General features: G+C 37.4%; 6 protein-coding genes and 1 pseudogene across 13 annotated transcripts in view; 4 read left to right on the top strand and 3 right to left on the bottom strand.

Annotated features, from left to right (window-relative positions):
- Window positions 1-27918: 27918 nt before the first annotated feature.
- On the bottom strand, window positions 27919-36216 carry LOC117420061 (pinopsin-like; annotated as a pseudogene).
- Window positions 36128-84319, top strand: LOC117419902 (stabilin-2-like). Of its 3 annotated transcripts, XM_034033264.3 has the most exons (69): window positions 36129-36304; window positions 36972-37099; window positions 38799-38914; window positions 42096-42181; window positions 42354-42423; window positions 42707-42802; window positions 44058-44180; window positions 44433-44629; window positions 45142-45275; window positions 47265-47398; window positions 47777-47859; window positions 48008-48157; window positions 50210-50353; window positions 50523-50585; window positions 50834-50950; window positions 51506-51559; window positions 52459-52539; window positions 52772-52924; window positions 55625-55684; window positions 55852-55947; window positions 56072-56158; window positions 56400-56511; window positions 56825-57005; window positions 57519-57612; window positions 57785-57943; window positions 58149-58244; window positions 58927-59022; window positions 59439-59486; window positions 59775-59911; window positions 60034-60148; window positions 60547-60624; window positions 60854-60952; window positions 61377-61484; window positions 61775-61906; window positions 63393-63521; window positions 64225-64281; window positions 64396-64491; window positions 64848-65043; window positions 66566-66661; window positions 66790-66835; window positions 67248-67324; window positions 67744-67869; window positions 68356-68429; window positions 68919-68990; window positions 69103-69222; window positions 69785-69832; window positions 70108-70191; window positions 70577-70723; window positions 71036-71176; window positions 71511-71570; window positions 72005-72181; window positions 72492-72581; window positions 73225-73371; window positions 73863-73919; window positions 74286-74412; window positions 74781-74930; window positions 75168-75272; window positions 75753-75860; window positions 76417-76607; window positions 77012-77153; window positions 77675-77808; window positions 78085-78250; window positions 80276-80382; window positions 81613-81732; window positions 81881-82030; window positions 82372-82485; window positions 82824-82955; window positions 83411-83518; window positions 83978-84319. In XM_034033264.3, exons 1-69 carry the CDS (start codon window positions 36215-36217, stop codon window positions 84029-84031), a joined length of 7665 nt encoding a protein of 2554 aa, XP_033889155.3. In that variant the 5' UTR covers window positions 36129-36214; the 3' UTR covers window positions 84032-84319. The 3 variants fall into 3 exon arrangements, 2 of the variants coding, with proteins under 2 accessions (XP_033889155.3, XP_033889156.3); XM_034033265.3 differs by lacking the exon at window positions 42707-42802; XR_004547315.3 differs by lacking the exons at window positions 81881-82030; window positions 82372-82485; window positions 82824-82955; window positions 83411-83518; window positions 83978-84319 and having other exon boundaries at window positions 36128-36304; window positions 78085-78177.
- Window positions 84320-85020: 701 nt separating this feature from the next.
- LOC117419659 (5'-nucleotidase domain-containing protein 3-like) lies at window positions 85021-96220 on the bottom strand. The gene is made up of 14 exons (XM_034032642.3): window positions 95776-96220; window positions 94570-94754; window positions 94204-94278; window positions 92834-92889; window positions 92624-92714; window positions 91552-91689; window positions 90467-90527; window positions 90186-90288; window positions 89970-90071; window positions 89595-89676; window positions 89178-89264; window positions 88774-88914; window positions 88238-88302; window positions 85021-88082 (listed from the first exon to the last, which is right to left on the bottom strand). The coding sequence occupies exons 1-14, from the start codon at window positions 96164-96166 to the stop codon at window positions 87821-87823; spliced, it is 1839 nt and encodes a 612-aa protein (XP_033888533.2). The 5' UTR covers window positions 96167-96220; the 3' UTR covers window positions 85021-87820.
- A 10672-nt stretch (window positions 96221-106892) lies between these two features.
- On the top strand, window positions 106893-118766 carry LOC117419876 (endoplasmin-like). Its single transcript, XM_034033203.3, has 18 exons — window positions 106893-107072; window positions 108514-108616; window positions 109120-109261; window positions 109477-109593; window positions 110533-110864; window positions 110971-111082; window positions 111269-111397; window positions 111522-111638; window positions 113912-114049; window positions 114927-115004; window positions 115135-115200; window positions 115636-115905; window positions 116588-116833; window positions 116922-117058; window positions 117246-117324; window positions 117452-117607; window positions 118059-118172; window positions 118476-118766. The coding sequence occupies exons 1-18, from the start codon at window positions 107024-107026 to the stop codon at window positions 118503-118505; spliced, it is 2415 nt and encodes an 804-aa protein (XP_033889094.2). The 5' UTR covers window positions 106893-107023; the 3' UTR covers window positions 118506-118766.
- Window positions 118767-122264: 3498 nt separating this feature from the next.
- LOC117420018 (ubiquinol-cytochrome-c reductase complex assembly factor 6) lies at window positions 122265-125558 on the bottom strand. Of its 4 annotated transcripts, none has more exons than XM_034033513.2 (4): window positions 125433-125555; window positions 124791-124930; window positions 124102-124222; window positions 122265-123380 (listed from the first exon to the last, which is right to left on the bottom strand). In XM_034033513.2, exons 2-3 carry the CDS (start codon window positions 124896-124898, stop codon window positions 124142-124144), a joined length of 189 nt encoding a protein of 62 aa, XP_033889404.1. In that variant the 5' UTR covers window positions 124899-124930; window positions 125433-125555; the 3' UTR covers window positions 122265-123380; window positions 124102-124141. The 4 variants fall into 4 exon arrangements, with proteins under 4 accessions (XP_033889404.1, XP_033889405.1, XP_033889403.1 ...); XM_034033514.2 differs by lacking the exon at window positions 125433-125555 and adding an exon at window positions 125109-125237 and having other exon boundaries at window positions 124791-124942; XM_034033512.2 differs by having other exon boundaries at window positions 122267-123380; window positions 124791-124942; window positions 125433-125558.
- LOC117420017 (G/T mismatch-specific thymine DNA glycosylase-like) lies at window positions 125012-138236 on the top strand. Of its 3 annotated transcripts, none has more exons than XM_034033510.2 (10): window positions 125012-125133; window positions 129299-129447; window positions 129803-130029; window positions 131368-131437; window positions 131852-131987; window positions 132365-132447; window positions 132739-132833; window positions 132942-133116; window positions 133350-133478; window positions 135841-138236. In XM_034033510.2, exons 2-10 carry the CDS (start codon window positions 129351-129353, stop codon window positions 135996-135998), a joined length of 1170 nt encoding a protein of 389 aa, XP_033889401.1. In that variant the 5' UTR covers window positions 125012-125133; window positions 129299-129350; the 3' UTR covers window positions 135999-138236. The 3 variants fall into 3 exon arrangements, with proteins under 3 accessions (XP_033889401.1, XP_058842255.1, XP_033889400.1); XM_058986272.1 differs by having other exon boundaries at window positions 125098-125220; XM_034033509.2 differs by lacking the exon at window positions 125012-125133 and adding an exon at window positions 126403-127100.
- A 3389-nt stretch (window positions 138237-141625) lies between these two features.
- The window catches only part of hcfc2 (host cell factor C2), a 14663-nt gene continuing 12109 nt past the window's right edge, over window positions 141626-144179 (top strand). The window contains exons 1-3 of the mRNA XM_058986512.1: window positions 141626-141863; window positions 143697-143845; window positions 144132-144179. The exon at window positions 144132-144179 is cut by the window's right edge and continues 113 nt beyond it. Coding sequence (XP_058842495.1) covers window positions 141626-141863; window positions 143697-143845; window positions 144132-144179 — 435 coding nt within the window. The remainder of the gene's footprint in view (window positions 141864-143696; window positions 143846-144131) is intronic.

The raw sequence follows: 144179 nt of genomic DNA, 5'->3' as shown, positions 1-144179 counted from the left end.
AACCCCCTCCCTGCCAACCGAATATTCCCCACGTCAACACATACACACGTGTACCAGCAGGGCTTTCACCCTGCCACACTGCCACAGTACTGTTTTTGCTTTCAACCATCAACTGCAAAGCAAGTCTTTGACAAGCAGATCCTGGAAGGTCACTTGAATGGGTCAATCAAGCCAGCTTCCTTCGTGACTCATTAGTCAATTTGCAACAGACATGCATGGAAAGTTTAAGTAACCATATTACACAGTTTCTCAGCTGATAAATACCAAACCACATTGTCACAATACAGTATTCTCAGATATGTAAAACATTTCTTAGATTGTTTTTGCGAGTGGTTAGCAGTGAAATACAAAGCCAAATCAGCTGTTTCCTGTTTCCTTTTGCATTGACTCTGAAACACATTTTTAATAGCATGTAAAAGATTAAAGTATTCCTCATGTCACTACAGAGACGAACAACTGAACAAGACAAAAACTGGAATAAAGCTTGAACTAAAGCATATGTAGTCCTATTTCAGAGCGATTGTAATAGATCTAAGGGTTGTACCAGCTGCAAGCATAATCTTTGATAAAAACTTTGGTAATGCATGAATACGGAAGCACCATTGAAGGATATTTATTGTGAAGACATTTGCTTTGCTTTTTCTGCACACTTTGCATGTTATCAGTTTAAGACATGTTTAAACATACATGCTTGCATATACTCAATAGTCACATTTTAGTATAAAATAACTCAAATGAAAATCATTGCAGAAATGAAAGGGTTAGGTGGTTTATAGTATGTAAGTGCTGGCTAGGACTGCAGCATGAACAGTAGTGAAATGTAATGGAATTTAAATTAGATGACCTTTCATAGTTCTATTACAATACAATGCCATAGAAGAACTGTCTAAATAAATAGCCAAATACTGAAGAAGACCCCTAGTTAAATGAAGCTCAGCAATGATTGCATTATACCAAAGATATCTCATTAGTACAGCTCTATTAAACAGATCTGTCTGTGTAGGTGATGTAATGGGGGGCATTTCCAATCCATAACAGCACAATTTTGCTATGCTTAAAATAATCACACATACAACAGATTGAGGCAAAATCTAATATACCATTATCGGTATATCAACAGGCTAAATACAAAGATTTTATAATGAATGAATACATTAGGAAAATACATGTATTTATTCTGTACATGTTTTAAAGATGGTCACATATTTGCTCATTTATTAAAACAATGTCCATGTATTTTTTACTAAACCTAAAAATCAATACTCAGCTACATTCTTTTTTTCTATTTCAGTTTATTACTGCAGAAAGAACAGTGATTGTATCATTCCATAATATTCAAGGTTCAATCCCCGGTGGGGGACACTGCTGCTGTATCCTTGAGCAAGGTACTTTGATTGCTCCAGTAAAAACCCAAATGTATAAATGGGTAATTGTATGTAAAAATAATGTTATATCTTGTAACAGTTGTAAACTACCCTGGATAAGGGCGTCTGCTAAGAAATAAATAAATAAATAAATAAATAAATAAATAATAATAATAATAATAATAATAATAATAATAATAATAATAATAATAATAATGAAATGTGGTAGGTTTGGACAGATTCTTAATTTCAACAATAATTCCATGCAGTCGTTTTTCCCTCGCTCAACTATTTCTACCCTTAATCTTGCTCCCTCTCTCCGATTAACCCATAAAAACCAAGGCATTAAAAATACTTCTAATCGATATGCTTGCCAAATAGTTTTACTTAGTTTGGATAAGTGCCTGCAAAAACTCCAGCTGCCCCAAACACAGACCAACAGTGGCATTACTGCCTATTACCCAGTTTAGGCTTTTTGTGTACCAATAGACCAGTGTAATTCAAGTCCTTCAGTCACCTATCAATGTTCCACCCACATAAGAGAAAAATAAACTACTTTTTGAAACAGTACTGCTGTATGTCAATGTCAGGATTTGTTCAGGGTTATAAAAGCTCTCTTTGATGTAATCTTTTTTTTGTGTGTATAGTTTCATAATTACTGTGTTGTATGTGTCGCACACACTGCAACCAAACCTACAGTCCCACTTCCTGTTTACATTGCACTAGCCCTTACCAATACTAGTATTCACATAAGTGTGGAGTTCCCCTTGACTTTGTGTGGCTCATGTTAATTCCCTGGTCAGCACAGCTTTCTTTCAGTTTTGGATATTCCCATAAAGAGATATATCAGATAAAAAATACCCCTAACCTTTAAAGTATGTTAGTCATGCACTGTATGGGCTAGAGCTGCTGCATTGTTCCTCTGCACTTCTTTTCTTCAAATTGGAATTGAAAACTACATTAACACAGGTATTGTAAGTTCCCTCTTTTATTCTTGCATCTTCTTTCCTACGTCTTGAAATTGTGGTCTTCAAACAGCCCTGCAACAGCTATCAGTTTTAACCCTTTCAATGCTGTCACACTTGCCTTGCATTTACAAGGTACATTCTGCAAATTTAGTGTCCAATATCAAATACATTGCCAAAGGCTACACTGCGATGCATCAGCTGAGCAGGGAAATTAACCCCAAAAAATCAGATATAGACCTCAATCTGTATCCAAGAAAACCAAAATACAAAATCTTTGTTTTACCATATTTACTTTTATATTGATGTCCTGTTTTCCATGTTCATTATGCATACATACATGCATACATAACTTGCCAACATTTACATGTGATCACCTTCAGGGCACGAATACACTCTCAATGACACAATGCCTGCTTATCATGCAGCCGTTAATCAAAAGATTCAAGTACCATTTTTTAATATCTAACAACACATTAATTAGGAAAACAGTCTATTTAGTATTCTGGGCTTTGTTCTACCCAGGGCTACAGGTAAGATTTGGGGTTATTGAGTAATTTACTCTCCAATTTAGACACTGTGAGTAAAGTGTATTTTGGGTGAGTAAAATGCAACATTACCTTCAAGTCTTTCAATAAATACTGTACTTATTTTAATGCTAACTTATGGGGTTTGCATTAACTACAACCTTACATTTTAACTGTAATTGTACTTTGAGCTACTGTACATTAATCTTATTTGCTTTATTGACCACAAACAATAGGCTGTGAAGCAAATTAACATTTTTTTTTTAATTCCTCTGCTGCAGATGGAATATACTTAGGGCTTGAAGTTTTTGGTTTTAACCAATAACAACCTAAAGAACACCCCCCAAAAACCTATTTAGAAAATTAGATTTTTACTGTTTTAAACTAATAAACCTGGGTTTGGGCAATATATTTTAAATAATGTCAATCATGAAGAACTCTCTTCAGGCTCAATGTTATGGGTGGGCCTTAGGGGGGCTGGCCCGTCCAGTTTAGATCCAGTGCCCTCCCCACCACCGCCCCCCCCCCCCCCCCCCCCATTTTCAGATTCTAAATTGATTCAATACCATCAGCTTGGCGAATATTGTGCCAAAATAAAGGGTGTGGCTCCAGTCCTTCAAGTTCCATTGGCTCCCAGATTATACTCAAAATCATACTGTGGCAAAGTGGTGAGTGATTACAGGTGCGTGCAGTGCAGAGTGGATACAGAAACAGACAGACAATGGTTTCCAGGTGCAAGGGTGTTTATTGAAAATGAATAACAATCTCCAGAGCCTTAAGGCAAGCACCTGTAAATAATAAATGAATGGATTGATACAGCAGCGTGTATCACTCTGTATTTGTAATCCCCGGGTTTGACTCACAACCAAATGTCCAGTTTACTACACCCACACGAAACACAAAACACAAACACAGATAACAGTGAGTGATATTAGTGCTCGTGGTGCAAATACAGTTCTCCGTGAACAAAAGGAAGTGCTGGTGTCCGGGTTTGATGCTGGCTGAATAGTGACAGCTCCAGATCATGATTAGTAGTCTAAAATAACAAACAGACAGTTACAACAGACATTAACACAAACAGGACAAAACTCAGGGTTTTTCAACACAATACACACAGGCTCCTTGTAGGTTGTATCTAACCATTTACCAAGGAACAGATTACTTTGCTACACCCCTATTTTATACCCTCCCTCATGACCCCTTGGTTAACGAGCACATCCGCTCCTCCAATCCGCGGAAGCCACACCGTTTCCCGTCCAGGTCATTGAGTTCGGGTACTGTAGCTCCATCCCTTTTCTAGCCGGCCGACTTCCACCCACCCACGGGAATAAATTGTCATGCCTTTTAGTCCAAATGCGCTTGCATTTACTTGACTGCACCATAGATACACTGTACTGAATTTAATACAAGCCGTTATCAAAATAATACTATTATTGTGCTATAAATAAATGTTGGTAATGCAGTAGTTCAATTGCATTAAGAGGAAGATCCCTAAATCCCTCAAGGCACACAAAGAATTGTGCGGTTGTTCAAATGGTTTCTTCTTAAAATACATAGGGACACAAGTATGAAACGGACCAGATCCAAACCTTTCAGTAAATTTTAAATCCTGTTTTGTGCACCTCATTGCAAAATTAAGGAGGTTAGCTTCATTTTTATTAGTGTACACAAATGTACACACAGTATAGGGCAGCAGTGTGGAGTAGTGGTTAGGGCTCTGGACTCTTTACCGGAGAGTCATGGGTTCAATCCCTGGTAGGGGACACCACTGTTGTACCCTTGAGCAAGGTACTTTACCTAGATTGCTCCAGTAAAAACCCAACTGTATAAATGGGTAACTGTATGTACAAATAATGTGATATCTTGTAACAATTGTAAGTCGCCCTGGATAAGGGTGTCTGCTAAGAAATAAATAGTAGTAGTAGTAATAGGAGGCTGTGTGGTCCAGTGGTTAAAGAAAAGGGCTTGTAACCAGGAGGTCCCCAGTTCAAATCTCACCTCAGCCACTGACTCATTGTGTGAGCAAGTCACTTAACCTCCTTGTGCTCTGTCTTTCGGGTGAGACGTAGTTGTAAGTGACTCTGCAGCTGATGCATAGTTCACACACCCTAGCCTCTAGTTGCCTTGGATAAAGGCATCTGCTAAATAAACAAATAATAATAATAAGAAATAAAATAAATGTTTTATATACGTAACAGAAATATTCACTATGTTATGTAGTCTGTCCAAAATTACACACACAATATATAAAAGGAATACAAAAAAAAAAAATTTTTTTTTGTAAAATGAAATACTATGTATATACTTTAGATCGTTGATTGTTTCCTGCAGTATCTCCAACTCTTCTCAATGTTTTCACAGATAGATAGGGATTTTTGCACGGAACGCAATTAGATCATAGTCACCTGATGATTTTGATCTCTCATTCTCAACTTCAAAACGCATATGACATTACTAACACTGTCTTAGGCCATTATAACAAAGAGAAGGGATCTGAGCTGCCAATCTCAATACAAAGGGGACAAAGCCAGACAAAAAATAATGTGATATCTGTATAATGTGAAATAATGTATAATGTGATATCTTGTAACAAATGTAAGTTGCCCTGGATAAGGGCGTCTGCTAAGAAATAAATCAATCAATCAATAAATAAATAAATAAATAATAATAACAGAGAAAGAATGAATCTTGGTTATAAATCTCCCTCCCGACCTGTGAGGGTGCTGTGTAAAGGGAACAGTGTGCCCCAGACTGGATGGTTTAGCAGTTCATTCCAGGGTCAGTCAAAAGTCGGCCATCCTGGAAGGGGGTGGAGCCACAGTACACCAAGTCATCGCCCCAAACGGGAAACAATGTGGCACTCGCTAACCGAGGGGGTGTGGCTGAAGTTACAAAAGGGGATGTGGTCGAGCAAACTGCTCCTTTTCTATGGTAACAAGAGAACCGCTGAAGGACTGTGTTATAACCGTGAGTGTTTAGTGTTTGTTTGTCGTACTAATTGTAAACGTTTGTTCTTGTTCGATGGCTAACAGATACCAGGAACTGTCACTAAAGGCCAGCACACACATGGACTTCAGCTTCCCTGCTCAAAAAGATTACAAGTATAAACAGATTTAGCTCAATATTCTCATAACAGTATAATGAAACATTAAACTATAAGCTGTGAAAGACACACAACAGACTGGAGATGGAAAAGCTGTGCAAGAGCCCTTAGGCTGTTGAAAAATACATGGACTTTTTATGGGGAACTCACAGCTGGTAGAGCGCCTAGAACAATTTGATTACCTTAAATTAAAGTCAACCTGGCTGTAGCCTCCAACTATAATTCTATTGTTACATTTAGTATGTTCTCCCATAGCTTGTAATAAAACAAAAGACAGGCCAGCTTTAGACCATTAAACAGCTTGGCACTCACCCACAAAACATTAAGCATGATCTTTACACTTTTACCAGTGGACTACTCAAGATTAAACTATTCTTAGCTATCCACTTTATCCTGGATAAACAAAAGCCAAGTACACTTTTTCCTTTTTTCCAAATATTGTTGATTTGTCACATCGAAGCTATTACTTACCCTATCCACACTTCCAAAACAATTCACGAACAACACTCTTGGAAACCATGTGATTGTCATTCACCTCTTTCACAATCCTGATCGTGCATTAATTAGATGAGTATGAGGGTGTCAACCATTAGCACGTTCATGCTACAAGTTCCACTTTTAAACTGGTTACAAATGGCAGTGTGAAGTCTAGTGGTGCTTTTGACCAAAATGAACAAAGCAGGCAGATATGATACTTATTAACTCTTCTTCAGGATTTGGATTTGGATAAAATGCAACTCTGGCACGCTTCAATCTTTACAATGTGCCTAGCTGATATATATATATATATATATATATATATATATATATATATATATATATATATATATATATATATATATATTAGGCTGCAGGAGATAGAAAACAGGAAACTTTATTTCACCATTGAAGACATACATGGTGGCAATTCCCCGGTCCCAGGAGCCCTGTCCCGACTGGCAGTTTAGTCTTGTGACTTATGCAAACTAATGGTTTCATTTATATATTGCCCTCAGTTATTATCTTCCACCTGTTTGCTTGACCTAAATAAAAGTTCTTATCAAAATAATAAGAAAATGAGTATAGTAACTTGAGCTTGATGCATTGTATACTACAAAATAAGGCATTACTGTATTTTTCTGTCATCTGTCAGGGTGCAGACATTCTAGTGCTGTTTTTCTATCTTTTGCTCCTTTTTGCCATAGAACAGTTGATATAATGTAATAAATATCAGCATGTTGGCAAGGTTTGGTGCTCTAGACATCTAACAATTTTGGGTAGGGTCATTCTGGAGTCAGTATCTCACATAGAACCACATATATGTCTTTTTAACTAATACAACTGTAAAATACAATGCCTATACAAGCAGCACTCCTACACCTGACCCACCTGGATCTGTCACTGAGCTTTTCAAACCCTCTACATTTTGCACATCAGTCAGACACCATACAAAACTCAGGGAATCCAAACCCATGTAATACAGTTCATTCTCAGTGACAGCAATACATAGCCTTGATAACAAATAGACATTTAGAGAGTCATTAAACTACCCCATTCATGACTGTGAATGTGTGGCCCATGACTTCAACCCGCAGTTATGTGACTAAGCTTAGAGATAACTGGCTTGTGACGCAGATGTTGTTATTCCTAATGGAGATTGGAGGCAATCTGAAGAATCTTCAAGTGTAAAAAGCGGGGTACTAGGCGGGAGCAATCAGCACTTTGTTGGAACGAGTGCCTGGGATGCAGGCTTAGGTCTTTATAAAGAACACAACCTTTCCCCTGAGAAAATGTTCCAAAACAAATAATGCAATTGTACTGCACTTTGCATCAAGCTTTTGAAGATAAATAATTGTGTCAGTCTTATAAAACCAACAACTACATTGTTTGCTGTGAATTAAAAACTACGGAATGTAAACATGTGTTTGTTAGTAAAAAATAAAAAATAATAAATAAACAAAATCCCTTTCTTTACAATATTTCTCCTCTGGTTTAATTCTTGCTGCTTATAAAAGTATTTACAGTAAAGAAACTTAGACCTACAATTTAAAACACTTTCTATTTTGTATTTGTTTCTGTGGAGGAGGGTTTATCTGAGGGTGTGGCAAAGTGCTTAGCAGTGTGCAGGTGCAGGTGATCAATAAACAGACAGACAATTATAATCCAGGTGCAATGTTGTTTTAATGGTTTTTTTAATCCAATGGCCTGATGGCAAAACAACAGTAAATAAAAACAATGGTAATGAAGCAGTACAGCAACGTGTTTTGCTTATTTGTAATCCGCGGGTTTGCCCCGAAATAATAACAGTCCCGTTTTCAGTTCACCCACCTGTAACACAAACACAAACACAAACACAAACACCAGTCCACAGTGCATGCTCTAGTGCTCGTGGTGAATACAGTTCTTTAGTGACAACAAAAGTGCAGTGGTGTTGATCCGGGTTTAGTTCTGGCCTTTGGCGACAGCTCCGGATCATGTCCAGGGTACTCTGTTCCCTTTATACAGTGCCCTTGCAGGTCACGAGGGAGATCTAACACCAAAAATCATTCGATCTCTGTCATAATCTTTGTGTTGATTATGTTCAATTTCCTTTCCTTTGTGTGTTTTGCAAATAAAGCCCTAGGGACAAAGACAAGTGTTCTTCAATGTCTGTACATTATGGAGTAATGATGTTTGTCTTGAAGAATTACTATATCCAATAATACTCTGTTGCCTGAAATAAGGGGAACTTTGTAATTCTGATCTTTAAAAAGGGCCTACTCCTTCCAGTCCCTCAATGCAGTTCATCATTATTAGTGTTTTATCTGTTTCTCTCCAACCGTGGAAATTCCCCCCTCTCCATTACTGATGGTGAATAATAACTACAGAGAAAGTGCAGCTTGCAGTCTATTCTAGTCTTTATTGTGTTTTTATATGTTTTACAAAAGCCAAAGAACCCTGTCTGGATGTGAGTGGTGTGGGAGAAAATGTCCAGTTCAAAATAGTTCAGTTCTCAAAAACAGTCCGTATTTATTTAATTAAAAAATAAATATGCAGGGCCACAATAAATGCCTTGTTTAAATTTAAAGCAAATTATAAAATTCTAGAGACACTTGTGTTGGAATATTGTTTCAAAATGCAACAAAAAAATATATATTAAAAGGATCAATGCATGGCTGATGGTTTCTCACTGATAATGTACCCGTTCTCAGGCAAAACGGCAAGTTTCTCAGTATCTAAGAAGCTTAGAGGGAATACTTATTCTGACAGACTGTCGGATGGCATTTTGGTAAAGCTTGGACCAGTGTTCCTTTAACACTTATGTTACTTGGCCACATTCATCAAGCAACAATCAGTTTATGGCCTTTTAGATTTAGAGGTGTCATCTGTAGCTTTAAGCAAATTTTGACATCACACAACAGAGCTGGGACTGATTGACAGCAAATAGAATTTTTGATTGTGTTTCTTGAAATTAAGGATCTATATATAAATGTTAGCCATATTGTATTGTAATCAATGATAACCACTATGATGAATCCTAAGCTACAGAGCTACAGTATTTACATGTAATCATATATAAATATATAACAGATATGTTTGCTTGCTGTTTGAAAAATGTAAGTGTTTGATAAAAGACCAGCAGTGTGCGGTGTGATAGTAGTCTCACCATGATGAAGATATTATCCAAAAAGACTACTTGGTATTTCATCACTGAATACATCAATGACTAAGACAAGGTGATGATGTGTTTGTTGCATAAGCAGGATGTACCCAGGAAGCTGGAGGGATGATAAGGGATGAGAATGCTATGCTTGTTGAGGCAAGGATATTTACAGCTATGATGATGTTAGGATGACTGCAGAGCCTCACAGTCATAAATGAGGCAGGAGGATGAAGAGTGTCCTTTGCTGTTGATTAGAGAGCGTGAGAGAGCCTAGGAGCCTAGGTGTCTCACTCAACAGCATTACTAGGCAATCACAGGAAGCATGGGTACTTTGAGAGATTATCTTTTGTTCTATAACAGGACTTGAAGACACGGGCACTTTCATGCACATCTTTAAAACACACAACAACCCACTTTGTGTCACATTTACTGAAAACATGTGTCTACTTTACTTAGTTCCTTATAGTTTTACCTCACTACAGTAGCTTACGAGCTTCCCTCACAAAATTTGTCCAGACTGGAGCAGAAACTGTTGTTTGAAATCTTAACAGAAGATTTAACATGAAAACTTAAATGTTTAAATGCTGTGAAATGCTTTCTAGTTATTATAGCATTTATGGATTAGTGTTTAAAGTTGTGGATACTGTACACACTTTTATACCTGACATTTTTTCAGGGTCAGTTGACTATGCCAACAAATTGGTCACTCAGACCTCATGTTCAGTTGGCAATGCGATTATTTAGTTAATGAGTTATATATTCAAGGATTAAGGGTGGAAAAAATCTTGTGCCATAAATGTTTGCTCTGTTAATTCTAAATGGCTGTGAGAAAAACAAGTTATCCTTAAATTACCATTTTTCAATGAATTTCATAGCCTGGTTACATTTGGCCCACATGAACAATCGTGCAGAATATCAGCGTGATAGATCCACAAGTGCTGGGCTATACTAAATCTTTACTGCACTAAATGTCTTTGTCGCTCTGCTGTTGGGGGTGATTAAATCAGAGGAAAGTGCTTGCTATCCATAAAAGCAATAGACATGAATAATGCCTAGATAGAAAGAAATTTCAGCTGTGTTCCAACACCTGAAATAGTTAATTTTCCTTCAGTTCTTTTTTTTTTTTAATGTGACTTCAGTGGGTTATGATAGGGTATGGAGGCACAGCCAGAAAAAAAAGTAACATATTGCAGTTCCTGTCTATAGATTCTGCTTAGGAATGACCTTTCAATGTATACAGTATGTTTCCATAGAAAACAACTGCTGAGATTTAAAATATAATGTGTTAGTTGCCCTGTACCAAGATTTGCTCTTAAAGTCATCCAGTTGGAGCCCATATGGGAAAGGATAATACAGTACTGTAAGAGGAAGACAAAACATGTGAGCTGTGACACACACACCTAGTCATTCTTGTCCATGCAGGATATTGTGAACAACAGAAGGCAGCATGATGACCAACAGCATCTTTGCAACTGTCCTTCATACTTTTTAATGAACAACTTTACAATTTTAGTAACCTCATTTTTGTGGAGGTCAGTAAATACTAAAGATGCGTAACAAATAAAGACGCTGTCAATCAACCTGTGGAATTTAGCATTAAGACTATTAAGAAATGTTCCCATGCCACTTTAAATGTAAAATATAAGCAGAAGCTCAATGGAATTTTCAGTGACTTTATAGATGCAAAATATAACATTGAGCAGAGAGATGTACAAACCAATGTTATAATAATAATAATAATAATAATAATAATAATAATAATAATAATAATAATAATAATAATATCTTTATTTTTATATAGCACCTTTCATAGTGGACCACCATCACACAGTGCTTTACAGAGGTATGCTGTGAACTGCATTATATGCAGAGTCACTTACAATAGGACATTGATTTAACATCTCATCTGCAGGACGGAGCACAAGGAGGTTAAGTAACTTGCTCAGGATCACACAGTGAGTCAGTCAGTGGCAGAGGTGGGATTTGAACTGGTGACGTTCTGGTTACAAGCCCTGGACTTTAACCACAGGACCACGTTGCCTCCTATGAGTTAATAATACATTGAATACTTCTGAAGTAGATACTGTTCTAAAAATACCATTAGGATACTGATTTGACACCAGTGCCCCTAGAAGCATCCATTTGTCATTGAAGATCATTTGGTCAGACCTTATTTTTTATTCTTTATGTTTTGTTTCTAGGTTAGACAGATACACAGTACTCAAGTGATGGGTGTTTTATTATTACTTGTGTTTGTATTGTTTTTATTATTTCCAGCAAGAATTTAACACATTTCCAGGTTGTAAAAATATATGCAAGCTGGTCCATAGTCATTCATTTGTTTCACATATTGTAAACAGATTTCATTTCTTCCAGGTTTGGTTTCATCATATCTCAGCTGTGAATAACTAAAGTTCCAGTTGCTCATAGCCTTTGTTTTGTCTGAATTTGGTTGAATAACATTGAAACCAGGATGATACCATCATCTTGGCCCAGCCAGAAAAATCCCAACAAAGCCTGCTGTCAAAACATTGTTTCCAAGTTCCTCGCTTTCTATGCAGCTGTAGTTCTTTTCTGTTTTCACTACCTGCTTGTTGTTGCTATTGCACAAGACTGCAAAGTATCAAATATTCCTCAGCTTAAATATTGTCTCCTGCTAAGAAAGCTATGGAGCCATTAGTGTAACTAGATATGTGGGTGTTGGACTGGTGCACTTTTATTCCCTTGCATAGCCCCCTTACACCTGTTAACTGACGAGTAAATCAGTCATTTAAATGTTTCACGGTATGCAAGCTTTGTAAATAGTGTCTGTCTTCATGCTGCTTTCATTTTGACAGCTGTACTACATTACTGTAAAACATGAAATGTTTGCAGGCAAGACATTTTCACTAATTTCGCTTTTATTAAAAATCACAGAATATACATGCAAGTAATATAAATATGTCCATAGTGCTACATCTGCAAAATGAACTTTCCGCAAACATTTGCCGTTTTATAGTAAGTGGTGTTGTGCTTAATAATCATATTGTACAAATTGTATTATAAACTGCACTACCATGGAACTATGGGGGTTATCTGCTATATATTATATTTTCCACTGAATAACCTTTAGTCAACTTATAGGTATCATTTTCACAGGCCCCAAAAAGGACATTAAAAACTAAAAGTGTCCTGCAGAAGTGACATTGACATTCTTGCAGAGATAAAATTGTAGAGACTCTGTTCAGGAAGTATGCAATGTGGCCCGGGAAGGGTTTTGGAAGCTGAAACTAATGCAGATAATAAAGAAAAATGTATATTGTAAATGTACAGTATTTATTTATTTATAATTTTTTTGTGTGTGTTTAAAATAAATAGCAAGTGTTTAAAATAAAGTAGCAGACGGAGAGAGCAGGCTGCCGGCCCGGAAAGAGATCCCCGACTGGAGAGCCACCCTACTCGGAGGAGAGGGCTTGGTCTCAAAGGCTGGTGGCCCAGAGGATCAGAAAACATAAGAAAACCCTGACCTGGCAGAGTCGCCTACCGGTAGTCCTGCATCTGGTCAGGTACCCGCGGGGCCCGCGGGTGAGCCGCAAAAGCGGGTCGGGTCGGAATGTGAACTTTTTCACGTTTTGCTGTTCAGGTGCAGGAAAAAAGGAGGAGGAAAACGAAAACACTAGACAGGGAAGGTGTGTGTAATTTGGGTTTAAATAGGAGATTGGTAATGATAGACAGCAATTAAGGGTCCCAGCTCATGCCCCCGAATCACGCCAAAAGGCTAACATTTAAAGCAATTTAGGTAACCCCAAATTATAATCCTGGGTTAGATTTTGAAATAAGTTTTCCTTAACTAACAAGAAATAACATACAGACAATTATTGTTTTGAGTTGATTATTGATATAATATTAAGTTATTGTATTGCTTTCAAGGAATCAAGGTGTTTTTTTTTTTCTTTTAAATACAAACTTTGTACTGGAGCAAAATCTTACTACCCAACATCTATTATATGATACATTTTCAGAAATCCTATGGTGATAGCTGTGGTTGTCGGCAGTTAGAACACTATAGATGTATAGAATATAGCAGTCCCTTATTCCAGGAACGCTATATAAACATTACTCCTTGGGGAGCGAGAGAGAGAGATGCCATGCTTTTAAGGCAAGGGTAAAATGTCCAAGATGTTTGAAGTAATGCTGTTACTGTTCAGCCACCCCTTTGCAGTATCAACACCACCAAACATTTGAATAAACTCAATGAACTCGCATGCCTAACCTCAGGAATGCGAGAATAAGGGAGTGAGCACAAAGAGCCACACCAACATGTGTTCTAGCCTGTACCTTGGAGAATACGTGCAATCTCCCTCAATGCCTCCTGGCAAATCAGGTTTCATGCATAGTCAATGCTTTATACTGTATGCCAAGGCTCTGAGCATTACATAAATCATCTGCTCAATTTTAGGATGTAAAAAGGCAATAACCAACAGTGGGCTAGGGGTTGGGGTAGAAGGGTAGTGTTTAGAAAAGTGATGAATTTGAAATGAGAGTCCTGAAAGTACAACACTTTGTAATGATTGACGAAAAGATCAGTAACTAGGTTCTAATGCTGACTGCCTTGCTGAAGGTCAGGGTATTAATTTGTTGTGAAATAATCAACATATCACTATGGAAACCAGTAAGGTGTCTTGAAATAATCCCTCAGGAAAAGATCTTGTATCCGTAATGATGATGATCGGTCATCTGCTGTCAGTAACTGTTTCATCATTTCTCAGGGCCCTTTCATTTCCACAAATAAAATGAAATGTAATGGCTGTACTTAGATGCTCATTTAATTTTTCATACATTCTCATGTTAATTGATTTTTCAAAATACATTAATGTCTTTGTCAAAATGACTAATTATAAAAATAAATCTTTGTTTTGTTTTTCAGTAGTATGGTTCCAGGTCTTTATTGGATCAGTTAGCAGGGTACTGGACTGTAGTAGGAATTGTATACCATTTTAATTTGGATAGTGCTCAGTCTCTATCCATGACCTTATGTGTTAACCTGTTTCTTGATGTGAAGGTTAGGCCATCACATTGTAAATCTTGCAATGGACTGCAAAGATGTTTTTTTAATTGTTCATATAATGTATTAGGGTGCGTTGTTAAATTCATCTGTGCTCTGCATCGCTGGTGCTCATCGGTGTGGGGAATTTAACAAAAGTTTGGTGAATCAACATAGCTGATAATAGAAAGGTTGCTGCTGCGGCATGCAAGGCTGTGGTTGATGTATGCGAGCTGAATGCTTATTGGGATGAAGGTTAAGTTATCTTTAACCGACTAATTAGGAGCTAGCTTGTTGTTACATTAAAATGTAGAAAGCAGCTAGCCTGCAACTGTAAATATGTATAAATATGAATATATTAATGGATACACTTTCAAATACAGTTCGCCTACTTTTCGCAACTTTGTAACATATTTGTTTGAAGTATAAACTGACAAATAAAATTCACGGTAAAAAAATAATCTGTTCTCTCTCTCATATCGAATTCTTGGACGTCACCAGCTCAGTCAGCTACTCTGGATAAGTTGGAAAATGTGATATTGTTTATCAATATGTTTATTAGCGCTATTATATATTTATTAAAAATACACAACTCCATACCTAAAAGATTTGGTGTCTCTGAATCTACAATTACATTGATAACAGTATCTCCGTACAAGAAAAACTTCCACAGTGGGAGCGGCTATTTTGGTTTTGCTGCAGTTCACTGACTCTCAACCCCAGTGAATTTAACAACAATTCGTTGAGCAACTTCTGGTGAATTTAACAATGGTTTGGCGAATCCTCTTTACATCAGTGCATGCAGCGGTGAATTTAACAACGCACCCTTACCTATTGTGTAAGGTCCATAGGCCTGCAGCTGGGAGGTTTTTAAAAAGTTAAACAAAATAAAGTAAATGTTCTGTACATGAGGGTGCACACTTCCAAGACAATGCATTGCAGTAACTATTACTAATGTAACCTTTTAAAAAAAAAAAAAAATTATGTTATTATGCATTTGTATGTATGCATGGTTTGGCCTACCTGGAGTGGGGTGTGGTGGTGAGGTCCTCCATTTTGTTACAGGAGGTTGGGAAACCTCCATCTATATATACTGGCAGTTTGGTTCAGTAGAGGCTGCCTTCCCTTTGTTTAGACCTGGGGATAGTTTGAAGCCCAGTAATATCCTCAGTGTTGGAGTATAGCACCTGCTTTAGGTGAATTCTATTTAAATGTAAATAGTTTTTTTTTCTTTGTTTGTTTGCACCTTGTTCTTTTCTTTAAAAAAATGTTGTTGTACAATTATAAAAACATTTTCTCTTGTGTTTTTAAATAAAAAATACTTTGGTTTTGCACCAGACTTCACCTATTCCTGAGTGTTTCCCTGCACAACAACACCAGCCACTGGCTGCACTTTCCAACACTTGGCAACTGGGAAGTACTGGGTGTGACACAGGGGAGCATAAATGTGGAAACAAAATATGAAAATACAAAAAAGTATAAATACAAACATTCCCAGAACCGAACCAGAAGGAGAGCAGATGGTACCTTTCCACTACCCAGTCTTTAGGGAACTCTGAAGGCTTTTTCTATGAGAAAGTAAACATACACCATGGGGGCACAATTCCGACCTTTTCTGTATTTCTGTATTTAAATGAACCAGTTTAACCTCCTTTCACATAGTTAATCATTTGATTATTTAAAGATACCAATAAAACCTTGAGTTCTCCAGACTTCGTGGACTGGATTCGTAACCCCCTGACATTCACTAATACTATATTTCAAAATATTTTGAAGTTACAAAAAGCGAAATAATAAGGTCATGTCATTGAAATCCAGAAAAGTGAGTCCAAAAAAAGAACGTTTGTGGGAACTAAGTCTGTGGGTGTGCTGTACGGATTAAAAATGGCACAATCAAAGTTTCAGTGTTGATTGTGTGGGTGTCAAGTGGGTGAATATTTATTTAGTTTATTTAATTATCGCTGTCAGAAATATTTAATCTATTCAAGTCTTTACTTGCAATTGTAGTTATGTAAAGGAATGGTAAATGTGTTAACAGTGCATAGTATACAGTATATATCTGAATCTATGCTGTCTAATGTATAAAGAAGAATGATGACACTGATATATATTATATAAGGTATATAAATAGCTGTCAACAAAAATTCTCCCTTTGATGTGCCAGAAAATCACGCTACAATTTGTCTCTATTTACACCTCATCTGACCTGCTCAGTCTTGCTGCCGCATCACAGACACATGTGGTGAAAATACTTTTCTGTGCCCACAGCCCTGAAATTTCCAACATACGTTTATAATAAGTAACCTTATAAAATATATTTAAAAATAAACAATTGTGTGGGACACAATACTCCTTTTTTTAAACCCATTTCTTTATGCAGTGTGGCATTGTGGTCTGCTTTGCAAATGGCAAGAACACCTACAGCAGGGATGACCAGTTCTGGTCCTAGAGGGCCGTAACCTAGCAGGTTTTATAGGTCTCTTTAAATCTCCAGCTGCTTAAGATTAAGAAAAAAGTGTTAAATGTGTCCAATTAAGCAAATCATTAATTCAATTAGGCAATTAAGGGCTCAGCTGGAACGAAAACCAGAAACCTTCCGGCCCTCCAGGACTGGAGCTGTGCATCCCTGAACTGCAGCTTTGTGAAGGATCCCAGGGTGTCAGCTTCAACAACATTGTCAGCTTCAACAACATATTACTAACACTATATCAACTGCTGTACTGAACACTCTTTCTGATGGCACACTGGTACCAGGTATACACAAAGACTGCTTTGCTAGATTTGCTAGCAGTCGAAGTTCTGATTCATGCATGTTCCACCATTTTAAAGCATTTCCACTTAAAGCAGAGGTTATTTTTCTTTATATTTTGTAACTTCCTCATTGGCTCTCTCTCTTTTCAGTATGAAGACGTCTCCAAATAGCTCTCTTAGTGCCTTCATCGTTTTTCGAGGAGGGGCTTCACGTGAAACTGCAAATGTATAGTTTTACTTCAAGGCATTGGTTTGTATTATTTATCTACAAGTAATGTATTAATCCTTTGAAAGAGTAAATTAAAAGTTGCACCTCCTGCCTCTTGATGACTTTTGGGCACCTGTGGTACCGGGAAGCCTTGCGTGGAGTCTCTAATCTCTCTTCAGGCATCTGACAATATATGAAAATACATCATAAGGAATCTGTCATATACAGTATAGTGTTGTTGCAAATTATTGTATTCTAATTCTAATCGAGGAAGCCAGAGAAATCTAACCAGTAAGCTTTGCTAGCATACAAATTCCAACAAGGTGCATTTTAATAACCACTTCCTGCTTTTACCAAGGCCCTTTTAGAAAATCACCAACAGAACTTCCAATTACATTTTTTCTGAGGAAATTTTTTAACATGTGAAATATAAATAAAACAAACATAATATGCCTGCATTGCTGACTAAAAAGTTATACCATCATAATTTAACATGGAAACCTAAACTGAACATTTTCTGTAAACAAAAAAAAATGCAATGTTCATAGAATTCTATTTATATGCTAACGTTTTGTCAACAGATTTTTTATTTTATTTTTTTTTTCCCCCCTAATAATGTGGCTAGTTATCCAGCCGACAAGAAGCCTTGGATGCCAACATTACAGCTACTAAATTTGATCAGATATACTCCTGACAGTACAGCAGATGAGTTGTATTGGTAACCTATTAAACAGTACAATATTTCTTAATGTTTGTAGTTGTATGTATCACTTACAGATATGATAGTGACAGGCTTAGTTTTAAAATAGTGGCTTTAGTAGAATTTTTATCCAATGTCTACATTTAAATATTAAATAATGTAAATAAGTAAATTAAATATTTCAACTTGCATTGTTTTCCCACAACGTTGCTGCATCAACAGCCATTTTTCCAAAGGTTATGAATTTTTCTTCATCCGACAGGAAAGGCAGGACTTTGAATCGTGGATCTAATGCAATGGCTATGTTGACTACATCTCATGCATCAGTGTATCTCTTCACCAGGTTGGCGGTTTTCATGTCTTTGATCTGCTAAGAATCAGTGACAGAGATTTCGAAAATTTTCAGTAACTGGGCACGGAGAGGGGCAATTACTGAGACAGTTGGCTGTTGTTCTTCACACATAACAGTTGTTGCTATTTTCATGGGACTCATTACCTTGACTATGTCTTCGGTGCTGTGTTCAAAGTGTTCACTTCACTTGCCCCTTTCCGAAGCTATTTCGCCATAAGAGTTGCATAGATGGCAGTTTGCTCAAGAAATCTCTCAAGCATGACGTGTGAGTTGTTCCATCTCGTAGTTAAGTCTTGTTTAAGTTTATGTTCTGGAATGCACAACAGTTTCTGCTTTTCACGCAGAATGATATAAGTTGTAGGACTGCAAAAAAAGGATTAAAAAAGGACACAATCCTCCTCACCCTACCTAAGAGCCGTGCAGCAGTCACAGTCCTCCTCACCCTACCTAAGAGCCGTGCAGCAGTCACAGTCCTCCTCACCCTACCTAAGAGCCGTGCAGCAGTCACAGTCCTCCTCACCCTACCTAAGAGCCGTGCAGCAGTCACAATCCTCCTCACCCTACCTAAGAGCCGTGCAGCAGTCACAATCCTCCTCACCCTACCTAAGAGCTGTGCAGCAGTCACAATCCTCCTCACCCTACCTAAGAGCCGTGCAGCAGTCACAATCCTCCTCACCCTACCTAAGAGCCGTGCAGCAGTCACAATCCTCCTCACCCTACCTAAGAGCCGTGCAGCAGTCACAATTCTCAGTCCTTTTTGGGAAGCCAAGTTATGTGGCAGGAGTTACAAGTGCAGGTTTTTTTTCTGAAAGTTTCCCTTCAGTGCAGGCTTCTCTCAGAACAGCGCCAATGTTTTTTCCCATATGTGCCTCAGGTAATGTTCTTGTCTGTAAAACAACATTTTCCAATTCCCAGTTCGTAGTTATGTGATGAGAGGTAATTGTGACATACACTTCTGTTGCACAAGATGTCCAACCATCTGCCTTTGACACCGACTCTAGGACATCTTGTTTGACTTTGTGGTACAACTCAGCTACATTTGTCGGTGAAGTTCTGATGACTGGGTATGGTATATCTCGGCTCCAAAGTTTCAAGCAAGTCTCGAAAGCCATCATTTTCGACAACACTGTAGTGTCTGAGGTCTTTGCAAATGAACTTGGCAATGGACGATGTAATTGCTTTAGCCCGTGCAGAATTCTGACCAAGATTTATTTGGAAAAAGGCAGTAAAAGAATTTGATGCAGCTGGAGGTTGTAGTTCTGTTCGTGTTGCAGTAGTGCAGTATACATCGATTTTGTGGCATCTTCTCAAGTGCACGGAAAGATTAGTTGTATTTTCAGTTTACTTAACTTCTGTTCGGCATATTTCCTCATTTCCCTTTTCATTTAGAAAAAACTAAAAGGTTCCACACTTTGGATTTAAACTTAGCTGGAGCATTTTGTTTAGGTTTAGGGTTAGGTTTAGGTTTGGGTTTATTCTTTTCGGTTTGTTGTTCTTTCTCCGCCATCGCGTCTGCTATGAGGAACGCACTGTAATGATGTAAACAATATTTGACCCAGGAAGTAAAGTAAATAAATTATCATAAGAACATAAGAACATAAGAAAGTTTACAAACGAGAGGAGGCCATTCAGCCCATCTTGCTCGTTTGGTTGTTAGTAGGTTATTGATCCCAGAATCTCATCAAGCAGCTTGTTGAAGGATCCCAGGGTGTCAGTTTCAACAACATTACAGGGGAGTTGAACATCACACTCAGTTCCACACCGCTATATTTTTCAGTAAACAATGTTGCATTATCACTGTGTTTACTTAATAAGTTGCAGTGCATTTGTATCAGTATGAATGATTCCTTATCAATTGAACCGAACCTAGAGTCTGGATCAATATATCGTCCATACCGGTGAATCATTACACCACTACTGCTGATTGAAGTTTGAACTGCACATGTTTTTACTGTGTTGTTTGTACATTGTAAATGTCTTTTTTATTGTTTTCTCATGACACCCTTGTAAATGAGGCCTGGGTCTCAATGGGTAAATCTCCTGGTTAAATAAATAAATAAATAAATTAAAATATGGATATTGCGTGGCTCTGGGTAATGCAACAATTGTCAATGTAGCTAGGGCCATCTGAGGCAGCTGGGCTGGTGTGTTTGTTATACTGTGGAAACCATCTTCCAAACACGTTTTATCTGAAACCCCTTCTTATCCAAACTACCAGTTACTGACACACTCTTTTGGTATGTCCAGACTTCCATACACACTCTGTCAGAAAAGCAAAGAGTATGGAAATGGTTGAGTCTGTTTTATGATTTACAGTGTCTGTAGAACAAACTTTTGTAAACTGTTGTTACAAAGTGGCCCCCTTTATATCCGAACACCAGTTTAAACAGACCATATCAATGTTACCAGTTTCTACTGTATATTTATATTATTGCAGGAATACGTGACAAACCGTCCTGCAAAGTGTGAAAGATCTTCAATGCCAAGACATTACAATCTATCAGCTGTTTCAACTGCAAACTCCTCCATATATATATATATATATATATATATATATATATATATATATATATATATATATATATATATATATATATATTACACAGTATGTGTGGGTTGCAAGGCCTCTTTGAAATACTTTAAGAAGAAGCAACTGCCGATACAGTCAGTCACTGCACTGCCCTTTAGTTATTGTCAGCAAATACCTCCATAGTCTTATTTAAAACAGCTGACATACCACAAATTCAATTGTAGTTGCAGGAGGATTAAGGGGGTACTTTACTTGACTTGCAAGCGTCAGCTCAAGGAGACAAAAAGACAGTGGTGCCCCCTGTCTTTTGTTAATAGCACTGCAGGTAACTGAATTGTGTTTTTAATTTATCCATTTTCAGTAACTTTATTTTGCGTGGCATAAATAAGTACAGTATATAATTGATATGAAATTACCCATTTATTGAAGTTAATTATGAATACTGGACTAATCAGCCGATATAGGGATGCTCATTGTCCATATAAACATATCAAGTATGTTTATAATTTATATTGGTAGTTTTCTGCTCCAGCAAAAATCAAAGGCCCTGGCCACACTATGCATTTTAACTGCACAATTGATTTAAACCAGTGTAGAATTGCTTATGGTTAGAACCATACTTGAGAACCAGACTAATGGTCTAATTAAACTGCATTATTTATTGGGGAATACTTCTATTGTGGACTCTAATACCTAATATTTATCAAAAATAAGCTATGTATCAACAGCAATTGGCTAACAGTTTTTTGAATAATACTTTGTCATTTTCATATGGTTACTTTTCCTCACTGCATGATTATTATAATGTAACTACATTTTAATAAATATGTAACTGCATATAAAGCATTACCATTCATTCTTTCTTTCGCAGGCTGAAATGAAGCTGGCAGAAGTGCATGATTTGTGGCTTGTCTTTCCCTGGAAGCATGGCAGGGCAGCAGGGACTGGGCTGAACCAGCACAACATGCCCACGCCTGCAAACTTGCATTTCCCAGGAGACCTCAGTCATTCCCAACTGCTGCCCCTGAGCTACCAACTGGAAACTGAATGCCAAGCCAGGGCATTCCAGATACAGGCTTTATAAGTGAAGCTACAACAAGAACTGGTGGAAATGGTTTAGTCTGGCCCAAAGCAAATGAGGTAGCGTCAATAGAAAATAAAACAATGTGGTAGAAATATGTCACTGTTATCGAAGGGAGCTGTGATTTGGTCCTTCCTCACCATTTGTGTTACAACACAACATTCGAGACAGTAACCTCTAATAGACGTATTTTATAAATATTCAGTGTATTTTAGGGCTATAGTGGGCATGCTTTAAATGGTACCTGCATACTATGTAAGTATTCAAATGTTACAAGTAAATATACTTGTGAAATCAAAACAGAAAAAAATCACTTTATCCACGAGGTAGCTGGACCCACGGAATAGCTTAAAAAAAAAAAAAAAGCCAGTGCCTTTAAATCGTGTAAATGGTAAATGGTCTACCAACTTACTGGAAACACCTCTGCAACCTTTCAATCAGACAATACATTAAAAAGTAGATGTCATCATAAGAAAATAAATTCCAAGCAATCTACATAGATGGCTTACGGTATTATTTTCTTTTTAACCAAAAAAAAAAAAGATTGCAAAATGCACATTAAAAGAGCTGTATTAAGCTGTAGCAAAATATCCCGAATGGGATTTCATTTTTTTTTTCCGCGCTGTCCGTTTTTACCCACAGACCAGATAATCGTAAATCAGCATTTTATATGTGAAGTGTTGTAAACATAAAATACAGTGCATGGTGGGATAATGTCATATTAAGTCCCACAGTCCATTGTGCTGCTAGGAACTGTAGCCAAACTATTTTAATAGTGTTTGTACACATTAAGACCAACTAAACATGAAACGGTACTTTAGTGTGGACACTTTGAGCTGGATTAATTAAAACATTTTTGAGTATGGTTCTCTAGATCGGTTATGTAGTGTGGACAGGGCCTTAGTTAACTGCAGTATTTTAGGGCAGAAACGTAGCTTCAAATTACATGTCCTTCTTTTGTAATTCTCCATTCCATTTGTGTAATGTTTGCTGTCATTCTGAGTGGTTCGTATTGCAATTATGAATATTGGACTTTGTTATTGTATGAGAGACAAATCTAACATATTTTAAAAAGCAGCAACCAAAATGAGTTATGGCTATGTCCTGCTCCTCTTATGCACATGTTCTGTTATGAGTTTCCTATGTGTGGTCACATTCCTCATTTGTTTGTAGAATCCGTTAACATAAAGATTCACTCAGGGCAGAGCTGGCAACCATTTCTTTGGGTTACAGTGGTCTCAGCATTCTTTTTCTGTCACTCAACATGTGATTGAACAGTCCTGTGTCTAAAGAAGCCTGTTCACTTGTATTTAGTTTTTTTTTTTTTCTTCATGGTGGCACAATTGCTTATATAGATAAATATTTATAGGACATTATAATTATATTTTGGAAAAAAAATAAAATACCCAACAATGAGTACGGTTCAGGGTTCGGGTTTAGGATTTGTGGAATGTTATAATATTCTACCATCTGTACACACACACACACACATTGTTTGCTTGAGATTCATTCTGCTTCTATTATTGTATTAGGTGAATATACCTGAAATCAATCAGATGATAAACATTATCAAAACAGAGTACAATGCTTTGCAGTTTGTCACACATTCAGTACTGCCTCCAGACATGGGCTGCAATCCTCCCACCTGGAGCGTTCCTGCTCCAGCACAAGAGCGGGGGTGGGTATTAGTGTTCGTTATGAAATGATTCCTTTTAATGAAAAGTATGAACATTCTGTAATGTTCCAGAGGCGATTGCATAATCTAAACCTGGCAATGTTTTCAAACAAACAAAAAAAAAAAGTGGCTGTTTTTCATACAGCTAATTTGTCAGCGAACTAAAAGGCAACAAGAAAAGGTAATTTGTGTGCCCCCTCTTTCTTTCATAACAAAGGTACTAACATATGTTGTATACCATTTGAATATTTCCATGTGTACATGTGCCTTTAAATCAAATGATATATCCAATGTCACAAAGTGAGGTAAGCTTTGCCACGTGCAGGACCTTTTCACACTGTCTTGTAGTAAAAATGAAGTACTCTTACAACAAAATAGGGTGTAAACAGGGCGGTGCCTTTTTATTTATTATCACATACAAAATAAAACAAACAAAACAAAAGCCTAACTCCTTAACACCAGACCTTCTCTTAAGGTTCCCCACAGGTCTCCTCTCAGGCCTAAGACTTAACACAGACCCAGACCAACTAGTTTGATCTGCTTATATACCTGCCTGCTTAATCACAGGCAGGTGTCCCTCATTAAATTAGAGCGAGGTGTAGCTCATCCTGGATCACTGTGGCATTCTGGGGGATGTAGTCCTGCACATTTAATATCACTCTTGGTAATTAACAACCTCAGTATATTATCACCACATTGAAATGTCACAAGCAGTGACTGGTTTTTATCACAGTCTGATTAATACATACAGAAGACTACAATGTGTAATCAGTGCAGTACGTTGTTGTATCAATACTTCTTTTGCTTACTGTAGTTTGCAATGTTATTGATGATAGGTATAATTCATATTAGTCCTATATTCTTTTTTCCACAGTTACATGTACAGAGTGATTACTGAAATAATGTAGTTAGGATTCGAGGGGTGCTGCTTTTGACTATTTGTTCTTTTTACATAGACTTTCAGCTGTACGAAATAAATCACCCTGCAATACTACAATTTTTCTAGGGACATTTTTTCAAGTTCTAGCATTTGAAGCAGTAATTATTTGTATATAATCACTGGTAATTCCAAGTATTGTCTTTCATCACCCCATCTTCTCCTTTTTATTAGGATTATTGTTGGTCAAATTCCAATACTGTAGATAATTAGATAAATGGGTATTAAGACGGTATGTGTTGATCAGCCCCATTTGTACTACTATAGTCTGTTTCCTGTGATGCGTGTTTTCTGTTAAAAGGTAATACACTTCAGTAACCACTAGAGGTCAATCTATTCCAGAAATTAGAATTAAAGCTAACGTTCAATTTTGAACACTGCCTGTTTTTTAAAAGCAGGTGGCTGAAAAGTTTATTCTGGTATTTTGGAAAATTGCTTTAACATTGAGCATAGTTTATAATACTGGATTTTTCTTATGCAGAGTCAGTATAGCCTACAGTAACTGTTTTTTTCTTAGCCTAAGTACCCTCTTATACGCAGGTTCCTGGATATTTAAGAGTTAACTACAGCCAGTACATGAGAAGATAATAGTCTTGCAACTGGATGAAATCTGAGATGAAGTTGAGGATGCTATAATACTGAGGGAGACTGTTGTCTCCATGTACACAAGATACTAAGTTAAGCGTCACTTTCCATCAGAGTTTACTTCAGCCAAATCAGTCATTCAGCTCACCAACAGCCTGCATACTATGCTGTCAATTGACTCGTTATGACATTTGTTTATCCAGTCTGCACTCCATCACTTGAACACAGCATAAATAATTTGGAATTCAAATGACAGTGAATGTCAGAGAGACCACTTCTCATATCATTAGTAATAATTACAGTGTATTGACTACAGTGAACATTACAATATTTTGAACTAGCCTTAAACCAACCATTTGCTTAAAACCAGTGTTCTGGAAACCAAATCCCATTCCAGTCCATTTTTTTGTTCCAATAATTTCTTAAATAGATGCACCTGGTGTACATACAGTAGAATAACACACACACACACACACACACACACACACACACACACATCTAAGGATTGCAGTCTTTTGTGTTTTTTAAGACATCCTAATACTTGTTTTTGTTCCACTAGATCCCCATGTTCAGATAGACATTGTCATTGCTTTTAAACTGGATATGTGGCTGACTTAACATTAATAAACCAATTTCAGGATGATGTAATGCCTTATTATGACATTGTCTAGTCAATGGAGATCAGGTTTGAAATCTGGGTCTGAATCACGCTCAACTGTTCCAAGACATCCACATTGTTTTGCTTTGTTCTGGAATCAATAGTGTGTCCATTTCTTTTATACTGTGTTCCATTGAAAGGTAGACTTACTCTGGTCTAAGTTCATAAATCCAAAGAGACAGACAATAAAAGCCTCTTGTCAGTGGTGTGATAAAGTACAGGGTAAATCACACATTTAAAAATAAGAATACAGTACTAAATATTAACACTTAGTTTCTCTGAATGTGTGTTGTTTTTTTCAACAAAACCAGGCATTCCGACTTGCACAAACTGACAAATACATTTTTTCACATTAAGGGAACTGTAATAGAGATACTTCTATCTACTACTATCAGGCTATTTTAAGTCACAATACTCAGTAGGGATTCAAGGAAATGCATGCACATGGATTGGGGAGTGGTTAACATGTAGAAAACAGAAAGTACTGATTAGAGGAGAAACCTCAAAATGGAGTGAGGTAACCAGTGGTGTACCACAGGGATCGGTTTTAGGTCCTCTGCTATTCCTAAACTACATTAATGATTTAGGTTCTGGTATAGTAAGTAAACTCGTTACATTTGCAGACGACACAAAAATAGGAGGAGTGGCAAACACTGTTGAAGCAGCAAAGGTCATTCAAAATGATCTAGACAGCATTCAGAATTGGGCAGACACATGGCAAATGAAATTTAATAGAGAAAAGTGTAAAGTATTGCATGCAGGCATTAAAAATGTGCATTATAAATATCATATGGGAGATAGTGAAATTGAAGAAGGGAACTATGAAAAAGACCTAGGAGTTTATGTTGACTCAGAAATGTCTTCATCTAGACAATGTGGGGAAGCTATAAAAAAGGCTAACAAGATGCTCGGATATATTGTGAGAAGTGTTGAATTTAAATCAAGGGATGTAATCTTAAAACTTTATAATGCATTAGTAAGACCTCACCTAGAATATTGTGTTCAGTTCTGGTCACCTCTTTACAAAAAGGATATTGCTGCTCTAGAAAGAGTGCAAAGAAGAGCAACCAGAATTATCCCGGGTTTAAAAGGCATGTCATATGCAGACAGGCTAAAAGAATTGAATCTATTCAGTCTTGAACAAAGAAGACTACGCAGAGATCTGATTCAAACATTCAAAATCCTAAAAGGTATAGACAATGTCAACCCAGAGGACTTCTTTGACCTGAAAAAAGAAACAAGGACCAGGGGTCACAAATGGAGATTAGATAAAGGGGCATTCAGAACAGAAAATAGGAGGCACTTTTTTACACAGAGAATTGTGAGCACTTAGTCTCTTTATTCTAGTAGTCCCTTTACACTGGCTCCTGCCTTGTGAAATGAACATGAGTGCGGCCAGAACACTGTTTCCTGACCTGGCTCTTATCTGGAACCAACTCCCCAGTAATGTTGTTGAAGCTGACACCCAGGGATCCTTCAAGAAGCTGCTTGATGAGATTCTGAGATCAATAAGCTACTAACAACCAAACGAGCAAGATGGGATGAATGGCCTCCTCTCATTTGTAAACTTTCTTATGTTCTTATGTTCTAGTAAACAACTAAAAGTCTGCAACCAGGGGCAGTAATCACTATTTATCAAAGCTAACCTCTGTGATATTTTTGTACAGTTTTAGATGTCCCCTCCCATCCTACTACTAAAATAATTAAGTATCTCAGCACATATTTTAGTTGCAAGAAGGATGGGTAATGGGTGCAGCAGGAGTATAACACACAGAAGCATTTGTAAGAGGGTAAAGACTGTATGTGAGGCCTGTTCTATCCCACGCCTCAGACAGCCTCAGATCCACCTGGTTGTTCTTGTGGTTGCTTTGCTCTCTCTTGGGGCTACAACAACAGACTTTTCCTCTTCTGGCTCCTTCATGTTTAGATGTCCACAAGTGAGGAACTCTACAGCACACTCGCAGAACTGCAAGAGGGAGAGTGAATCTGTCAGTGCCATATAAATAAAAATAGTATGATCTGAAATGCCAGGGCCTGTTAAAGTAAGACAGAAATATCATCACTGTTATGCAAACAATTAACATGTCTTGTGTTTTATTGTGGGTTGTACAAATGCAGGACCAGAATATGCCTTCTGTCCCGTATGTGATTAATAGAGGTCGTGTATACTGGATGACCAGTCCTACTGTTTACTACAGGGCCCCTAAGTAGCTGTTTGCAATTTGCAAAAATTTCTCCACCACTTAGTCATACATTAAAACATTTCTGGGTTCATGACACTACTTCATTAACAGAAGTATAGACAAGCATGAAACATGTATGTGTCCCAAAATAATGTTTGGTAACATCACTGTCAATCCATGCATTGTTTGTCTCATTAAATCAATATTCACTGTGAAACTTGTTGCTGATTACAACTATACTGTTGTTTACTTAATACTGACGTTAAACATCTGCTATTGTTTGTGCTGTGCTACTTTTATCATCAGTGAACAAGGAAATGACTTCCAGGATGTTTCAGCACATTTCCTGAGGCCTTTCCTATCACCTAAAACCTTCATCAGCTGATTGTAACAGCACTGTGAGGTGACACATACAAGTGCTTCAGGGATTGAACTGTTGCTGTTTTGTTCATTGTAGTATGTATTACATGGTTCTACTAGAGATTAAAATGGAAAGTTAACCCCTACCCCCCCCCCCCCCAATGAAATATTGGAAGTACAAAGAAAAGGATCACAATAGTTGATGTTTTGAAGGTTGGTATAAAATGTCTAAAATATTTCCTTGTGGCATTCCTCACGGTTGTCTATGACAACCACCAGAGCAAAAACTTTGTAAGGAAGCCAACTAACCAGGAATGCCACAACCATAGCGAGGATAATAATCACTGCACATGCTTCCTCCTCAGGGCTTGGCTTCCCTCCCAGATGTTCAATTTTTACAAATTATACTGAGCTGTTGATAACTGTAATGTCCCCCTAGTCACCATGCTGGATGGCTGGTAGATCTCTCAGTCTGGTTAACAACTGTTTGCTAGGTAGTTTTGACCTTTTTAGACAATATCATGTATGATGTACAGTATATTATTCCATTTTGATGAACTCTTCTTATAAATACTTTTTTTTATACAGTAGCATTGATTCTTGTTGCATACACAATTTGTTTAATATAAGTGAATTTCTATAATAGAAATTTTAGAAATAATTTAATGTTCAAAATGTTATATCTATACCAGTAGATATATATATATATATATATATATATATATATATATATATATATATATATATATATATATATATATATATATGTCAAATTATTTTTTACATTTTTTTAAATCATTGTAATTACATAACTACTGTTATGTAATTACAATGATTTAGTTTGGGTTACTGGGCTATAGCTATAGCTGAGATTATATTTTGTTACTTCCTTTTGATACAGGGTTGTTGGAACAATGCAATACATACCTTGTGCAGGGAGCTAAGGTTTACTCTATTGCAATAGGAGAAGACAATGCCGATGACATGGATTATAAAGCAGAAGAGGAGGTATGCTATCTGGTAGCTGTAGTTGCTCCAGGACCTCTTCTCCCAACCAATAGAGCAGGAGGTCTGGACCCCCTCTGGCCCATTGGAGCTCCAGCCAAGGAGGGGAGCCACGGCCCACAACAGGCAGAAGAACCAGATAAACGGCAGTTCCTGGTAACCCCTTCTCTGGTTCCGCTTGAGTGCTCCAATGGGCTGGCAGACAATGTTGTACCTCTCATAGGCCAAGATAGTCAAGGTCCAGAGGGACACAATACCTGGAGGCAGCGTTCCAGATAAGCTGCTTACCTGCCGTTTTTTACACATTAAAAAATCTGAATTTAATGCGGAAAAATATGCATAGCAATTTTGCTGCATAGCTTGTCTGACTCCTGTAAAACCTCCACTAACAACTACATAACCCAGAATACAATGTCTTCAGTTACTAGGAAACTGTACACAAGAAAAACAAACCCAACAAACATTATCCAGTCTCTGGCTAGCCCTGTTGTCTTTCCAGCCAATCACAGTAAGAGTAAGAAAAATTCGAAGCTACACAGGTTGAAGCATAAACCCCCCAGTCCAGCTACAAATCCAACTGGAACCATCGTCAGAGGCAAGCGCTAAAAAAAGGTGCCTGTAATATGAAACTAACAGTTTTATAACTTATTAATGCATTTCATTATTTACCTGTATGGCTTTATATTGAAGTGTTAACATGTTCACCAAGTTTAAGAATTTAATGTTAAAATATAAGTGACATAATTGAGTCGATAAAGAACCTTGTAGAACAGGTCTCTTTATACTGTAATTGTACAGTAGTTCAAAGTAACATTGTAGTTACAATGGAAGGCTCTTTTTAAATGCCTACTCCATTACCATTAAAGATTGTGCAATATTTATCGCAATTACTCATGACTTCAAAGTAATGTTGCATTTTACTCCCTGAAAATACATTTTACTCTCTGTGTTCAAATTAGAGGGTAAGTTACTCCTAGACCCAAAACCTTATATGGAGCGCTGCCTGGAGACAAAACAAAATGAGGAATCCATGTGGTTTAAATATTCCAAGAGAATACACTACACAGCCATTGACACAAAAACAAGATGAATTTAGGAATTTAGGAATTTTAATTTAGCTATTCCGAGAGAGTCCTGGAAAATTTTTAGATCATTTCAATCATTTAGATCATTTCAATTACCGGTATTATACAGTATACATTTGTTGAGATTAAGAACTACATAATATCTCTGTCTGGTAGGAGCTACTACAGAAAACATTTTTCCGAATCAAGCTATTCATGCTCTGATCTGCAAAAGCCAGTAAAGTTTGATTAGGATTCACAGCTGATTTACAGCATTACCTTCAAATAACCAAATATCCAGTGTGTCTGGCCTCATATTAACAAACAATAGTGCATTTTACATTTTTATAAATTTAAAAGAAAATGTGCTAGAATTTGTACCACCTTTTGAAGCGCATATATAATAAACTCTTTCAATAACCGCTATATGTACTGTATAATACTGAAAAAAAATGGCAGCAGTGTGGAGTAGTGGTTAGGGCTCTGGACTCTTGACCGGAGGGTCATGGGTTCAATCCCCGGTGGGGACACTGCTGCTGTACCCTTGAGCAAGGTACTTTACCTAGATTGCTCCAGTAAAAAGCCAACTGTATAAATGGGTAATTGTATGTAAAAATAATGTGATATCTTGTAAGTCGCCCTGGATAAGGGCGTCTGCTAAGAAAGAAAGAAAAAAATGGATTGGAATTAAATGTTTTTTAAAAGTACGCTTCAGTAGAAACTTATCTTTCTTTTTGTAGAAGTAATTTCCTAAGCAGAAATAGAAAATGGGATCAGCTCTTTGAGCATATACAATTAGTACTTAAGAAGACGAAATTGGAAATGAATGTGGCTTTGAACATATTTGCCATACAGGAACTAAAGAGATGTTCTATTGAGCACTATTGGGAATTTAATAGAAGCTACTCTTATTAACATAATTTAGCATAAGACAGGCCATTTTACTATGAGCAATTTAATCACATATTTTTTCGTTTTTATCCTGTACATCTTTTCATGTGCAGGCCTTACTATTAAAAAGGCCAAATTGCTTATTACTTTGTGTCGTCTTTTAATATAAAATACGAGGTCTAAAATACACTTTCTGGTGCTGTTTCTGTTTCTTAAATACTGTACAATACACAATTATCACTGATTGTCCTTTTTAGGCTTCGCAAATAAAAGCTAAAGAAAACAACCTTTTTAATTCTTACAGAGCCTTTTATACTTAAATGTATGTGTTTACACTGAAGATACCAGGCAATGTGTTATCCATTCAAACTGTTGAAACTGCTTGGTTGGCTCAATCAATTTATGGTGACTAATTTTGCATTGAAAAGCAATTGAGAGAGAGAGAGAGAGAGAGAGAGAGAGAGAGAGAGAGAGAGAGAGAGAGAGAGAGAGAGAGAGAGAGAGAGAGAATTGCTTAGCAGGATTGGAAGAGACTAGTTATTTGTCTAAAGCAGAATAAGCCTTGCAAGCATGGATTAGGGGATGAAAGTTCCTCAAGCCTGATTAACACTTTGGAAATCCTGTTAACATATTTTAAAGTTGTCATTTCAGCTGAAACTGCCCTTTGAATATCAACTATCAACACTTCAGCAGATACCATCTTCTAGGAAGGAAGTGAGAACCAGAAAGCCCTCGAGCTATGAATTGTGTGGAGATCTTATAGTCTCTTATCAGACAGGAATCGGGATGAGATAAGAGATTTTAACACATATTTTCTAAGCAGATAATTCTACAATAACCCATTTTGATCGATTTGGCCTAACTGAAAGAGCAATATTTAGAAATCTTAAAAAAAATATTAAAATGTGGTAGACCATGGTACTGTATATAACAAACCCCCTTGACATGATTGAATGAGGAATTAGAAAGCAACTGTATGCATGCTACCTTTTACTCCTTACCTCTTTCACATTGCTGCACTTTCTATTTGAAATCCCAAATCCAACTTAGCATTGCCTGCTCTAGTATGTTTGGTCTTCCTTGGTAAACTACCTGTCAGTAATGCTAATCACAATTATATCACTTAGATTGGACACAAATAGACATGCATTTTTACAAAAAACTATTTTTCCCCCATATGAACTGCCAAGAGAGTTGCAAATATTACATTTCATGCTGAATAATTAGCCCTGCACATCAAAGATTAAGTTTCCATACAGCCATCTGAAATGTCTTTTTTCAGTAAGTTTGTTAAAATTACTGAAAAGATTAGCTGTAAAGTCTATTAATCTTATTTAACTATATATTATGAAAAAATATATAGTATACAGTCCTTTATAATATACAAGTCAGTTAGCCTATAGGGATAGGGGTTCAATAAATACATTTGTATATCTTGAGAACAAAGCACTTACCAAAGTAGCTGACAGCAAATCCCTGGAAGGTATAGAATTTCTCGCCCAAGAAGAAATAGCCATCGCAGTTGGTAGCTGGCACATCAAGGAGCTGCAGACGGCAATCATCAAGTCGGAAAAGGACCGGATGAAGATGCTGATGGGATTGCGCAGATGTGGGTTCTTCAAGGTGACTGCAGTGACCAGCACGTTATTAAATATGGAGAAGACTGTTAGAAGAACCTTGGTGTATTTTGGGGGCTGGAGCTGGGGCTCCTCCCGTTTGTCATCCCGCTAAAATTACCTGTCCGTCACCCTAAAATGACCTGTCAGTCACCCTATTTAAACATTTCTAACTACATGTCTTTTAACATTCTCCTGCTTAACTCTATTCATTTGCACCCGTGCCAGTCTCCCCCTTTGGAGAGCAAAGCTTGCTCCCAACTTTTGAGCTAGTCATTGACTCAACTTATCGATGGTGGTTCTTACAGCTGGGGGAGGGAGACCCCTGGCCCTCTTTATGTGTTTATTTCTTTATTCTCTTTTCCAGCACTTTTGTTCTCCCTGCAAAGATCACGAGGCTTTCCATGTGGCCTTGGAGCATCAGCCGAGTCTGACGTCTCTCAATTTAGACGTATCAGTAAGCCAGGGAGACCTTAGTTCGTCCTCTATCCTTCTAGTTTCCCATTGGGAGAAGTTACCTCGCTTCCCGGCCTTGGAGGTCAATCATTTCGGCCTCATCTCAGCGAGGGCCGTTCTCCAAGTAATCAAGGGGAAACCACTATTCTGTTGCTAAAGTCACAAGCACTTAGTCTCTTTATTCTAGTAGTCCCTTTACACTGGCTCCTGCCTTGTGAAATGAACATGAGTGCGGCCAGAACACTGTTTCCTGACCTGGCTCTTATCTGGAACCAACTCCCCAGTAATGTTGTTGAAGCTGACACCCTGGGATCCTTCAAGAAGTTGCTTGATGAGATTCTGGGATCAATAAGCTACTAACAACCAAACAAGCAAGATGGGCTGAATGGCCTCCTCTCGTTTGTAAACTTTGTCATGTTCTTATGTTCTTATGTCTCCTTCCCTCTGTCATCCTGTCCTAACACATGTGATACTAATATTAAACTTTCTATTAGACTTGTTCTCAAGTTATTTTTTTAATTGATTTTCATGATTTGTTTTGTTTTATGTTAAAGTGGAACAACTTCAAGTTTCAGCAAAGCAGTAGATGATGCTGCCACTCTTAGTACAGTATAACAGAGCCGGTGGGTATAAAACGAGAAAAGACTCATTTACAATATTGCTTTCCTGCTTCAGAGCTGCCAGATCTTTTTTTTTTGTACTAAAACTATTGACCTGATGGTATGTATTTCAAGGACAGAGAACAATTGGAACAAAGTGTGTCTCAAGTGAAATGACTTCCTGTCCTGAGTAAAGGGGGTAGGGAGACTGCTGTGTGTGAGCCAGTATGGGGAGAGCAGTAACTATTGTGCGGAAATACAACTATTAACTAACACCAGCTACAGTTTGAGCTACAGTATCCATCAAATGTTTTAAATTGTCAGCTTTTTATGTTTTTGAAAAAAAACAAAAAAAAAACAATGCACTCCATTACATTGAAAGTACAGTAAGTTACTGTATAATATAAGACATAAATATGGTTTTGGAGGACAAATAGTCAATATATAATAATATAGTAAAAAATAGCAATAAGTAGCTATAAATCAATTTATTACTAACTTCAGTAAGTCTTCATATTATTTAATTCCTGTCACATTTTCTGCTTTTTGCTTTTAAGTTTCAATGTGTGACTTTCGTGGCACCTTTTTGTGGAACTCACTTTATTACTTGTTTCAGTGCTGCCTTGATTATTGCTCTTGCACTGTTTGTACCACACAATAAAACACAACACATAAAACTATTCTTTTCTAACAGGAAAAACAACAATTATGACTATAAAATATATAAGGATAGAGGCTAAGTGCTATAAGGATAGCTGCACCATAATTAAAATTGAATTCAAGGTGAGTGTTAGAAGCATGAAGAAAAACTATTTCCTACTCAAACAAATATTTTTGCAGCGAAGGTTCGCCTCATTTTATCTCTGAAAGTAAAAATAAAATGATTATGAAAAACCAACAAGAACCCACTTATAAAAGTTCACTGTGGTATAGCAAAACCATTATATAGGACAACTCAGGTGGAAACAGACGCAGTTAAATTACGTTTCTGATAGGCATAAATAGTGCGCTAAGACCAATGTTATTTTCTTGTTTTACTGCCCTATTCAATCAAACGTACAGTCAAATGTTAATGTTATGAATATGAATTAAGCTGCTGCTAACTGCACTTATAGCATTATATATCCCCACATGTTGCTACAACTGTTTACATAATGTACCTTTATTTTATTTTTTCATTGTTAACACCCTGACAATGTTTTGCACATAACTTTAAAATCAGTTTCAAAGCTCTTTTCAAAATGACAGCTCTAGTGCACTGGGGTTTGAGATCTGTCCTCTAAATCACTGCAGGAAGAGAGATAAAAAAATAAAAAAAAAACATAACAAGTGCTCTGGCTTTTCTGTTCGTACCACATCATGGATCGTTATTGCTGTGTTACCTGTTTGACAATGTGGGCAATAATCCTTACACTATCAGTGCACTAGAATGGCCATTTTGAAAAGAACTTTGAAACATACTTTAAAGTTCTAAGTCTAAAAAGTTGTCAAGTTAACAATAAAAAGAAAAATTACAGGTACATTATTTAAACAGTTATAGCCACACATCGGGATATATAACGCTATATTTTCAGAACCCTGCTGCTTACTCATTAAGTTGTTTCTTGTTCATGGTTTTATAACTACATGAGAACTGGGCCCAAAAAATATTTTGAGACATGGGAGCATCTTGACAGTGTGTTTTTACTAATGTGCAAGGAAATCCTGCGTTCTAGGACCCGCTCAGGTTTGTTTAAACAGAAAACAGGCACTTTCGGGTACTTTTCCTGTCCGTTGAGAGTTTTGACCATTGAGGGTCGAAAGCGCTTTGGTTCTTTGGCACAGGAAAACAAGCGGGCTGGGAGGATGTTAAAAAGCAGGGGGAAGCAGAGCTGGTGTACTCAGTACTAAGATCCACCCTATGAAGAGCCAGCTCAGCAGCAATACGCATCTCAGCAACCTGTGGAACTTACCTCAACCATGGGCAAAACCAGCCTTCAGACTTCTTTCTTTTTGTTATTTATGATATGGCATTGCAGCTATTCATTATCATCCTCCTCCAGACAAGGGGTAAGTTCAAATTATTTTTGCACATTTTAAGAAAACGAATTATCTTAAAGCAGAAGAAAAAAAAAAAACAGGGGGCTTTAATAGTTTAATCAAAGGCAGTTCCCAGCAGATGCAATTAGAGTTCCTCCTTTATCCTGTTTATGTTGGAGCAAATAAGTACTGGTGCTGTACAAGTACTGCCTTGCATGGTATCAGCATGGAAATGTACAGCAGCAGTGTTTTCAGAGTATTTAAAACATACTGATCAAATTTGCTAAATAAGTTTCTGCGTGGAGAAAATTTATGTTAGTCATGTAGAACTAGTGAATTGTTTCATATAACATAAGTATTGTTTTCCCCTTGCATAAACTTCTTACAGGTGAAAACAGATAGAAAATTAGGTTAATTATCTTTTAAATATATTAAATTACAGAACTATTGCATGTGGTAAACCTAACCCTGTAAATGCCTGAAATTGTCGATTCATATTAAGTGAAATGGTTTAAGAAGGAAACAAATTCATAATATACCAATATGCAGGTACTTCATTTTTTGTAAACCTGTGATTGATGAAAACAAATTGGATTCTGAGGTGACCAGATAAATGAGTACTTGCACACTTCAAAGGGCAAAAGTGTATGGTGCTGGTAATACTGTATATTTAATGCTCGGTTTCTTCCATTAACAGAACAGATGTGACAAGAAAACTCTTATCAATGTCAACACTGTATGCCAGTCATGTACCGTCTCTAAAGAAGTGGACTGTCTTGCTGGTTACCTCAAGAAGACACAAGGAATTGGGAACCGAGACTGTAGGTAAGAATATCAACACCAGTTTGGGTGGGGAATGGAGTAACAGCCCCTATTGTAAAATAAACATTTCAAGTAATCTCTTATTAGGAGTAGTACAAAGCAGGGATAGCAGAGAGTACTGTAAACAGTAGTGTTGTGAAATCCCTCCATTGCTAAAATCGACATTCACCAAGCCTGGGTGCATGGGAGGTCTTCAGTCTTTATGCACAAACAGAATTTTCCTGTAATTGTGTATGCAAGCTTGCGTCATACACAGGAGTCGAATTTTTTCTTTTCTTTTTTTTTTTATTTAAAAATACCTATAACTTTAAAAATGTATTTCAAAGAGCTTTTAAGTTATAAGTGTAAAACATTCTCAAGGTCTTAATGAAAATCCAAAATAAAATACAGGTATTATTATTTGTTTCTTTAGCAGATGCCTTTATCCAAGGCAACTTACAGAGACAAGGGTGTGTGAACTATGCATCAGCTGCAGAGTCACTTACAATTACGTCTCACCTGAAAGACAGAGCACAAGGAAGTTAAGTGACTTGCTCAGGGTCACACCATGAGTCAGTAGTAGAGGTGGGATTTGCACCAGGGATCACCTGGTTATAAGCCCTTTTCTTTAACCACTGGACCACACATCAGTTGTAGCAACACGTGGGGACGTGTAACACCATATTTTTCGGAACCCCGCTACTTAGCCTTTAATACTGATACCATTCAAATCAATTAAAAAAGCTGATCCCTCAGGTTGTATGTGTTATTACAGAAAGAAATACACCAAAGAAGCTCAGTTGCACTGTTAAAGGTGATAGTTGCCATATAATAGTAGTTTTATAAGGATTTCAGTGATGGTGGTATTAAGATATGTCACTTTAAGGATCAGTGGGATACACCCATACTGTTTTATTGTAAGAATTGTTATATACCTATATCAAAAGCCTACCTACGCCTTACCTCGCTAATTTCAAAGCAGACGCTTTGAATGACACGCGCTGTAGCTGGCAAATGAAACTGCAGTCGGTGCAGGTTTGATGATTGACAGTCATTTAAACAAATGAGAGCATTGTAGCGCTGCTTCAGTCAATGTGATATGTCAGAACAGGATGAAATGATTGACAGTAAAACTACAGTAGCCACTGAGTTGACTGACAGTGACCCCTGGCCATTCAGAGCGGGACAGACAGCAAGTATTAAAACTACACAAACTAGAGATGATTTCTAAATTATAATTTTGCTAAGAAAAAAAAAATAGCGCTTGGTTTTACCGATGTTTATCCATTATAAATTTATTTATTTTGGGGAATTCAACATTTAACGAGCTTTACAGATTAAAATCGTAAAGTAGCAAGTCTATATATACAGTATATATATATATATATATATATATATATATATATATATATATATATATATATATATATATATATATATAGATATATATATAGATATATATATAGACGTATACATTTCCACTGTTGGCAGTGTTGATGTGCTAAATATTTAAAACAAATAAACCATTTAAAAAAAAAGTTAAACCAAATAGTGCCCTTTTTATCTCAAAGAAAGTACAGAATAAAACCTGACAATCACAACCCCAAAATGTTGAGCAAGCAACTAAACTGTAATTGTTTTGATGTGTTTCAATGCATTATCACAATTCAATTTTTGTTCTAGTGTATTTATCATCTATGTTGGGCTATTCGTGTGTTTCTAGGTATATATTTACAATGCAGAACTTCAGCCTTTCCCTCCCTGGGTGCAGTCATGTGTGTGCTAAGGAGTTCCTGGATCCGCATTGCTGTCCTGGATACTGGGGTTCAGACTGCATGGGTAAGTGTCCCAGGTGGTTTTACAGGGGGAAGGACCATGCAAGCAAGCAAGCAAGCAATATTTATTTTATATAGCGCCTTTCATAGTGGACCACCATCACAAAGCATGAGAAACAATACATAATACATTAAATAGTGAAAATAATGAAATACAATGAAATACAAGACATAGTACATTAAATACAAGGCTAGGATGTGAGTTCTAAACATTGTGGATGCATGTGTCATAAAGATACAGTGTAAAATCTGAAATAGCAAGTTAGACAACAGCTAATAACTGATATTAGGCTTAAAGAGCATGGAAAACAAGAAAGAACAAGTGGGTCTTGAGAGTTGATTTGAAGTGAGCGACTGTGGGAGCTTCACGCACTAAATCTGGGAGAGAATTCCAGAGAGTCGGAGCCATGAAGCTAAAAGTGCTCTCTCCGAGTGTGGTGCACTTTTGCTTGGGTATAACAAGCAAGCCAGAGTCAGAGAACCTCAGTTTGCGGGCAGTGACATAACGGGTCAGCAAGTTGGGATAGATACTCTGGACCTGTGTGATGGAGGGCCTTTTAGGCAAGCAGGAGAACTTTGAAAGTAATCCTGAACTTAACAGGTAGCCAGTTCAGTTGGGCAAGACGGGGGGGGGGGGGGGGGAAGATAGGGCCTTTGGGATGTTACGGAGGTGATAGAAGGAAGATTTGACCGCCGAAGAGATCTGGGCATCAAGGGAGAGGTTACTATCCAGAAGTAGACAAAGGATTCGTACAGTGGAGGAAGGCAGCAGCAGACAGTTTCCGGGGTTCAGGGCGGTAATATTGAGATTCTTAAATTGAGTTTTCGATCCTACTAGAAGCAGTTCAGATTTGTTAGTGTTGAGCTGAAGAAAATTGGCAGACATCCAGGCCTCGATGTCTTGGATGCAAGCTGAGAGCCGGACCATGGCAGAGGGACATCCAGGGTCGAGCTTTAGGTAGAGCTGGGTGTCATCTGCATAGGAGTGAAAGAGGCTATGTTGGCAGAGGAGGTGACCCCAGGGAAGCATGTAGATGTTGATGAGAAGAGGCCCAAGAACAGTCCCTTGAGGGACACCGCAGGTGACCGGGTTTGCATCACCACTGCTTCCATCATAGAAGACAGACTGCATGCATGCATCCAGATAGGTAAGAGGACAGCCAGGAGAGACAGGTTCCAGAGATCCCAGCATACTTCTGAAGGTGGTCAAGAAGAATGCTATGATCTATGGTATCAGAAGCAGCTGTCAGGTCAAGGAGGACAAGGACAGAGGGAGCAGCAGCATTAGCATTAAGCAAAAGATCATTTACAATCTGGAGCAGAGCAGTTTCGTTACTGTGATGCGGACAGAAGCCAGACTGCAGAGATTCAAGCAGGCATCTCTGTGCAACAGTATTATCTTTGATTTAAGTTGCAGTGAGTAAACTATGAGTGTGTTTTATTGGATCAAGTGCAGTATGTGGAACCTGTAAGTACTTTACAATCAAAGTGCAGTAAATTTGTATAAAGTGATTAGACTGCAGTTAGAATATACAGTAATATACTTTGATTGCAAATTTGATGAGATACAGCAAATAAAACATTTTACAGATCACAGATTTAAAATATTTCATTGTGTCACTTGGTTTAAAAAGCCAACAACTGGAACAATAGCTGTGTCCCACAACTGTGGTATAATTGAGTTAAGAAACATGTTGTAAAAAGTTGATGGTCTGTTGAGATTTTCAAATATTAGCTTTCACGAAAGACCTATACTGTTCGCTGTGTTATTTTAATAATGAACACTTGTGACAGATTTTTTTAAAAGGATGTATGTCCTACAAATCATAGTTTGAGCACACTTCCTTCCTCAGCAGCAGAAAACTGTAGCAGCACTTCATCTCCAGGAATGTGCTGACATATTTGATGCATAGGGGTAACATCCACTGCTTCCTTAAAAGATAAACTTGTAGCACACCAATTGTGAAGAGATGATCTCTGTGAAAATAAAAGGGTAATTGAACAGGTTGTGTTTATTATTTAAAATGTCTAGTGATTAATGGAGTTGAGTGTTAAATGTGAAGGTTTAGAAGGACTGGGAACTGAAGCTTGATTGGGTCAGTAAACTGCATACTGTGTAAAGAATTATCCTTACTGAACATACTCTACTGACACCATGTTGTGCAAGGAATTCTGTATTGATAGACACGTCTTAATGTATGATGAAATGGACAGTAAATCCATGTCTGAATTGTAGCCATTACAGATAATTTGCAAAAGACAAAAACAATATTTCTATTATTTCAAAGTGGCATGTTATTTACTCTTGCAGAAAAGTTAGACCCCATTATTACTAGAAGTGGCAGCACAACCAAATTGGAATGCATGCTGCACAGTGGTCCTGATAGGATAGCATAATGGTACTGCAGTGTAAAATATTTAAATGCTGCCATAATGGTACCATTCTACCAAAGGTCCATACCATTGACATGTGCACAAAAGTTTAAATAAACTTGCACTGTCACTGTCCATCCTGTGACTGCTCATTGAGTATACACAAGCATTAACTTTCCATTGCTGTTCATCATTGATCAAGCACAGAGAAAACAATGTGTTCTTGAGCTCAAAGAACTCTTATATGCAGTTCTTGGTTTTGTGTGCTTGCTCAGACAAAATTTGCTAACGGAATTCAGTGTTCTGGAAAGTTTAATCTACAGGAAGTTATCTGATGACCACCCAACAAACACATCCAAGGCAGCATTGGAAGACGGGAAGTTGGTAATTGGACACACTATAGTTTGTGAATGTGTTGCACCGCTGATAAGAGGGTTGTCCTAAGAGGAAAAAAGCGACAAGAAAGAAAAGTGAAGAGTGACTCCTTAGACCTAAGATCGCTTGTGTCAACGGTTCACCAAGTTTTTATACTTCCCTTCGGTTATGGGTTTTTAAGTGAATAGGAAAATGGGAAAGTGATTTATTATATATGGGATTTTGGTGTCACCAGTTAGAAAATAGATAACAATTATATCAAAAAAACTGTAGAAAAACTTTCTTTATGCTTGACATGTTTATCGTGTTTCTATTTTACCTAAGTACAAAAAGACTATATTCTTTGGGTCGGTAGGATGCGGTTGAATTCGTACCTGTAATATTTGTAGATGTAATATCATAAGAAAGCAGATCCTTTCTTGTATATTTGTATACAGAGTGCCCGGGTGGAGCTGCGACTCCCTGCAGTAACCGAGGGAATTGTTCTGAAGGTGTGGCAGGCAATGGTACATGCTCTTGTTCGGTGAGCCCTATTTAATTAATTACTAACACAATTCAATACAATGTATTTTTTTTTCTTTTTTAGTAAGTTATTATATTTCATGAAATGTAGCTGTTGGTCACCGGAAACTTTTAAAATGTGTCAGGGCCTCTAAACGTTTTTCCTAATTTTCAATCCTTTTTCAACTCTGCAGGCAGGGTTTGGAGGTACTGCATGTGAAAGGTGTGCTGAAGAGAATGTCTATGGGTCTGACTGCAATTCAGGTGAGGCACTAACACCAATTTAACATGAATAAGGCAGTGATTCTTGCTTCATAACTATAATTCCAGACATTCTGCTTCGTATATCCTGTAAGAAGTAGCTAGCTTTGCTATATTCAAGCAACACGTATACTTGACTTACACTGTAAAAGAGATATTTTTAGCCTGGCTTAGTCATACCCTTTTGTTGAAAATTCAAGTCATAGTATACCATAGCAGTATAGTATTTCCTGTAGAGTACACTGTTGATAAATCAAATATATATATATTTGTGTTTTTTCTCTAGTCTGTGAGTGTTTGCATGGACTGTGCAACAGCGGTATCACTGGTGATGGGAAATGCACCTGTTTTTCAGGATACAGGGGACCAAAATGTGATCAGCGTAAGCTTTGTCGCTGACATTTTTTTTTTACAGTTCTCATAAAATTTATGTAATTTATATTGACATGCATTTACTGTTTTTCATTAGAGCAGACAATTCTTCAGTACATTTTTATTTTTAAAGTATAGTGCTGTAAGTCTCAACTCACTGGTTGTATCACCAGTATTTGCACACAAATCAATACTATCTGCAAAGTATGGTATTGGGGGGGGGGGCAACAGGTATTATCTTTATAGATCCTCTTTACAGTACTCAAGAATCGTTTTAAACTTATATTTGTGAGGAAAGACAGCCCTCGACATATGAAAGGTTACTCCCTAATTAATAATCAGTAGCCTAAAATTACAATCTAGTTGCTTGTCGTGGTGTGCATGTCATTCTCATCCTGCTGGCTCCTCCATCTCTGCCCTCTGTCTTGCCTAATGACTGGTCAGTTGCCCCCTTACCAAAGTAAAGTTTTCATGTATCATGCACAATCTAGTCTATGATTCATTCTCACTCAGTTTTTGGAGCTGTCCTTAACTATAAAAAAGATGCGTGCACTACAACTCAATGTTTTAGTTTCTGTCTACAAGATAGCAGTTCAATATTTTTTTTTTCACTTAGTGTATATGGCAGCTCCCTTGACCTCCTCAAACTGGAACTGTGTTTTTCAGCTGCTGCCTAGCAGCATTGCAGTGAGTTGTCAATATCAATAGTTTTACTGATTTTAGGTACTCATGGTTTGCAGCCACTCTTTAACAATAAAAGGTGACATACCATGCCAGACTGAAGCTTAACCATAGAGAGGAAGTGAAATATTATGATAATGTAGAACAATACTTTGCCATGATCAACAGAAGACCCTTGCCTGGCTCAACTTGCCATCATTTTCAGAATATATCCCAGTGTATAATTTGCATAACTGAACAGGCTTCAGTTACTGTACATCCCTTGTATAACACGCACCTCCAACTCTTGTACACTTCCCAACCAAAAATACCATAATGTACCATATAGAAGAGTACACCTGTATACTGCTCAACCTGACAGAACATACAGAAACTCATAAACGGGACCAGGTTATATTCATGAAACGACCATACTAGAGCAACATTAGGCTGCTTAAAAGCCATCAATATAGTGAGAGCTTTAAGACTACAATAATATTATGATAGCTAATGCTTTATTCAGAATCTGGTTTACAAGAAGAAATAAAACACACAGCTGCAAAGGACCCAACAACAATGCTGAAGTGTTTTTTTTTTCTCGTTAGCCATTCCTGAATGTGCAGCCCTGGAGTGTCCTGACAAGGCCCGGTGTATTGAAGATGCAGTAAGCGGCAAGCTGGTGTGTAAATGCTTGCCTGATCATGAGGCAGATGGAAAAAACTGTAAATGTGAGTATTCTAGTCTAGAAGTATGACTTTGTCTAAGGCATAGCTAATCATCAGTTGACAATAGAAAGTAATTTAAGTAACTATAGTACATAAAATAAACATGTTATATTTGTTACTACACCATCTTATTTAAGTTTAATACGAAAGTAAAATCACATCTAGTTCTAAGATATTTCTTGCTTTGTTCACAAACATTTTATAGTTATTTTAGATGAAAATGTATTTACTTTTTTTATCTTTTGTCTTTTTCAGCCATTAATCCATGCCTGAAACAGGTCTGTCACCAAAATGCCAACTGTGCCCATCTTGGTCCAAATCAACACCAGTGTACGTGCCACGAAGGTTACCAAGGTGATGGGCAGGTCTGCATGCCAGTGGATCCATGCCAAATCAGTTTTGGAAACTGCCCTCCAGACTCCTCAGTTTGCATATATGACGGCCCTGGAAAGGTTTGTTTCTGACCACTTCTATGAACTCAAAAATATATTTTATGTTGCCTGTGAATCTATTGGATATACTGTATTTACAGAATTGTATGCAAGTATTGTGGATCTTTCTTGAAAGGGCACTTTGTTGCGTCGCATGGGTTTATTTACAAATAATTGTTTTGGTCTTTCAATGCAAGGTAATGATGTAGTAATTTTAACATCACATCACCCTAGGTATCTATTCACATTTAGGTTTCCTCAGATGTGAAAATATAGAACGATAACCAGGTTACGAATTGCCTTCAGCAACTAGAATATAAAGAAGTTTGAATAATAACATGTTGGCAGTATATTGTGATGAAGTTCTAAAATGAAACATTCCATTGCCATTCTGACGCCACAGTTTTCTGTTTAATTGCATCCTTTTTAATTAACTTGGTTCAAGTGACTAATTTGGATGTTGCCTCTCCATAACTCACTAGTAGTAGTAGAGTTCAAATGTTGATATTTATGCATGTGCATTTTTCCTCCAGTCTCACTGTCAATGCAAAGAGGGTTTTGAGAATCTGGTCCCAGGAATTGGATGCCGACTTACTGACATTTGCAAGACTAACAATCCCTGCAGTAAAAACGCAAACTGCTCAACCATTGATCCAGGAACAACTGAGTAAGTCAACTACAGGCCATCCTTAGCGAATGGGAGATTTAGTTGGATTGTGCAAGAGTTACATAATCCCAATTCGGTTTGGCACAGTGTGACGGGGTACACCCCGCCCCTGTGTGTTTGTGTTATTTTATATTTCTTTATTATTATTATGATTTATGTATTATATATGACGACAAAAAGCCCTTTTTATTGTAGTAATGTAGGGTGCGGAAATGCCGTCCTCCATTATGTGTTATATTATTGTTTTGTGTGATTAAGTACCTCTCGTGAGAATGTGTGACTGTCGGCTAGTAATTACTGAATTAGCTGACAGTCACGCATACTTAGTAAACTCGTGCAGACTATGTCCGAGGGCTTAATATGATAATTAATAGCCAGTTAATCCCTCGGCCATAATATAAAAGACCTGCAGCTTTGGCTGCACAAGAGGAGTGTGTACAGGTGGAACGGGTAGTGAAAACTATTACTACAGGATATAACAATTGCTACGTATGCTGGTTTTGCAACCAGCATGCTACTTGTTACTATTTGTGTTCCGTGTTTGTTTATTTTGACCCACGTGCCGTTTATTTTGTGTTTGTTTAAAAGTCTTTTTTTAAATTTTGTTAAATAAAAGCTGAGCGCCATTTTGTCTTAGTTACACCCTTCAATTCCCTGTGTTGTGATTTAATTTCCTGGTCTGACGTCACCCCTACAGCCATCCTTGTGTTGTGGTTTCATTTCCTGGTCTGACGTCACCCCTACAGCCATCCTTGTGTTGTGGTTTCATTTCCTGGTCTGACGTCACCCCTACAGCCATCCTTGTGTTGTGGTTTCATTTCCTGGTCGGACGTCACCCCTACAGCCATCCTTGTGTTGTGGTTTCATTTCCTGGTCTGACGTCACCCCTACAGCCATCCTTGTGTTGTGGTTTCATTTCCTGGTCTGACATCACCCCTACAGCCATCCTTGTGTTGTGGCTTCATTTCCTGGACTGACGTCACCCCTACAGCCATCCCTGTGTTGTGGTTTCATTTCCTGGTCTGACGTCACCCCTACAGCCATCCTTATCACACAGTTTGTGAGAGCCAAACTACAAAGTCCAGATTAATACTCAGTTGTCTCTGGACACATGCTATCTCTCTTTGTGCCTCCATCCCAACCCAGTGCTGGTAGTTGTATGATTAAGGCTTTTGTTTTTTTCGGTTTTTATTCATTTCATTTTTCAATGCTTATTTTTAGCTATTTTCGTGATACCCCAAAATTGTTTTTTGGGGTTTTTTTGGGGGGGGGCTTTCGCTTTTTATATGCTGTATAAAATGATATGTATAGCAATTCAACAGTACTTGCACACTTAAGTTGTACCTTCTTTCATTTGCTGTCTTCCTCAACAAAATCCTTATGTTCACAGGCACATTCTTCTGGGTTTTTTGTGTTTTTACATTTTGCCACAATTTGCAATTTTTTAAATCCTCCCTATCTAACTGTAATATAGCTTTAAATCCCGCAAACAACTGTCCGTTCCTACTTTAGTAATTGTAATCTTGTTTTAAATCTTGCTTTAAATCTTGCAAGCTGAGTGGGGTGGGTTTAAAGTATTCAGATCGAATCAATGATTGTTTTTTGTAGTAGGCTTATTTTTTTAAACGGGAAAGGGGTGAAGTCAATGTGAATTAAGTAACCATTTCCAGTGTTTTTCCGGTGTTATAAACAGATTTCATTTTTTTGGGGTGTTTTATCAGTTATTATCAGTTAAAACCAAAAATCAGAAGTCCTATGTAGATGCACATCCATCCCATAAAATATAAAGAAACAGGCAGATCATAATCACCTCAAAATTCGTCAGGGTGTTTTTGGGTTCATACTATATAGTCATTTTAAAATCCACCCACGTCTGAAGTGTTGCTTAAATAATATATTGTTAGATATAAAAACAGATCAAGCCATTCTTCAGTTCTGTTGTTTTATCCACCTTTTATAGAGAAATCCCTTTTGCTCTTTTATTTACAGATGTACATGCAATAAGGGGTATGCAGGCAATGGTAAAATTTGCTATGGAAGCATCATTGAGAGACTAAGAGAGCTGAACACAGAACCAGGGGGAAAATGGACAGGGCAGCTGTCCAGTGCAATAACATTATTTGGTATGTGCAACACAGCTTTATCTAAGGCTGCAGAAATTCATACTTAAGTATGAACTCAAAATGGGAAGTATTAGTTAATCAAATTCCACATATTAAATCATAACCTGCATCTTTATTATAACTCTAATGTACCTGTATTCGAGATTTTAATGCAGTGTAATACCAACCTAAACTTTGAGAATTTGGATCCATATACTATGCAATATTAATTCAGATCAAGCACTACTTCCATGAATATTTTGTATTCATTTTATATATATTATAAGTCTCCAGCAGGTGGTGTTGGTGTGTATACTGAGAAAATCCCATTTTCCCCAGATGTGCAGATGTTGTTTTCGTGTTTTATGTTTCCTACTAACCAGTTGCCACTCTTTTCAGATTCTTCCTTATCCTGGCCATTAAAATCACTTGGACCTTTCACCGTATTCGTCCCCATAAATAAGGGATTCAAGGGAACTTCAGTAAGTTGTGGGGGAGGGGTGGGGGGGGGGGGTATTTAGGTGTATATTAAACACATCTGTATTGTGAATGTGGGTATGTTAAAATTGTCATGTATGCCTATTCAATGACAACCAATTCTCAGAACCTGTCTGCTTTTGTTTTCTGCAGATGAAGTCTCTGATGGACAATCAGCTAAATGCTCAGTACCTCTCAAAGCTGCATGTGATTGCTGGAGAGCTGAATATAGAGACGCTGAAGAAGAGTGATATCTACTACACCCTGACTGGGAAGTCTGGGGAAACAGTCTTCAGTACTGAAGTAAGAACATTAACAGTTTTATCACCTCACCTTCTGGTTGGTCTACTACTACTTGGCCATCCTATTCAGGGCCGTAACCAGAGCTGACATTCTACCAAGGTCAAACTTAGGTTTCAAGCTATAGCTGGCAGTATTTACAATACAGTTTTACATTTCCATAGAGCCTGAGTGCTTTACAACGGAATGAACGATATGAAATCTGATAAAAGCTATTGAATTCCCTAATATTCTGAGAAATAGAATTCCATAGATGAGGGGCAAAGTAACTGAAAAGCCCTGGTACCATATAATATAATGTACATACACTCCTGTATATGTTATTCTGAAAGCTGTTTCAAAATATAGAGCACAAAACCTACACTACATAATATAAAACACAGCCTTCCAGTTATAAAATAGAGATGCTGTAAGTGCAGTGTTTATTATTAAGTACATTTCAGCATGCTAACAACTTGATTCCATCAAGTCTCCTCAAAGTACAGCAACTCAATGTACAGAAGTTACTAACCAAAGGCAGTTAACCTTTAATAAAACTTTTTTTTTTAGTAACACTAATAATAATATATTTGATTTATATAGCAACTTAAATTTTGTGATCCACCTTGAGATGCACGCATATAAAAACAAAGGTTAAATGAAATACAGAAGAAAACAACAAAGTCCAAAACTAACTACAAAATGAAACAGTATAATTTATACGTGTGAGAAAATACCTTCTGTTCTGGCTTCACCTTCATTTTCTTCCCTAAATCACAAAGCTGCCCTGCCACCTTACTATAAAAAAACACAGCACAGACTGAGCACGAACTGGAAAGCAAGTGTCTAAGTCAGGGTGTGAACAAGGAAACGCCTGGGTGCAAGAGCTTTTCTTTAACCACCCGACCACACAGCCTCATCTTTTATTGTTAAAAATAAAGAAAGAAAAAAAGAAAGAAAGAAAGAAAGAAAGAAATGCAATTTGGCACTGCAACTGGCCATACTGAACACATTCCAAGACTGGTTGTGAGTCTAATTTGATTTTAAAAGCACAGCCCACTCCCCATAATATAATAATATAGAAGTAATTATTATCTGACTCTTATAGTTACTTAGTCAATACAATAAAATAACCGCCACTTCATTAGTGCTCGCTGCCGAAATATGAACGTTCTCATTGGATACTTGCGTGCTCGGCTGATCCAATCACCATTGAAATCAATGCTTTTTTTCAACGCTGTTTTGACTGCTTGGTATTTACTATTCAACCTCAAAATCTATGTTACATGGCAAACCAACAGAGAAAATTAAGGAGTCTGTATGTACTTTACCAGAATTCTTACATGAACATCAGCATTTACGATACAAAAAAACAATGAGGACACGACCTCTGTGTTCTCATAGCTAGTTATGGCCATGATCCTATTGATCAATAATCCTAGTCTAGACACCCTAATTAGTCTTCAGGACTAGGCTGTATTTATATTGTGCATTGTATTGAGACAACCAACAGATTACACTCTCTACATTCCCCACAGTGGCCCCATGGATAGCAGCCCTTTCTCAAGACCCCATTCTGAGGAAGGAAGCAGAGGAAACTTGCTGTACTCTGCTGTGGGGCCAGAGTCCTTCCTGTGTGCAATTGTTTTCAAAAATAAAAGGAAAAAGAAAAAAGATTAATAGTTTTGGTTTATTAACAATGGCAATAAACCTTCTTACCAACGTAGCCGATCACCCCTCATGATTTCCACTTCTATCAAAAAACACTATATATCAGTCTAAACTGTAGCTTGATGCAAATTGTATCAAATTAGTTCTAGGTTCAGACTGAATCTTTATAAGTTTTTTAGGTTTTAGGATTCAGACTCTTGCTTCCTGCACATTTACATATTTTCCTGATTATTGTGCAGAATTCCAAGGGTTTGAGTATCACAGTGTTTAGAGCATTAAACAATAGAAAGATTGAGCCCTTGTTTAGTCATACAGTAAGTTGTCATGGTTGACATTTCTGTGAAAGATCAAGTAATTAAGTTGCCTGGATAATCTTGTGACCTGGCGTTTGGTTTTTCTTTTAAGGACCAGCAGGTAAAAATCAGGATTCATGGGAGCAAGAAGAAAGGTAATATTTTGCAAGGGGATATTGTCGCATCCAACGGGCTGATTCACATTGTCAGCAAGCTCATGGACAATGTGGAACCTACTGTGGAGAGTGAAAAGGAAGTAAGCCAGCCAGCTACATTATTTATTTTCAATTTACCTTGTTTTCTTTTAGAAATACAACTGGTACAAATGTTGCTTATATGTCATGAGATTTAAAAAATACATTAATTTATCCAAAGGTGGCATAAACTTGCATATAACACATTTATTTAATCTGTTTCTTTTCTAGGAGAATCTAATGACAATACTTGCAGACAATGGGAAGTTCAACAGGTTCCGATCATTATTACAGGTAAGCTTTTTAGAAGTGACATTATAATAATTAACAGTAATAGAAAAACTGTAGAATTGTAGATTGTGACTGTTATATACACATGTATCATTCAGTATAAAGTATATGGGAACACTTCTAATTCCAGGAGTGAAATAAAGTGTTTATTATATTTGTAAATAAAAAAATAAATAAAAAAAAAAAACCAAGCATTATAGAAACTACCTCAGAACTATTTCGTTCTATCTACTCTCTTCCATTTCTTGTAGAAATTCAATGTTGCTCAGCTTCTGGAGCAGCCTGGACCTTTCAGTTTATTTGCACCAACTAATGGAGCTTTGGAGAGCATGGAGGCAGGAACTCTGGAGTACCTGCTATCGTCAGAGGTATCAATGATCTCTCTACTCTGTCCCTATCTAAACAGCCTCGTTATTCTTCTACCCAGGTTATAATGCGGCTGCCTCTTTGGATCCTGTTTCTTTCCTGTACTGTAAAATACATGTTAACTAACTGTTCTGCTCCTTATCAATCTATTAAACAACAGCATAAACACCTTTTGAAAAGTGCCAGCATGTTGCTTAGCTGCTGTGTATACATCATATCTGAGACCAGAACAAAAGTATTTTCATCCCTGACATGAATATGAAATGTATCTTAAGGGAATGTCACAGCATACTCTACTGTACTAGAACTCCCAAAACCTTTGACTCCTGAGAGCAGCATCATATTAAGACTAGGCTGTCCTTAGATACCTTTTTTATTTAAAATTGTATTAATATTGAATGTTTATTCATTTATTTTTGTATTATTATTATTATTATTATTATTATTATTATTATTATTATTATTATTATTATTATACATGTTCACTAATTTAACATGGTAAGATTTGTATTTGTCTGTGTAATTTGTAATATGAATGGGTTTCTTTTTTGTCCTAGGGTTCTAATAAACTTCTGGAACTGTTAAGAAATCACATTGTCCCATCTGTTGAGGTACATTTTATTAGTATTATATTTTTTCAATTAACAAAACCGAATATATGTATTTGTTGCATTCAGTAAACACTTTAAAAGAAATTAAAGAAAATTAGACAGTCATTTTGATATGGCCTATAGATAAGGTGGTCATATGGCTCTGTGTTCACCAAGACAGTTTGGGACAGTTCAGGCTTTTCAACTCACAACCCAATGCATTCTGGTAAGCGTAGTCCTGTTTCTCTTAAAGGAAAGAATGGTACCTGAGACAGGTAAAACGTACCAGAATGCATTGGGTTGCAAGTTGAAAAACCCGAACTGTCCCAAACAGTCCCGTTGAACACGGAGCCATACGGTCACCTTGACCTATAGAAATCATGTCCTCCAAGCTGCAGCTATATCCTCGTACACACACATCGGAACAAGTTTTCCCAATTCATACATTTTCCTCTTTATTTCTTTTCTTAGTACAAGGATGATCGTTATGCTCATTCACCAACTTATGTATGAATTCACTTTGTTAACAAGTGTATACCGGGGAGTACTGAGATCTTGTTTCAGGTGTAGGTTTAAAGTTGTTGTACTAAGCCACATGAAGCAAAGCAAGGATTACCTCCATTTTTTTGCTTTATTGATTCATTAGAAGTGATTGACAAAGACCACCCTTGTTGAAATGTAGTTCTAAATGTATTGTTACATTTCTTTAAAGTGCTACAGCTGTGCAAGTCTCTGTAAACTGTGTCTTAGCTCATCACCATTATGTCAATGTGACTTGTTATCATTATTCTGATAATAAAATAAACTGTTACTACAGAATAGGAGGCCTTTTGATTGGACCAAGCCTGGATCCGTTGAATTGTGCTCTTCCTTTGTTTGTTTTTTCTCACAATTATAATATTTTTCATTCCCACTTTTAGTTGGAAGTTGTCAACATTGTATCGTCTCCTAGATTGACCACAATGGCCAACCAAGCTTTAACATTCAACATCACTAATAATGTAAGCAGATAATTATGTTTATTAAGGACTAATGAGATGTTATACTATACCTAAGTCGATGCATGCATTCTGACTTTTTATTAATATGTAACATGTATCATTTACAGTAGCTGTATGGTTACCCTAATATATGTGTCTAGTGTACAGTGATGGTACCCATGGTATAAATACCTGTACAGCTCCTAGTGCCACCATGATAGTTGCAAATCTCCTCTTTGTGTTTTCTAAACAGGGACAGATTTTAGTGAACGGAAAGGTGATCCTTGAGGCTGACATCCAAGCTAGAAATGGGCGTCTTTACTCCTTGGAAGGAGTTCTCATTCCTCCCTCCATCATCCCGGTTTTACCACACAGGTGTGATGTAACTGAGTCTCAGGTTAAAATGGTAAGTTGAGAATCCAAGTGATTCATTCTCTAATAGGAGTGGCCAAATGTTTTCTGAATAAATTACAAATCAGTTTTGTGTTTCATGTTATCCACCATGATGGTTGGAATTTGTGAGTTGCAGTCTCATTTATAAATGTTAACTATTATTAACAATGCTTAGTACATTGTAGTAACATTTAGCAAAACCACGTCAAAGAATAGCCAAGAATGGTAAAAGCATGGTAAAGCAAAGGGAAGGAATGAACAACAAAGTATAATAGTAGATTGTGAAATTGTGATGCAGATTTACCTGAATAAACATGTATCATCTTCTCACTGTGAAAAAGAGTTTCATACAGATTTGGAGTATATTGCACATACAGACATGCTCAAATTTGTTGGTACCCCTCCACAAAAAACAAAGAATGCACAATTTTCTCTGAAATAACTTGAAACTGACAAAAGTAATTGGCATCCACCATTGTTTATTCCATATTTAATAGAAATCAGACTTTGCTTTTGATTTTTTTTATTCAACATAATATTGTAAATAATAAAACAAATGAAAATGGCATGGACAAAAATGATGGGACCGCTAACCTAATATTTTGTTGCACAACCTTTAGAGGCAATCACTGCAATCAAACGTTTTCTGTAGCTCTCAATGAGACTTCTGCACCTGTTAACAAGTAGTTTGGCCCACTCTTCCTGAGCAAACTGCTCCAGCTGTCTCAGGTTTGATGGGTGCCTTCTCCAGACTGCAAGTTTCAGCTCTTTCCATAGATGTTCGATAGGATTCAGATCAGGACTCATAGAAGGCCACTTCAGAATAGTCCAATGTTTTGTTCTTATCCATTCTTGGGTGCTTTTAGCTGTGTGTTTTGGGTCATTATCCTATTGGAGGACCCATGACCTGCGACTGAGACAGAGTTTCTGAGACTGGGCCGTATGTTTCACTCCAGAATGCCTTGATAGTCTTGAGATTTCATTGTGCCCTGCACAGATTCAAGGCACCCTGTGCCAGGTGCAGCAAAGCAGCGCCAAAACATAACCGAGCCTCCTCCATGTTTCACTGTAGGTATGGTGTTCTTTTCTTTGAAAGCTTCATTTTTTCGCCTGTGAACACAGAGCTGATGTGACTTGCCAAAAAGCTCCAGTTTTGACTCATCTGTCCAAAGGACATTCTCCTAGAAGGATTGTGGCTTGTCAATATGCATTTTAGCAAATTCCAGTCTGGCTTTTTTATGTTTTTCTTTCAAAAGTGGAGTCCTCCTGGGTCTTCTTCCATGGAGCCCACTTTCGCTCAAAAAGCGACGGATGGTGCGATCAGAAACTGACGTACCTTCACCTTGGAGTTCAGCTTGTATCACTTTGGCAGTTATCCTTGGTTCTTTTTCTACCATTCGCACTATCCTTCTGTTCAATCTGGGGTCGATTTTCCTCTTGCGGCCGCGCCCAGGGAGGTTGGCTACAGTTCCATGGACCTTAAACTTCTTAATAATATTTGCAACTGTTGTCACAGGAACATCAAGCTGCTTGGAGATGGTCTTGTAGCCTTTACCTTTACCATGCTTGTCTATTACTTTCTTTCTGATCTCCTCAGACAACTCTCTCCTTTGCTTTCTCTGGTCCATGTTCAGTGTGGTGCACACAATGATACCAAACAGCACAGTGACTACTTTTCTCCATTTAAATAGGCTGAATGACTGATTACAAGATTGGAGACATGTGTGATACTAATTAAAGAAACTAATTAGTTTGAAATATCACTATAATCCAATTATTTATTATCTTTTCTAAGGGGTACCAACAAATGTGTCCAGGCCATTTTTGAATATCTTTGTAGAATAAGCAATAATTCATCTCTTTTCACAGCTTCTTTGCTTTATTCTATGACATACCAAAGGCATGCAAGTATACATGATAAAATAGCTTTTAATTTCATCACTTTTCTTTTATTTCAATGAGCTGTAAGGGTACCAACAAATTTGAGCACGTCTGTACATAGCATGCTTGGTCTGCACATGTTTCACCACTGTGTTTAAATCCATCACTTGTCTTGTATTTGATTGGTATTCGGTCAGGACAATTTTGCGTTAAATAACCACCTTTATTATAATATAAAATCTGACAGATTTCCAAAAGCATTGAACCCAAACAATGGGTGAAGAAAAATAAGTAGAGTAAAAATAGTTGGAGCACAGCCTCATCTTTCGAAGCATCCCGGTGCCGCCTGCTAAAAAACAAAGAATAAAATAATAAATCTATGTGACGTGTTCATCCCGGTGAACAAAAAATATTAAGCAGAGGAGCATCATATACCCCCCCGACTCCGGACGAGGCTGGGAGTGAGGTTGTGATGACTGGGGAGGAGGTGGTAATTCGAAAGCACAGCAGGTCTGAGTTTGTGAAGCATGAATATATACTTATAGGATAATGGGACCTTGCCGGTAATTGACTTGTAGATTGACCAATGAAATGTACTAGGCACTTGTATTAATGATACTACAGATTTCCTGCCTGAAAACCTTGCAAGCTTTATGTTCTTGATACTTGCTGGGCTTGAGTGGTATCCAGAATACAATTTACATGACTTATTGAACAAATCATTGAGCATCTTCGAACTTCAATCTCAGCAATTCCAAAACCAAGTTTGATCTTAGTGTTTCTTATACCCCTGTCTGTTGCTGCCTGAATGTGCTGGGATTTTATTTTACAGGGTACCTGTGTCAGTTGTTCAAGGGTCACTCGAACTCCTTGTACTTCTGGGGTGGCTACAGTAAGTGCCTCGTTCTGTTTTGTTTGCATAATTTTTCAATAGTTACTGGTAAACTGAGACATACCAGCAGGGTAAACATAAGTGGTTCAATACTAGGGAGGCAAAACAATAAATGACAGTATTGTTTTGAAGCTGCAGTCTCTTAATTGGGATCTTCTGTGTTGCAGGACACATTCAAGAGAGGCTGTGTTTTCACTTCAAATATATTAGGAATGAACGTCCCATCTTTGGGGTGTGCTCAGTACTGCAATGAAACCACAACAGTAAGTACATCGGCAGAAGAGTCCATTTCCATGACCAATTGTACAGTGGACACAGTATTTTGAAGTCTGAATATCTAGATTCATATTGATTTTTTTTTTTTTTTTTTTTTTTTTTTTAAATCAGGTGCCTCTTTGCTGCAAAGGTTTCTATGGGCCTGTCTGTAGCCCCTGCCCTGGAGGCTTTACAAACCCCTGCTCCGGGCATGGCAAGGTAATGCAATGGGCACACATTGCTCATGATAATCTCTTCTTCTGTATCACTTCTGCTGCTATCTCTTTGTGCAATATGTTTTGTAAAGGCCTAGTGCTGATAGTGGAAGTTACAACTTAGTCCCAGCTAATCTGCTTGATCTCAGACTTTGCCCCAAAATACTTTTGAATGTTTGTTATTGTATTGTACTATCTTCATTCAACTGTAATGGCTTACACATGAAAAAAACTGTTTCCGGCAGTGCATGGATGGAATTAGTGAGAATGGGACTTGTATATGTGAAGAAAACTTCAGGGGATCCCGATGTCAGTTGTGTTCCAGCCATGAGAAATACGGACCCAACTGTGATAAAAGTAAGCCTGGCATTTTAATAGCATCAACTCTATTTTAAATACTTACTCTGTTGAGATAACATCTTATTTCCAGCAGGTCCTGCTTTTTCCAGCTGGTTCTAACTACAGTAAGGTGAAATGGGTTAATCCCCAAGTGGCCAAAGCCACTCAGTAAAGATAAATATTTAATCACAGACTACCCCTTGGGTATTAGAGTATCCCTTTCCATCTTAAAGTTAATTTTTAATTGAAGGTTGATTTAAGGCATTGTAAAAAGATGTCCGGTGTTGAAGTTGCAACTCACTAGTTATCATGCCTGTTTTCTGTGCTGCAGAATGTCCTTGTATTCATGGAGAATGTGACAATCGCCCAGAGAGCAGTGGTGCTTGTAAAGAAGGCACGTGCCAGTCTGACTACACTGGTAAATTCTGTGAGAGGCACACAAGTCCATGTGGTCCTCGAGTCCAGTTTTGCCATGCACATGCCACCTGTGACTACAGCAGTGGAACAGTCAGGTAGGACTTCAAACTTTAAGCTTCTTAGTACATGATGCCAGCTTGATTCTGCTTCATTATTTAGTACATGATTCCAGCTTCAGGAAGTTTCTGTTTTATAGGTAGAGCTATTGCATCTGTGCCTTAAGATCCAAGTTCTAGTCAAATTTCAGAAATTGCCTGTTGATACACTATCTTCTAACATCTTACCGTGTTATTTCTACAATTTCCTCACTGCCTTTGACTTTGTTGGAAAGCCATTTACATTAGTCAACAGCACCATTTTTTTCTCAATGGAAAGAACACCCACTAAAGTTATTATTAAACCTGAAATAAACAGCTTAGAACTTAATCGAATGTCTCTTATGTTTCCTTAAGTTTATTTATAGTTTAGTAACATTAACAGCTGTTTATCTTTTCAGAAAAAAAATGATGCTACTTTTTTTTTGGCATGGCAACTCTAGTTTAAAGAATTACAGTCGGATGTACTTTACTCTAGCACTGCAGAATAACTGCTCGCTAATCTATTCTCAGCTGTGTCTGCAAACAAGGCTATCAGGGAGATGGAACGACCTGCGAAGAGATAGATCCCTGTTCCAACCCTGAACGAGGGGGCTGCAGTGTCAATGTATGTATTCTGTAGTATATCATTAAAAAATAAAGTAGTTTTGTTTTTTTCACTAGATGCATGTTTTTGAATTATTATGCATACTGGTCAGTAGGGATGCATAAATAGCTACTGTAATTTTAAAAACCATCTGTATGTGTTGTTTCCTAACCCTCCTGCTGAATGTTTTCAGGCGAAGTGCATTAAAACCGGTCCCGGGACCCACATCTGCCAGTGCCTTGTGGGGTGGAGGACTGACGGAGATGAGTGTCAGGAGATCAATAACTGCATGGAGCCAAACAGGGGCGGCTGCCATGAGAACGCCAACTGTATCTATATTGGACCTGGACAGGTAACTGAGCAAGAATATCACCCCACTTTTGCTATTTTACCTGTCTCCTGACATTTAACACCTTGCACAGAATTTTAAAAAGGGTGTTTTAACAAGGTATCATTTTGCAAAAGGATTTTAGATAAGCAACAGCTATTATTATTATTATTATTATTATTATTATTATTATTATTATTATTATTATTATTATTATTTTAATCAATAGAGTGACTGTGAGTGTAAGACTGGTTACCGTGGAAACGGGATAGAATGTGAACCAGTAAATCCATGTGTTGAAGAAAATGGGGGATGCCATTACATGGTGAGTTTCCTTTAAGTTACAATGTTATTTCAACTTCTACACTCTACTTCAGTTTTCTAGTGCAAATATTTTCCTCTGTTGCATCATTATTTAATCAGTTAGTAAAATATCTATTTTTTTCAGAGGTCACAGCCAGTGTTTTTCTCGTGTCCTAAAGTTATATTTACTGTATTTGCTCAGACATACTTTATATGAAACATACTGTAGTGTGCCACAATATTGCAATGGTGCAGCTGAAATGCAGTGTCAGTACTTTACAAAGTACATTACTATCTTCATACACCACTTCATAAGCCACAAATCGTTTACAAAAATGCATATATAAATACAGCTTACTGCCGCATTAATCATCCATAATACTGAATAAAGATTCTGGGGCTTAACAACAACATACCCCCTTGCAGTATCTTATTATTGTTCGCTGATATTTATGTTTTTTTTATTGGTCTCATATTTTGTATATCCAAAATGACTTTCAATATTACCATATCTATGAGAAACACAAAAATAAAGCAGTTTCTGCGATAAAATAGTTTTAAATATTAAAACATTACGGTACCCAACAAAGATACACTTCAGCTATAAAACATGAACAGTTGAATTTTAATTGCAACCTTGTCTTTCAGTTAGATTTTTGACAATTTTGATATGTGAATAATCATTGGCTGTGTTATTTTACCAGGCAACCTGTAAATATCTGTCACCTGGAACTTGGAACTGTGTCTGCCAGGAGGGCTTTGTTGGAGATGGGAAGATTTGCTACGGAAATGTGGCCACAGTAACTACAGAATTATAAGATCTAAATTAACTTTTGCTACGTCTACATTATAATGTACATTGTGTGTGTGTGTGTGTGTGTGTGTGTGTGTATTTCTGTGTGTGGGAGGGACTTGTTTACCGCACATATTGAACTCGGAGATTTCACTCTGTAAAGGTTTGTTTAAAAAAAAAAAAAAAGAAAAAAACTTTATAGCTACTTTACAAAATGACAACTCCTATAGCCTTTGTCCAATGCAAAGCTGATAAATAATGCTGCTAACAGCACACTTGAGGTGCTCATATTGAGAGAAAAACAGTACTTGACAAATGTGATTTAAGCTAGATCTAGATACACGGTTCACTGTCTAGGTGTAAATAATAGAGAATGTATCAAACTTTAAAATCAATTTATTTAAATATTTGTATTTCCTACAGGAGCTGTCTGCTATACCTGATGCAGTTGAGTTTACCAAGTGGGTCAATGTAAGTGCTGTAATCCCTATCTACCTGGCTACCTGTTTTCTTGTTTTGTATTGGACTCCAAACCAAGTGACCCATCTTTGCACAACATCCTAATACATTTTACCAAGGTACAAGCACAGCAAAGTGTATTATTAAGATCATAGTGAAAGCATGGTATAGGACAGATAGCACAGATACTGTAGGCATGGTAAAGTTTAAATCAAAAAATGCCTGGTAAAAGAATGGTAAAGCTGGTAAACGTTTATAGGGGATCTTTTGAATAATCTCTTTGTTTTCTGCATTACGTAGGCTGCCGAGATCTATGAGATACTCTCGGAGGATACAAACCGGACAGTCTTTGTGCCCTCTGAGAGTGCCATTGAGAAAATGAACAAGGAAGACAAAGACTTTTGGACCTCAAATGGAAACCTGCCTAGTTTAATCAAGTAAGTGGTAGTGTATTCATTGCAAGACTTAGTGATACTATATTCATTGTAAGACTTCCTGTGGTGTTTTATAAGTAATTTTTCAAGTTGTATCAATGTATTTGAATGTGCTCTTCTTCTAGGTATCACATGGTGCTGGGTATTTACAAACTGGGGGATCTACAAAACCTGTCTTCATCCTCAGTGCTGCTCACTTCACTGCATAGGAACTCTCTACATGTCTCAAAGAGAAATGAGGCAAGTCCTTTGAGACAGTGTGATGGCAATGTACTGTATAATACCTGAACAGATCTGAATAGACATATCAGGGATATCTCATAGAGGGCAATTTTAATGATCTAAACAGGGGCAGAGCTTAACACTGCCACTCTTTTACCTCTGTTGTTGATTTTTCCCCAGGGATGGTTAATTGACAAACATCAGGTTTGTTAATTTTAGGACCAGCCATATTACTATTGAATAGTTAAACAGGTTTGAATTTATTTTATGTTTATATATAAAGATGAACAAGCAAGCAACATTATTAAATGTATTCACCCAAACTTGGAAACCTTTGACATTAAAAATTGTATTGTTTAACCCACACATTTTTACTTTTTTTGGACTATTTTAACATGTTCAATTTTTTTCAACAGAGTACTGTAATTGAAGATGCTGCTATAATTGCTTCTAATATTGCAGCGACCAATGGTGTGATCCACATTATTGATAAGGTAAGGAACACATTTTTTGTTTCGAGCCAAGTCATTTAATGTATTTTAAGGTAATACAGGAAGTCAAGTGGAAAACCATGTTGTGCTGGTGCCTTCAGTGTACTAATATGAACTGTATATAGTTCTTTTATATCACTTAGGCAGGGATAGCCCCTCCCTGTGAGAGCTTTGTGTGGACATCGTCACATATTTTACATTTTTTCCTTCCTTTTTAATGCTCTTATTTTAGGTGTTGACCCCAGACAGAGGACAGAGTGAAGCTTTACCTGATCTACTGACACAGCTAGATAAGATGCCAGAGTGCTCCATTTTCAGAGGCTATATCATAGTGAGTTCAGTACACTATTATTTCTCTTTATAAGACTCACTATTTGCTTCTTGATTTACTTTGTATTGTGATGTATGTTGGTGCACATGAAAGGTACTTATTGGCAGCACTGGAGACAGTGGTACAGTGGCACCAGTGCTCTGTTAATCCACAGAACAATGATAGCATAAGCTGTGGCAATGTTTACTCCTCTTCTGCGGTCAAGAAGTTCAGTCTCTGTAACAGTATAGTTCTTGACCTCTCTGCCAGTTACCTGGATTGTGTGAGGGTTTGTGATGTCAACTATTGTACACCAAGGGCAAAGCTGAAAGCACCATTTAAGTCTGATTTGAAAAACTTGTGCAGTAACACACTCTGCCACCTAGCCCTAACCAAACTGGCCTTGTAGGTACAGTATAATCAGGCTCACATTCTTTTATTGCAGCAATACGGTCTGGCAAAACAAATAGAAGGATCTTCAGCCTACACTGTGTTTGTCCCAAGTAACAACGTCATTGAATCTTTTCTCAAGGAGAATGGATCCACCACCCTGGTATGTATTGCTGAGCGTAACTGATAGAATTCTACTGAATGCAGGGGCATGCGACATCGACTATCCTTTCATTCATTTTTATAGTAATCTGTGACATTTTATATCTACTCTGTAAATGCTCTATACAATCAGTCACAAGTAATACATTTGTGGGAAGGGGTGGCTCCATGGTTAGATTTCATATACCTTTAGAAGCCTTTTTTGAGTAAATCTAACTGGAATTTTCAAAAATTTTAATTGTGCTTATTGAATGGAATGCAGATTTACACAGGGTTGGCTTTTCTCTCCAGGATGAAAACCATATTAGGTACCATATTGTGCTGTCTGAGAAGTTAAAGAAGCAGGACTTGCAGAATGGAATCCATAAAGAGACAATGTTAGGATTTTCCTATCAACTAGGATTCTTTCTCCGAGAGAGTCAGGTAAGTTAATGAACAATTGATCATAATATACAGTATATACACTGCTGTGTAAAAGTCTTAGACATGTTGCATTTTTCTACTCTGATGCATTATGAGCATCAACAATTTACTCAAAGCCTCCACTAGTGTTTTCTACTATTATAACAACCTTGACTTGCATAAGAAGGAAAAACATTGAGTGAAATAGCTTGTATCACTCGATTGTCAAGGTGTGGTATCCGAAGCATAATCAACAAGTACAGAGAAACATCATCTGTAATTGACAAACCCAGGACTGGAAGACCCAAAAAGCTGTCTAACAAGGATGAGCAATACTTGAAGATAATATTCTTAAGGAATAGAAAGAAGACAAGCGTTGAATTGACAACAGAACTGGCAGAAGGCACATGTGTCGTTGTCCATCAAATCAACAGTATGAAGGTCACTCTTGAAATTAGGACTTAAAGGATGTGTTGCAGTAAGAATACCTCTGTTAAGAAAGGGGAACAAGACTAAAAGGCTAAAATATGCACAAGAACACAGAAATTGGACTATGGAACAATGGTCAGAGGTGCTTTGGACTGTTGATGGCTCCTTTTTTTCGGGCTCTAGAGACGGCGGCGCTTCTTTCACGGATTCTAGAGACGGAGGTGCTTCTCTCATGGGTTCCGGAGACAGTGGGGCGTCTCCTTCCAGTTCTGTCAACAGCAATTTTGGCACTGGCAGCAGCAACTCTGGCAGCTGCAGCAACTCTGGCTGTCTGTGGTTGGCCTCTCGCGGTTGGCAGTTGGCCTCTTGCTGCGCAGCAGTGGCCTGTATCAAAGCCCTTAAGATCTCTTCCATTTTTTCTTTCTACACACAGAAAACTAAAAGTGAAATGCCCGCATTCTCCACGTCAGGGACCTTCTTCACTGTCTAAGTGTAAATAAAGTACTTGAAAACACAGAGATGGGGTGTAAAATATACAGTGCAGTAGCGGCTCCTGACTTTAAGTGGGGAGGCTAATAATTTGGTTAGTATTTCTGCTGGATTTATATTCTTTAAAACACAGTACAGTTATTGCAACATTTTAACACACATGCAGTTTCACAAATGTTCAATTTGTATCCCAAAGATCAGCCTGCTTCCAGTAGCTGTCACAGTCTTGGGTCAGTTTCTGCTCACAGTGAGTCTGTCAAAGCCACCACAGGTGTGGGTGACAGTCTTTAAAAGCCTGATACCTGCAAAAACTTAAATCTTGTTATAGCAGGGCTCCCATCTCTACATTCTCATTGCCATCATCAGTGGGAAGACTTCAAAGAAATTAAGCTGGTTCTATCAAAGAGCCCTGCCACTCAAAAAAGGTGCTACAAGGGAAGATGGGTTTTAGGGTCACTTGTGACAACCCCTAGATGTGTGTTATTGTTTTGATGGCTTATTTATGACATTTGTGATATGTTCAGTCCTTTTAGCCTAAAATCTATTTTAATGACATGTTTGTTTTTTTTTCCTGCCCCATTCCCCACAGCTTTTTGTAAATGATGCTCAGGTGAACTACACAGATGTTGAGACCAGCAGGGGAGTGATCCACGGACTAGGGAAAGTGTTGCAGGTCCAGAGAAACAGGTGTGACCAGAAAACCTCCACCAACACGCAGGTATCACTCAGCATCTTTCTGGATTTATATTCTGGTATAAACACATAGCTGAGGGCCCTCATGTAACACGGGTACCCTGAAGACAGTTTGTCGAAGTTTGTTTGCCTAAATGACTGGGCCATATTTCCAAAGTGTTACTAAAAAGTGAAAAACACCTTGTAACAGCATAGCATCAGGAATGAGACTCAGAGACCAGACAACTACAGTTTAAAGTGCTGGGATGCACGTTTATTAACAAACAAACAAATAAACAGGCACAAGGGCCAAAATAAAAGGTTAAACAAAACAATTAGGCTGTCAGGTTGGACATTCGCTTTCACTGACCAGGTTCTCCATAACACAGTATATAAGGGGGTACCCGTTTAACCCCCTTTTTACCCCCTAAGCCTGAGTGACTGTTCCCCTTTCGGGCTCCTCTACTGAGGGTGGCCCCAATGCTGGCAGCGGTGCTGGGCCCATCCAGCGGTGGCGACACTGGGAGTGGCGCGGGGCACTCCAGCAGCGGCAGTGCAAGCCACGGCACGGGGCACACCCGCAGCAGCAGTGCAGGTCACGACACAGGGTAGCCAAGCTCCGACAGTACAGCCTATGGTGCAGGGCTCTGTGACAGCACAGCCCGTTAGACAATGAAATCAACAACATGCTGGGACTGATTCTTAGAGTAAAAGATCATGTACAGACTTTCTTTCTCTTTTTCTTGAAGGGGAAGTGTGCAGCCTGCCACTTGAAGGCAGATTGCCCTTTAGGGACAGAAGCCGTGGTAAGTGATGTTCAAATTCTGTTGTGTTGTGTTGTGAAATTCCCTGGTTTCTTCAAGCATCCATCTTGGTTTTCATACCACTTTATAACTATTTTTGTTTGTTTTTCTCAATAGGCTGGAAAGAGCACCAGCTGTATTAACAGTCACTATATCCTGGGGAAGAGGTTCATGTACTTTGGCTGCAGACCTGTGTGTGTGAACACTATAATTGTAAGTGACCATTACATTATTCTCTACACCAAAATGCCATTCATCAGTTTTACCAGTTTTTCTACACAATTTGCTGCAACCCAGTTACCTATCACTACTACCTACTGAGCTTCAAAAGGTAAATAGCATAGACATCATGGAAGCAATTTACATTCCCAATCATTAAGAACTGGAAACAATAAGAAAATATATTAAATTTTTCTGTGTACTATATAACAGAAAACATGAGCTATACAACAAATACAATGAATGAGTGATTTGACATAAATTCCAAAGAGAAAGGTGTGTTATCCATACTGAAACCTGAGAAGTGGACTGTAATGGTTTGAAACAGGATTCCCATGTTTGTTTTTCAGAAGAGAGACTGCTGTACTGGTTTCTTTGGAGCGCAGTGTGAGTCGTGTCCCAGGGTAGCAGGCAGGCCCTGCTTTGGAAACGGTGTCTGCCAGGATGGGGTTAATGGAACTGGGGTGTGCATTTGTAAACAGGGCTTTACCGGGACAGCCTGTGAAAACTGTGAGACAGGGAAGTACGGACCCAGCTGTGACCAAGGTACAGCCTTATTCATTCTACACCCAGGGTTATGTAAAAGATGGGTGATAATAAAATCATCTCCTGTCTGGCCAACATGTGTTAGTACTCTTTCAACTTAATATGCAGTATGTGTTGCATTAAGAAGATATTTTATGTTTATTTTGTAGTTGTTACCAGGGATAAATATAGCCTTTAATGTCATAGAACAGAGGGTCACAAAACCAGTGAGGAAATTGTTTTTCTTCATAACCAAAATAAATGCAGTACATAAAGGGTAAGCGCAAAGTGATTTGCAGGTGCAAAACCCCCATAATGCTGCCGTAAATGCGTTGTATGTAAAGAACGGTGTTCACTTGGTGTTCTGCACCCGCTATCAAATTTGTACTTTGCCATCATTAATCCATTAAAATTATATTGAAATGCATTCAAATGAAGAAAAGAGCATGGAATTGGGTGCAAACATTATAATGTGATGTAAGGATTTTGCCTTGCACTTAGGAAATTGCTGACCCTCAAAAAACTTTACACTCTTCTTACAAGGTGCAAACCATTGTAGAAGCGAGTGACTAAGAGCTGTATAAAATCACACACTTGCAGAGAGCTGTCATTAGCTTCAGGATGGCTGCTGTGGTACACTTCCTGATGCGGTGACACTTGGCTCTTGTTGAGGAGAGACAGGAAAATGTTTGGAGGAGAAGGGCAAGACGAAGATGACCCTGCATATTCAATCCCAGGGTCACTTTGTTTGGGATTCGGTGTTAAAGCATTATCGTCTCACTCCGCAGGTCATCCTAGACCTAAGAGCTGAATTGAGGGATGAGCTAGACCCCAGCGTCAATCTAGGGACCACTATCCCTGCTGTACCTAGTGCTGTGTTCTCTGGACTAGGTAGCCTCTGGTTCCTTTCAGAACACAGTTGGAATGTCTGGAGGGATAACCCAATCCACCTTTTCCAGAGTGCTAGGCACATTTCTGGATGTCATGCTAAAAAGGGCACAATACATATAATTCCCTAAGGATACTAGCATAATTGATGCTGGCTGAGGCTTTTCCAAGCAACTCTGATTCATGCTGAGTGATCTCAGCTATAAGGACTCTCAGCTCCTTCTCAGAAAACTTTTCTGTGCGCCAAGAGGACTTTCCTGCCCTTCCTCTGACATTTTTTTTGGTTTGTATTTTCGTGCTCCACGAATGTCATACAGTGACTACTGCTCTCTGTACTCCTAACCCTGCAAGTGTGACTGCTAAATAGACCTGTGCTGTCATTGAGACCGTCATTATCATAATTGCGGATCATTATTTGTGCATGTTGAGAGAAATAATTGCCTGGTTGCAATGCAATTTGAATTTTGCATCCGCAATTATTTGCACTGTGCCTATACTTACATCACCTCCAAGTGTTGCCTATTGAGATTCCAGTAACAGTTATGTATCCACTTCAGGCATTCTAGAGAGTTCTGTTTTGAAAGCTATGGCAGTTTTAGCTATTCACACTGAAGTTGATGCATTCCTCTTGGTGTTTTCTTTATATCCCCTCTAGAATGTGCTTGCATTCATGGGCTTTGCAGTGAAGGGCCCAGTGGGGATGGTACCTGTGAATGTGAAGTGGGGTGGAGAGGCGTTACCTGTGACAGGAGTAAGAATCAGCCCCTTGCTTGCCAGTACATGATGCTTTCTTATTGTTATATTGTCTCTACTGACACTCGAACCACATTATATATTGTTTCCAGGTCTTAGCATTCTAAGATTCTTCTTTTTTTTTAGAAATTACTCAAGAGATATGCAACAACACCTGCCACACAAGTGCTAAGTATGTTCACACTCTTTCTTTTATTTAAAAAAAAAATGTTGTTGTTATTGGTTAATTCAAAGCAGTACACCTCCAGTTCGGAATAGTACTGTGGGGTGAGGTAGGAAATTACATTTGCTAAGTGTATCAAATGCTTACAGTGACTGCTGCGTGGGATGTATAGGGTTTAAGTATATCATCAATTGGAGTGCTTAACTGCTGGTATGGGGTTGAATAGTGTAGTGGTGAGGTCAGTTTAGGTAGCAATATGGAGTGTATAGGAGGTTTCATTAATCAATATAGATATTTTAGGGGACTTAACATGTCTTGAATTAAACACTGAAAGGAAAGACTGTACTTAACAGGATAACTTACCTGAAACTGAATTCCAATGGTAAGTCATTCCTAAACATTCTCATGTCTTTCCTCTCAGCTGCCTCGTCAATTCTGCTGGTACTTCTTATTGTAAGTGTACTGCTGGATTCAAAGGGAACGGCACATCCTGTGCAGGCAAGTACCTGGTGATATTCAGTATCCTATTTACAGACTCGAGGTTAAACTACTGTATAAAAATTACAACAGGGAGCCTGTTTATTTAGCGTTTTAATTGTGTTCCACAATCTGGATACATTACAAAGATAAGATTTGAAGAAGAAATGCTGTGCTTGTCAGGGTCTTCTGGTGTAAACATTTACTTGTCCAGCTAGCTCAATAAACATCCAATGCATTCTTGAATTAAACAGTGTATTCGCAAGACTCAAAGGTACAAAACCTTCTAACATGTTCAGGGTCAGGTCTACTCTCCTGGCATGTGGCCAACCAAACCGTTGTGGTCACTAGTGACTTAAAGGGGGAACAGTAATATACAATAGAAGCAGCATTATATAACAGGGTTTATTAGAAGCTATAATGTGTTGTCTTTCTTGAAGCTTTGGATGCCTGTGAAAGCAGTAATGGAGGCTGTTCACCTAAAGCACTCTGTAAGAGAACCACCCCAGGGAAACGAGTGTGTGTCTGCAATGCAGGGTACACTGGCGATGGGGTTGTTTGTCTTGGTAGGTATGCTGTGCAATGCAATACAGTCCGTTATACACCTCAGAACTTATACACTGCATTGACTATATTGTTAGTCTTCTCGATTCATATGTAATTCTTGATCCAAGATGAACTTTTGTCAGCTGGAGCTCATTTTAGAAAACACTGCTGCAGACATGTTTGTATATTAAACAAGATTCATTCAATAGAACAGCGGTTGGCACAAATGTTGGCATCAAAACAGTGATACAACAACATTTTAGTTTGTTTGAATTGCCATACAAAATAGCCATTAACCATGTACTGTAAACAAAACAGTCTTTCAGCAGGGAACCACAATTGAACATTCTTGACCAGTTTAGGGAATGCCACCGTTAATAGCAGTGCTTATTTCTCGTATAAATCCTGACCGAATTTCAATCAGCCCTTATTGACATTTGGATACATACTAAATGTTTGTATATAAATCAGAGATTATTATTACTTTTTATTATTATTTCTTAAAGAAATCAACCCGTGTTTGGTTAACAATGGAGGATGCCATTTGAATGCTGAGTGCACCCACACTGGACCCAGTCAGGTTAGTGCAAACTGTTTAAAGTCATTACATCTTCACAGTCAGGGTGGTCGAAGAATCTAAGCCTTTGAAATAGCATTGTCTGCTTCTGAATCCAACATGCTCACCAATTTCATGGGCAATTACCATTATCAATCACAGCATCATGTCTTACACATAAACATGGTTCTCCATTGAGGCAACTACTGTGACCCTCTTATTATAATTTAGTCATTTTGCTTTCCCATCCCTTATTAAAGTTTACCATGGTATTTTTGCAGTTTTACTGTGCTTTTCCTTTGGTTATACTATGCATTTAACACAGTTTACCCTGGTTTGGCATGTTTATTCATATGCTTTACCATACCTCCTTATTCTTTACAGTGTTTTACAATGTCTTCACTATGCTTTATTAAACTTTGCTATGCTTTTACTATGGTAAACTTTTATAGGGGATTTTAAAAAGCTGCCTATTCTTCTAAAGTCTAATTTTCCCCAACGTGTTCTTTGCAGTCAGCCTGCAATTGCATCAGTGGTTATTCTGGAGATGGGAAAATATGTAAATCCATCAACCCTTGTTTTAAGGTAAGTTTTTATTTACGTTCTTCCAATATGTAATATCCTTCTAGTAGGGTTATAGTAACTTCAAAAGGGAACTATTCATCATCTGCTTATCATTTTCTGACTGACTTTATAGAAAAATGGGGGCTGTAGTGAGTTTGCCATCTGTAACCATACTGGCCCAGCTGAAAGAAACTGCACCTGCAAGTCCGAATACATTGGTGATGGATTCAAATGTAAAGGCACAGTCTACAAGGTACAGTTTCCATCCAAGTTATGCAATGATCAGGGGGAGTAGAGGAGAAGGGATATTCAAGGCTACAAACACATACACAAATTATAAAATGCATTTTATTCTATTAGCTACACAGGTCTAGGTCATGTTACTGGCTGAAAGTATGTCAGTCAGTAGGGAAAGCAGCTGATTGGTTAATGACAGGATAAGTCATTGAAGGGGTGGGGACAATTTTACCCTTCTGGTGAAATGACCAGTAAAGTGCAACACAATCTGAAAGCATGGCTTGCAAGGATTTTAGCCCTATATTTAAAAAACAAAAACGAAGCACATAACAGGTACAATTTTATGGAGTCATTTTGTTAGCTACACTCTCTTAAATGTCCCTAACTATTGTACTTGAGCCATTTTAATACAGAGTAGTCAAGTATGCTGAATCAAAGAACAGCCACCTGAAAATAACACTACTTCCATGAATCTCAATACATAGGCTGGTTTCTAATTGGTAATTGATAAGCGTATTATTTTTAAATGATGTCTCAATTCTACTTCGTTTTTCTCATTGTTACGTCTTTGTTTACAGGAGCTTTCGTTGAACCCTATCACCTCTCATTACTTTTTTCAACTGCAGGTAGTTCATGTGTTTTATTTCCAATGATGAGATATTACTATGTATGTGTGTACCGGAGCATTTACCCATTTTGTTTGCTTAATGTATAGATAATATTTGGTATTGTACTGTTTTTTTGTTTTTTTTTTTATTTAAAGCTTTTCACTTTTGTACAAAAATGTGTGTTTGTGTGTGTAGATAGATAGATAGATAGATAGATAGATAGATAGATAGATAGATAGATAGATAGAATTTTTGGCATTCACCTGATTTGCACATTATTTTCTCTATTTCAGGCCAATGTAGTGAGAGACCTTGCTGGCCAAGGTCCCTTCACTGTCTTTGTTCCCAGCTCAGACGCCTTCGAAAATGAAGCAAATGTGAGTTTATGGGAACAAAGTGAGAATGTGTGTCAGATTTGTCAACCAGTGCGCCGTAGGTTTGCAATGTAAGCTGTGTTTAACTAATGTGCATGAGAGAAACTTAACATTAAAATGTGGCTGAGTTAGTAGTATTTGTAAGCAATAACACAAACATGGCAGGGTGTGGTGTATTACAAGACTACTGCACACCCTGTCATTTGTCATTGCTGATGTATTTCATACCCCTATTTTAATTGTATTTTTGTTGTGTAATTGCACTGCTACTAAAAGCATCTCTGGTTGGACTCTACCCACACTCGCATGATAGAAGGCTCCTTAGATAAGTGGTTACAGTCACAGTAGCTCACTGTCTTTTTTTGTTCTTGTTCTTTCTGTCGTATAGATAAAGCAATGGGATACCAGAGGCTTGATGCCCCAGATTCTCCGCTATCATATGGTGGCATGCAGTCAGTTGCAACTCAGTGAGCTGAACAAAACCAAGACTGTCACGACCCTCCAGGGAGAACTCATTACCATCTCCTACTCTCAGGTAACCCAGTCTAAAGTATGAATACCTGTGTAGAATGCAGAAACTCAATATAAAATGAAATATATAGAACTTAACAAATAGCACATACAAACCATGTTATAACGATTTGATTCATTTTATTTTCCTGTGCTATACAGTACTTTACTTAATGTTGGATAATACATGCCCCAACTGTGTTTAAAATGTATTTTATAATCGTTGATCAAAGTAAGGGAATTATTTCAAGGTTAAGTCTGAATACTATATTGTAATGTATATCTATCCACAATGCCTGTAGTTACTGAATGTATAAATGCTCTTTTCTCTTCGCAGGATTCCATTTTTTTAAACAATAAAGCCAAGATATTGTCAAGCGACATATTAAGCTCCAATGGCATAATCCATACAATAGACAAAGTGCTGGTTCCTGAGAACTTGCAAGTCATTCCTACAGGCGTCTTCGGTTCCAAACTGGTATGTATTTAACACAGTTGTACAGTACTTTATATGAATAAATAACATTATGTTTATGTAGCTTTATATATGTAGCTTTTCTGTTCTTTGCACTGTATCTCAGGCTTTGCAGTTTATCTCTATTAGGTTTCTTATTATATTTGTACAAAGATTTGAAATCTGTTGACCATTTAATATTAAGTTTGAATTACTACTGTAGATTAAGCCAAAATAAACTGATACATATTTGTTTTAAGTGACAAATGCACCATAACAGCACTGTAATTACAATGTTAGCATACCTGTATTTGATTACAAATGTCTTTAATCTGCTTTAACTTCCATCTTTTCGCAGGAAAATCTGACCACAGTGGCAGAACGTCAGGGATATTCTACATTCAGTAAACTACTCCAAGTTAGTATCCTTACTGAAGTCTATTCAATTTAGTTTATTTTACGAGCGCAAATCATTATGTTGAGGACTATAAAGAAAAAGGTATTTGCCACCAAATGCCAATTCAATATTTCCTTTCATTTTAAGTCTATATCTTAGATTTAGGAGTGGGGGATTTAATTATCTTTAAAGTCCATCTCCCAGTATACTGTATGTTACATTATTAGATTTCATCTTGGTCTAAACAATGTTACAAAGGTTGTTTTTTTTTGTAATTGTTTCATGACCAATCTAATCTAGACCAATGCTGTAATTTCAGTCACAGCTTACTCTTCCTCCCTCTTAGTGGGGTTTTAAAGAAATATTGATCTGTCTGAAGTCTGTCTAAACATGCTTCTGAGCTGACGTGTTGTAAATTGCAGGGTCCTGATGGTTTTGTTGTCGTCTTGTTTCAGGACACTGACATGCTGGGCCTTATAAACAATCCCATCCACCAGCCTGTCACCCTGTTTTGGCCTACAAACAGAGCAATGGCGGCACTGCCAAAGGATCAGAAAGACTTCCTTTACAACAAAGAAAACCTAAATAAACTGATCGAATACCTTAAATACCACATTATCAGAGATGGCAATGTATATCGTTTTTTTTGGGTGTTTTTAATAAATTACTAATGTATACTGCTTATGCATGTATGTTTGTCTGTCTGTCCTTTTTTGTTTGTTTTTTTAAACAATTAACACCTAAACATTATTAAACCTTTTTTTAATTATTATTTCTAGAAGATTTGGGAATCAGTAGTGAGAACTAACAATGTATTTGAATACAATTTAATACATGTGCTATTATAATACAGCTGGAACTGTAATAACATAAACTTCATTATACAAGTTGTTGTTTGCAGTGTAGCAGTGTTACTATCATTCTGCTTTTCTGTTTAAACAGATTTTAGCCGCAGACCTTCCCAATTCAGAAGCACTGAAGACCCTTCAGGGATCAGACCTGCATGTTAACTGTGGAGATGAAGACAACATTGTAAGTTGCAAATGACAGATTCTGATGTATTCATTTCACTTACTCACTATCAGAATGTAGAATGGAAATGTGCTGGTAATGTTAAACCAGTTTGCTGGAGATCACGTTGGCATACGTAGAGTTGCTAAGGTAACAGGTTTAAAATGAATGGAAAGACAAAGCATGTATTGCAGAAATGTATTGAAAAGGAAATAGGGTAAATAATTAACCACGATAACCTTGTAAAAGAGGATGGCTAGTGGTTGATTGCACTTGAATAAAGTAACAGCTGAATGGCTCTTTTCTATTGACAATTAGTAAGGTAACAAAAACAGAGTGTAGTCATGAGTATCCTGAGCCCACTATGGTATAAATACCGGGCAACCGAACCTGTGGAGGGATGCAAAAAAGCATATTACCAATTACATAAGCCTACGTGTTGAGACAAACATCCATTTTTCATGTGTACCTTACTAAATATAATTTAGACTAAACAAAATAAAATAAAGAAGCCTTTTTCAACCATCAGTACTACATAAAAATCTCATGAGTATTTTATCATTTACGTGTTTTTAATGATGTTGAATTGTCTCTGAATACATTTAAAACAATGTTTGATCATATTTTTATTACCAGTACAATGTATTTTATTATTCTTTTATAGGGAGCACTCTTCCTAAACAACAGGAAATGTAGGATTGTCCAGAGACAGTTGGAGTTCAGTGGTGGGATTGCTCATGGCATTGACTGCATGCTAACACCTCCTAGTGTTGGAGGCCGGTGTGACACCCTAGACGCTGTTGATCTTATGGTTAGTGCTCCCAATGGCTTTGAGAAACATGGCTGTGTAAGGGTTGTGAAGAGTTACAAAGCATCCAAATTGGGCAGTGCTCTAAGCTATAGATAACATCGTTATCTGTTTATGTGGGGCAAACTTTCTCCAGTAACACTTTCAAATAATGGCCACAAATTCATAATGAATTTCAACTGAATACCACATGAATAACACCTGCATATTTTACACACTTCCTCTGGGTTCTGAAGTAATTCATTTTAATTGAGCCCTGTTAATTCATGTGGATTTAATTACCCATATTAATTCCATGTTTCTTTGTAACAAAGGATGTTATAAATAAGATGGCTATCAATTTCTTATGTGTGGCAAACTATCTCCATGTAACTGTCATGGTGTGAAAAATGCATAGTGACTATAGAGCTACAAAATCCAGGGCTCAGTTCATGAATGTTAATGGAAACCACTGACCACTGTAGAAATTCTAATTACAGTATTTTCCATACTAGGGGGATTGTGGCCCGTGTTATAAAGTCCCACCTTGCCCCACTGGGAGCAAACCACAGGTAAGCTACCAGAGCCTTTTTTATGTGTCCTTTTATTGTATATGTTTCTTAATAACACATTACAGTAGGTCAAACTCTTAGGATGGAAACCAAATTAGATGAAAAAGGTCTGGTCCTGTTATGCAAAAAAAATACAAATGGAAAGAATTCTACTTGCCATCAGAATCAGTTAACTTGATTTATCGTTGATTGGTATGGGTTGTATGTATTCTAGTGTTTTGCCATTCCATTGACTTTACACATGGTTCTTACAATGTATTTGTTTTGTTTTATTACTGTAACTACAGTTGTTTTTTTATCTGAGCATAAATATGATTGCACTTATAATTATAATATGGACACTTCTCTCAACATTTCACTGTACAGAAAACAACAAAGAACTGTGTCTACTCCCTACTCTTCAAGAAGAGTTTTGATGGGTGCCAGCAGGTGTGCTCAGTCGTCATCTGGAGGTCCAAATGCTGCCCTGGCTACTTCGGCGTTGACTGTCAAGGTGATAGATTGTATTTATATAATTTGCTTGAATATGGTTTCAAAGGAACCTAAGCTACACTTACCTGAAGGAAGGCTATTATCTGGAAGATGTGCTGAAGACAGTAAGACATCACATTTATCTTTTTACTGTTGGGGGATTCTACTGCCTGAATTCATTTTTTAAACCACAGAAAATAAATGAATGAACTTGGAATTAAGTATGAGTAGTAGTATATAAATAACCCAAACACATATCATCATCAAGCAGCATTATAATTATTTTAGTTACTGTATCTATATGTTCCAAAATATTTTTTTTTTTCCTTAAAGAGAATATGCCTGTAGGAATCCCTGTGATATTAAGTCAAACAGTTTTGTCTTGAGTAGCCTGCCCTGGAGGCCCTGAATCCCCTTGCAACAGCCATGGGAAGTGTGATGAGGGGAAGGAAGGAAGAGGAGAGTGCACCTGTAACACAGGCTTCCATGGCGTGGCCTGTGAACTCTGTGCCCCAGGGCGATATGGGCAGAACTGTCAAGGTAATATTTATCAGCAATTGTGCCACTCATCAAAAATCTGTGAAATTAGAAAACAGTAAAAAAATAATTTTAAAAAGTGCATATACAGTACAATCAACTGTCAATACGGCAAAAGCATATGGAGAAACAATCCTCAGCACAGTACAGTTGAAGATATTGTGCAGTCGTGTGTAAACGCAGAATTGGTTTACACTGCTTGACCCTTAGATTACATTATTATTTGTGTTTATTTCTTAGTCTGTAACTGTACAGAACATGGAGCGTGTGATGAAGGGGACAAAGGAACCGGGATGTGTTTCTGTGAGAAGGGATGGACCGGACCACTCTGTGAAACCCAGCTAGGTGAAGAGCAGATCAGAATACTGTATGCCTGCTGAATAATCCAGCAGTGTGGAGTAGTGGTTAGGGCTCTGGACTTTTGACCAGAGGGTTGTGGGTTCAATCCCAGGTGGGAGACACTGCTGTTGTACCCTTGAGCAAGGTACTTTATCTAGATTGCTCCAGTAAAAACCCAACTGTATAAATGGGTAATTGGATGTGAAATAATGTATAAGGTGATATCTTGTAACAATTGTAAGTCGCCTTGGATAAGGGCGTCTGCTAAGAAATAAATAATAATAATGTGAAAATCTTAAAATATACTGCACATGGATTTGATTATATTTCAGGTATCTTTAGAATTAACAAAAAGAAGAATTATTATTATTATTTTTCTTACGGATAGTCCTGATATTTTCTTGCTAGATTTCTGTGATCGTGTCACTTTATTCAATCCAGTAAATGATTGCTTACGCTAAAAAGATGTCTGGCTCTCTTTCTCAGCTGTGACCCCAGTTTGCTCCCCATCCTGTTCCACCTCTGCTGTGTGCAAGGAGAACAATACCTGTGAGTGCAAGCCGTTCTACGAGGGAGATGGAAGAACATGCACAGGTGGGTGCAATTGAGGTGGAGACTTGAATGGGATGAGCTGCAGGGCTAAGTAAAGTGTACTTATGTAGTTCATTGGTTCAAGCTGAAATGCTGTATGCTGTACTGGTATTTCATTTTCTGACATGCTAACATGCAACTTCATAGCAAATTCCTCATTATTTTTGTATACAGTTAGTTTTCTAGACCTTATTTTCACTTTGACTCAGGTCCATTATTCTTACCATCATGCGATAGTTTTATTTCCTGTGCAGCTAATATTATGGCCCCACTTCACCTGAGCTTCACTTTCCGTGCTACACATTGGCCTTATGTGGAGCCTTAATACCTTGTTGCACAGGAAGGAAATATGTAGTGTTGTTTCAGGTTAAATGGACTTCACTTTAGTGAAAATAAATTCAGAAAAACAAAACAGAAGAATAAGAGATTTTCAATAAAGTTGTCCTGCCAATGAGAGGTAAGACGTGTTTATTAATTCTTGGTTGGTACACTTTTAAACTGTGAACAATCAAAGCCTGCTGATTTCTGGGAGTCCTGAGCACTGTTCTTTTATCTGTAGTTGTGAATCTGTGCCAGCAGCAGAATGGCAGGTGTGCCAAGGAGGCACACTGCACCCAGAAGGGGGTGACTGTGACCTGTAGCTGTCCCAAGGGGTACTCCGGTGACGGGTATACTTGTGTCGCCATCAACCCCTGCGTTACCGACAACGGGGAGTGCCATGAACACGCCACCTGTACCATGACAGGCCCGGTAGGTGACCGAGCTGTCAGCAAAAAAAAAAGAGGAACTGCTACCATTTGGGACAGCTCATTTTTTCTGATTAAAGATATAAAAAACAAATACTGGAGGTTCAGATGCTTACAATCAGTCAAAACTGCATATTTGAGTCCTATGTAGCTGATAACAAGAGGAAAATATGTAAGATTTATGGAAATATTTTGTTAGCTATAATTCAATTAATAGCAAAGTAAAATATAGAAATCATGGGGTATCATAAACTAGAACTGTAAACACACAGTTTGGTTCACTAATATATATGAAAACTGAAGCAGACTGCCGCGGGTTATTATTATTAGGAAAAAGCAACAATGTCATTATAAATGTAAAGAAGGAGGGGATTGATGTTGAATGTGCCGATGTTGTCTGTGCAACAGAACAAGAGAATGTGTGAGTGCAAGAGCAGCTACATCGGGGATGGGGAGGACTGCGCAGTGAAAGAGCTGCCCATCAACCGCTGTGCACAGAACAACGGGCAGTGCCACACTGATGCCATCTGCACCGATCTACACTTTGAAGGTAGGAAACTCAAGTAGGGTAAGATAGTCACCCTGCTGCTGACTATATGCTGAACAGCTGCTTTCTAGAGCACCTTCTGGGTTTGCGTTTTCTTTTTTACTAGTTTGTATATAGTTTCTATATTCTGTATTCTATTAGAAATGGTTCATTGTGTGTTTTATTATCACATGGGTGTGGTGGGCAAGCCCCAAGAATACACTTTAAATGCCTGGTACTATATGTTGTTTACTGCTATAGAACCTCAGTAAAACTGTTCAGCAAGCACTGTAGAGCATACTAAAGCACTGTAAATGCATGTGAAAATATGATCGTAATACTCAAATCTATGTTCTAGGTTATGTCAACATGTACATTTAAACAACAATAATATAACATTTCTATAAAACAAATTTATTTAGCACCTCTTTATGAAGCAAACTTACTAATTTCACATGAATAACAAAAATGTATAAGTTCATTATGATAAACTCAGCTCCCTATGACAGTGACAGTGCCTGCTCAACGTGTTTTCTCTGTTGCAGACAGCACCGTGGGAGTTTTCCTTCTCCGCTCCCCTCAAGGCCAGTACAAACTTGTGTATGAAGCAGCCAAGGAAGGCTGCAGGCAAAAGGGTGCAACAATCGCCACATACAATCAGCTCTCCTACGCTCAACAGGTTTAGTATACTTTATTCTTATCTCTCACGTATAGCAGCATTGAAGTGATTATACAGATATGTTATACTATCTCTACATCTCATGTCTGAGGACTGTCATAGACTTCAGGGATGAAACAACTTAATCAAACTTTAGATTCATATATTATTTTCTCAGGATAGCACCTCCCCCTAGGTTTTAATGTTCCACCTCAATTAACTACAGTACTAAAAACAGAACTTTGCTCCTTACCATCCTAAGATCTATAAATGTTTTTGTTTTTTTTACCTCTCTAGGCTGGATTCCACATGTGTGCAGCAGGTTGGCTGGCAGCCGAGCGGGTGGCTTACCCGACTGCCTACTCGAACCCCAAATGTGGCTTCGGCCAGGTGGGGATCGTGGACTACAAAGTTCGGTCCAACCTCAGCGAAACCTGGGACGCGTATTGCTACCGAATGAAGAGTGAGGACCAGAGGGGGGATCTTTGCTAATAAAGGGGTAGTAGACGTCAGCAGGGTCTGGTTTCAGTAGAGTGAGCTGAAAGCTAAATCATAGAATAATGAAGTAAATGAGTTCCAGGTTTCAATTCGGTCACATATTACTATGTGATCCCCAATGATTTGGCCACACTAGTGCCAGATTAAGGATGTAAGCACTCTGGGGCCTGTTCCAATGCCACATTGAAACACAATTGGTTTCCACTGTTCTGTAACCATATGGCATAGCTTTTTTTTAATTTAGTAAGGTGAGAAAATCATGCTATAATGAAACTTCTTTATAATGTTTTGTTATAATATTGCATGTCCCTTAAATTGGAATATACAGTTGTAGTCAAAAGTTTACATACCCCAATGGAAATGTATAATTTCTAGAAATTTCTCAAACAAATAATTATAGGAAATCATTTGTAGCAAAGGTTTTGCTTTTGTGGATGAAGAAAGTTACAAGTTACAAGAAATATTTTTTTTGATAAACTCCAAAAATGCTAATTCAAAAGTATTCATACCCTGACAAGGAAAATAAAATTAATAGCTAGTTGAGGCACCTTTAGCAAGAATAAACTCTTTTAAATGATTAGGATATTTGTCCATGAGCTTTTGGCATGATTCTTTAGTGATTTTTGACCATTCTTCCAGTTCATTCAAATTCCTTGGACTTCTCTTGTGTACAGCCTTCTTCAACTCATACCAAAGATTCTCAATTGGATTTAGATCAGGACTTTGACTAGGCCAATCCAGAACCTTGATTTTATTCTTCTTTAACCATTCTGAAGTAGATTTTGATGTTTGCGTTGGATCATTGTTCTGTTGGAGCGTCCAGTTGCGCTTTAAACCAAGTTTTGTAGCGGAGGGTTTCAGATGATTGGCCAATATCTTTTGGTATGCTATGGAATCCATTTTACCATGTATTGGAACTAAATGTCCTGTGCCACTAGAGGAATAACAGCCCCATAGATGGATATTACCACCTCCATGCTTGACTGTAGGTATGGTGTTCTTTTCTTTGTACGCTTTTCTTGGACTTTCTCCAAATGTAACAACTATCAGTGTGACCAAATAGCTTGATTTTTGTTTCATCACTCCACAAAACCTTTGACCTGAACTCATATCCATCATTCAGTTGCCGTTTTGCAAACTTTACACAATTGTCCTTGTGACGTTTTCCTAAGAGTGGCTTTTTCCTTGGCCTGCGACCTTTGAGACCTTCACCATGCAATACTCGACCTATGGTTGAAATGGAAACCCCAGTTCCACTTGCAGCCAATTCACTTTGAATATCTTTGGCAGTCAATCTTGGATTGTTATTAACCTTCCTCACAATTCTTCTACTTGTTCTTAGTGAAAGAACCTTCTTCCAGACCGAGGGAGTGTTGTGACAGTACCATGAGTCTTGTACTTCTTGATAATAGAAACAATAGTTGAAATTGGGATACTCAAATGCTTGGAAATCTTCTCCAGCTTTATGACAATAAATCATTTTCTGACGTCTTCAGATAGCTCTTTATTTTTTCCCATATTGACTTATTGGTAATGACAGCAATCATCCTATGCCTAACCCTTTTATACTCTAAAAATGCTCACCTATAAGCCAGCATTTTCTAGAGTTTTCTAGAATTAGGTTCTGTATTATCATATTGAAATTTCTAGCACCTTGTAGATTGTAGATAGCATTAAAGGGTAAGGATACTTTTGAATTAGCATGTTTTGAGTTTTGCAAAAAAAATGCTGAAATAATAAATCTATTTCTTGTAACCTTTTTTTTCCTCATCCACAAAAGCAAAACTTTTGTGACAAAAGATTTTTTACTAAAATTCTTTGTTTTCGAGAAATTTCTATTGGGATATGCAAACTACAACTGTATAACTTAAATAAGGGGTGTTTTGAACACACCTTAATAAAGGCATCCCCTTTGTCTTGTGGAGGTGTTCTAATGTAGCTCTAGAGTGCACTGCTGTCCTGACCCTGTGTTTCTGTCTCTCGTCCACAGATGTGCAGTGTGCTTGTAAGCCTGGCTACATAGGCGACGGCTACTCCTGCAGTGGGAATCTTCTTCAAGTCCTCACAGCGAACCCCATTTTCTCCAATTTCCTGAGTGTAAGTATCTGTAGCAGGTATGAGGCTGTTCCTTTACTAAAAATAGAAGAAAATAAAGCTTGACAGGGCTTAAGGCTACCAGTTATCTAAGTTGATTTGATATACACCTGCCCCTCGCTATACTGCGGATTCGGATATATCGTGGTCCTGGAGTTGGTTCCCCATTTTTACAGTCTAACTGCGCATGCTTTAGCTGCAATATACATAGGCAATTTCACTACAATTACTATTAGTTTTATTTCGTACTGCACATCACAAACAAAAATATACAAAACAATTAAAAACAAAGCATTAATATCATACTGTTTTATACACACGCATTGCACAATAACACAAAGCAAATTAAATATCTATGCTGAAGCGGTTTTTATTTTAACCAGCGAGGTGTTCACTTGTGGCAGCAATGCACTAGCAAAAGTCAAAGGGCAGTGACGTCAGCTCCCTAGCAACAAGCCTCCTATGTTGGGAATGGATTCTTTCAATGCAGCGGGTTTGTGCATTTGAGAAAGGAGAGGAAGACTCATGAAATTTAATTGATGAGAAGCAATTACTGTTCTCAGTACGAATTAAAACGATGTGCCGCTTTTTATACAAAGAATGAGAAAAAGCAGGTTGCGTAGAGGATTTATATTGGACCCTGACACCCCCGATAAAACGAATGAGTGGTTGTACAGTATTTATTTGTTAGCCTATTTGTTTTTCTATGGGCGTCTCGCTATATCGCGGCCCTCGATATATAGCAGAATTATATTGGATGCCGACACCTGCGATATATTGAGTGGGTGGTGTATTTAGAAATTAGAAATATATGTATTTAGAAATATATAGAGTGCTGTACATTACAAGCTAATAATCAGAGCTCAGAGATTCCACTAGTGGACTTTCTGACCTGTCTGACTTTCAGTGGGGTGAAATCAGCGTGTATCTTATAGCCCTGTACTGTATTTTAATACAATATATAGTTAAAAAAACAGTACAGCTAATATAATGTGACATCATTTCCAACTGATACAAGCGGTCAGATACAAAGAAATTTCAGATGGTTATACCACATCAATACCAAGGTCTACTATGTATTATATTATGCACTTCACATGTAGAGTGACAGCTCCCCTCTTATGTGTATAACCTGCTGCATTTGTTACTGTAAGTGCCAGGGAGTTAAAAAGATATATGATCAACTCAATGCAATCACCATGGCGGTTCACAGTCACATATTCTCTAATTCAGCAAATTCTGACGTACTCCAACAACTCGCGGCGCGGAGAAGAATTTGTAAACTGCCTCAGCAACCTGACGATCCAGGCTACCCTCTTTGTGCCTGACAACAGCGCACTGAATGAGAACGAGGTGAGTGACCAAGTCAGGATGAAAAAACAGTTTACTTAACGCCATCAATTACCTCATAATTAATGACTGAAAAGTGTTTGAAGTATGCTGTGCTATAAATAGGCGCCAGAACTCCACAGGATCATGTTTTTCTATTTTCTGTGAACAGACGCTGTCTGAACGGGATATTGAGTACCATCTCTCTGATGGCAGTGCCATCTATTTTGGGGATCTGACTAATGGAAGCAAGATCCCGACTCGGCTTGGAAACAGTCTCCTTATTTCAGGCTTCACTGACCTTCAGAACCCAAGCATTAATGTAAGTTCAGCACTGTAGTGGAGGTTCTGATAAAAACTGCTTCTAAATGTTTAGTCTCACACCGATGATGTTATACAGGGGATTGTTTCCTCTTGCTATTGAAACATGCTTGGAAATTCCTTATTAGAATCATCATTATATGACTATCAGTAACCTTTTCATTATCAATTTAATAATTGAGCAACTCATTTACAATGATTCCTGTTAGTTAGTTATCAAATTTAACCTCTGTCATTTTTGTCCTGAGCATTACTAGGAATAATTCACTATATTCTAAAAGTTGAATCTGTACAGATTTGTGATTTTTTTGTTTAGCCTGACTCCTATCCTTCGTTTCCCAGAGCACCACCAGGTATGTAAATGACCGATATATCATAGACTGGGATATACTGGCTGCAAATGGAATAATACATGTCATCCAGGAGCCACTACAAGCCCCACCTCCAAAGCCTGCAGTAAGTAGTTTAGTGGGGAGGATGTCGGCAGTATGCTAATGCTAGAGACCCTGGTGCTAAAGTGATCAGAGGGGCTTTACAGGAGACAGCGTAATCATTAAAAATGCACTGTATTTTCATTTTATCACCCCAGCATGGCAACATGGTCCCCTGGACTCAAAACACTTATATACATGAGAATGAGGAAAGGGCCTATTTGGGACTGCCCATTAACCTTAGTAAGCTTTTATACAGGGCTACCCTTTTTTAAATGTCTTGCCAGGACTGCTTGGGGCTTGTGCTGTGTGATTACCTCCTCTCCCTGTATGTATTTTCAATGCTGTTTGTTGTCCTTACAGCTCCATGCATCTCACAAAGCCTTTATCGGTGTGGGGCTCTTCCTGACAGTGATACTGATAGGACTGGTCGGGTTTGCAGCCTACCACTACTACTCACGCAGAAGCAGGCCCTTCCAATTCCACTACTTCAAGGTGGGAGATTTATCAGTTATCGACTCTTTCAGCACCAAGTAACTTTATACAAATACTGCTATAAATAAAATAAAAAATAGTTTGTGTCCTATATAGATTCAATGTCTTATACATATTAAACAAAAAAAAAATGTTGTGGTGCTACTGTACAACATAAAATGTTACCATGGTGTATTTACAAATGTATCTACATTTATAGTGGACCCTGATACTGACATTTCTTAGTATCAGATGGAAGTTATGTAACATTAAAATTAGCTATAGTGTTTAATTATTCTCATCTAACTATATATTATAAAAAAGTACTATATGGTGCTGTGTAAAATACAAGCTGATTTTAATCCACTCAAGGTCAGAGCTTCCAGAAAGTCCACTAGTGGATAGCTGCACTGACATCTCATGGACATACATATTTGATGCAGTAGTTATCTTTTATTCTCTGCTTTTCCCTGCAGTCAGATGAAGGTGAAGACATAGCCCCGATTGATGTCAATCCAAGTATCTGCAACCCCATGTATGAGGCAGTGTGCTCCCCTCACAGCAGAGACTTTGATGCAGTTACAGTGAGTTTCAGGAAGGACTGCACTGCATCTGATAATATTAGAGTGAATCAATAAGGGAAGGCCACGAGAAGGGGTGGCTGTTCCCGATAAACTGGGTGAACGGCATAGTTAGTGAAGCTGGGAATAACACATTCCATTTGTTCATAACCAATTTAATTTAATTTAATTTAATTTAATTTAATTTAATTTAATTTAATTTAATACAATACATAATTATTATAGTGCTATTAAGACCGCTTAAACCAGCCCTGCCAAAATTGAAGTTTGGTGTTCTTGGAAAACCTTAACACGTGAGATTGAAAAAAGTCAGTTTAAAAAAAAAAAAAAATATATATATATATATATATATATATATATATATATATATATATATATATATATATATAAACACAATACTTGGCTAAAAAATGGTATGCTAACTTTCTGACCTAATTTCCTTTGCTTATTTTTCTCTTGCAGGATAAACACCAGGTTGCAAACAGTGGCCCATACGATCTGCTTCAGGATAGTTGAACATTCAACCCTGGAACTTTCACCCACAACTTCCACAGCTTTCAAAGACAGCGTAGTGCACATCAGCTGTATCAGTTATGCATGACTCATAATAACTGTTGTAACTACTTGTAGCCTGTAGAGGGTGGAGTTGTATGGTTCAACGCAATACAGTATGTCTGCAAGGCAAGAACGTTTCTCCAGTACGAGATGGACAGGTCATTTCTGCATGCTTGGTTTTTATTTGAGGAATAAACACAGTAACACACTAGAGCGAACCACCGTAACTAAGTGCTGTAATAATGTACTGTACCTGTATGTCCTGGACTTTATTCAGTCATTTGTGAACATTTTCAATGAAATAAAGCATATAGCAAACAGTTAAGAAAAAAAAAAGCATATGCTGTTTCACTTGAATATGAATTCAGATTTCACTGTAACTAGAAGTATTGAAAAAAAGATTTTAATACAAAGAGCTGTTTGTCTTTTATTTCTTCAGTTCCAATGGTTGTCACAGAGCTACTAAATATAACAAAAGCTGAAACACAGATCAGTCACACTGTAAAATAATGATCACAAATTAATTTAAATTACGAACATTGTCAATATTTTAGCTGTATAACTATGGAATAAAAGATTTCCGTGGGTTAACCACATACATTTAAAGTAATTTTCATTTGTGGCCATTATTTTAAAGACCAACATTCATACTTAATGTAATGAGGTGTCTACTTTTATTTACATCAGTTACTTGAATGTTAAGCTTTGTGTTTGTTTTTGTTTTTTCAAGATTACCAATACAATGAAGTTACAGATATTTGCACTTACAATGAAGTACAATAGTGCAAAACTCAGTACAAGTAAAGTCTAGTCGCACTTCTGTCTCGTCATCCACAAAATACAAACTATTCTTTTGGTATATTTATGCATGTGGCAGGTGTGTCGGCATCAACACCAGCACACTCTGTGGCCCATGGCAGTACAATCTTGTTGCCCATTATCTTCTATACACACACACACACACACACACGCACGCAGAGTGGCTTGATTTCCACAAAATAACATGGTGCAAATTTATGAATAGATCCCAACAAAACTACAGTAATAGTGATAAATGACAAGAAATGTTCCAGTATAGACTTTGAACACTGCAAGATAAAATTGTATCTTACAATTTATAGTTTCTGGCAAAGTGTGGATCTCTTCGAATAAAGCTCAAGAAATGAGTTAATCAAACTGGATCATCTTAAAATAGTACATATCTCCACAGTCAAGAAAACATTTAAAAACTGTTATCTGTTTACATGTAACATTGCTTCTTGTGTACTTTTGCCAAAAGCAACTCACTCAAACACATTTTTAACATAATACAAACACTCCACAATAAGTACACAAATCAATAAAATGCACTTAATTAAAAAAATAAATAAATAATAAATACTGAATGCCGCAAGAGTATGAGAGAGATCAAAATCAGCAGAGCAGTATAAAGATTGCAGTGGAAGTATAGCTCCTCTAATCTCCACAGCTATTATTCCTACTTTATCTGCCATATTCTTTGAGGTGCCATCATATGTTATGGAATTGAATAACAGTACACCAAAAAAAAGAGTAAAAAAAAATTAAGCTCTAATAGACAGCGATTTCAGTAAATGATTCATCATTTTTAAACTATGTAGTATTTAGTACTATTTTACTTTATTATATTTAATAGAAGTGTTACAGAACACCCTGAAAAGTTTATAAGACACACATTATGTTACCTTCGCTGTGTCCCGTGTTGTCTGTATAACTGCATCGTTATATTTTTAAACATATAGCTGACTCTTCAAATCTGTAATTATTATTATCTTATTTCTTAGCAGACGCCCTTATCCGGGGCGACTTACAATTGTTACAAGATATCACATTATTTTTACATACAATTACATTATTTTTTACACATTATTTTTTACATACAATTACCTATTTATACAGTTGGGTTTTTACTGGAGCAATCTAGGTAAATTACCTTGCTCAAGGGTACAGCAGCAGTGTCCCCCACCTGGGATTGAACCCACAACCCTTCGGTCAGGAGTCCAGAGCCCTAACCACTACGCCACATTGCTGCCCCAATCACAAATCAGGGTCAAAAATCAAGTGGGCAATACATTTCTCAACATTTATTCGGTAGCATTCACCAGGAGAAAAAAGATCTCTAAGGATCGCAGTGTATCCAGATCACACTCTCTCCTGCAATAATGCTGCTTTTCTGTTCCCACAATATGCCACTCATTTCAATCAGAGCACCAGCATTATTGCAGAAGGGAGCATGAACTGGATACACCGATATTTACAAGACTAATCCTCTTTCTCCTGATAAACATTCCTGAGTAAATTGAATTAAAAAAAAAATCTCTAGTTGATTTACCCATAATGTGTGAATAGAAAATATCAAACCTATTGGGAATATGTTTCTACTTTTTTTTTTTTTTTTATGTAAAAAATGCTGTGATCTGGACAACATGGGATACAGCAAGGTTAAAGCAAAGTGTTTACTGTAAACACTGCTGGGTGTTCTGTAACACTAAGATTAGATTAACACCGTGTAACAATTTTTTTTTTTTTTTGGTTCCTGGGTAGTAAGTGTTATTTCCTAATTGCTTATGCCTCAAAAGTATAGAAAATGGCTATTATTCCCCACAAACTTTGCTTTTGTGACCAGGACAGTGATATTTTGAAATTGACCTATTTTCCAGAACATTCCAGATAGATTCAGTGCTGAGTAAACTTGGACTGGTGGACCCCCGGAAGGTGCTGATGCCACCACTGCACATCAAATTGGGCCTTATGAAACAATTTGTCAGAGCTCTAGATAAGGAGTCGGCAGCCTTCAAGTACCTTCAAGACTTCTTCCCTAAGCTGTCTGAGGCAAAGGTCAAAGCCGGTGTCTTCGTCGGACCACAGTTAAAGAAGATCCTGGAGTGCAATGAATTCCCCGAGAAGCTCACTAGTAAGGAGAAAGCGGCTTGGAACAGCTTTGTCGCAGTGGTTCGGGGCTTCCTGGGCAATCACAAGGCCGAAAACTATGTGGAGCTGGTTGAGAGACTGGTGAAGAACTACGGCACAATGGGCTGTAGGATGTCCCTCAAAGTCCATATCCTTGATGCTCATCTTGATAAATTCAAGGAGAACATGGGAGCGTACTCGGAGGAGCAAGGCGAGCGCTTCCACCAGGATATACTGGACTTTGAATGCCGCTACCAAGGACAGTATAACGAGAACATGATGGGAGACTACATTTGGGGGCTGATTCGTGAAAGTGATTTACAGTATAATCGTAAATCTCGAAAAACTACTCACTTCTAAATCTTCTGTAGTCATTTTTGTATTACTTTAGTATAAATACATTAATTAATTTGGATTCATATGTTGTTTTTTTCTGACTTTATGTGAACGAAAAGACACAAATTCGCCCGTTTTCTCATTGGAAATAGGTAAATTTCAAAATATCACTGTCTGGTCACAAAAGCAAAGTTTGTGGGGAATAATAGCCATTTTCTATACTTTTGAGGCATAAGCAATTAGGAAATAACACTTACTACCCAGAAACAAAAATTGTGTTACATAGTGTAATCAATTTACAGTGTTAATCAATTAAAGCTCATTTCTGGTCTTAATCTTTAATCAACTTAAAACCATAAGTCATTTATTTACTTTTTAAGTACCTAAAAGACAGAACTGAACTTCCCTTGAAATCTATTTATAGAATCTCCTTTTAAAAGGTTCCATTAAAACCCTTGAAGCCTCTTCCTAGGTCACTTAAATTGTCTATTTGATCTGAGTCATTTCGGTAAGGAAGGGGGTTTTAGACGTCCCGGCACACACCTGGTCGGACCAGACCGAAGCCTCGTGCTGCAAGGGGTTGCGCCGGGGGAAGAAGGTGTGGTGCAGGTCATAGTTGAGCAGGCAGCTGAGAGATGCCATATATATATCGGCAAATCTGGAGAGACGGCGAGAGAAGTAGGTGGGGTTGTGGTACGTCCTAAAGAGGCTCCCAAACTGATTGTTAAAGATGTTCTTCGTCCTCAATCTGCGGTCAAGAAAAATAAGTTTGTTAAAATTGTACATAATATATTGGATTTGTCAAATTGCCCCCAGATGCACAATGTTTCCATTTCATTCAACCTGACCAGATGTGTAGGTCAACAGTTTACATTTCTATTGATTACTTCCAACAGCACTCACCTCATGACTTCTCTTTCCTGGATCCATTGCTTCAAAACCATTTGGGATTCTGCGTCTCTGTGCACCTTGAGAGCAGAAACACAATAACTAAGTTTCAACGTTAACGACAGAGGAGCTTAATTTTAAATGAAGGTGGCTGTCGCTGTTTGCCAATCCGGGATTCTTGTGAAACAATACTGCTTTATCCTGTCCACTACATACCAGAGTTACAGTGTCACAAAACAAATTATATTTTCCCCATTAAGGTGACAATATTTCTGTTATCCATAACACACTGCAAAGATCACTACTGCTCTTACCAAACTTCATACCATGAAGGTCTTTAAAAAAAAAAACTCAAGCTGGTTTGAACTAGTATTCTGCAATGCAGTGCAGCAAGTGTAGGGTTTCAGTATTTCTAAGTCACACTGACACATAGGGTACAGCAATTCCACCAGAGTGTATGTTCAAGCACAGAGCCGCTGTGCAATAGCAGCCTGGTATATCTTTCTAGAAAGTATAAACAGGACACACACATCCCTCCCTCCCAGACTGACCTGCATGCGCTCCAGCAGCCCGGTGAGTCCCTGCAGCCAGGTCATGAGGTGTACATACTCCTTTGTGTTCATGATCTTGATCTCTGACCTGAGCTCGGGAATAATGGCCCCGGTCCGCCAGCCATGTTTCAGAGTCAGGTCCTGATTAGCAAGGAGGGGGGAGGAGAGTGCAGTCAGATATCAGGGCACCTGTGTTACCCTGCTGTGAATCTGGGACTCAAAACTAGGACAGCAGTTTGAGTGCATTCAAAAATAAAAGCACTGGCACAACATAACTAATGCCAAACTTTCACAGTAGATTGAAAAACACTCCTCTGGAGATGTGGCCATAGAAGAGGGTCATAAAGATGTGCTGTATTTTAATTAGTTAATAGTCACAATCAAATCAGGTTTGCACTACTCACTGCTAGATCACTGTATATGTGATCTCCGAAATAAAGCACTTTGGAACCTCTCCAGCCTGTCAGCCTCAGGAACTCATACAGATTGCCCTGTAGGAAACACAAAGTCTCAGTAACAACCCTCCTGTTGATGTATGATAACGCGGCTCTTACCAGCTGTTATATAAAGCAGTAAGCACAGCCTGGTATTCTGTACTGTTAAGCATGTCATCACCTTCCGTTTAGCTCGCGATCCTTGACATGCATGTGATTGCACTGTAACAGCATATGGGCATCGCTAGAACATGTATTTTCCTACACCAGTAGATACTAAAGTAAAGTAGTTGGTTTTAAAATAAATGAGATACTCTTCCAATTAATTTGTAAATCAAGCCAAAAATAAAATTGCAGCAGGCACAAGGTTGAGAACTGATATCCTACCTGTTTGTAAATCTGTCCTTTTTCTAATCGATGAATCCTGTCCCACAGCAGCACCCCTTTATGATTTACTCTTCGAAACGGTCTGCAAAAGGAAAATTCCAACACTAGAAATCCAAAGGCCATCAACAAACATTAAAGACTGAGAACTATTTGTGCAATCTAAACACCACTCCCATTTAACTCCATTCAGGTGTTTTTCTTCAGAAGCCATGGACAAACACAGCAGAAAGAGGTCTATGTTTATAGGGGTTTAAGGACAACAGGATCTTCTGCTGCTAAATGATCATTAAAATGTTATATTAAACTTACAAGAATGCCCAGTACCTTTGTCAGTGTAATCAAAAGGTTATTATACAAACAGACTAGTAAACTGACTTGCGCTTGTCGTTGAAAAACCCAGGTTTGTCTGCCTGCACTATGACAACATCGAAAAGGTCTCTCCAGTCTTTTCCTACAATGTAGTTCATCCCTCGGTCACTGGAAAAACAATAGTGCAGAAATTAGTGGTAGACACCATGACAGTACAGAGCACTCAGAAGACAGAATAGGTGCAAACAAACAGAAAAGCTAGTAAAATAGCGTCTCACTTACACAAAATCAAAGGGGCTGTTCGTAATGAGAAACATCTTCTTCTTGTTTTCTGCTAGCTTCCTCAGCACAGCATGGGTCTGCTCACCATAGCAGATATACTTTTCTAGAGAAGGGAGAAGTTAGGTTATTCTACACCATGGCATAGGAGGTTAGCATTAAGAACCTAGGCATCATAAAACAGAAGAAGAAGAAGAAGAAGAAGAAGAAGAAGAAGAAGAAGAAGAAGAAATATACATATTATTTACACTAGATACAGACAAAAGGATGAATAAACCATTTACCAATATCTGCTTCCACAGCTCGATACATTATTCCCTTCACATGGACGTCCCCAATGGCCTCCTGATGGGTTTAAAAGATACAAATTCATTACAGGTATACTTAGATGCATTTGTCACATATATCAACAGTCTCTGCACCGGAACAAACAAAAAGATGAATTTTACAACACCAGGGAATCCTTGTGGACTGCATCAACCACTTATTTTCAGGGGTAATACCAGAACAACTAGATAGGTGGCTTATCCAGCAAGTAACAAAAAATTACATTACAGGGGAATGTATTAACACCATACCACAGTGGAGCTTTTGACGACTGGTTTTTGGGTTTGGAATTCAGCCAACTTAACCAAAATTCAGATCAATTGAATCTGAATTTTTAGAAGACACTCAAACCTGTAGTTCAGGTTGGACTGTTACCAGCTCACAGCTGTTCTGAAACCTGAGAAAGTCTCTACGTTTCTCATTTCAAGAGTGAAGAGGTTAGCAGTTAAGCAAAGGTCAGTTTTCCCTCAGGGCTGGTGTTTTGGTGTTTTGCTGCTTTGCCACTTTGAACAGCGAAATGGAAGTGTATAAGGGAGCTTGGACTCAAAAGATACAGAAGCCAAGTTGGAAACTGCTTACTTTCATTACATGACACATATAGCCCTAAAACAGTATCAAATATGAGTGTAAACAAGGCCTTTTTTGACCCCAGCTGGCATGAAAAAAAGTTAATTTCTAGAAAACTCTAAATTTGTCAATAGATAAAAACACTTATGTTATTCATTGAGGGCACAGTTCACAAAGCTTTTCTGTGTTAAAGTGTCTGTAAAATCCCTTATTGGTCTCATCCTTTTAAAAGCAAACCCTGTCCTGGAGAAATTACCATGCCAGTACAAGCTATTGGGAAATGCCCTGGGAAAAGGACCGAGATTTTAACTCCTATGTTTTGAAAGAGATAAAATGTCTATTATTTTACAAAACTACACCCAACAACTAAATAATATAACTCTCAAGGTGTTTGCATCTCATTTTGTAACATTTACATGATTTTTTCTTCTTTTAAAAAATAGGAGTTAATTAAAAATGGAGGAAACGCATTGACCTTAACATCTTTGTAGAGGTGAACAGGTTCATAGTCGATGTTGTGTTTCATGAAGTAATCGTTGACACAGGACAGCAGGGTCATTTCTGGTAAGGAGAAGATATCCATGAACTGTTTCATTGTGTGTCCATGGGAACTCTGTGTGAAAGGCAAATACAATGCACTTCAAATAAATATTAGCATTGAAAAAAGCTTGTCCTAAAGAACACAGTAGTTTTCATTCTTGATTAATTTGGTTCTAATCGGTCATTTTTCAATGGACAAACAAAATTAAAATGACTCTGGTACTGTATATCTCTGCCAAGTTATCTTCATTCCCTTGCAAATTTAAAGGTCATAATAAAGGCACTGAAACTAAGTGTTGATATAACTGCTTTCACAGTCACACAATCCGTGGGCGTCTTCCCCTCCCACTGACTACTTCAGCTGTTGCAGACTAACATCCTGCTTTTCCAGGTCTCTGTTTAGCATACCAAACCTTAAAAGTCAGCTGCTACTTAATCTTAATATACTGTCCATATGACCTGACAGACATAAATAATGTTTGCTCCAGTGTTTACATTAATGTTACAGGAGACAATAAGTACCCCACATACCACTTTATCAAAACTATGACCTATTTTTTTCCATTTGTGCAAATCACAGAAAAAATGCACACTCCAGAGTAAATGTATTTGCCCTACAGACTTAATTCTCAATGTTTTCGTTAAGTTGTAAAATACTACACTCACCATTACTAGGATTCATAACTCTCTGAACACTATATTACATTACTTAAATAATCAACGTATTAATTTTAAGGAATAATGCACAAGCCACTATACATAATAAACCTGCAATGAAACCACTCTCATGGTTGTCATCAGATGGTTTGTCTATTTGGTGTTTATAAAATGGCCCCTGAGATTCAACTGACTGTGATGTTGTCTAACAAAAGCACTGTTTGGAATATTGTCAAGCCAATCTGAGTGCTCTGCTCATCCAAGCCATTTTAGAGTTAGGATATACTGTAGCTCAGACGTAGCAGAGAGAGAAGAACCAAACACAAACTGTGTCATTCAAAAGGGCTTACCTTGCCATAAAAGTCACTCATTTGTTCCAAGGGTACATGTGAGCCTTCATACATAGCAATGACTTCTTTATCTGAAACTGGGTGCAGCCCCCTGGTAAAAAAACGAAATCATATCTGTGTTCCTATTTTTGCTTTTTTTTTTTTTTTTTTTCTGTGAACAATAAAACAAGAACAATAAAAAAAAACAAAAAAACACACACCTGTACATACCTGTATACAGTTCCCAACTGAATGTAATGAAAGGCATCAATCTTCATCAGTAAAGCCTAAGACAAACAGACAACACTCAAGTTGAGTATAATTGCTCATACATTATGATATTGGTCCTGGTGTCCCCAGTATTTATCAATAGTAAACATTACTCCAACCGCAGCATCTAGTACCACCACATTGATGAGCTTGGGAATAGGGTAGTTTAATTTTACTTTCGGAACATGGCTTATTTTGGGGCTATTTCATCATGGCAATACAGTAAAGGACAATAAACCTAAAACTGTGCCTTTTCCCAAAACCTATTAATTGTACAAAATATTTTATTTTGTCATCGGTTGCAATATTACACAATTCCGACCCTTCGGTTATTTTCTTTAGCCTTTCTCAAAGACATTATCCTCTCAGTGGTGTCTCACTGTTTATCTTTCCTTGTGTGTTGCTATGACATCTTGTAACAAGTTCTGTTTTCTATCATTTCCTTCTCTGCTCACCATGTTCTTTGAAGAATCTGACTCACTATTCCTTTTTTCTTCTCCTGTTCGCCTCCAAAGAAGAGTAATGCTGGAATACACCCTTTTTCTTTTTGGCATATTTGGCATATATGCATATATGCAGGCCGGCTTGTACACAATTCAGAACTGCATGGTCCTCCGATGCTCTAAATTCTGAATATGGTTGCACGGCAGGCTTGCAGAGTGAAAAAAAGCGGACGGCTGACGGAAACTCATTTCGAAAGGCGCGAGTGCTCGTCTTCATATCTCCCAAGTTAGTTAGGGGGTTGCAGCGGTGAGCCAGGTTGACTAATAATTGGACATTCCAAAAATTGGGGAGAATTGGAAAATGAATAAAAATAATTGTTAAAAAAAAAAAAAAAGAAAAACTGATATTAACATGGTAACAAATATTTCAGTCTGGAAGACCCTCTTTCTGAACCCATTGTTTAGGATAAGCCAGCACATCAGGAAAGATTTCCATGCACCCAAGACTGAATATAGATTTGGAACCCATAGAACAGTCACATGCCTAAAGTTTAATTACATTCTATTTTGCTTGAATGTTTTGAACTAAGAGAAAAGGCATGCTGGTTTATATTTATCTCTGCAGGCTATGCTAGCAGCTTAAAAATTAACTGGCTGTCCTTTGACAGGAGCTGTCTATAGCCGACTGTAAAATCTGCATTACAACTTGACAGTGTAACCATGTGAAAGGTCCCGATTTGTGGATACAATTAGAAAACAGTACAAGGGCAGGTTAGTCACTATATGGCACATCTTTAAGATTTGAAAATCATGCACTATTTAGCAGTAAAGTCCATAGACTATTTTGAAGAAACCGAAGACTTTGGAGGGATACTACTATACACTCACCTTTTGTACGTCATAATGAAGTCCCCGGATTGCAAAATCAGGGATATATTCATAAGCTCTAAGGCCTTCTGGGTACTAAAACAACAATAAGAAAAAACAAGTAACAGAAATAATCCAGTAATATAAGAGATTTCAAAGTAATCTTTACTGATTGTACTCTTGACATGGCTGTATGATCCATGTCAAGAGTACAATCAGTACTGTTAAACATATATTAAACAATAGAATGACCAATAGGTTTAGAAATAGATAATGTTGATATTTACAGTTGTTCAAATTAGCACTTTTCTTTAAGGTAATTTGCCCTGAATATTAGCCAAAAGGACAAATGTATTACCAATATAATGATATAGTATTTTAGGTTACCCTGTGCTCTTCAATAAGAATGTCTCGTGCTATGTTGAATATCAAGGTGTGGAGGCGGTTGGAGTAGAAAGCCAAGGTGTAGTCATAGTCGAAGCCGTAGATCTCAGTATCTTCAAGGCTCATTTCATTGTTTGCAAAGATGGCATCTGGATTCAGCAAATTGCATGTAACAGACGATACTACATCTGAAAAAAAGGAATGTTTAGCAGGATGCATAAATACAAAAAGACATATTTCATACCAAAGGATGACACAATCAGCCTTTATAAGCATGCATCATCACTCTGCACAAGAGGGTCATGGATTCAGCTTCCTTTTTATACATTCTCATGCTATCAATGAATGTACTGTAAATGTTGAGATGAAGAATGGTTGTCAGGTGCTTCTCTCTCCAGAACCCCATAAACTACTGATTTTTCTCAAAATTCCATGGGCCATTTTGAGAATAGAAATGAAAAGCAGGATTCCAACCCCAACTTTCCTGATGGAATTATTGACAATTTTATGTCAGTTGTTTTTTTGTTTTTTGGTCCAATTCTGCAGCACTCAGCAGGATTGTGGTTGGATCCTTTTCTTGACATGCATTTGATAATTATTCTAAGACTAACATAATTAGTACAGTTACTGCTTTTAATCCTTGTTAATTTTTAATAAATCCTCATTGTGCTCATCACAAATAATGAAAGGAGCTGCTAAACAAAGCAAAGGTCTCTCAACAACAGGTAGTGATGGATGTGGGCAGACCCATTCCAGGGCTCTGAGTCCCAGCTGGGCAACTGTGCAAAACAGGTGATGATAGGGAATACTGGGAAAATAACTACCCTGCCAATTGCAATAAAGTACAACCCTTGCCAGTGTAGTAGGCTATATGCCAGGTCCCATCCCTTTTTGGCACTTAACTCAATTGCTATACAGTATTTCTTATTTATAATCTAATAGGCTATTATTTGGATGAATTATTACAATGAAATCATACAGTATTGTAGCCAATACGTCAAGTTCAAGGTTATACATTAACGTGGTATGCCAGTTGTACAATTTTGATACTATTTCAACGCAACTTTAAAATTCTAAAAGCTTAATACACATTTTACTTCCTATGAAATGTACTTTTCAGAGCATGAGTGTATCCCGTCACTTTATTTCAAATGCATGGCTTTTTAAAATTGTACAGCATACAGGCTGGGTGCCTAGAATACAACTCACCTTCTGTCTGTTTTTTGGTCTCATTGTAAAGCGCCCAGAGCGAACTAGTCATATCCCGACCGCTGTGTGAACTGGTGCACAGCAGAGCAGTTCTGTGCTGGGGACTATGACAAATCGCCGGGATCTGTGCGACTCTCCCTGTAGCACCAAGCGCACCGAACCCCCGCCGCCACAATCGAGTTCTTTTCGGCCATGACAAAGATCGGCTGCCGCTATTCTCAATGCCTGTGCCGCTGTGCAAAGCATTACAGACGAGCAGTACTTTCTGTAAACTCTCCTTAGTTCTCAGTCTGCTTGGAAAGTACAACACCAAGGGCGACATGGCTCTAAATGTAGTGCCTTGAATAGGCACAAGAAGACAGCTGTATGTTTTTTTTAACCCCAGAAGCATCCGGTTACTGTATCTGCAGCATGCGTGGTTCCTCCTCGCTGGAAAAAAACACAAGACACGTTGCTGTAGGCAGGCACAGTAACACAGAGATATTTAACGTCACTTCCTAATTTTGAAACAGGTTCTTGGGCATCTTGATCGGCGCTGCACCATTGTAGTTATACAGTACAGTAAGTAATGCTTGTCGAAGTTCATGGTTTTCTATATGCAGAACCAGGAGACAGATGGTGTTTTTTGACCTTGTACATTGCATCTGCCTAAAATGTGGCACTGGCACTAAATATTATTAAAGAAAACCATGGTTTATTTAGATAGTATTTGCTGAACATATTGTTTTAATATTTCAGGGTTTATTAATTTTGTTTGCTTATTCACCATGCACACACTGATACATATAAAAAAAGAGGGGGACAAAACCCCCTGGGGCAGACTGTCCTAACACCAACATTCTATTGTGATAACTTTCTTTAAAAGAAAAATAAACAGTAATGTAAGAAAACTAGTAACAATTCCACATCTATATAAATTATACTGAATAATCACAAGCAATCACAAATTCCCAGCAGAATCTGTATTTTTGCAGGTTTGTGGTGTATCTATTAATATACAATTATTTTAACATTTCTGAAAGCGTTCTTGATGCAACTGTTATGAATGGTATATGTTACAGAGAAAAAATGGTGAAATGACTTCTGAAATGAATGTATAACAGAAAGCCACCGAGTAATATCAAGAGATATAAAGAATATAAAGTGATTAATCACTTAGCATGAGAACATAGAACACTGGCATGAGCTGCATATCAAAACCCATGTTACAGCAACAACTGACTGTAACACCTATCTGTTTGCCTGAAAGCTACTTCACAGCAGATTCCATTTGGGAGGACATGGTTTATGAAGAGTAGGGTACCTGCCTGGTAAATGGTACCAAGCCATTCGGTGGAGCACTTTGTGTCTGTCTGACACACCCAATGTAAGTGATGGCATAAAATCTCTGATGGTACTGTAGGGTCCTGATATGGAGGTCTGGCAAACAGTATGAGGCCTGTAGACTGAGCATTTTTGGGAGTGGCTTGCAGCTGATACGACACCCCTTCTTGATAACACAGGCCATCACTTTTGGCAGACACAATATCCCTTGATGATGTCTTGCGAAGACACAGAGATGTCTGTTTTGATCTTTACATTGTCACTCCCTAGTCCTTTCCCTACACTGACACTGCAGGGACTCTGGTTGGTAAAGTGGTTTTGAACAGAACTTTTCCTTGGAGATTCCTCTAGATAGGATTGAAGGTTGTCTGACACTTGGAGTCTGTTGCTGACGGTGCTGGTACAGAATCACAGCTGAATGGAGCTTTTGGGTCTCTGCTTCAGCTTCATGTTTGCCTGTGGTCGGGAGTTCAGTGGGGTGCTCCTTCCAGATTATTTTGCTCTTGTAACATGTTATTCTGCCTAGGAAGTGTTAAGTCAGGGGCTTCAGTCTCATTTTTCAAAATCCTGTGGGAAATAATTAATTTAAATAAAAATACCATGGAATAAACATATTTGTAGTCAATAAATACTAAGATAAAAGTAGCTCTTACCACAACATTTCTTTAGACAAACTGTGATTGGGACTGAGTAAGATGACCTAAAGCTCCACTGCTTCTTGTTTCTCCTGCAGACTGGAGTTACTCAGTAACAGTTTACCTGTTAAAATAAAAATTGAGATTCCAAAAATGTTTAATGGATCAGTATTAATGTACATCCAGGTGTCAAGTGACCTTTTCTTATCCTTCTAAGCAGATGTTCTATTAGGTTTTGTTTAACATTGTTTATGGTATGACTGCATAAAAAAAAAAAAACTTAAAAGTGATATAATGACAAAATGTATATTGGAGTAGAATAATAGGAGAAATATATGTATATGTATCAGAAACCCATTAGGTACTGTTCTTAGTTGTGTTGTACATTGTTTTATTTTGTTAAACAATAAACCAGGTGTATGCAACTACAGTACTTTGTATTTTTTTTTTACATCGACCAACCTATTTGTCCAAATGGTAATTCTTTTTTTATTTCCGTATACATACAGTATGTGGGCTTGATCACCTTACCTATTACCCAGTTATCTATAATCTCTCTTTATGCATACACGATTGATCTAGTAGACCATACAAATCAGTCAATGAAGGGAAGTTTTAGAACAGCATATACCTAATTTATAAAGAGTGCTGGCCAGGCTACACCCTAAAGGCTGTGCAACGTGTGGAGATAATGCCTGGAGCTTTGCTGCTTCTTTAACCTCCAGTACATGTCGATAAAGTTCTAGCACTCTTCTTCTGCTGGACCTGGAAATACTAGCAATGCAAAAAGTACAGAACATTAAAATATAGAGATTCTGTGCACTGTGCACAGGGCAACAGGGTGGAGTAGTGGTTAGGGTTCACTGCAGCTGTACCCCTGAGCAAGGTACTTTACCTAGATTGCTCCAGTAAAAACCCATCTGTATAAATGGGTAATTGTATGTAAAAATAATGTGTTAAAAAAAAAAAAAAAAATAGTATGTAAAAATAATGTGATATCTTGTAACAATTGTAAGTTGCCCTGGATAAGGGTGTCTGCTAAGAAATAAATAATAATGTAAAATTACTTGTACTTATTTATTTATTTTTTAATAGATAGATCACTGGTACTTGACTGTTCAATTAAATGTGTCAATTGGTATTGCATATATGCCAGCCTAAAAGCCAAAAAATTTATATTTCATACGTTCATTGCATTTTTTCATTATGTTTTTTGATACAAAGTATAGTTATATAAATATAACTTGATATTAGGGGGTAAAGGACAAGGTTGGAGAGCAAAAGGTGAGTACTGCTACTGGTTTGATCTGATCTTGTTTATGTTTATATATTTTGCTCTCAAAGGGTATGTCCCTGGTTTAATTAATAATAATTAATGAATGAATGAACAGTGGAAAGCAAAATCATTTGTGTTCAAGTTACTGCCTTTACCCAGTCTCAGTCTGCATTACAGAGGAGGTGTGCCAGGTACTCTTCTACTTCAGCCACTAGGGGGTGCCTTGGACCATACCAACACTTTCTTAGAACCAGAGCTTCCTGAAAACAGATTCCTGCATCAGAAAAATCTCCACAAGAAAACCTACAGGGAATTAATACAATATTTAGAAAAATATTGTCACTGTCAGTAAAACACTGACCAACACTTTGAGCATTACTGATGTCAAAATATTTTTAAATACTTTATCGCAAGACGAGCATATTTAAGTTTAAAAACTTGTAGATCAAAATATCTTTAAAAGCATTCTGATATCACAATGTGATAATTGTATAATAATAACTTGGGAGACTCTCTAGATTAGTAAGGCACCTTTAATTTTAGACTGTAATTTAATTTTCCAGTAGCATGACTCTATTGAGAATAAAATGTCTAGAACATAAGAAAGAAAATAAGAAAGTTTACAAACGAGAGGAGGCCATTCAGCCCATCTTGCTCGTTTGGTTGTTAGTAGCTTATTGATCCCAGAATCTCATCAAGCAGCTTCTTGATCCCAGAATCTGATCAAGCAGCTTCTTGAAGGATCCCAGGGTGTCAGCTTCAACAACATTACTGGGGAGTTGGTTCCAGACCCTCACAATTCTCTGTGTAAAAAAGTGCCTCCTATTTTCTGTTCTGAATGCCCCTTTATCTAATCTCCATTTGTGACCCCTGGTCCTTGTTTCTTTTTTCAGGTCAAAAAATGTTTAGGTTTCTCCTCTAATTAGTACTTTCTGTTTTCTACATGTTACCCACTCCCTAATCCATGAGCATGCATTTCCTTGAATCCCTACTGTGTTCAGTTTGAGAATTTATCTTTTATGCAGGACTTTGTCAAAAGCTTTCTGGAAATCTAAATAGACCATGTCGTATGCTTTGCAATTATCCATTGTCAATGTTGCATCCTCAAAAAAGTCAAGCAGGTTAGTTAGACACGATCTCCCTTTCCTAAAACCATGCTGACTGTCTCCCAGGTTACTGTTACCATATAGGTAATTTTCCATTTTAGATCTTATTATAGTTTCCATAAGTTTACATATAATAGAAGTCAGGCTTATTGGTCTGTAGTTACCTGGTTCGGGTTTGTCTCCCTTTTTGTGGATCGGTATTACGTTTGCAATTTTCCAATCTGTTGGTACAACCCGTGTCAAGAGACTGTTGCATGATCTTGGTTAGCGGTTTGTAAATAACTTCTTTCATTTCTTGGAGTACAATTGGGAGGATCTCATCTGGCCCAGGGGATTTGTTTATTTTAAGAGCTCCTAGTCCCTTTAACACTTCTGCCTCTGTTATGCTAAAGTTATTTAAAACTGGATAGGAACAGGTCGACATGTGGGGCATGTTGTCCATGTCCTCCTTTGTAAAAGCCTGTGAAAAGTAATTATTTAATATATTTGCAATTTTTCTTTCTTCGTCTATGATTTTGCCAGTGTATAGTAAAAATGTTTGCTTATAAGAGCAAATTCCATTAAGAGCACGTAGTAAGTATGATAAATGGAGAAGAACGATTAAAAATAAGAGCAATTACTGTACAAAAACCGTGAATACAGATACCTTTAAGAGTAAAATCAAGTACAAAATACAGAAAATAGTTATAATTAAGAGCAGTAGTAGAATACAGCAAAATATGGAGCAGTTCAGTGTAAGTATAAGATGATGCAAGTACTGTATATAGTACCAGGAAGAAATAGACCAAGTTTGGAGTCCTTTGTTATTGATATGTCCCTTATAAAAGTTTACCATAGTAAATTTGCACAATAATTTAGCAGTTTTCCTATGGTTGTTTTTTTAACCTCTCTAGATTTCACATTGATTGCCTATGCTTTACCATAATTTCACTGTGCTTTATTAAACTTCAATAAGCTTCTACAATGGGAAACCTTTATAAGTGACGCCTTTTAGTGTGTATCGGATGTGCAGAGGACGTGTAAATACTGGTGCATGTCAGTAGGTTTACAGAAGAGGTCAGTCTCAATTGAACCTTCTTCTAGTTTTACTATGGAATCTAAAAATTCTATTTCTTTTCTTGTCCATCGAAGGTCCACCTTAATATTACGGTGTATTTCATTTAGACAGTTACTTTGTAAAGTAGAAAACCTTGAGAACAAAAAACTACAACATTTGCACAACAAAAAGTTAATGAAATTACACAAATTAATAGGTCAACCAGGATTAGAAAATAGAATAGGTCTAGAAAAAATTTAAAATCAAAACAAATCAGAGAATAAGGAAAACACTGCTGAAACACTTTCGATTAGATTGCTTGAGCAATGTGAGTATAATAGTTTTGACAGCTACAACATAGCTCAAATCGAGAAGGATGGGAACTGTTTCTTTAGATGTTTAGGTGTGGTTTTATATGGTTCACAAAATGACCATCGAACAATTAGACAAAATGTAATAGAACTAATGGAAAGCAAAATAAAACGATATGAATTGTACATTGACTCAGTGACCTATACTGCAAAAATGAAATTAAGTGATGGAAGTATAGATTCTTGGGCAGCTGTAGACCTCCTAAATAGGCCCATACATGTATACATAGATTTAAAGAACAAGGATTGTTTTAAATACTAAGGCACAATAGAAACTATTAAAAATAAGAACGATCTAATTAATCTTTTATACAACAATAACCATTTCTCCGTTATTGTATTTAAAGACAATGAAACCGGAAGAAAATCTGAATACTGTGGCATAATTAAGAAAGATAATCAAAAGAAATCTAAAACAGTAAAAAAAAAAAAAAAACAGTTTAAAGTAAATAATAAAATGCAAAATAGAGAATTAAAGATGAATAAGACAGAGAATTCAAAACAGAAAGACCCAAAAATGGAAATGGTACCAAATACACTAAAAATAAAACAGAAGACATATTATTTAATTTATCAAGTAAAACTTTAACCACATCCCAAAAAGCAGTATTGAGTAAAGGACTTAAATTTATACTGACTAAAAAATACATTGATAAAGATAAACTGGCCACTGAATTAAAGGAGGGGGAGAGACGTATGAGATTAGCAGAATATTTTTTCAATTAAAATATCTCAGATTCAGAGGGTAATTATGAGCATGGGATTAAGGTTAATAGTACAAGCAATTGGACTCCTCCGGATGGAAGAGATAAATGGTTAGATACAGTGCCTTGCGAAAGTATTCGGCCCCCTTGAACTTTGCGACCTTTTGCCACATTTCAGGCTTCAAACATAAAGATATGAAACTGTAATTTTTTGTGAAGAATCAACAACAAGTGGGACACAATCATGAAGTGGAACGAAATTTATTGGATGTTTCAAACTTTTTTAACAAATAAAAAACTGAAAAATTGGGCGTGCAAAATTATTCAGCCCCCTTAAGTTAATACTTTGTAGCGCCACCTTTTGCTGCGATTACAGCTGTAAGTCGCTTGGGGTATGTCTCTATCAGTTTTGCACATCGAGAGACTGAAATTTTTGCCCATTCCTCCTTGCAAAACAGCTCGAGCCCTGTGAGGTTGGATGGAGAGCATTTGTGAACAGCAGTTTTCAGTTCTTTCCACAGATTCTCGATTGGATTCAGGTCTGGACTTTGACTTGGCCATTCTAACACCTGGATATGTTTATTTGTGAACCATTCCATTGTAGATTTTGCTTTATGTTTTGGATCATTGTCTTGTTGGAAGACAAATCTCCGTCCCAGTCTCAGGTCTTTTGCAGACTCCATCAGGTTTTCTTCCAGAATGGTCCTGTATTTGGCTCCATCCATCTTCCCATCAATTTTAACCATCTTCCCTGTCCCTGCTGAAGAAAAGCAGGCCCAAACCATGATGCTGCCACCACCATGTTTGACAGTGGGGATGGTGTGTTCTGGGTGATGAGCTGTGTTGCTTTTACGCCAAACATAATGTTTTGCATTGTTGCCAAAAAGTTCGATTTTGGTTTCATCTGACCAGAGCACCTTCTTCCACATGTTTGGTGTGTCTCCCAGGTGGCTTGTGGCAAACTGTAAACGACACTTTTTATGGATATCTTTAAGAAATGGCTTTCTTCTTGCCACTCTTCCATAAAGGCCAGATTTGTGCAGTATACGACTGATTGTTGTCCTATGGACAGAGTCTCCCACCTCAGCTGTAGATCTCTGCAGTTCATCCAGAGTGATCATGGGCCTCTTGGCTGCATCTCTGATCAGTCTTCTCCTTGTATGAGCTGAAAGTTTAGAGGGATGGCCAGGTCTTGGTAGATTTGCAGTGGTCTGATACTCCTTCCATTTCAATATTATCGCTTGCACAGTGCTCCTTGGGATGTTTAAAGCTTGGGAAATCTTTTTGTATCCAAATCCGGCTTTAAACTTCTCCACAACAGTATCTTGGACCAGCCTGGTGTGTTCCTTGTTCTTCATGATGCTCTCTGCGCTTTAAACGGACCTCTGAGACTATCACAGTGCAGGTGCATTTATACAGAGACTTGATTACACACAGGTGGATTCTATTTATCATCATTAGTCATTTAGGTCAACATTGGATCATTCAGAGATCCTCACTGAACTTCTGGAGAGAGTTTGCTGCACTGAAAGTAAAGGGGCTGAATAATTTTGCACGCCCAATTTTTCAGTTTTTTATTTGTTAAAAAAGTTTGAAATATCCAATAAATTTCGTTCCACTTCATGATTGTGTCCCACTTGTTGTTGATTCTTCACAAAAAATTACAGTTTCATATCTTTATGTTTGAAGCCTGAAATGTGGCAAAAGGTCGCAAAGTTCAAGGGGGCCGAATACTTTCGCAAGGCACTGTATGTACACTGAAGTAGTTAAACAAGAAATTATAGTAGAACTAAAGAAAAAATGTAAACTTATTTTAACCAATATTGAAGAACAACCTATGACTGAGTTGTTAAATGATGATGATATAAGTATAAGACCAGCAGATAAAGGCTCAGGAATAGTGATAATGAACACAGATGACTATATGAAATCTGTAGAATGTGAATTAAATAATACAGATACATATGAAGAAGTTAAAAGCAATAAGATCAATAAATCGGTAAAAGAGGTTAAGGAAATTGCAGAGAGACTATACAATAAAGGAATTATATCAAAAGAATTAAAAAAAAAATACATGCAGCCACATAATAGAACAGGCCTAGCAAGAGGAAATCCTAAAATGCACAAAGAAAATCACCCTATGCGAATGATAGTCAGCACGATCTAACACACATAATAGCTGAAATAGCAGAAAAACAACATTGAGAAATTGCCAAGCTATGTTAAGGATGCAACACAATTTTTAAAGACTGGAATCACTAAAGCATAACCTTTCAGAGAACACAATTTCATTTTGCATGGATGTAAAATCCTTGTACCCAAGTGTCCCTCGTAAAGAAAATTTAGAAGCTTGTAAAAAAGCACTAGATAATAGACTAGATAAATCAATACCAACAGCAAAAGTGCTGAACATGATCAACGTAGTTTTAGAAAACAGTTATTTTACATTTGTTAATAAGAATTACAAACAAAACGATGGTACAGCAGCAATAGGATCTAAATTAGGAATGCATTTTGGGGGAAATTGGAAGAACAATTACTGAGAAAGTCAAAATGAGAACCTTTAGAATATATTCGGTTTGTAGATGATATTTGGGGGGTTTGGACACATGGAGAAGACTCTATTTTCCAGTTTTATAAAATGGCAAATGAAATACACAGTAATATTAAGGTGGACCTTCGATGGATAAGAAAATAAATTTAATTTTTTGACACCATAGTAAAACTTGAAGAAGTTTCAATTGAGACTGACCTCTTCTGTAAACCTACTGACATGCACCAGTATTTACACATGTCCTCTGCACATCCGATACTCACTAAAAGGGCAATCCCAAAGGGTCTAGGAATAAGAATTACAACGAATATGCTCAAAAGAAAGTGACTGTGAAACAAAGAAATGTATCAAAAACAAATCTTAAAAAAAGAGGATACAAAGAAAGAATTATAGAGATGGAGTTAAGAAAAGTGGATAAACTTAAAAGAGATGATCTACTAGATTATAAAAATAGAGATAAAAAGGTCAAAAGAGTCCCATTAGTAATGACTTACTCTAAACTTTTTGCCAAATATTTCTAAGATAGTTTGTAAACACTTGTGGATTCTACATAACTCAGAAAAATTGAAAAAAGTATTTCTTAAGGCCCCAATTGTAGCATTCAAAAGATAAGCTAATTTAGGTGATATTTTAGTTCACAGTAAACATAAAAGAATAATTGACATAATAGGTTCTACAAATACTTGCATTAGTACATGTAAAGTGTGTAAATACAACTAAAATATAACAAATATACCTAAACATAAGAACAACACATATCCACTAAAAACTGGTACCTACTGTAAAAACATCAATGTTGTTCATGGAATATCCTGTGAAAAATGTGATGAAATAAAATATGTTGGAGAGACTGGAACAACTTTACATAAAATAATTCAGAACCACCTTTCATTAATTAGAAAAAAAAAAAAAGAATGAACCAATAGTACAGCACTTCACCAGTCAAGGACGTGACATAAATGATGTAAAGGTTGTAGTAATAGGAATAATAATAATAACTAAGATTAGACAATGCGACATATAGAAGAATAAAATTAAGTAAATGGATAAATAGACTGAACACGACTAGGCCAGCGGGACTCAACAGAAAAGAATGAACGTTTTAACTCCAATAAATATATAACATTTAAATAAATAAATAAACAAAATTCATTCAAAAGTTGTGCATGCTGATGCCCTGGGGAGGCCAAATCAAGGCTGATCCTCAGAGCTGGCATTGCATGATAATATAAATATGTTTATATAAAATAATGTTAATTAAAATTAATACAGATTTAAAGATATAAGTAAAAAATATGTCACAATATATAGAACAACATTACATCATGTAAGAGTAAATCATGGATTTGAATATAAACAATAACAAGTAGACTAGTTGTCATGCCTTCAAACACCTATAAATACATCCAATGTTTTGATTCAAACACATGCTCCCTTGAGAAAGATATGCACAACATATCGAAACGTTGGGCAGCTGGCTCTTTGAACTAATATATGTGTGTGTGCGTGTGCGTGTGTGTGTAAAACATACCAAGTTTACTGCAGTATTTACTTTTCTTTACACGACAGAAGGGTTTTTGTCTGAGACGTCCTGAAATAAAATATGTTTTAATCGTTTAAACCTTTTGTGTGATGTTGTGGGCTGAAACGTAACATTTTCAATGGTTTGCATGATTAACGGTCACCTAATCTGCTCCTCCAAACAATCCGTGCTGCAGATTCTCTTTCGGGAATTTAACAGGCAATATTAGCAACAGTGACAATCCTGGTTGCCAAGGTAAACATTCACATTACCCGGATGGACAGCCTTCACACGGTCACTTCTAAGTAGTTTTACTAATTTCTTGTCACGATAACAAGAACCTCGAAATTAATGGTAAAAATATATTTAAAAAAATAAATAAATATATTTTTTTCTGGAATATGTAATAATTATGTTAAGCAGCCAATCAGAAGAAGCCACGCTCTCGACGTATTAAGTTGGACTTGGAAGGCTCTGATTGGGCGATGTAGGCTTCTGCTTGCTGTGTAATTGGCTACTTATTGTGCGTGGTGAGCCACGATTGGCCAGATTCTGTTTTCCTCCTCTTTCCGCGTGAGGGCTTTAATAAATGAGACGCAGGAGTATTTCATCCCATCCGAGTTCAGAAGTCTTGTGGTTGGAAGGTAGTGGGATAATTTGGTAAACATAGTTTAGTGTCAGAAATTTGTATCTAAACATTTCCTGGAAGCGTCACGTAAACATGAGGAAGCTGTGGCTTATAGGTCTCTTTTGTGCGCTTCTAGCATTTAGTAAGTATTATTTCATTTGTGCTTTTTGGTTATCGATTCATTTAACCTGCACTGTAAAGACCATTTCAGAGAATTATGTTTAATGGCATGTTTTATAGAAAAATGCACACTTCTTATTGTACTAAAACGCGCTTTAAAAATGTGTGGTAAAATGTTACTGTTTTTCTATACTTTTGTATAATTGGTCATTTGGTTCTTGTCGTGTAGTTTCGCATGTTTCTGGAAGTTTCTATTTAATCTCCGTTTACCCTTGAAAGAGAACGCACATCATATATATATATATATATATTTCTAAACATTAATTTCATTCTATGCTGTTTTGGGGCAACACCTACATGAAACATTTATCAACTTGGGCTGTGCACGAATGACTTTCACTATATATATATATATATATATATATATATATATATATATATATATATATATATATATATATTGCACATGTACATGTTTTCGTGTTGTTTTTTTTTAATATATACATGTGTACAAGATATATCTTATAGTAGATTAAAAAGAACTGTGCCAAGGCCGAAGACAAAATCTAGAGCTAGGTTTGCATGAAGTGTATTCCTGCACCAGTCAAACCCTAGTTTCGTGCACCTGTGCGCACCTAATACTGCGGGCAAAGTCATTTAGATTCTTGAATACTGAACTGTCAATAGGACCAGTCGAAGACTCAACTAAATTTGTGAGCATGTCCGTGTAGTGTGGCCTGCTAAGACTGAAGTTGGCAAGACACAAGGTAACTTTCTTTAGTCTTATTGTCGCTAAAGACAGGTATTAGTCTTGGGCATGTAATGTTTTTAAGATTTAAAATGCTGTGGTTTTAAGTGACAGATGGGGGACTTTGTCCTATCCCAGCTTAACTACTGACGTACACTGGCACTGATGAAAGTCGTGCCTCCTTGAGTACACTGCTTGCTGTAGGACTGCAACCAGCACTGACTGCCTGTTAAAGGACAGACTTGCTCCCACTTGTGAAACAAAACAACTTATTAATTCATTTTCTTCATGTGCCATGCTTCTTAGTCTTACCAGAGTGGTTGGTGGTGCAACTATCCTGTATTATGCACTTTCCACTGTATTAAATGTATTATGCATTTTTTACTGTATTATGCAGTTCTCTGTATTTAAAGTATTATGGATTTTCTTGTTACTGCATCTTGTAAAGCACTTTGTGATGGTGGTCCACTGTGAAAGGTGCTATATAGAATTGATTGATTAACAGTAATGGCAGGTCAGATTTTTTTTTATGTACTGTACCCACAGCCTACTTGCAAGACTTTGTAAAGCTGAACTGTAGAATTAATGTAATATCCAGTCTGACTTGTACCTCCACTTAACATCCGTGTTGAACAATTAATCTGTTTGCATAGGTTTCATAGTCTAGTCCTAAACACTGCATTGGCGCCTAAAATACTGTTTTTTGCTATTAAAGCATTAGTTCGAGCAGAAGATGAAGTTGACGTAGATGGAACTGTAGAAGATGATTTGGGTAAAAGCAGGGATGGGTCCAGGACAGACGATGAAGTTGTTCAAAGGTTTGTACTCTGATTTACTTTTCAGTTCCTTCAGTATGTCAATGTGGATTTGATGGTCTCCTATGCCATGCGAATGCTGTACAGTTTGAAGTTGCTGTTCAAAGTTCTGTCATAGACATTGTATGTAATTGCTAGTAGCCTTGTTTCTTTACCTTGCAAATACACTGGGCCATAGTCCTTTTTAATCAAACTGTCTAAAATTCTCAGTGAATACATACTATTTTTATTTTTCTTAGCAGACTCCCTTATCCAGGGCAACTTAAGTTGGGTTTTTTACTGGTGCAATCTAGGTAAAGTACCTTGCTCAAGGGTACAGCAGCAGTGTCCCCTTCCTGGGATTGAACCAATGACCCTCTGGTCAAGGGTCGAGTCCAGAGCCCTAACCACTACTCCACACTGCTGCCCTTTATGCCACAATATGCCAACCAGGATTGTCAATAAATGTGCCTTAAATGCCACAGTGTTTCTATATGTCTTAATTGGTATGTTCTGCCTGTCTGCAGAGAGGAAGAAGCTATCCAGTTAGATGGGCTAAATGCAGCTCAGATAAAGGAGCTACGGGAGAAATCTGAGAAGCATGTCTTTCAGGCTGAGGTGAACAGGATGATGAAGCTGATCATTAACTCCCTGTACAAGAACAAGGAGGTGACTATTTGCTAACTTCTTGACTTTGCTTGCTACACAATAAAATTGAATTTGGATTTACAAATAAAAGCTGTCTTTATAAACTTGGTAGATTGCTGGTCATGTTTTGAGAACTAACAGTTGGCAGCCATACAAGTAAATGCTATAGTTTGTGTATCTAAAATTATGCAGTTAAACATATTTACAAATCTTCCCCATTCTTTGTCTGCCTTAAGATCTTCCTGAGGGAGTTAATCTCCAATGCCTCTGATGCCCTGGATAAGATTCGTCTGATGTCTCTGACCAACGATGATGCATTGGCTGGCAATGAGGAGCTGACCATTAAAATTAAGGTTTGTAAAGTCAATTAAGCATGAATGAGAGCATTGACAGAATTGCGCAATCCAATGCTTGGGGGGGGGGGGGGGGGGATAATGAAAAAATGTATTTGGCAGTAGAGCATGAAGCTTGAAATTACATATTTGAAGGGAAAATGTGAAACTTTTGAAATGTGCAGTACCGGGCGAACCACATTGCTGGTTGTTGCTAAGATGCAGAGACGTAACCCCATTACTTGGGTCATTCAGCTGATGAAACAAAAATCAAAATCACTCAGACACTGTCGTGCGTGTCCCTACATCCGTAGTGATGGACATTGAATTACACTCCTGACAAATCCTGTCAAAACTTTTCCTTTACACGTTTGTGATCGAGAGTAATGAAAACTCCACAAATATCAAATTTTACCTTTCCATTTTGTTCTTTTTGTAAAAAAAAAAACTTAAACGTCCGACATTATTTAAAATTAAGTTCACAATTTAACTAGCAAAATCTGATCCTGAAATGCAGCCTACCTCTAGTCTCTTAGGGTTTTTTCTATTTATTTTTTTGTCATGCTTATTACTCTGGAAACATACGTGCTGCGTAGTGGGCGGGGAGGTTTTTATTATTTAAAGGAACCAAAGGAAAGGCAAGGAGTAAGTGTAGATTTAAAATTGCTGGTCCTAATGGGGGGGGAAAAAAAAAAAGCAGTCCCATTATCAAACCCCCCCCCCAAACATCGATGCTTATTACAATTATTTTGATGTATCGATTCATTGTCCCAGCACTAATTCTAATTCTCTGCTTGAATTGAAAAATAAAGGTCAATTTCTTTCTGAAATAAACATCTATAAATCATCTATTTTGCAAAAAGTTGTAGTAGCAAGCCTATATAGATATTATATACACAAAGTTTGTTCATAAAGGTGTAATTCTTGTATCTCCCTTTTTTTTTTTTTTTTTTTTTTTAGTCTGACAAAGAAAAGAACATGCTGCATATAACTGACACTGGAATTGGAATGACCCAGGAGGAGCTAATAAAGAATCTGGGTACCATCGCCAAGTCTGGGACCAGCGAGTTCTTAAACAAAATGACAGAATTGCAGACCGATGACCAGTCCACATCAGAACTCATTGGACAATTTGGTGTTGGTTTCTACTCGGCCTTCCTTGTGGCGGACAAGGTCATTGTAACATCCAAGCACAACAATGACACACAGCAGATCTGGGAATCTGACTCCAACGCATTCTCTGTCATTGAAGATCCCAGGGGAAACACTTTGGGCCGTGGCTCAACAATTACGTGAGTTTTATCAACGTGCCTTTAAATAGATAAGAATATCGTTCTATGTCCTTCTAAATATCTCAAATTGGATTCTTTGTGTTAACTCTGATTTTGGTTTTGTCAGGTTGGTGATGAAAGAGGAGGCATCTGACTACCTGGAACTTGAGACCATCAAGAACCTTGTGAAGAAATACTCCCAGTTTATCAACTTCCCCATCTACGTTTGGAGTAGCAAAGTGAGTATCGTTAATTGAGCTATGTTGCCAGCCAATGTCATTAATTAACAAAAAAAGATTCAAATAGCTTTATTATAAATACAGGTTAATTCAGAAGCCACTTGAAATGTACTGTTAAAACATTTCTACTTGGTGTAAATACAACATGTTGTATACCAATTGTATTCAATATTGTGCCTTGTTCAGACTGAGACTGTGGAGGAGCCCCTTGATGAAGCGGAGGGTGAAGCAGAAAAGGACGAGGCTGATACTGATGAAGAGGCTGAAGTTGAGGAGGAGGATGAAGATAAAGAAAAGAAACCAAAGACTAAAAAGGTAAGGATGCTGTTTTTTGTTTGTTTGTTTGTTTTGTTTTTTTTAATTTTGCTAACTGCAAGTACATGCATTAACCATTCAAGCCACCTCCCATGACCTTTTTTATTTTTTTTAAATCATCTAGGTGGAGAAGACCGTATGGGACTGGGAACTGATGAATGACATCAAACCCATCTGGCAAAGACAAGTGAAAGAAGTGGCAGAAGATGAATACACAGCTTTTTACAAAACCTTCTCCAAGGTAAATAGACCTTGTAGATTTAATTGTAGTCATGCTTGTACTTAAGTTCCATACATCTGAAGGGCTGAACAACATACTTATCATTGGTTAATTTAAGGGTATGCTGTGGCGCCCCTTTTCAGTATATAACATATTAATCTTTAGAGTTCAGTTAACTATTCTCACGAAGTTTCAGGATTGTAAAGGTTTTTTTTTTTCTGATTGTCCCATGGACAAGGTAGATAACTGGTTGTTTGCAAACCAAAATTGAAAGTACAATAATATATTTCAGTATATGTACTACTTAATGTTTTTAAAGAGCAGCGATACAAACCACGTAGCTCACGGTAACAGACACTTAACTAGGGATGCACAGATTGTGTGTGTTTTTTTTTGGGAGGGGGGGGGGCTGATTTTTTAGATGACCGATAGTCCATATCAATAAATGGCAGATACGGATTCAAATACAAATTTTTCCCATTAAACAATTGTAATTTGGCACTTGACTATTTTAAGCTTTAACCCTCATATGGTAACCTGGGGTCCATTCGGATCCGACTGTGCTTTAGTATCAGTTATGTGGTTATAGTGACTTGATTTCCTTTTTGGTAGTTGTCAGGCACCCATCCTGTTGCACTATGCAAAGGATAATTGTAGTCCAGGTAGCCTGGTTTAAATTTCCCAAATAGTTTTCAGTTTCAGGACCGTATGGACCCCAGACAGTGTATCAGTGGGCCCTACCTTCTCGCGTGTTATCTACATCAAACACATGTTCCTAAGCGAAACTACAGCAAACCGAAACAAAGGCTCGAGTCAACTGACATGAGTCAGCGCCTACGTTTGTTTCATTTGTTGGCTATTACTTGGTCGCGTCAACAGATAGCGTTCTGGTTTCAATGTAATTTAAAAGCACAGGCTTTGTGCTTTTTGATTGATGTCAGGCATGCCTGTATGCATACTTTCTGCCACCCCCTCATTCAGTACTCCAGTGCTGTGACTCTGTATTAAAGTGCCTGTAACTGAAATAGAAAGAGCTAGAATAAACTACAGCGTCCAGAATAGTGGTGCCTTCACTTGCTAGGAGACAGCTGTGCGCATTGGGCATCCATTTTGCATAGCATAAACACATTATACCAAAGCTGGCTCGAAGGAAAAGCAAAATAGTGTTAGTATACACATTTTTCATTCGTTAATTTACTCCAGTTAGTTATGTTTTATTGCTGGGGTCTGGTTGGACTCCAGGCTACCTGGAAAGTCAGTTTTCCGGCATGTCCTTATGAGGGTTAAACTGAACTACTACAAATAGAAGTAAAGACAAGCATTGGGAAACTTTAATTTGAAATATTTTACTACATAAATATACTACAAAGTGTGCCTCAAACATATTCATGTCGGACACATAGCCTAACAGAAAACAAACACGTGTTAACTATTCAGAAAAGTTATTTCCCCAAGATCCTGTTACAAATGTAAATTATTTGTAGGCTATTGCTAATATAGCATTTATGGAGGCCTATTTATTACTACTGGTACCTGAAACAAAGGTCCAAGAAACAGATGATAAACTGTGTAAAGAATTGGAAAGCATACAAACTGTGGTTATGCGTAAACCAACAATCTATTGTACAGCATTAACATGACAAAGTTTGCAACAAAAGTTATAAATAAGATTTCGCTTCCTACCGTGAGCCGCCACATGCAGTGTGCTCCAACAAATGCAGTGTTTGCTTGATTTTGATGGGGAGACCCACAGGCATGGGATGGCAATTTTGTGGTGTGGATTGGTGATTTAAAAACTCAGTGTTGAACTGAAGTATAACTTCACAGATTTGAGACGCTGCTTTCAAGAGCTAATAATAAAAAAATAAAAGTAATCTCTGATTAATGACAGTGAAACGCAGATTACAGATTGAGATTTTATTAATCTGAGTCTCGTGTTCCAATGATCGGTGCATCCCAAATAAAATACTGAACTATTACCGTTCATCCCACAACAAAGAAATCTGTTGCTTAGATGTATAGCTGCTTGCTGCTTTCGGCTGGCAAACTGAAATTTAGATTGCACACTAAGAGGTACAGTGTGTTGAGTACACTGCAAAAGTGGCACACGCCAATACAGGAAGTGTCTGCTTTCATTATACAAGATGCTGTTAAAATATATTAAGCACTTGTCCTACAGACTACCGAATATGTTGGAAACCCTTGTCTGTAAATTTGACTGTCCTGGGCAAACCGACAAGCCTAAAAATTGACCCCAGAGTTTGTGCCACAGTGTTTCATTCTCTTCCCTGTAGGATACAGAGGATCCATTGTGTCATATTCACTTCACTGCTGAAGGAGAGGTCACCTTCAAATCCATCCTGTTTGTGCCTGGTGCTGCTCCACGAGGGATCTTTGACGAGTACGGATCAAAGAAAAACGACTTCATCAAGGTATGCATTTACTCTTCACATAATGAAGGTATGGACGAATTGGTGGCTATGTATTTTATTGGACGTTTCCCTTCAAGTGGTGGCTAGTTGGTTCCATTATGAATTTTTAAACCCAAGATTTAGTGTACTACATTTTAATGCATATGTTAACTAGTGCTGGGACAAACATCTGAATATTTTTGGACATGTATTCGGATACAAAAATCAGATGCTTGTGTTCGCTAGAAATTACAAAAAATACCTTGCACTTATTTACCGCCTCACCAGAAGTTGCGCGACAGTTTCAAACATGGCAAATGAGAGAGCTTGGTGTGATATGTGAGATTTAAAGTGTGTGTGTTTGTTTATTTCCCCCCCCCCCCTTCCTGTTCAGCTACAAAAAGGCACAAGTAAACCTCATGGTCCTTTATGAAAATGTGTATGGCCACTGGGGGGGTGGTGGGGAAATGCTGTGTCAACTAATGTAGTATTTTGGGAATAAACAAAACGTTTAACTTGAACTGCTATTTGGCATCCTTGGTTTTTTAGTTCATTCACTGGGGTAAAGTTAGGCCTACACAATGTGTTTACTCCTGTGATATTTTTCTACTTTTAACATGTTGCTGTAAAAAGGCACGCATGGGCCATGTCCCCAGCCCCTGCTGCTAAGCTGTCTTTGCCTGCATTCTGAGCAATGTAATGGCTTTTATTACTTTTTTTGAAAACTTGTGAATATCCGAACACTAATTTCGTATTCGTCCCAGCACGAATACTAACTTCAACTAGAACACAGCAAATTTAGTAACTTGCACAATTTCTTTATAAAGTTACAAGCACTATAGTTTTAGAGCTTTTTATTTTCTTAAGCAGTTTAGATGAATATTGCCTTTCTCTACAGCTGTTTGTCCGTCGAGTATTCATCACTGACGATTTCAATGATATGATGCCCAAATACCTGAACTTTGTCAAAGGAGTGGTGAGTTATATTGGATTACATTGTTTTACATTTTGGTAGGGTAATACTTGCTCTACATAATCCTACTGTTGGACTGGTTGATCATTTTAATTTTGTATTCATGTTAATACTAATCAACCCACTTGTTCAGGTTGACTCAGATGACCTTCCTCTGAATGTGTCCAGAGAAACCCTGCAGCAACACAAACTTCTCAAGGTGAATTTTTTGTTTTGATCTTCGAGTAGTCGCACTGTGTGGTTGTAGCGCAATGTAGTAATGGAGAGCCAGTGATCAATAAAGTAGAAGCATTTAATTAGTATTGAAATTGGTCTTCAAGTTACACTAACATTCTTTCTCTTGCACAAAGTACATTTTTCTTTTCTTATTGTGAAATTGTGATACAACTTGGTATGTAAACACTGGTTGTATGTTCATGTAATGCATTTTACATTGAGTACATTTGGTGGATGTGTTGATCTACCTTTTCATGATCCGGGTGGGCCTATTTTTGGTGTATGCTTTTGTAATTCCTTGACAGGAATGATTTGTTACTGCCACCAGTTGGACCTTTTTTTGAATTCTAAACATGTGATTTAATAGAACCAGAGGCTGTTGTGAATCCTCCTTTTTTTTTTTTTTTTTTGTAAACAGGTTATTCGTAAGAAGCTGGTGCGCAAGACCCTGGACATGATTAAGAAGATTGCTGATGAGAAGTACAATGAGAAGTTCTGGAAGGAGTTTGGAACAAACATCAAGCTGGGTGTGATTGAGGACCACTCCAACAGGACACGCCTGGCGAAACTGCTGCGCTTCCACACCTCTCACAGCGAGACCGAGCTCAGCAGCCTTGAACAGTATGTGGAGAGAATGAAGGAGAAGCAGGACAAAATCTACTTCATGGCTGGAACCAGCAGGAAAGAGGTATGGGTAGCAGGGCCTTGCATTCCATTCCTACCAATAGAAGTTACTTTTTTGGAAACTGGGTTTACACAAACTTGTCAACATTCTTGAGCCCCTTTCACATTGGCACTTCTACCTGGGTAGCAATCCCACGTGGAGTGAAACCATGTACCTGGGTCGTACCTGGGTCAGGGCGACCCACCGTCATACATTTTGCAAGACAAAATGTATGATGGCGGATGAAATAACTAACGGCCACGCCTGCATGAAGGTATTACTTCCGCAAGGAATGTTTTGTTTTCTGTTTAGCCATATTTCTGGTGCTTGAGACACAGCACCAGCCAGATTGCAGCAGGGATGAAGAAACGTTTGCTCTAATCAACATTTGGGCCGTCCGATTCAATCCAGAGAAGCTTGGATGGAAGCATTTATATCAAGCTGCTTCCGGGGCATTGGTACGCGTATTGTTTACTTGCGTCTGTCACCCAGGTCAACCCTGCTTTAGCAAAAGCAGTGTGAAATCTCGTAGCCAACCTGCATAACCCCGGGTAGAGCATGACGGTGTGAAAGGGACTTTTTATATTGCTGCTTTTTGGACCATATTTTTCAATTTAAGTGTAAACCAGGTTTGTTCTTGATTTTATTTTACATCAGAAGTCTTGTCTAAGAGTGCATTAACGGCAAGTGATTTTTCTCTCAACAGGCACAGTCCTCCCCGTTTGTAGAGACGCTTTTGAAGAAGGGGTATGAGGTGGTCTACCTGACGGAGCCGGTGGACGAGTACTGTATCCAGGCCCTACCTGAGTTTGATGGCAAACGCTTCCAGAATGTGGCCAAGGAGGGAGTGAATTTCGAAGAGAGTGACAAAGCGAAGGAGAGGAGGGAGGCAATGGTGAAAGATTTTGAGCCCCTCACCAACTGGATGAAGGAGAAGCCTTTGAAAGACAAGGTGAAGAGAACAGGGAGTGTGGTTTGAGGCGATTTTATTGGCTAATTCTGCTTGAAAAGATGTGTGAATTTTTTACTTTCCTTTCCAGGTTGAGAAGGTTGTTCTATCCCAGAGGCTCACAGACTCCCCTTGTGCTTTGGTTGCCAGTCAGTATGGCTGGTCTGGAAACATGGAGAGGATCATGAAGGCACAAGCATACCAGACAGGAAAAGATATTTCAACAAAGTGAGTGTTATTGTTTTAATATGCCATTTTGTGCTAGTAGTGGCTTTGTAGTAGTAGTTTTATGGGTTTGAGCAGTTGACAATTAAGATCAATTAATCTTTTCCATTGCAATTAATTGTTAGTGATGAGATGCTGTACTAGGTATGTCTTTTTTGTGTTTTTTAAATATATTGATTTCTCCCCACAGTTATTATGCCAGTCAGAAAAAAACCTTGGAAATTAACCCTCGACACCCCCTCATCAAGGAGATGCTGAAACGTGTAAATGTAAGCGGTGTTTCTAAAATTGTTCTTGCATTTCAGTAAATGATCCTAGTTATTTCTGTGAAATTACTTTTGGTACTGAGAGTTAACCAACTTGTACTTTTTTTTTTTTTTTTAATTCTCCCCTAAGGAAAATGAGGACGACCAGACCGCATCTGACCTAGCGGTGGTTCTGTTTGAGACAGCCACCCTCCGTTCAGGGTATCAGCTGGCAGATACCAAGGAGTATGGAGAGAGGATAGAGAGGATGTTGCGTCTCAGCATGAATGTTGATGTCGCTGAAAAGGTAACAATAAAATGCTTGTTGGTATAAACTAACATAAGTTAATTAGCAATATGCAAGGAAGCTTTGTTTTATCTCTTCTTGGTTTACATTTTTTTTCTTGCCACAATTATTGGGTGGTTGTAGGAGGTGAACAATCAACACTTCAGTGACTACACATTCTCTCCTGTATTTTAACTGCCTAGCCTTTTGTTTTTGGTTTTTCCTGAGGGGGCAGGGGCAGTAATGTTTGTGGGCACTGCTTATGTTTTGGATTCACCATAATCAACCTTTTAGTATTTGGTCAGTTAGCAGATGCTTTTGTACAAAGACAAGGGGGTGCACTATGCAACTGCTGCTGCAGTCACTTGCAATAGGACATTTTCAGCCGAAGGAGGTTCTGAACTTTGAGTAACATTTGTAACGCTTTTAGTTTGAGATGCCTTCTATTCAGACTTTTACATTATGTACTCAGGTTGAGGAGGAACCAGAAGATGTGCCTGAAGAAACTGCAGAAGAGGAGGATGGTGAGGATGAGGAAATAAAAGCAGACGACGAGGAGGATGAAGCAACGAAAGAAACTGAGCAGGTCAGTTTCTCAATAGTGCGCCAACAGTGGTAATACTGCCACAATTGTAACTTGGAATTTATTCTGGCAGATGTCCACTTCCTTTTAATTGGGGCCCTTTCAAATTTCACCCAGCAAGGTGTTTGTTAGCGTGCGTTTAGGAGGGCCATGGTGTCTTCTAATAACTCTGGCTAATTTCACCACTCTGGAGACAGAATCCTTCTGAGATTTGTAGCGAAGGGGAAATAGGAACATCCCCAAAAAATCAGTTGCTGAAAAGTGTGTGAAATGCCCTGCTTCATTTTTATCTGTTTTATTTTTCAGCAATCCTCCAGTGAAAAGGATGAGCTGTAAAGTAAAAGGGCTGGGTTGCACGTGATCAGGAGCAGAACTGCTTCAGCAGGATCGGTCTGGACTCTGCACTGGGGAGGGGGTGGCGGCACTGGAAATGGAGGGGCATAAGAGGGTTTTTTCGTTTTATTATTATTTTATTTTTTTTTTTTAAGGTGTGGTGTGTTTTTTTTACATTCCTCATGATTGTAAATGTGTTAATATTTAACTGAATGTTTCTTGAGTAAAAACCATCCTGTCAAGTGAACCATTAAATGTTTCCAAAAAAAAGTTGTGTGTCGTGTGTGTTTACAACAATCTAGTTTGGTGCACAGATAACATTTCTTTGTTTTGTAGACTGTGTGTATATATGGAGAGAGATGGGGGGGGGGGGGGGGTAGAGAAAAAAACACCCCTTAATCTGAGGGTGCATTGGTTAAACCTCCTGTCCTTAACTGAATTTGGAGGTGTTATCCAAGGATTTAAATTGATAAGGTGTTGGTTTTTTTTTTTTTTTTTTTTTTTACTAATGTATGCCCCCAAAGACAAAAAAAAAAAAAAAAAAAAGTTGTTTTTAAATGTTAACATTTTAATTTAAGTCATGTGAGTAATTGGTCCTTGATTTGAAGTAATTGAGGCTGGTGTTGTAGAGTCGTGTTTGGCTGAATACGGCTTTCAAGGAGAAATGCAATACCCACTTTTTTAGTAGCACTGAAGTAGGAAGATGTTATTTGGACTGTCTGTACTCAAAGGTGACTTGGCAACATAAGAAAAGTAATGTCGAATGACGTTGGATCCATTTCAGTAACCCGGTAACTGCGAGTTTTAACTTCTTGGCTGCAACAAAGTAGCGTACCTAAAGCCAGAGTTGCAATGACTTAAGTCCCAGCCCAAACGCTTCCACTCAGTCATAGTCTATGATAAAGTAAATTACACTATCAGTTTTGCTTTCAGTAACCACAGCCCTTTTTCTGATGCATACAAGCCCTGCCTCTTTGAGTGAGAAACATGACAAAATGGAGACAGAGAGCAGAGCATTGGCAGCATGGAAGGTAAATCAAGAACTATGGTATGGAGTACAGGGAGAGAGATAAGCAGTCTGCATCCTGCCAGCACTGAAATGCTGAACTAAAATAAACTGTCTTAACTAACAGATTTGTTTTTGGTCATTTCTTCCCAAGTATGAATAAGAAATTACTTTGGTGGGTCAAGCAATATTTTTATTTAATTACGCTTAACTTAAATGTGGTAGAAAAGTGGTTTGGTGTTTGTTGCTGGTTTAATGTATATGGATCTGAAGTTATACTTGCTCTACTGAATTCATTAGTGTCTGTATCACTTACCTTTATGAGTAATTATAATCTGTCTTGGAATGTCTGTAGATCTAACTGCCCAATTAAGCGCCATGCAAGTGTCGCATCTAAAATTGTGTGATGTAAACCGGTTTCAAGATAAGCATTACATTTTTATTGGCCATTCCTGTTTCATAACAAAATCAAAAGGTTATAATTGTAGCAAAGTCAAATATAACTACATTCTAAAGGCAAGGATAAGGAAAGAATGTGTTATGTTGTAATACCTATAAATGGCCATAGCGTCAAGTAAATATCTATGCACCTAATGTTTTTGACCCCAGTTTTTTCAATAGTTAAACTTACTCTTGGTACGTTATTGAACGCTCCAGTTATCATGGGTGGGGAGTTTAATATGCCTTTGACCCTGAGTTGTCTCACAGTACTGCTAATTCTTTACCTCAGGCCTCAAGCCTTTCAGACGTTTGCATATGATTTAAATATAATAGATGTTTGGCACTGGAATAACTCAAATGTTCACTTTTTTTTTTTTTCTTGGACACTAAACATTCTCATGGATTGATTACATATTTATTTCTCATGTTATTTAGCAATATATTGTCTCCAGTGATATTCTCCCAATTCTATTATCGGATCACGCCACACTTTTATATTCAATGGAATATTGTTACGGTTTACCCTGTGCCAAGAGATGGAGATTTTAAGTCCTTCTGCAAAATTAAAATGTTGTAAAACATTTGTCTAACAGATTTTTTTGGAAATAAACTCTAACCCTGATATTAACCCTCATTCAATGTGAGAGGTAACAAGTGTTTTTTATTACAAACAGTTGCATTTTTGCGTCCAATCTTAGTAGATCAAGAAATAATCACGTTTCTCAATTAGACGGAAGTATTGGAATCAGAAACAGAACTAAAAGTTTTCTGAAAACAAAGCTAAAAACCTTGCTGCATTAAAGGTGGAAATTAAGTTTGACTATAACTAAAGCAGATTTTTAAATTCAGAAGTCCTGACGGTTATATTATGAGCATGCAGAAAGGCCTAGTAGATTTGTTTTAATCTCAACGCCAGCAATCTGAACATCTGGCCTCCATTGATATGATTAAAGATTCTAATGGTACTATTTCACAGGGAAAGCAGGCTAATGAGGTCCTGAAAAACATCCTATTCTAGTCTGTATAAATCGGAGATTACTGGCAGTGCAAATTTTCAGAATTTCCCCCTCTGAATTGTTACTAGCTGTCTGGGATATCGTTGGCCCTTCTGAACTCTTAAACTGTTGTGAACTGTTCACAAAAGAGTGGCATGTTTCATAGAGATCAGAAATGTTCTCTTTTTCACTTCTCAAAAAAGGAAAAGACTCTCTGGAATGTGCCAGTTTTAGACTTCTCTCTTGCTTTTGAATTTTGACAATCCTATGCAAAAGTGTTATCTAAACGCTTAGAATATTGTATTGGGGATTTGATACATCATGATCAAGCAGGCTTTATGAAGGGCCAACTGGCTTCTGATAACCTGCTCCTGCAGATCACTGACTCGGCCTCTCGTCAGCCTGTGTCACGAGCGGTTTTCTCTCTGGATGCAGAGAAAGCCTTCGATCGAGTTGAGTGGAATTATCTTGAGTGCTTTGGATTTGGTCAGCGGTTTATCGATATGATCAGCAAACTGTATAGCAGCCCTACTGCTTGTGTTCAAACCAGCTGGATTAAGTCTTCTCAGTTCACCCTGGGCAGGGGTATGAGGCAGGGATGTCCTCTCTCCCTGTTGCTGTTTGCCCTTTCTTTGGTACCTCTTGCACAGGCAGTTGGAGCAATAATATTACCCCCATAGAGCTACAAAACTCCAAACATCTCTTTATATGCCGATGACATACTGCTATTTCTTCCTGATATATCAAATTCGATCACCCATGTTCTAGAACTGTTTGAACAACATGGTGCTATCTCTGGTTACAAACTCAGCTGGTCTAAATCCATATTTGCGTTGTTAAATTCTGCTGCTATGAATCTTCAGCTTCAGACTTCAGGTTTCACTTATTTGAGTGTCAAAATTCATACTAATTTCAAAAGGGTTCGTAAAGAAAATTTTACTAATGTTTTGACTCAAATAAAAGCTGACTTTTAACTAGATGGACTCCACTACAGCTTACTATGCAGGGTAGAATACTGGCCATAAAGATGAATGTTCTCCCTTGTATAGATTTTCTGTTCTCTATGATACCATTGGCTCTTCCCCCAAAATATATAGAAGAGATTAAGTTAATTTGGAATAACAAACGCCTAAGAATAAAACTTATCAATTTACAGCGTTTAAAGACAGATGCTTGTCTAGCTTTACCAAATTAAGTTTTATTATTGGGCGTTCCAGTTGAGAATATTTAAGTCATGGCTTGATCCAAAATTGCTTGTCTCTTGGCGGCCTATTGAGGCCAACATGGCAAAGCCTCAAGATCTCCCCTTCTCTGGCCTTAAGCAACGCTTTTGTTTCTCTGCATATGGGTCATTTCATTGCCAATACATTAGATGTCTGCAGAAAGTCTAATAACTTTCTTGGTATAAATATAAAGTTACATAAGCTATCCCCTATTTTTAATGTCCTCTAAGAACCTGGCTCACCAACTTATACATTTTAAATTTGTATACAGAGCCTATGCAACTCAGTACAGAAGGTTCCAAATGAGAACTGTAGATGACCCCCTTTATCATATGTGCACCCAGGGAGCAGTGGGCACCTATATGCATGTCTTCTGGTAATGTCCCAAAATTCAAGATTTTTGGAAATATGTTGTTCCAATCATATCAGGATTGATTGGCACTCAATTGCCGCTTCTCTTGGCAGATGACGACTCATTTAATCTTAGTATTCACTCTAAACTGATTTTTCTTGCAGGGGTGACTGTGGCAAACAAAGTTATCCTGAGGGGCTGGGTGGAGCCTGATATATCATACAAAGCTGCATGGTTAAGTTTTTTCCATGATATAGCGATGCTAGAGAGATCCACAGCTAAATTACATTTAGCCGGCTCTGCCACGATAAGTATGTGGGCAGGTGTAGTTTCTCAAATTATTGGCAGGATACATATATAATTGGGCCCCAACATTGGCAACAATAGCATTAGACTCATTATTTATTTATTTATTTATTTATTTATTATTTATTTGTATGTTATGTTTTCTTTATCTGTTTTTGTTATTTGTGCAAATAAAAAACAAATTTGAAAACAAAAAACAAAACTGGGTGTTAATGTTTATCATGTTCATATAAACAGATTTTCTTTGTTGCACCTTTTGTTTCTTTTTTCGAAAATGGCAGTATTGACAACCATTCATTTTTTTCAAGCTGCAACTTTTAGATTCGAGATGGTTCGAAAAGATGTTTAAGCTGTCTGTAAATCAGTGTCCCTTTTTTCTTCAGATTGTTATTGCAAATGTAATATCTTGCAATATTGTATTAGAAATGAGAGGCTTATTTCACTTAATTTTCTATTTTCCATTCCATGTTTCTAGCACATTGTTTACTGCTTGCTAGTCTGACCTCAACTCCAGCTCTCCCTTATTTCTTAAAGGGCAGTACTTCACAGAACCTTCTGTTGAATACAAAAAAGAGACAAAATAGAAGTATCATGTTAATTGTTCATATATAATATTTTCCAGTGCTCAACATTTACATTGTAAACTAACACAAATAAATGTGTTCTGGTTTGAACTAGATTGGTACATAACAATTCAAGCTTAAAATGGAGATCTACACCTAATAAAACCCCCAATTGTTCTTTGATTAAAAATCTCCACAGGGTATAAGACATGAAACACTTATTAAAACTGGCTGTGCTTGACTTTAGACTTGAATTGAATATCTAGTATCTACATGTGCAAGTGCCTAGTGAGTCCAGAGTAATGGTAAAAATTGTATTTCTTAGTTGTGGCTGACAAGTAGCCTATAAACCAAATTTTAGTCTGGACACCTTAGAAGTTCTAAGGGTATTAAGCTGTTAAAGTTCATCGAACTGACATTTGTAATTTGGTGACTAGGCACATACATATTCCACAATAGGATGACCTACACAAAACACAGATACTGGAATTTTCACAATTCCATAACTGGTAAGTTTTCTTAATTTTACATGATTTGCAATTAACAGTAACAATAGTTGAGGTACCCTCCATGGCATTAAAACAAACCAAACATAAACTACAAGACAATTTATTTTATTTCACCAGCTCTGCATTAAATAATGACTCATATTTTAAAGACACAAACTTGTATCCTTAAAAACACAATTCAATAACAAAAAGTTTTTTACATACTAATAGATTGTCCAAAATGTACAAAGACTTGTGTTAAACATCAGGACTGCTTGTCTGTTTTTTTGACTCCGAGGAGTTCTGTTCTCAGTTCACCAGGCTTGGGGGGAACTTCGGGAATAGACTTGAAAACAATAAATAACAACCTGCATTAGTAAACAGTGTGTTGAGGACAAATACATATTTATCCAATTGGAATATTGTATAGTTAAAGTAAGTAGATAAGTGTTTCTACAGACAAAATCCTCAAATGTAGAATCTCATTTTTAGATGTTAACAGCAATAAATAAAAAGTGTCCTTTGCAAAAGTACCAAGGCTTAGTGGGGTGTTGGTTCTACAGAAAAATGGAAATATATACAGTATTTTCAAATCATCCTTGTCCCATCAATCAGAAACATAAAAACCTCTCTGCATCACCCAGAATCAGAATCTGTGATAGTCTTGATATTTTTCAACAAATTCATGTCAGGAAAACTTCCTTTTCAGTGCTTTATTAATACACAGTAGTGCGTGTCGTGGTGCAGACAAAAAAAAATGAAAAAGTTAGTTAAAGTATTTATAAATGTATAACTAAATGTTGTACTACTCCGGATTAAATCTTAGAAACAGATTCAAAACCAGTCCCTCAAAGTGTGAACTCTCTAAACAATTATTATTCTTGGAAAAGATTCATATAACTGCATTTTCTTACCAGGTCGGGTCTGTAGTATTGATGAACCACTTCTGCACCAGCAAACATGGTTAAAATACTCGCCCCAAACATTTTGAGGTAGCGAGGCCAAGACACACCTGCAGGCATTTCCAGCTCCACGTAAGGGATACCTCCTGAATCTGTAATTTACCCTGGGGAGGGGGGGAGGGGAAGGAGTTGTTAATGCATGCAAGTAAACACTGTATTTTAACTGAAAGAGGGCAAATAAATGTCCAAGATAAGAAAAGGGCAGCATACATACTCCACCCATAAAACAGGTTAATTTACATAGAGGGCTGGCTTGTTGGAAACATTTACCTGCTGTAGCAGTCCCCGGTTCAAGGTTAGTGGCTTTCAAAATCAATGTTTCTGCCCTTCAGTAAGACTAACAATTAGGATCTATTTTTAACTTTTGTGGAAAAGATACTCGGTAAGTACAGTAATTCAAAAGCGTTCAAGTGTATACTGTACTCGAAAATAATTAATTAAAAAGAAGATCTATTAATCTTGAGTTTTCTGTGAAATTGATTTCAAACATGCGGTCACTGTCTACATAAGACTTCTTATAGCATGCATATTCATTTGTCAGGGTCACCCAAAACACTTATGGCAAGTTGGTATTTTAAATAAAAAACAAACTACCTTTGCTTTTCTGCCGGGTCACTTCCTTTGATAACAACTTACAACACTGCCTGGTCTCCTACGAATACGAAAAGGGACCTAATCGTCCCGCTGTATATAATTCCGTACTGCAATTTAACGGCAACATGTTTTGTTCCGTACGGAGGAAAAACGAATTGGAAGTCTACACATTTAATGAACAACGCAGATAATAGAAATCACGTGTAATGGAAATATCTACATTGTTGTTGTTTTTTGCTTTTGTTCAGTTATTGCCGTATTAACATCAGAACTTTGGAGTATGTATATACTATTACAGTTACTTACACAATCCTTACAGCTAATCGGAAATATGCTTGGCCTTACTCTTGTACATTTATTTTAAGAAATATACATATGGATGCTACTTTGGCGTTTATTCAAAAAATAAAATTAATGAGGTTAAATTATGTTTGTTTACAGTTAGGTTACAAACAGGGCAGCAGTGTGGAGTAGTTGTTAGGGCTCTGGACTCTTGACCAGAGGATCGTGGGTTCAATCCCAGATGGGGGACGCTGCTGCTGTACCCTTGAGCAAGGTACTTTACCTAGATTGCTCCAGTAAAAACCCAACTGTATAAATGGGTAATTGTATGTAAAAATAATGTGTAAAAAATAATGTAATTGTATGTAAAAATAATATGATATCTTGCAACAATTGTAAGTCGCACTGGATAAGGGCGTCTGCTAAGAAATAAATAATAATAATAACAGCAATGCAGTGTGTAGTGAACTTAGATATTTGACACTTCAAAGTCGTTAGACAATAAAAACTTTGCCACCTCATCAGGGGTCTTTAATCGACATTTGTGTATTGCATTTCCTTATCATGTGGCTCATCCTCAGCCAATCAAATTTGGGTTCCGGAGTTCAAATGTTTAAAGAAAGGAAACAACGCTAAACTAGGGGAGTACAATAACTTCAGTATGTTTTCAGATATATTTCCCATATCAACTTTAACTTATTTTTAATATATGAATATATAGCAAATTGTGTAATATTCTTAATTGTCCTTACGTTAGTTATTAGTTAGATTATGGCAGTTAACAACGTGCCTCGAGACTTGTTGTACCCTATTTCAGATTTGGTTGTGCCCCCGTGTGTCAGCGTTGACTGTCTGTCCTGGTTTAAAGATCCTCTTTGTTGTATTCCAACCCTGGCATCGGAAGATCGTTGATTTGTTTGGTTTTTATTGCAAGCAATGCTCAGTTGTTATTAATACAACCGTTTTCAGAAGGCGTTTGTGATAGGCATGTTCATCATCAGCTCTTTACAGTGATTACATTTCTAGTGAAGTCTTATTTTAAACAGTATTTATCGATACCTCCTTTTTTTTTTTTTTAGCTAGGCCGATTGCAGCCAGATTTTCTCTTGTTTAGTAAGTACAGTCAGTATTTATTAGCTGGGTGATTTAAAAATGGTGGGAAGTTTAAATCGTTTATAGTAAGTGTTGCGGTTTTCTGTGGTGAAGCTGAATTAATCCGAGGAGAGAAATATTTCCATTACAAAAACAATAAAAAAGGCATTTGGACAACAAAGGAGAGATTTTAAAAAGTATTGTAATTATTTCATCTGTTCAAAGTCCACAACTAACGATGGAAGAAAAGCAGTACACATCTTTGACGGTTCCCACGGATTACCTTCAGCATTGGTGAGTTAAATATAAATCACTAGGCCGACCGGGTATTTATTTGTTTTTTTAATGTTTTGGGTTTTTTTCCCGGGGTGTGCTGGACCATTTTCGAGTCTGTAAACCACTGGCATAAAACCACCGTTCATGATGAACTGCAGTCGTTTTAATTCAAGTAAACTTTCAAGTTTGACACATTTTTCGTGATGGGGAGTGGGGAAAAAAAAAAATTGAAACAAAAAAAAAAAAATGCCGCCCAATTCGTCATTGTATAGGCTGATTTTTCTTTGTGTGTTTTCTGCGAAGGAGGTAAAAACTACTTTTTTTTAAATCCAATTGGAACATTGTTGGTAATATAATATTACATCGGCTTGAAATGTGGTGTTTTATAAATATGTAATATATAACGTGGTACTACTATACAATTAATACATTGTACAGAAGTTATCGTTTTGGTTAGCGCAATACAAATGAAAAGCACAGAATGTACAAGTGTGAAAACAAATGTGTACCAAAAAAAAAATGGGCCGCAGTTAAACCATCTTAAGAATCGTTCTCCTATTATTGGCTTGCTTTATTTATTTATTTATTTATTTATATTTATATAATCTCCTACTCAACATCTAGCCTAATTTAGCTATTGTTTATTTCTTAGCAGTTACAGTTGTATACCATAATAAATATCAAGAATTACAGTACAATTAAGAGCAAGATACAAAATACAGTGAATTCAGTCCTAATAAGAGCAAATACAAAACACAGTACGATTTGATATCGGGGCAGTTCAAGAGCAGATAAGTGTTGATAGTTACATCAGAGTTAGATACAAGTGCAAGTGAAATACAAAATACTACAGATTGGGGTAATTGCGGGATTAAAAATACAGTAGAACAGGGAGCAGATAAGTGCATTAAAGGCAAAGTGCTATATTGTCCAGAAGGGAAGAGTTGAGTTTTACAGGTGTTGTCTGAAAAGGTGTGTCTTGAGGAGGGGCCGGAAGGTGGCCAGGGACTGGGCAGTCCTGACATCCATAGAATGAATTATTTATTTTTGAATAAATGGAATTAATCTGTTTTCATCCGATTATTTTGTATCTAATTCTGGTTTCAGATAATGTCCTGCTGGTGTGAGTAAACCGTTGGTTTTCCCACTTGAGCATCATTGCTACTTTACTTACGTAATTGATCCACGTTACTGAAAAAAAAAAAAAATCAATATAAATAGTAGAATCTGATATCCGATGTAATTGGTTCCAGGAGTCCATCGGATGTGTGCATTGTAGTTTTTAACATCGGGGCATTATAAATTAAGTGTCCTCCACTTATACTGGTCAAAGGAAACTGATGAAAAAAATTATTGCAAAACAAATCACAATAATGCAGTATTTGGCAGTTTGCAAAAACAGTTATTACTGTGCATTCTCAGTCTTTGCCAAAGTAATCCTATTACAGAAGCACTGAATTTACTGACATTAATTACACATAATAAAATGTGCCTTCATATGTTTCCATCGGTACCGTTCAGTTGGTAACAGCATGTGTAAGTTATACAAGCTGGAAGTCCATGGGTTAATATTTGGGAACTGTTTATTTCCCTGATGATTCTTCTAAAATCACAACTTGAACATAAATATGATAAAGGGTTCATTATAGGAGGCTGTGTGGTCCAGTGGTTAAAGAAAAGGGCTTGTAACCAGGAGGTCCCCAGTTCAAATCCCATCTCAGCCACTGACTCATTGTGTGACCCTGAGCAAGTCACTTAACCTCCTTGTGCTCCGTCTTTCGGGTGAGACGTAATTGTAAGTGACTCTGCAGCTGATACATAGTTCATACACCCTAGTCTCTGTAAGTCGCCTTGGATAAAGGCGTCTGCTAAATAAACAAATAATAATAATAATTCAACCATGAACCCTTTGTCAGGGTACACCTGTGAACTTCAGCGTTGTCATGTCGACTTATTGCTTTGAGCCAATGTATTGTTTTCTTGCTCCATATGGTTTTTATTAACATTTTGAAGGGCAGAATTGCAACCAATCACACACACTGAAATGCTTTATGGTGAGTTTCTTTCTCTATGATGGCTCCTTGCTAAAGGCTGTAACTTTCTACAGGTCTTATACTTTAATTTCTACGGCAGGCCAGTCCACATGCAGGGTCGTTTTTTTTATGTTGGTCCTAGGATTTATGTGCTTATTTTATTAACTTTTAAAATGTTTATAGGTTTCAATCAACTCAGCAGTTCCAAGCCCTTCAAGCTACGCAGTACCACCAGATGTCAACAGTTTCTCCATACATGGATGGGTCAAGAGAAGGCACAGAGATGACAGAGCTTTCTGTCCATCAGGAGCCTGCACCTGTTCCAGAACCAGGTACCTACCTCTGTGCTGCTCTTGTAAATGGACTGATTTCTTCCTCAAAATACATTAACTTGCCTTTCAGCATATTATGGTGAAATATATTTTGATACAAATAAATGTGTACTTCCTTCTAGATTGACAGATTGATAGATTGGCTTTACAAGTTACATAACCTTCAATTCAAAGTTTTTCAAGAATATGATGCAAGAAACTGAAGGAACAATGCAGTAGGGTTAAGAAAGAATTGGCATATTTCATGGTACTGCAAAAGCCATTCAGGGGTATACACATGTAAGAAGGTCTGGGAGGTTTGATATAGGTTGTGATGGAGAAAGAAGACTTAAACTGCTGTCTTGTCCACAATAAGCTCCTACAAAGGGAAAGCGAGGCAGACCTCCTGGAAAAGAGCCAAAGAAACCTGGTCCCAAAAAAGCAAAGGCAGCTGATGGAGTTGCTGGAGGGAAGCAGGAGAAGATTTCGGATGCCTTCAAGAAGGTGAAGAGGAAAATGAATCGCTTCAACGGTGTGTCCGAGGCTGAACTCATGATGAAAACTCTGCCTGATATTCTTACCTTCAATCTGGACATTGTGATTGTAAGTAACTGATGTTGAGATGCATGTAAATGTAATACCATTGTGAGTGCAGGAAGCATTGTATCACATTATTTTAATGTATGTCCTATACTGCTTGCTTGGTGACACATTAACCCTTCCGCTACAGCGGCGCTGGAAACCGTTCAACAATCAGTCAGGGATGGTTTATATATTTTCAAAAGTAAAGTTAGATAGACAGAAAGCTAGACGAGTGAGTTTTATTTTTATTTACAAAAACAAGTACAAGCTTACCAGAAATCATACTAAATCGTCCACAATGTTTATAAACCCAAAAATAAATTAACAAAATATTAACTGTAGTGAAATATTCACAGATAAACTTCAGGGATGACTCTGTCAAAATGCATTTCACTAAAGCCCCAGGCCAATAGAGATACATTTTATTATGAGATACAGCATTTCAGGATCTTAGGTTTTGATTACTGTATATACCATGATTTTAAAGCGCTTTACATAACCAAGAATGCTTACCAACCCGAAAGAGAGAGTCATTTTTTTTACAGAATATGTTGATGAGTTGACAGATCTGATGGTGAACTTCTTGACATTACGCACAAGTCGAAAATTTGGTGTAAAATGAAAACCAGACACGGTATTTATACAGTCTTTCTGATCCTAGTTCCTGAGGGTTGTGGCTCTACTGACACTTCTACAGTTTTTAGGTAGGAGATCACTAAATTACACTTATGGAGACATTTCTAAAGAGAAATTAATTTGAGTACATTTTAAAACATATTTTTTTTACATTCAAACTAGGTAATAGTAGGGCATATTTCATCATGGAGTGAAAATGTTATTCTCTTAATAATCTTCAGATGCTCAGCTGTTTAGAAAGGTATAGTACTGTATGCTTTCGGTGGATATTTGTCCTGATACACGAGCTGAAAGCCACATTCTGTCAGTCAGACCTCAAACAGGTAGAATGTTCACCGGAGCGGAAGGGTTAAACTAATCATTAACCCATGATTAGTTTGTTTCTCTGTATTTAAAAGCACATGGATATACTTGAAAGCTACTTGCACAGTAGAATTGGTCTGACAACTAATAGAGAGCACTAATAAAATATTGTCAGGACACAGAGCAATCTGTAACAACGTTTTACAATTATATTTTAACAACCAGTCATATTTTTTTCAAACATTTTGCTAATAAATACTGTTATCCAATATACTAGCTGACCAGCTTTACTATCTTTTTAAGGTAAAAGGTGGAGCGATGGTTTTAAAAAGGCCTGCTTGAGGTTTCAGTGGGGATAAACGCTTTCTGAATCTGTAACCAAATGACATTCAGTTTAAACAACACTTCTGGCTTTTGTAGGTTGGTATTAATCCAGGACTGATGGCAGCTCACAAAGGACATCATTATCCTGGCCCAGGGAACCACTTCTGTAAGTCTGAATGTCTGACTTCATTTAAAAATAATAATAATAATAATAATAATAATAATAATAATTTAGCTAGAATATCACCCTGCATACACTTGCCATAAATAACTTTAAAGTAAGTTATTGCTTTTCATATGCATATATCTGTTAACGTTATGTTAGTATATATTATAGAAATTGTGTTTCTGTGTTTGGGAAGAATTTGATATCAAAACACATGCATGGTATATATGCCAAATTTTAATATCATTGCCCACCACTTAATATATATATATATGGATAATTGTATTGGGTTGCTAATATAAAGTAAGGATATATTGTCTAAAGCAAGTGAAATAGTGTGTTTTCAAGTTTTTCCAGGAAACCCCACCCTTTGCAGTAATATGTTAATGCAAACACCCCCTCGTCTCTCTGTAGGGAAGTGCCTCTTTTTGTCCGGCCTTAGCGATACTCAGTTAAATCATGTGGATGACCAGCTATTGCCAGAAAAGTATGGTATTGGGTTTACAAACATGGTGGAGAGGACAACTCCAGGAAGCAAAGACCTTTCCAGGTATGATTTAAAATGGAGGGTGGTGGTAAAATCAAGATCAAGAAGTGTGGTACTGACTCTGTTTATTCCAATCCCTGATCTTAATCCAACCAGGTCATGAGTTACGAACACCTAGGTTCGATTTAAACTATTAAAGGTCTGGGCTAGAATAGCTTGAAATAGCCACCGGTGAATATCTCTGATCTAGAGTGAAGGTGAAATGAAAATGGAAGCAATCCACTAGGTGGTGTATTGGACAAAAAGTTTGTCATATATTGTGTGTGTACACATAGCTCATGGCTTCACTTGTTTTTTTATTCCTTGTAAACTTAATCCCATGCCCAATGCTTAGAATACAACCCTTGACTTCACATTTACTTGATTTGTTTTTATGACAGCAAAGAGTTTCGAGAAGGAGGCAGAATTCTAGTAGAGAAGCTAAAGAAGTATAAACCAGTTGTAGCTGCTTTTAATGGAAAATGTGAGTAATTGTTATATCTAAACACAATATTGTATATTAAACCAATCATTTCATCGAAGTTAATAGGAATCTACGAATTTCCTTTGTGTTCACTAATGTTGCTTTTATATGGTGAACATGTCCAATACCAAATTAAAATGCCTGCATGGCTTGTAAAAACTAAAACAAGGTGGCATTAATTACAACTACTTGGCATCTTTTGAAATATAAATAATGTGTATAAATCTTCAATTTGGGGTATGTTCTCATACTTCATTGATGACTTGCTAATGCTTCTCTTGTTCTTACCAGGCATTTATGAAATTTTCAGCAAAGAAATCTTTGGCGTCAAGATTAAGAAATTTGAATTTGGTGTGCAGCCTCACAGGATCCCAGAAACAGAAACGGTAAGTGCGTTCTCCAGACAACCTTTTAAAGATCTGCATGCCATGCCTTTCTGTCCAAATACATATCTACACTCCCACTAAAATCTGTTCCTCTTTCCCACTCTAAAGGCATGCTATGTGATGCCCTCATCAAGTGCACGCTGTGCCCAGTTCCCCCGAGCCCAAGATAAAGTCCACTATTACATCAAGCTGAAAGAGCTGCGTGACCAGCTGAAGGGTAAACCATCAGTCAGCAAGGATGTGCAAGAGCTGGAATACAGTTTTGATCTGAAGTTGGCAAAGGGTAAGAGGTTCTGAATGTCAAAACACTGCTGGGAACACAAACCCCAGGCATTCATTCTAAACACTTTGATCATTCTACTTTCCTGTTTTGGCTAGATCTATAATTCTAACTAAATTCCTTTGTTTAATCAGTTTCTGTGGCTTACTATATTGCATTATAGCACTCTAACTAACTTCCAATGTTAAGATACCACCACCTGAAGCATCTCCTTATATTTTGGTTCTTGTTTTCAGAGGATGCAAAGAGGATGGCTATTAAGGAGGAGAAGTATGATCCAGGTTATGAAGCTGCTTTCGGTGGTGCTTACAGTGAGTCTGGACCAGATGGCAATGGCCCCTGTAATTTCTCTGCCACTGAGCCAGGTAAGTGTGTTTGAAGGTAATCTGAATACTTTATTTATATGTGCCACAGCATCACACTTGTTTTCAAACTATTCCATAAGATGGTGGCTCTCAAACTTTTTGGACCTCGCCCCCCTTCCGCTTGTGTCTGGTACTTGATTTTTGAATTGATGTTTTTCACTTGAACGCTCGCAAAGAAATGCCACAGTTTTGCATTTATACATTTATAAATTCCAAAAACATTCACATTTTTACTTAAATATATCTGCTAAAACAGTATCTCATTTACAGTAACTCGTTATAACCCTAAAATGTCACTGCAGCAACTTGGTGAACGACAACGAAAGCCATCTAAAAACAGTTACAGTATTTATCATTCTTATATGGCCCTTAATTTTAAGGTACCGGTATACTTTTACAATAAGCATTTGCTATCTATGTTTTATAACTTCACTATGGTTCACAACATAACACAGTGGAATGATCACAGTATCATGCAGTGGTAACAGGGTGACCCACATCACTTTCTTTAGGCACTTTTTATTAACATTTTAAATTATGGTAATCTCGTTTTGATTGTTCACCTTTTGTAAAGCACTTTTTTTTTACGGTATGGGGTTTATACTATTCAATGACTAGTTAATTATAATTCAAGAACAAAGTGCAGTGCTGCTCAATACGATCGTGGAGACAGGGCTTACTAAAAACAATAAAACCAATACTTTAAAGCTCCTCGTCTCCAGCACTCCTCCAAAATCCCCAATGCCTTTTTAAGAAATACTAAATCTAAAACGTGTAAAAAAACACACACACAGAGCGAGACAGGAAGCACAGCAAGAGCCTCGCTCTAAATGTCAGCGGCTGTTTCATTCATTTTTTTCCCAACCCACCACCGAACACAAACAAGTCTAATTCCTTCTCTGCTCCTGTTGACTGTGCGTCCAACCTCCACTCCAGACAAACCCGGGTTCACATCCACAATAAAATCCAATCTCTCGAATGGATGAAATCAAGAACTTTTATACCAGGTGCTCAGCTTCTTCAAATTTATGCAATTTACATCTATGGGGGATGAGAACAACGTGCCAGTGGAATCTGTGCACTACAAAAGCAATGTGCTTTACAGTGATAAAATCAAAAACACAACATTATATAAAGTGAATATCAAAACGTGATTGCTAGGGGGCTCCCGAGTGGCGCCTCCAGTAAAGGCACTCCGCGTGGAGTGCAGGATGCGCCCTGTAGCCTGGAGATCACAGGTTCGAATCCAGATCTCCAGATCAGGTCTGTGTTGTCCTCCAACACTATAGGTCTGGTGGCTTTGCTGTGGATCCGCAGTGCGAAAAATGACGGATTGGGAGGAACATGTTTTGGATGACGCGTGTTTCAGCCTCCATTTCCCAAGTCGCCTGGTGGTTGCAGCGGTAAACCGGGATAAAAATAATTGGGCATTCCGAATTTGTGAGAGAACCGGGGTAAAAACCATTGGCGACGACTAAATTTAAAAAAAAAAAAAAAAGTTTACTATAATTAAAAATGTTAATAAAGTGACGGGTCACCCCGTTACACGGTAATTATAGGACAGATTGCCACGTGTGAAAAGTTTAACAATAAAGCCGAAATGAAAATGCTTTAATTTGCTTCTACATAATTTCAAACTGGTTAGACAAGCAAGCACTTGCAAAATCGGCTCAATTTTATATGGTGCAGAAATTATTTATTTTAACGTTTTTGTTTTGTTATGGACTTTGCCATACCTGCACGATGGGTGTCTTCGGTAGTCATATCTACAATGTATCGACAATAACAATTAACCATTTTGTTACAGACTTTCTAAAAATGTTTAACATAAAAAAAACAGTCCTACTGCAGTAGCAGGCGCAGTTTACACTGCCTCTGGGTTTCTGATCGCATCCGATCAGTTTTTTTTAATCCTTTGATGTAACTGTCCGGTCTACTTTTTAATGTTTTCAAGCAAATTGGCTTCATCACTGTCATTCTCATATCCACTCTGACACATTTATTTCCCTTGTCTAGCGCTTCTTTAACCTGTTGTCAGAGGGCGGGATCACTATGAGCACTGTATGCAACCCTCTGATTGGTCGAAGTATTATTGGCGATCCAATCAAAACCGCCAATAAAGCCAAAATAATTTATCTGCCTGTTATACGGTATAGGTTAAGATGTGCGCTGTAATAATAAAAAAAAATCCTGAACCTTCTAGCGCCCCCCCAAAATAAGTCGACACCCACCCCAGGATATAGTCTGCACCCCCCAGTTTGAGAACCACTGCCCTAAGAGATGCCATTCCACTTTTTCGTTCACTCACACAGATTTCTAGTTTGGTATCTAACCTTTTTTTTCTTTCTTTTCTCGCTTTTAGAAGCTGGCAATAAGGAGGTCAGTACACCACCTGCTTTTGGACAGGTTCCAGGTGGACAGGTTCCAGAAGGACAATGGATGATGCAATCGTTTGCAGATCAGATTCCAGACATTGGCAGCTGTAGCACACAACCACGAGAGGCAACAGGAACTGACTAAACAGCTAAAACCGAGAAACTGCATGATCGCTGCAGTTTTAGTGCAGTCAGCAAGACACCAAACCTCAGTTCCTAAACTGAAGTCTTTAATTCCTCCTCTCTGTTTTTTTTTTTTTTAACCGTATCAGGTATTTTATAAACCGGAGAATTACATAGTGAATTGCATTTTAAGTAGGTTAGTTTATCATATGAAAGCTATTTAAAGATGATAGATCTTTAAGTATTTAATGTAATTCATACATTATGTTTTCTGGGGTTTTTTATGCACATTTTAGAGATGGGGATATTTTACAATGTGCTATTTTGGTATTTGGTCTAGAAATGCAATAGTACTCCCATTTTTATTTGTAATGGATTTTTCTTAACTACAACACATCTGGATGTTACACTAATACTTGATCATGTTGTGTTTTAAAATGAAGGTGCTTCAATAATGTCTAGTGAATTTTTATTTTAGGCTAATTTTGTTTTACTTGAGTCTAGTATCTAGGTCTTATTGCAACTCAATCCAATAAGTAACTACACACTGCTATTCAAGAAACTGTATCCTAACTGAGCTGCCCAATTTGGTAATTAATACCTGGTTTTACAGCTTGGATGGGATAAAACCCAGGACTGCTTCTTGACTTTAAACACTTTATCATACTGAACAGTACCGAATCGTATTGTTGCTCTTAATACTGAACCATATATTGAGATTAAGCAAAACGGATAAAGGGGTCCACGTAGTAGCTGTTAAAGCAGGTTGGTAATCCTAGTTCAGAATGCTGGTTGGTACTACTGATCTCATCTACTCTAGCATTTAAAACCAGCTAGTGACTTTCACCGAGTTGCTGTTACATATGTACCTATTTTATTTTAAGTACATACTTCAGTTTTTGCCTCAGGGGAGGGAATAGTGTGAAGCTGCCTCAATTTCATTGCTTACCAGACTGACTCCCATCAAGAGCAGATGCAGTCAAGTTTGGGCATTATAAACCTAGTTGCATATACTGTGCCTTTTTAAAAGGACCAGAGATTAATTGTCCCTTTCCCAATGGAACTGCTGGAACAATGGGAGGGGAAAATGATATCAAAGACCTGTTATTTGTGGGAGCTACTTAGTAGATTATGGATTGTTATAAATCACTGGCAGGGGTTGGGGGAGCGATTTAAATCCATACAATATAAGTTTACATCGTCACTTCATGTCTCCAGGTACTGTAAAGTTATTTTTGCTGTAAATCTATGAGTTTCATTTAACTTGTAAAATGACGTGTGTGTTTAGATTTTGTATAAAAAACAAAAAAACAAAACCAGAACAGTCTCTCAAAGGGAAGATTTTGACATGTTCTTGAGACTCTAGGCACCAAGGTTCTAGCTTTGTCTAGACCTTTTTTTTTTTTTTTTTTTTTTTTTTTTTTTTTTTTTTTTTTTTTTAAACAATGGTTGGTTAAACAAAAAGAAATGCACATACCACGTCAAGGGCTTTGCTGAAGTTCTGTGAATGAGTGGGACTGAAAATATGAGCTTGACCATGATGGACTCACTTATTTGATTGCATCTCACATAAATAAGGCTTGTGTACCACTTTAGCAAGATTTTGAATCCACACTTTTGGGACTATTTGAAATTATATATATATATATATATATATATATATATATATATATATATAAAGCAAAATATATATATATATATAGCACTCCTAACTTGCTTATTTGCTTCAGTAAAGTTTGTTTTTTTTATTTTTTTTATTGGTGCTCTGTGACATCCAGGTGGTTCTGAATTGTCTCTTTATGCTGAAAATTGTGATTCAGCTTTTTACTCTAGGGTCACAAGTCAATTTCCTTACTTTTGAGAATGCAATCAACTTGTAGATCTATGTGCTGCAGACTCGGAGAAGCTGGGGGTGAGCTTCCTTCATTTGTCGTTATTATCCTGATTTGATACCAGTAATTCTTTCTGACTGTTTTAGCCAGGCCTATATGAAGAAGAGGGTTAACTGCAAAATAGTACTTCTTTCTCTGACTGGTATCTTCATGTTTCTAACCAATGAATTAAGAGTCCAATCACAAGTGATGTAGGTGCTCTTAATACAATGGCAGCTATTTGAAATGCCTTGAGCTGTAGTGTGTTTTGTGTGTATTATAAATATGTGTGTCTTAACTTTTGTTGCTGATTTTAGTGCAGAGGAACGAGGGAGGTGTATTTTAAGTATGACCAACCTGACCTTGCACAATAAAGATTTTGCAACATCTATGTATGTCTGTTTAATTTTGCAGACTAGCGAAGGGCTTTTAATCCTACTCATTCAGAAACAAGTGCTTTTATGTTCTATTCAGTCCTAACATAACCATTCCTGGTTGTTTTCAAAGCAATGATAGCAATATACACTTTTTTTCAAGTACAAATCGTTTGTATTACTCTTTTAACAATGCAGCAAATGGAATGAGGGTCTGATTTATTAAACCACACTGGTTTCTAGTGCTTCTCTGAAGTTCTCTAATTCATGTAAACGCTTCATAGCACATTTCAAATCCAGTTATTTTTTTGGATTGCCATTATTTAACCTTTAGCCAGCCAGCATTAAATAATACAGCTCTTATAAACGTTTATCACTGAAAAATGCATTGCAGACTTAATGCTGCACATTGAAGCAATGAGGTATGGTACAGCATATTAACGTTTGCCAAGGAGTGATTTCAACCACACACAAATACAAATATACAAATACAAATATTTTTTTTTTTAAATTAAATATACATATATTTCTGTTACTAAAACACATTTAATTAAATATTCAAATTTCTGGGTTTTGGTCTCGTGAGCCGTAAAAGGTGTTTCTGTTTAACTTCTTGGGAAAGTGGTCAAAGTAGCTGATTTGTGTCAAAAGTTACATCGTTTACAGTAAATAGAATGTTGGAAGTCTGGGAGTTTTTAAACAATGGGGAGCTTTAGAATGTTGAACAAAGTCCCATTAAAGTGAATGAAGATGGACAAAAAAAGGACACAAAGCTTAATAGTTTAAAAAGTATACAAGCACACTATTCCAGACCGGTCTACACGTTTTAAAGTTTGAACGGTGTAAGAGGAGTAGCGTGCCAAAGAATAAGAATAAGCAGTATGTCGATACGTTATACTACTCAGAGCAAACACGCTAGTGTTCTTAAGCTCGGCATAGCTGCTACAAAAAGTTCCTAAATTCCTGTGAGTCCAGACAATAGTTCATGCAAAACAAATTAGAAAAGTAAGTCACATACCAAAAGAGAATACGTTTATGGCAGTGGCTCTGCAGGCTACCATATGAAGGTGACTTCATGTAACTTCACGTAACAACCAAGATGGCACATACACACACAACCACGTAACCAGGCGTCGCAATTTTTTCTGGTGCATCAACCTGTACTTTTAATGAATTGTTATAATGTTAGATTTCCAACAAGGGCGTCACGAGTCTGACACATGTTGGATAAACTAGTTCCAGATGTCTTCGGTCATCCTCTGGCAGCCCCTGGTTTTCAGAGTCGATCTGTATCCTGTCCAGCTGCAGTCAGAACAGCATTTTTCCCCCGTCGCATGAAGAAATCTACAGAAAACGAAATAGATTTCAAGGCAGTTTTAGAAATCTATAGCAGTAGTAACTCTTGAAAACTTCATATATATGTAAGATTGTCAGCAGATATATGTATCTGTATAATTAAAGAGGAAATGCCATCAAATAAAAAACATTCTAACCAGCGTCTGCGCATGCACTACTGTTTATGTTTGAGTTATTGCAGTATCTCAGAAAATGTTGCAAACTTAAGGGGGCAGTAAAAAACAAATCTACAACTAGTATACCCTAATATATAAGTACATAATTACCGGACAGATGTCTAAATTGCCTACATTATCATGTGATAATTCTAGTGCTGATTTGAATTGTGATATTTTGGTTAAATGGTTGGTGACATGTTAACCCCCCTCCCCAAGCCTTGGTAGGAATAATTGCGATTTGACCTCACATCTTATATAACTGGCTGACGCTAGCGAAATGTTTTAGAGACCCAACAGTCCCTCGAGGCCGGGGTTGGTTTAATAAAATATCTGAAGTGCTTTAGGGCCCTATAGTCTGGCTTAAAGTATATATTTATTTCAGAATAATAACTAAAATATTACATTTACTGTTAACAAAATAAAACACAGAAAATAACTTATCAACTTGACTATGGATTTTAAAGAATAGACGTTCCTAAATATTTCTACGGAAATGCAATATTGTACAATAAACTTTAGAAATGTGTTAATACAAATCTATAGATATCCATAGAAGATCTAGATGTCTGTAAAGAAAAAGTATATCTATATGAACTTGCAAAACTGCATATTTACTGTAAATTAGACTACAGGGCAGTAGACAAAGCACAGCCAGTAAAATATGTTAACATGTATACATCAAACCTTTGCAAATAAAATGTATTGTGACGGTAGTACTTTATTATTTGCCTTAGTATGACAACCAGTAGGTGTAAACAAACAGGAAAGCCAACAAGTTCTAACTTGCACCAAAGGTGAACAGGGTTTATGCTTCCAGGTCACAATATGCCCACAAGGTAGCGCTGAAACACCAGTTTTTAATTCTGATTTCCATGTTCATTAAGAATGTATTAAAATGTATCAAATGGCACAAAAAAAAATTACATTTTTTAATTAGTAGATCTATTTCTTCAGCTCTGTGGTACATGTCATGCTTCTGCTGTCCAGGGAGCCCGATTCAATTGCCCCATCACTTCCTCTTCTGCAATTAACATACTGCAGCTTCATTTAAAAATGAGCAGCAGTGACCCTTTCTGATGTGAATGTGCAGAGTAGGAGGCACATATTATTCACAGTATTTGTCAGGAAGTTGTGTATTTGAAGAACTTCAGCCCTTTGATCCAGACTTTAAAATCACCCATGAGGAATTTACATCGCCATTTACAATTTTTCTTTTTATCTTAAAATGTCTAAGACAGAGAAGATACAGATTATTGTCCCAGAAATGTTTTGCATATGAACACAGATGGCCTTGTTTACAGATATTACACCAGTGCAGGTTTAGATATTTAATAATATTGAAATACCAACTGACACAATCCTGACCAGAGTTGTCAGGAAAATACTGCATGAAACTGCAGCATGTTTTTGTAACTATAGGTTTAGGGCAATTGGATTCATTTAGACTAGAGTCTAGGCTTCAATCAATGAACAAAAATAATTTCACATTAAACAAAATTTAAATCACCATGACCAAGTTAAAACAAAATAAACAACCAGCATAGGAGTAAAGTAGCATTGCTGTTAATTATAATCACATACTAATATATAATTTATTATTTCACAGAACACCTGGGACCAGTGCTTGTTTACAGAATTATTTAATAAACCATTTCAGTCACTAGGCCTACTCTTCTAACCTTCAAGACTGATTTCCTGTGTAAAGCATTCATCAGCATCTGGTTTACCATGGAAATCCTAAGGGATGTCTGGGAAACATGTCAAACCAAAAAGCTAGTAAATAAAACCGAATAATTCGATTCTTCATAATTCTATATGGCATAAGTATTTCACAACCATAAAGTAGAACATAATTATTCATGTTAACCATAGATGCCCTGCCCCGTTGCAATGTGGGATAGAGACGGACCAGGGCTCCCAATACCCCCTCCGCCCCCTACTACCCCTGAGTTGATTAACAACGGGATTATGGCTGCTGAAAGTCCCATCTGGAGGAAGGTAAACACCTTCAGCGGCCCGGTTCCACGGTCGCGACACGGGCACCGTGCAGCCGCTATCCGGGAGCTACTCATAGTATTCGGGGGAGGGAACGAGGGTATCGCCGAGGAGCTGCATGTTTACAATACCGGTAAGGGGGTGGGGGAAGTCGTGGAGCATTTCAAACCAAATCTATAGCAACATGAGGCGCCTCCAGCCCAAAACAAAAGTTGCCCAAGAAGGTGCAGCAACTTTATTTTGATGTTCATTAAAATAAGTAATAAGACAAAAAAAAAAAAGCCACACAAAAACATAATGTCCTGCACAAAATATGTACCATTACAATAAATAACAAAATCTGAAAACTTATATTAACGGATATGCTACACAATTTGATTTAAATTACTTGATTAATTGGTTTATATAACTTTTTGTTTTTTAAAAACGCTAAACTAAATTTCCGACACAACTCAATAAATGACATTGTTTGCTGAATTAAAAAAAAAAAAAACCATACAGATTGCAATTACAATAACACACAATGAAAACACATAATCTAGTTAAGAGTACCGCAGAAAAACAAATGCTGATGTACCGTACCGTAGTGGTTCGAAATATATTCTAATAAATACTCGTTTTTTAAGCAGAATCATTACGCTTATTTTAACCATTTATTTTGCCGTTGATCAAAAACAATATAGCGAGCTATGTTGATGGCGGCGTCCATCTCAGTTCACAAACAAAACAATGGGTTCACCTCGACTCTTGTTTTGTAGGAGTCGTGCAATTCCTGCAACATGGAACGTTTAGTTTAAAATGCAGTTTGCAGTCGTTGTCGAAATGATTATTTACACATTGCTTTAGTTTACTCCTTCAGACGAATTTGTATCGAAGGACATAAAGTCGATTGCCGTTTCGTTTACTTGACTGCCGATTGCTTTTTCAATTACTTGGTTGCCGGTTGATTTTTCTTTCACAAACATTTCAGAGTACAAGGAGAATCGATTTCAGATTTACCGATTGCTTTTTTAGAAGTTGCAGTATACATGAACAAAGCAGATCAAATCAGCTTTAGTTTTAGCCAACCCGAAAACATATTTGTATCATGTCCTGTGTGCAATGATGGAATTTCATTCCCTTTTGTTTTAGCTTTTGGCTCCTCAGGAAAGCGAGTAATGAAACGGCAATCGGCAACCATCTTTACGTCACTTTGTTATTGTAGTTTGTTTTTGAGGGGGGAGGGTTGATAATGAAATACAAAAACATGTTATGGTAAAACATATTTTGGTTGTAAATGAACTGACAAATCGGGGTACATTTTTGCATATGGTACGTTGTACTTTGCCATCTGAGCCCAGTGGCTGTGGATTGACCCAATCAAATGTATCACTTTGTGAGTTTATCTCATTTTAGGTTTTCTTTCTCACAGTTCCCTAGGGTTCAGCGAGGTGGATATACTGTACGTTATAGAATGTGAAGTGCCTGCATAAAGTAGTCAAATCCAATGTACAAAGGGTATAGATCTAAATAGATACAGTAAGTTTAAAACAGGATTTTCCCTGGCACAATTTATTTAAATAAGTGTATACTTTTTTTTCTGTGTGGCTTTAACAGAAGGAAACATTTTAGCAATGGGATGTTTTTCCAGATCCCAGGTGTTTTTTAGGATTATTTTTCATAATAGAAAAAAACAACAACAACAAAAAAAAACATTACATTTGAAGATTACCAGCTCCCCAGTTCATTTTTATAATATCTAAATTAGTCACTAAATAGACTAACATTCTGCTTATGCAAGGTTCCCCTCTCCTTTAAATCTGTACCAGATCTACAAATCCTTTTTATAATACATAGCAGTCCCTGTGAGATGTAATGAAAGGGTTTTACCCTAATTAAAATATATTTCCCCCTGAACTCCACTGTCATCTGATTTAGATATGTTCCAGTAATTCCGCTTGTCCTCTTCTCTCGCTCTTGTTTTTAGTTTCGAAGCAGTGGTTCCTGCCTGCAGTGCGAGGAGACATCCCACCTGGGTGTGCAGCACATGGCTTTGCCTGCGAAGGAACCAGGATCCTGGTATTCGGGGGGATGGTTGAATTTGGGAAATACAGCAACAGTCTTTATGAGTTACAGGCAAGTACAAAACGCTGCTACAGTAATTTTATACCAGATTACCAGAATATATTTCATAGAACTAGGCATAGATGAGTGTTACAATGTTCCCTAGAATGTCTTGTGTTAAGTGGAGGGCTACAAGTGGCTGTACCAGCCAGTATGGACAAGAGAGCAATTCTATAGTGGTGTACTTTCTAACATTTTTTTTTGTAGGTTTTGTACTGTGACCTGTAAGAAGAAAGTTAAAGATGTAAGTATAAAGGAATTTGAATGAAAGAAGTGAACCAGGTGACTTTGTTTGCAGGCGAGCCGATGGCTTTGGAAGAAGCTGAAACCCAAGCCCCCGAGGAAC

The sequence above is a fragment of the Acipenser ruthenus genome, chromosome 14 (assembly GCF_902713425.1).
Source record: "Acipenser ruthenus chromosome 14, fAciRut3.2 maternal haplotype, whole genome shotgun sequence".
Lineage (NCBI taxonomy): Eukaryota > Metazoa > Chordata > Actinopteri > Acipenseriformes > Acipenseridae > Acipenser > Acipenser ruthenus.
Note: the sequence above shows the minus strand (reverse complement) of the source record. Positions and strands in the feature narration are given on the sequence as shown.

Coding starts and splice junctions, on each gene's coding strand:
- LOC117419902 (XM_034033264.3), top strand. CDS start 36,215: ATGGGCAAAACCAGCCTTCAGACTTCTTTCTTTTTGTTATTTATGATA. Junction 44,181..44,432: donor AGATGGAAAAAACTGTAAAT/GTGAGTATTCTA, acceptor TGTCTTTTTCAG/CCATTAATCCATGCCTGAAA. Junction 77,809..78,084: donor AGCTCTCCTACGCTCAACAG/GTTTAGTATACT, acceptor TTACCTCTCTAG/GCTGGATTCCACATGTGTGC.
- LOC117419659 (XM_034032642.3), bottom strand. CDS start 96,166: ATGCTTCTGGGGTTAAAAAAAACATACAGCTGTCTTCTTGTGCCTATT. Junction 92,890..94,203: donor TTCATTATGACGTACAAAAG/GTGAGTGTATAG, acceptor TGTTTGTCTTAG/GCTTTACTGATGAAGATTGA. Junction 88,303..88,773: donor GGCTGCTGGAGCGCATGCAG/GTCAGTCTGGGA, acceptor TCTGCTCTCAAG/GTGCACAGAGACGCAGAATC.
- LOC117419876 (XM_034033203.3), top strand. CDS start 107,024: ATGAGGAAGCTGTGGCTTATAGGTCTCTTTTGTGCGCTTCTAGCATTT. Junction 110,865..110,970: donor GGCCGTGGCTCAACAATTAC/GTGAGTTTTATC, acceptor TGGTTTTGTCAG/GTTGGTGATGAAAGAGGAGG. Junction 118,173..118,475: donor CAACGAAAGAAACTGAGCAG/GTCAGTTTCTCA, acceptor TTTATTTTTCAG/CAATCCTCCAGTGAAAAGGA.
- LOC117420018 (XM_034033512.2), bottom strand. CDS start 124,898: ATGCCTGCAGGTGTGTCTTGGCCTCGCTACCTCAAAATGTTTGGGGCG. Junction 124,223..124,790: donor AATACTACAGACCCGACCTG/GTAAGAAAATGC, acceptor ATTGTTTTCAAG/TCTATTCCCGAAGTTCCCCC.
- LOC117420017 (XM_034033509.2), top strand. CDS start 127,045: ATGGAAGAAAAGCAGTACACATCTTTGACGGTTCCCACGGATTACCTT. Junction 129,448..129,802: donor TGCACCTGTTCCAGAACCAG/GTACCTACCTCT, acceptor GTCCACAATAAG/CTCCTACAAAGGGAAAGCGA. Junction 133,117..133,349: donor TGATCTGAAGTTGGCAAAGG/GTAAGAGGTTCT, acceptor TCTTGTTTTCAG/AGGATGCAAAGAGGATGGCT.